Raw genomic sequence first — 134162 nt, 5'->3', positions numbered from 1 at the left:
TCCTGGAACCTGAGAAGTCCAAGATCAAGGTTCCATCATGGTGAGTCATCCCTTGGTAGAGGGCATCACATGGGGAGAGCAAGGGAACAAGCCAGCTCAAGTCTCTCTTCCTCCATTTACAAATCCATTCATCCCATCATGGGCCTCCATCTGCATGACTTCATCTAACCCTACCTCCACCCTAAAGCCCCTCCTCCAAATATTATCTACATGTGTATTAAAGGATTAAGTTTCCAATGTATAAATTTAGAGGGGTCATATTAAAACCACAGCACCATCTCTTAAATCCTCCAGCCAACTTCCACTTCCACTTCAACATTTAAGTTTAACACTTTTTTTTTTCTGTATGCTTTTCCCCAAATCACAGATAGATATGTTCCCTTTCAATAATCCCACGAATGCCAATAAGTACTTTTAACACTGTTTTGTTGTTGTTGTTGTTTGTTTGTTTCTTTTTGCACTAGGGATGGAATCCAGGGGTGTTCTACCACTGCACTACATCCTGAGATCTTTTTGTTTTGTTTTGTTTTGGGGAAAGGTCTCACTAAGTTGCCCAAACTGGCCTCAAACTCTTGATCCTCCTGCCTCAGCCTCTTGAGTTGCTGGGATTGCAGATCTGTGCCACTACACCTTGCATCACCCTTCATTTGGAAAAACACACTGCAGTAGAAGGTGTTTGCTTATTTGTGTTCTCCCCTACACTGAGTTCCTTGGCCTTATTATCTTCAGAATCTACCATAAGAATTGGCAGATAGCATAAGCCTAGAAAGAATTTGTTGAATAAGTGAATGAGGCTCTATCACCTCATGCTTTTAATAACATGTCTCAAAATATAGGAAAAAAATTGCAAATATTATTTTAAAAGTCAACAAATCCATCATCCTTGTGGGAGATTCTCATTTACCTCTTCCAGTATTTGTTAGATTAAATATCCAAAAGTCAGTGTGCATGTAAAGTGCTTCAATAACAAGTTTAACAAACTTAATTGACATATATGAAACAAAACAAAATAACTGTAGAACACTTATTCTTTTCATGTAGATTTGTGACATGTGCAAAAATGTACTATTTAGTTGGGTGAGGTAGTCTGTAATCCCAGCAGCTCAGAAGGCTGAGGCAGGAGGATTGTGAGTTCAAAGCCAGCCTTAGCAAAAGTGAGACACTAAGCAACTCAGTGAGACCTGTCTCTAAATAAAATGCAAAAAAGGGCTGGGGTTGTGGTTAAGTGGTTGAGTGCCCCTGAGGTCAATCCCCAGTACAAAAAAAAAAAAATACTATTTACCTGGTCATAAAGCACATTTAAACAAATTCAATGAATGAAGTAATACAAAGAATGTACTCTAGCAAAAATACTAGAAATTAATAAAATATTACTAGATAACCATTTATAGGCTTTATTTTACACGTAGAAATACATAGTTTTAATTTTTGTATGTGAGATATAAATCAAAGTTCTTTTTAAAACTACGGATATCCAATCGTCGTTTAACATAGTTTCTTTAAAAGATTATCCTTTCTTCACAGAAGATATAGTTTTGAACCCTGTGTACTTTGTCAAGAGTCAGTTGAAAATATGTATGGTCATATTTCTGGACCATAAATGTATGTATGGTCCTATTTTGTCTCTGATAGTCTTGTCTATTTTCATAGCAGCAGCACACTCTTGATAGTGTAGCTTTAACATGTCTTTAAATTAGATAGTAAGTCTTCTAACTTACTTCTTTTCCAAAGTTGTATTAATTAAATACATTGCATTTCTGTATAAATTTTAGAATCATTGTCATTTAATGCCCACCCCAGCCTCCCAAAAAAGGTCTTTTGTAATTTTTCTTGAGAATGCATTGAAATCCTTAGACGAGTTTGGAGACAACTGACATTTTAACAAAACTGAGTCTTCTGATCTATAAACATGCTATTTCCTTTTTTTTTTTTTTTTTTTTTTTGATATGGGGGATTGAACCCAAGGGTGCTTAATCACTGAGCCACATCCCCAGCCCTTTTTATATTTTATTTAGAGATAGGGTCTTACTGAGTTGCTTAGGGCCTCACTAACTTGCTGAGCCTGGCTTTGAGGATCCTCCTACCTCAGCCCCACAGCCACTCCTGCCACCTCACCCAGCTAAACATGCTATGTCACTTAGTTTATTTAGTTTGTTAACTTCTCACAGCTATGTTTTATAGTTTTAAGTTTTCAGGTCTTGAAACTCTTTGTTAGATTCAAACTTAATCTTTTAACATAACTGATGCTATATAAGTTATATTTAAAATTTTTAATTGTTCATTGCTAAAATATAGATATAAAATTGAATTTTAAATAATGATCTGAGGGGCTAGGAAATTTTAGATAATGATCTGAGGGTAGCTCAGTGGTAGAGCACTTGCCTCGCATGTGTGAGGCTCTGGGTTCGATCCTCAGCACCACATAAAAATAAATAAACAAAATAAAGTTATTGTGTCCATTTACAACTGAAAAAAAGTTTTGTTTTTGTTTTTAATAATGATCTGATATTCTACAACCTTGCTGAATTCCCTTAGTAGGTCTAGTACTTCTAAATAAATTCCATTTGATTTTTCACATGCACAATCCTATGCAAAAAAAAAAAAATATAATTTCTTCTTTTTCAATCATATAGCTTTTATGTCTTCTCCTTGACTATTGATTGCACTGACTAGAATCTCTAGTAAAATGTTGAGCAGAAGTGGTGGGGGTAGCCATTCTCACAATGTTCTGGTCTCACAATGAGCAAGCATTTGATCTTCCACTGCTAACTAAGTCTGTTGTTGGTTGTAGGGTTTTGAAGATGGCATATATGTTGTAATTAAGGAAGTTTCTTTCTATTCCTAGTTTGCTGAAAAGTGTTGTTTTTCTCTTCCCCCACCCCTCCTCTCCTTCTCCTCTTCCTCCTCCTTCTCCTTCTTCTTCTCCTTTCTCTTCCTCCTCCATAAGGTATGGAAGTTGGATTTTGTCAAATTATTTTCTGCATCTATTGAGATGAATATCTGTTATAATATTTCACTCTGTTAATGTGGTACATTACATTGATTGTTTTTCCAGTGTTAAGAAATGCTTTCATTTTGGGGGATAAATTCCATATGCCAATAATGTATTTTCCCTTTTAAATGCTATTGGATTTGCTATATTAGAATTTCATTTAGCATGCTTGCTTGTATGCTGGTGATTTATAATGGTCTATGGTTTTATTATCTTGTAATGCCTTTGTCTGGTTTTAGTAATAGGAATGCTGACACCACAATAAGATGAGATATATATCCCCCTTTTCATTTTTCTGTATTTTAAATTTTCTGATTCTCTGTAGGATTGATATTTCTTCTTTCTTCAAAAGAAGAAATTTTCATAGAATTTACCAGTGAAGCTAGCTGTGCTTGGAATTTATAACATAGGAATAGATAAAAGTTTGTTAGATTGAATAGCAAAAGGAATTTCAAAAAAAAGAAAGAAAGAAAAAGAAAAAGGAAAAACAAAAGCTATTAAATTGAACTTCTTCAAGTTAAGAGCATCTATTCTTTGACAGATACAAACCACTGATTTAAAGTATATGTTTACAAATGACATAGCTAATAAAAGACATAGAGAACTTTCAAAGTAATAAAAATAAAAATAAATAATTATGGGCACACAGCATGTTAACACAATGAAAAACAAAAACCATATATGGTCTTCTCAATAGATGCTAAAAAGGTGGTTGATAAAATTCAACATCTCTTCATGATAAAAACCTGAAACAAATTATAGATGGAAGATACTTCAACATAATAAAGGCTATATACTATAAGCCAATGGCTAACATTATGCTGAAAAGCTGAAACAAGACAAAGATGCCCACTTTCATTACTTTATTTAACATTGTATTGGAAGTCTTTGCTAGAACACTCAGACAAGAGAAAGAGATATTGGGCATCCATATTGGAAAGGAGGAAATCAGGCAAAATGGAGCCAGTTATTTTTCTACAGCTGTTATGTTTGGGTAGCAAAACCACCACCACAAAACCCAACAAGCAAACCTACAATTATAAAAGAGAACACGAGAATTGGGCAACTAATTAATTGACGGTATGTTTGTCTCTGGATGGAGAAAATAAATCTGGGGGAGCATAGTATACATCTGAAATATGATGATATTCTGTTTCTGATCTGAATGTGGGTACAAAAATTTTGATTTATTGTAATTATTTCTGAATTTGTATATTTACATTTATACAGTCATTGTTTGATATGCCTCACTTCACAGTTTAAGAACATGTAACAGAAAGAGTGGGAGAAAGGAGATAAGTGGTGGAGACAATAGTTACAAGATATAAATAATATAGTTACCTACACAAGAGAAATCTGAAGAAGACCTGAAGTTCTGTTTCATCTAGAAGGGGAGGGAAGCAGTTTGATAATAATTTGAAGATTAAATGAGTTAATGTAAGTGCCTTGCTTGGTACATGCCCAAAGTGAAATTCAGTAAGTGTCAATTTTCTTTCTTCAATCATTTTCTCACATATATATATAAGTAGATTGCAAAAATATATTAAATAAGTTTTCAGTGCCAAATCCAGAAGCCCAATACAACCTCAGTATGCTTAAGGGTTCTTGCACAATCCTGTGTTAGGACAGTTGATCTAGGGCAGTTAAGATTTTGGATATGATAGAATGTGGTAGTGCTTAAACTTAAATGTGTATAATGATCACTTTTAAACAAATAAAGAACAACATACATGCACACACACACTCACACACACACACACACACAGATCATATTTTGTTAAAAGGAAGCTTAATCTCACACAGAAGATTTGATAGGCTTGAACAGGGCTTAATTTTCAATTATAAGTTTAGACAAGGTCCAAGTGTCTGCATTTATAAAACAGTATCCAATCATATTAACAAATGATTTACACTAGATTTTTGGAAACTCTGGTTTTACTCATCACCATTGTGAAATGAGACAAATCTGAGTTCAAGTGAAGTGTTTTGTTCTTCCTTTTCTAAGTGCATAAAATCTTGGGCAAGCAATTTTTTTTTTATGTTTCATTTTCATCTTAAGAAATGGAAACACCATAGGCTAGGGTTGTGGCTCAGTGGTAGTGTGCTCACCCAACACAGGTGAGGCACTGGGTTCGATCCTCAGCACCACATTAAAATGAAATAAAGATAAACTAAAAAATAAATATTAAAAAAAAAGAAATGGAAGTCACCATAGTTACTTCTTCATAGAATTCTTCAATGAATTCTATAAAGTAATATATTTAAAAGGTTTTGGGGCAGAGGTTAGTAAAGAACTTCCTATAAATTTTAGTTATCATGATTAAAATTATTGGTCATAATGATTATAATTTTGTTCAACACTAGTGAGCTGGTATCAACCAGATATTTAACTTTCCACAAAAAAAAGTAATTCAAATCCTGATCATATGGATTTCAGGATCAAAATTTCCTCATAATTTTATATGCACCTTTGAGGGATTATATTTTTATATGCACCTTTGATGGGGTTATACGTTTAATATATTTTCTGATTTTCAGTTCCTTCCTCTCAGAAAAGTTTTGTTCTTTGTTCCATATTTCACGGCTATTCGTTTGTCATAATTTAAGTGAAAGGCAAAAATGACCCTTTATTTTTTTTCTCTTCAGAGTAACTACAATGACAAGACTGTTGCATGTAGCAGAACTTTAATTGAAGGTTGAGGGGCTATCTTAAGTGCTACATTATAAACAATTTGGAATCAATTACACGTTAGATCTGCTATCTGCATTGGCTGTACCACCACATACAATATGTCAGTGTCTTGACATCTTGATAATCTTTCTAGCCTTCTTCCTCACTTCCTTTCTGGAATTTTGAATTTTCTCTTAGAGGAATGCAGCTCTCTCTAGCCACCCCTTCACTTTAACAGTTATTCATTAAAAAACAAACAAAAAAAAATCTTTTATTTAGGATTCTAAGAAAGTAATTGTGGTTATAAGTAGCATATAAATAAAAACTAAAGTGTTTGGAAATAAATTTTGGAATGTAGTTGTCATATTTAAAGTAAAAGAAAGAAATGAAAATCACTTTAATTTTCTATAATAATTCTACCATATTCAATGGATTTAATTGAATTTAACCCCTTTGACTTCCAGGTCATAAGAACTAAGAAATTATGTTTAATCTCATTTTCTTTACTTGGACTTTGAAGAATTACTTATTTAACAAAATAAGATAGAAGAAAATTAAACATACTTTTCCTTATGTATTCTTTATCCTAAAAACTGTGAATATCTTGCCTTCTATCACAAGGGAATTAAGATTTCTTGTTAGCTTAGTTAAAACAAGAGATTATCCTGTGTTTCCAAATAATCATGAGTTTAAATGGTAAGATTTCTAACACAACTGTATAAAGGCCCATGACTTCTGGTTTAGAAACTTAATTTAGCAAATCACTTAACCTTCTATTTATTCTATTTTTATAATGGGATGAGATGGATTACTTTTAGGTTGCTGCCTTAGAAAATTAGCAAAAACTAAGTGGTTCAAAGCAATGTAAAATTTTCTTACATCGAGCTAGGCCAGTGACCTCCACCTCACTGGAAGAGAATATGGCTCCGTATGTCCTTCTGAATGCATGAGGGTAGAATCATTTTCCTCACCTTAACTTGCCTCTAGAGGTTACCCATATTATCTGACTTAGTTCCCTTCCTCGATCTTCAAAGTCAGCAATGACATGGAGTCCTTCTCCTATCACACCATTTTGACCTCCTTTTTGCTTCTTTTCCATTTTTTAAGACCATTGTGAATGCACTGAACCCACAGAGATAGTCCAGGATTATCTCCTGTTTTAACGTCAGCTAACCAGAAATGTTAATTCCCATTGTCATAGTTAGTAAGATACTCACAGGTTCTAGTAATTTGAACATGGACATTTTGGGGAAGGCATTATTCTTACTACCATATCAGTTTACAGAGTATCTTCAGCATCTTTAACAAACTAAGACTTTATGATAAAGCCCACCACATACCACATCTTTTGGAGGGGGGATGGAGCATTATAAGACAATTCCACTAAGAAATATTTGTCTTTACTCAGTTTGTTAAATAAACCATAGTAGATATCTGTAGTAAACATTTTTTCTTCTTCTAATATTTCAATTTCTATTCCATCTTCTTTAGATAATGGGAAATTTCTGATCCCTCATGAATGAGTCTCATGACACTGGTAATTACTTGCCTTGTTCGGAGTAAGAATCAGAAACTGTAGCCACCTCACACTAGGTATAACTCACATCACACATGTTGTTAATTTAAAAACGATTTATCATCTTCATTTCTAATCTCTGTTGCTCTGTCACCCAGGAAACAAAATATATGAATAATTTTCAATCTTTTATTACTATTGTATTATATTATATTTACACTATTGTACACATTTAATTTGTCTTATTTTACAAATTACTTGTAAGTCCTTCTTGTCTTACACAGAAACTTCTTGAGCATAGGGAACAGATTCTGTTTATCTTTGGATCTCCCATAGTACTTTGCATTTAGTAGGAACTCATTAAACTTACTGTAACCAAATTTATTGAGTGATTGTTGTTGAAATATAAATAAAAGAATATAATTAAGAGTAGGAGACAGAGCTACAGCCAAAAGAATTAAGTAACTTAAGTAGAGGTCACATATAGTAGCAAAAACAGAGCATAATCTCAGAGGGTTTTTGTCCCTAACACTCTCTTTTTACCTCACTACACATATTCTGGCTTATCACTATCAATAATATGAATATAAATTGAATTAATTTAGCCCAGATTCTGCCCTTTCACTTTGGTCATAGACAGGCTCCAAATATAAGGGTTGAAATTTCATGAAAGGTCTTGTGTCAAGTTTAGTGATTTCATAAAGGAGCAAAGGGTTGCAAATCCAGGTATTAGCACTGTTCTACTGATACTCATCAGAAGATGCACAGCTCAAAACTCAAATACCAGAGATCTCACTACAGTTTTGGAGCATATTATGCATTAAGAAAGGGAAAAGAGGCTATTGATTTTCCTTCCCCTCCATGTTTCCTTTTCTTTTTCTTGACATTTTCAGATTGTTTTCTAGTCCCTCTGCAAAGATAAACTGAACTTCCACTCTGACAGTCCCTCACTTTTGTTGTCTTTGAGCATGTTAACAGATCACAGTCAACTCTTTCAGTCTCCTTACCTGTGAAGAAATATGGGAAAAGATACATTCTAAGCCTTGGATAAAATATTAGTAATTGAGCAAAGAGATTAAAAATATGTTCACCAAGAAAAAATTTGTACTGAATTAGAATGATTTGAACAATTATCATATTTGTCATTTATTAGTTATGACATTTCCTCTTCATTTTGGAAACATTCTGTTCTTTGCCTGATATTTAATTTGGTATCATTTGATTTAGGATATACTATTCATTAATGAAATACTAGATTAGGTGTATTATTAATAAACAAATAAAATACTCATAATCTTTTAATGGTTAATAAATCCCACATTTGCACTTATTTGGTATAAAATACAATATAAAAGCAAAATTGCTTGATCATATTTTCTAAGAATTGCCAATTTCAGTGTATCTGCCCTAGTAAAGTAAAAACAAGTATTTCTCTCTATATATCGTATTTGAGGGTGTTTTATTTTTATTTTTCATTTATTTGTTTTTTTATTTCAGGGATTGAACTCAGGGGTACTTAACAACTGAGCCACATCCTCAGCCCTTTTTATTTGACAGAGGTCTCACCAAGTTGCTTAGGGCTTTACTAAGTTGTTGAGACTGGCTTTGAACTTGGGATCCTCCTGCCTCAGCCTCCTGAGCCTCTATCATTACAGGCATGTGCCACCATGCCCAGCAAAGGTGCTTTATTTTAAAGTACTATGAAATCAAGTAGGCAATATAAGAAGTTGGCAATGTAAGTTAAAACTAGAAAATAAGTATAAATAACAATTGATTCATTTTTTTCCCTCCTTTTCTCACTTCTAAGTGAAGATCTAACTCTAGGAAGAAGATGGCAAGGCTCTTAGTTCCTAAACCTTAGTTTTCTCATCTGTAAAATAGAGATAATATAATTTAATCTTAAAGAGGATTGAGAGTATCTTTGTCTTACCAAGTGATGGCATGTCACCTAATGCTCTGTCATTTACCATGTGAATTACCTTGGCCAAATTACTTAATTCCTTTGAACTTCTGTTTTATTCATTTGTACAACAGGACTAATCTATATAAGATGTTTTGCTTTTGAAGGTTTTGTTGTGGGGATCAAATATATTAATGACATGTGAAAATGTTTTTTATGAAGTATTAGAAAACAGATAATGAATTATAAAGAAGCTGCCACTGGTACAATTTTTTTTTCTATTCCATAGTGCTGCATGTTCTCAGATTAACAAAAATATTATATGGGGGTTGACTCAAAGTCTTTTCTCTGTACAACTCCCTTCTTACTGTGATACTGATACTTACAAGATATTATTCTCAATGTTTATCTATAGCAAAGACATCAGTGGCCATGGAGCAACTGTCCCATGCTAGCTCTAATCACTGAACAACTACTGGACAATTAATGAAATTTCTGCCCCTTGTAGAATTTAGAGGTGGAAAAGAAGAAACAAGTCTTTTAGATGCTATATAAGCAATCAATTCCACCAATGCTTTTCCCTCCCTCCCAACCTCCCTCCCACTTCCCTTTCTTCTCCCTCCCCCTCCCCCTCTTTCTTTCATTCCTAGGATTGAACTCAGGAGCACTTAACTACTGAGCCACATTCCCAGACCATTTTTTTGTATTTTATTTATAGACAAGGTCTTGTTGAGTTGCTTATGGCCTCGCTAAGTTGCTGAGGCTAGCTTTGAACTTGTGATTGTCCTGCCTCAACCTCCTCAGCCACTGGATTACAGGCATATACCTGGCAAGTAATTACAAGTTAGTGATTATAAGTTAGTAATTACAAGTTAGTGATTACTAATGTCAACTAGTCAAAAACTACTTACTAAACCATATTTTAAAAGTATAATCTCCTTTAATCAGAACAACAATGTAAACTAAGAAACAGAAATAATGGTATAAAGAAAATTTGCAAGCAATTTAAATTGCTGATCATTTTCTCTATTATTAACAAATAATTTACTTCCTTATCCAATTATGAAGTTAAATTGAAAAAGGAGATAATTTTACAAGGCTGATTTTTTGGCTTTATTTATGAATTTTCTAGGATATGGTTATGCTGTACCTAAGTTCTTAAGAGCTATCAAACATCTCCTTTGCAAATTAATGATTTACTAAACAGATGGCTGCTCTCTTATTAGAGACCTAGAGTTCAAAATAATGCTAAGGAAAGTGACAAATTAAGCATACAACACTCTTTTATTAGGCTTACATTTGAAACCCATCCCAGTGAGGATAGTATGAGTATTCTAAGTTCTAGAAAGATTCTTTCTAGGGCAGAATAAATAAAAATTTGGTATAGAGCTGGTTGTTGCTACTTATTAAACTTTTTACATATGTAGGGCAGAATATCACATATGCAAAGGTTAATATTATTAGAAAGACATGGCACTATTGCATGCTGAGACAAAAATGTGTTTAGAAAGAAATGACACTATTGCATGTTGAGACAAAAATCTCACATCATTTAGTTCAAATCATTGCTTTCCTATTATTGTTTTACTTTGTTTAGATTCAATGGATATAAATACATTAAATAATTCAGTAAACTGTGATACTAGATCAATATAGAATATCCTCAGGTAGTAAACTTGTTCATCTATCTTTTCAAGTCAATAGGATTTCAGATGGAGGGAATGTAATTTATCACTACATCTAAAGCTGTCTGATCAACCTTATGGCAAAAATCTGCCTAGATCCTATAGAGAAATCCTCTGTAATCTATTTAATTTCTTATGTGGATTTTTCGGCTGGATCTGGGAACTCAATTAATAAATGCAAGAGCTAATTAACATAAGAAAAGCATAAAAGTTGTATTCATTTTACATGCATATGGGATCTTCCCCAAACAACGAAGTCTGAAGAAATGACTAAATCATGATGTTTTTGGACTTTTTAGATAAACTACAACAACTTTGTGAAGGAAGGACAGAACAAAGGCAAAAAATTCTAGGGACTTTACTAAGAGATAGATGTAGGGAATGTAAAAGTGTTACATCCCAGAGAGGCTCAAATGTGAAACAATGTAATAATCTTTAAAGGCAAAATGATTGGATTATGAGAGCCTTAACCTACTCAGTGCACTAATCTGCTAATAGAGATTAACTGAGTGGTAACTGTAGGCAGGTGAGGTGTGGCTGGAGGTGGGTCATTGGGGCTGTGCCTTTGGGGTACATATTTTGTCCCTGGTGAGAGAAGTACTCTCTTTGTTTCCTGATTGTCATGTCCTGGGCTGCTTTCCTCTGTCACCCCATTCTGCCTTGATGTTCTGCTTCACCTCTGGCACAGAGCAATGGAATTGGCTGTCTATGGACTGAGACAGAATTGAGGCCTCTGAAACCATTAAGTCCCAAATAAACTTTCCTCCTGTATATTGTTCTGATCAGGTCTTTTGGTCACAGCAGCAAAACAGCAGACTAAAACAAGAAGCTAGTAGAAGATAAGGGTTAGGTCAAAGAGTTTGTTTATTCAGGTTCATTGCAGCTTCAATTATCAGTGTCTGGTACCCGAGGCTACTTTCCAGCCTTGGTATGTGAAGAACATACCTCCAAAAAGAATGTGACTTGCTGTATGTAGTAAAAGGCCAGGTGGCCCTTTCTAAATTTATAGTTGCTCAAACGATTTTAACTTAATATAATATACCAATCTGGCATATTTTGAGGTGGCATGTCTTTAATTGCTTCTGTTCAAATCCTGCCTCTCTTGAAAAATAGCTGCGCAACCTGTAGCAAGTTACTTTTCTGTGCCTCAATTTGCTCATAAGTTAAACAATGATAGTAATACTATAAATCTCATAGGGTTCTTAGCATCATAATACTTGGAATATTGTTTACATGATATAAATATTTATTAATTTAATGGAATTGACAAAAAGAGATAGCAGGAAGAAATTACTGAGAAAAGTTTCTACAGTTACCATTCTGTTTTATTAGTAATGATTTTTTTTTTTTTTTTAAATTCTGAAAAATTTCCTCCACTTACTTCAAGTCAATCTGTACCCAATAAATACCTACGGGGCTTGGTGTTCTGAAGACACAAAATAAACGTGTGTGACCTTGGATCCTCCAGAAGTTAATTTTTCTACTCTAAATTTGGAATACATGCTCACAGAGCAAAGTTTCAAGGGATATAGAAAAATTTACTATAAGGCTACATAAATGACCGAATAGAGCTTATAGCAAATTCAAGCGCTCTAAGATGTATATTAATAAAAACTCAAGTATGGTTGGGAATATATTTGTTTTGCAATCTACACCAAAGGTTGCTAAATCTGATGATGTACAGCAACAGAAATTATGCAAAAATAATAATGTTTTCCTTTGTCTCTCCTGGGAAATCTGACAAAATCTCTGAAAGCAATCAAGTAAGGCCATGGCCAGTGACCATCGCACTCAATGCATCTGAGAAATTGTGACTGAAGCCCAAGAACCAGAACAACAACGTGGTGGCTTTAGTGAGTACCTACTGGTGGAAGAGAAAGGGAAGCTCCATTCACAGCCATGATTAAAGACCAAGCATTTCCCAAAGACTGATGCTGACAGTAGGGTCAGAAGGATCCGAGGTTTCTGCCCTGCGTGTGTTCTCCTGCCCGATAGAGAGGTTCTTCTCTGGCCCAGGGCTGTGCGTGTGTCTTTGAGTGGGGAGCCTCCGAGACTCGGGGCACAACGTAAGCAAACTGCATCCCTGCACGATCACCCGCGGCTCCTCTAAACAAATGAGCAAATGAGCGCCAAGCTGAAGGGGGAATCTGCGTTTTCTAAGCTAACGGTTTCCAAGCCGCCTCCCTCCCCTCGGGGCACGGGCCCGAGAGCCAGCTACAGCAACCAAAGCCTAGAGACCTGCCCCACACCGCCTCCGCCCGGCACCGCTGGGGTCCACAGCCCGCCCCCGGGGTCCCGGGTTCGCGTCACTTCCGGCGCGCGCGCGCCCGCGGAGACCTACTGGGGCCAATGCTGAGCCCCGGGAGCGCGGCTGCTGGGGGCGCGCCGGGAGGGCGGGCCGGGAAAGGGGGAGTGTCTGCTCGCCGCTGCTGCCGCCGCCACCGCCACCGCCACCACCGCCGCCACTACTACGGCTGCCACCGCTGTTGCCTGGGAGTTCGCTGAAGCCCTTTCCTCAGATCCGGCCGTTTTCTGCCCGCCTGGACTCCGGGCCCCACCGACCGGCGCATTCATCGCTCTGACGGGTGCAGAAGCGGGAGTTGCCTCGGTCTGTGGAGCGGCGGGGCGGCCCCAGCCCCTCTTCCCCTCCCTGACCCCTTCTTGCCATCGCCCCAATCATGGGGAACGCGGCGACCGCCAAGAAAGGCAGCGAGGTGGAAAGCGGTGAGTCGATGGGTTTGGGTTCCCGCGGTGGGGGCCGTCGCCGGGCACCGAGCACCCCCGGGTCGTAGCCCCCAAGGCCGCGCGCACGGCCCGGGCCTAGCAGCGGCCGCTGGGAGCCCTCCCAGGGGGCCTCGGGGACTGGCCGCCTTCCTCCTCCGCCTCCTCCCCCAGCTCCGGGGAGCGGGCAGTGCGCCAAGGGCCGGATGGAGGGAGCCAGGGGCACCGTGGTCCCCGAGGTTCCCTTTCTCCCTGGAGCCAGGAGGACCGCACACAAACTCAGCACTTCCCCAAATATGGTCCGGGGAAAGAAGTCCCTTGTGTCTTCGCGCCCCTAGGTCCCCTACAACATCCCGACCCCGTCCTAGTGAGCCACAGGTAGTGCTGTGGGTAGAGTTGGCTCTTTTCCCTCCATCACTGGGTCCAGCCCCATCTTAAACAAGGTGAGGGCTGCGCGTGCGGCTCGGCAGGTAAGGATATCCTGAGTCCAGAGATATTTGTCTCTTCAAATTAGAAATGGAAAACATAAAACCAAAGAGCAACTTTATCCATTAGAGAAAAAAGCAAGGCAGGTTTGCCTTTTCTTTAGACGTCTGAGAATCTACTACGATGCCTGTAAAACTTAAAGGTCTTTTGGAGTTGAAGTGCTTCCAGAACACAGTTGATGTCTTCTGAGAGCTGAAAGCGCGGGCGTTCAACACTACACCAAATGGGGGGGAAGTCATGGATATGGAATTTCTGTATGGCTATCAGGATTATATATAAACACACATAGCAGAATGGTTGTGAAAGAAAAATGTAAGATTCATATTAGATGTTATAATTCAGAAGGACTAAATAATAGTTTTTTTTGCTGTTTGTTATATCACCAGGAGTTAATTGATATCTCAGCACTTAAAATGAACCTGGTAATTTATTCAATCAAGTTCATGTAAATATCTTTTAATGTTTCTATGTTTGTAAGAGAAGAATTGGACTAATTTTATAATTTGGCTTGAAGATAATAGCTTTTTTTCTGTACAAATAAAGTAGAAGGGTTTAGTCATTCATTTTGTTTAATATGATTAATGAGATGAGATTATAGGGTTTGTTTCAATAAGGTTTTGGTGGTAAATTTCGGGAGCTCGAGAAAAGTTTCAGAACTACCAAACTATTAGTGACCATTTTACTATGCAATATGTAAAGCTTACATAGTCAGTGTAGAACTCATTATTTTCTTGAATTACACAAATGTAGTAACCAACTATATAAAAGTGTAAAGAATTTGGAAAGTATGAAGAATTACTTGTACCTTACAAATTGTCATTTCTCTGTTAATTTTAAATTCCGTTAAAGATTTAACTGTCCTTATTTTGTGTCAAAAGTGTGCTTGGTAATTGAATCATATCACTGATTTTTATTAGCAAGAGTCAATACAGTGTTTATATTTTTAATAATGATAGTATACTCGTTTGTGTTTTATACATTTGTTGTTATATTACCAAACCAGTTTCCCCCCTGAGAGTGTTAATTTGAAACTTCTATCTGTGACATAATCTTGAACTATTTGTAGAAAACAGAATGGAAACTTTAAATATTTATTTAAACATATTTTAATTATTTCTATTAATAATTATTTCCAAAGTTTTAAGTGTTAGTGGCAGCCATTAGGTATGTTAGCTAGCTTTTCGTGTAAGTTTATTTATGGAAACTGAAGGTCATTATAATAATTTGAAAAAAAGTTGTGACAAAAGAGGTTAGTTGATGATGTCTCCAAGAAGAGTTATTTGAAATATCACATGTATTGATCAATGTTTGTAGTTTCATGTAGAGCGATGTTATCAGGTATGTGTTACTGTTCTACTTTAGTGAACAAAGAAATTGTATTATGTTTTAAAACTTAATGAAAGTTAACTCCTCATTACATACCTAATTGTTCTTTGTATTTTTAAAAAGAATTACTCTTGAAAATTTGTTTTCAAAAGCTGAATGTAGTTATTAAACTTCCTTTGATACATAGAATAAACTTTTAGAAATATAAGTGATCCTAGAGATCAGCCTGTGCAATCATTCATTTCAAAGCCAGAGAACCTGACTTTTGAACAACCTGGGGTTGAGATCATACTACTGATAATAACAGAGTAAGGAATAGATCTGATGCCTTGACTCTTTTCATTATTCAACAATCAATGAATACATGTACTTTGCAAATGTTTACCTTGTATTTTAGTTTTAATGGGGACCTTATAAATAAAGTTTAAACATTTTACTATCTCTTATGAGAGAAAAGATGTAAATGTAACAGTTAACTGAAAGTCAAAATGTAAATGCTAACATTATGAAGTGAAGTTAGAGCACTGAAAATTGCTGATAAGAGAGTATTTGATGTGAAGAACTGATTGAAAATTATCAAGTTGCTTAAAAGTTGAGGTTTGCTTAAGGCCAGGCCTCACACAGGCAGGTGATTCTAGAATTTGGTTCTAAAAATACTCCTGAAGAATGAAATTAGGCCTAAAGATATTTGAGAAGGGTTTTGGTTTATTGTACTTTATCAAAGCCCGTCCCTCTAACTCATAAAATAGATATTTTCTGGGGAAGATCTGTAAGCCAGGGAGATTTCATTCTCATGTCTAGTTTCTGAAATGGCATTAATTTGGGTACCTGTTGTTCTGCTGTGGTAAACTAGGAAATTGTATTGATGTGTCTCAAAATTTAATGAAAGAACTGTTCTTAATCATTGCTTACCTATTGTTCTATGTATTTTTAAAAAATACTCTTGAAAGTAAGTGTTTTTTAAATTGAACATAGTTATTTAAAGAGCAGCCAATATACAGAAGCGTAAACCTTTAGAAATATAATGTACAATTCTCTTAGATGTTTTAACTGTTATCATTTAAGATTATTTTATTCAATAAGTCTCCTACCTTTTACTCACCATAATCACCAACATAGAAAGCAAATGCCACTTTTTTTTTTTTTTTTAAACTCCGGACAGGTTTTTGTTTATTTTCTTTAAAAAAAAATATTACATTTACAGGCTACCTGTGGATCTTTGCATTACACACTCACAGTAAAGGCTTTGACACCAAAGGAAGAAAAGTGTTTGTTAAAGATTTGAATGTGGATTCTCCCATGATTGCCAAGTTATAAGGCCACCCTTTAGTCTAGTGATTATATATCTTGAATATTTTCCAGAGACTCTTTTGTTCTTAAGAACTTGAAGGTGAATGGAAATTAAAGTCATCAATAGATTAGGTTCAACAAAAATGCAAGTTTCTTAATAATTAATGTTTTTTGAGGACCCATATGTACCCGGTTTTCCAAGTGCTTTGTATGCATGATTCTACTTGATCTTTCCAACCTTGTGAAGTAGATAATTTCTTTCTCCTTTTACAGAAAGGAAATGGAGACTCAAAGAACTTAAGTGATTTATTTAAGATTTTACACCTAGTAAGTCAAGAAGCATGATTCAACTTAGGCACCTTAACTCCAGAACCTGAAATCCTAACTCCTTTGTTCAACAAGCAGTGTATCCAACGGAAAAGCAAATTCTAAGTCACTTTAGACTTTGTTCCAATTTATTATCAATTATAGCACATTTTGGTTTCTTTCAATAATGACTTTATTTGGATATATCAACTAAATGAAAAAGATTATTTTTTTCCTGTGCTATTTTCTGGATTGTTATCAGCTATAAAAACAAGGTTGATGGATTAAATTACCTTGAAAGTCTTTTAATTAAATATGGTACAATTTCAAATTAATTATGTAAATTATTTATATAATTAAAGACCTTATTCCCATTGATGTTTGTTTTTTTCTTATTTGAAAATGTATGCCTTCCCTTCCTGTTAAACAGCCAGCCCAAAAATTATTATTTGAATTTGTATTGCCCTTTTTTTTTTTTTTCCAGCACTGGGGATTGAACCCAAAGGTACTTTACTACTTAGCTATATCTCCTTTTTATTTTGAGACAAAGTCTCCCTTAATTGTGGAGGCTGGACTCAAACTTCCCATTTTCCTGCCTTAGCCTCCCAAGTTGCTGGGATTATAAGTGAGCACCACCCCATTTGGCTCTTTGTATCAACATTTAAAATATTTAAAAATATTGCATTTTACCATGGTTTAGAATAATGCTGTCCAGTTCAACTTTTTGTGATGATGGAATATTCCCCACCTTTGTAGTAACGTGTATTAATGGCTAACCACATGAGGCTATTGAGCACTTGCAACATGACTAGTGCCACTGAAGGAATGAATTTTAACTTAACATGATTTAGTGTTTGGTATGTTGGAAAACACAGATTTAGAACATAGTCTTTCTGTAATCTTGGTAATTTGGACCACACAAGTATGTGTAGAAAAAATTCTGGATTTTATTTTTCTTATAACTTATTTCCTCAGCATTTCTTCCAAATAAGTATTTATAGACTTAGTGAACAAATTATTATAGTTTAGTAATCTGTATATAAATAATTTATAAAATTAACTACAAAGTTAAATTCTTTGGGGGTGCTATGCTAGAATTACAATTTTGTACTTTTTAACAGTGGATCTCAGTGAACATACTTGTATTGAAAACTTTTTTGTAGAATTAAATGTTGGTTAGGAACAAATTTAGGGATCTCGTATGTCTTTGAACTTTCTATTTATCAAGCTTGCTTTTTTTCTTTCCTTTTTCTGATATTTTATTGTTTCAAGCTTGCTTTTTAAGTATAATCAGTAGCAGATATTGTTTTAATTCAGTATACTGGCAAAAAGTCTTCCTTGAGTTAAAAAAGCAAAAAGAGAAAGTTAAAAGTTATGCATCCGTGATGATAAAAACATATGATCTCATCTTCTTTTATTATTCTATAATTCTCTTTGTATAGATTTTTTTGCTATATAAAATTATCTTGTATTCAGGAACCATTTTTCCTATTCTTTACTCAGGGTCCTCTAGTTAGGATATAGACAGATAGTTGTTTTTTATTGTTGGTTGCAGGATAATGAAGAGACATGAAAGCCAGCTTAAAGAGTAAGCCATGGTTGAATGGCAGAAGTAGCACTTGAGAAAATCCTAGGTAAGCCAGGATAGTTATTAAGATCCTAACAACTAAGAATTAACCATAATTCATTTTGATATTCCATAAATGAATAAATAAGACAATTAATACAGTATTTGAAATTTTGTATGTAAATGTTAATAAATGGTAGTATACATATGTGATCAAATCTCAGATGATTAAATCTTAAAATTTTAATGAAAAATGATAAATGGGAAAATGTAGAATTTATGGGAGGTAAAAATACATAGGTAGTAATATTTTTAATATGTAATCTTTAAAAAATATTCCTTCTAGAGTATCTGATATAGTTCTTTGTTGCTTTATTCATTCATTAATTCAGCACACATAATTGAGCTAAAATGTGACAAACTATGCAGGACTGTAGGAAAAAGATTGACTAGGACACAATACCTGTTCCAGCATGTCTTTCCCTTCCAGAAAGGAGTGAAGGAAGGGAGAGACAACAGATGATTGCATACAAGTTCAGTGTGGGAACCAACAGAAAGAAGGCCCAATTCCACTGGGATAAAGAGGATGATCTTCAAAAAGGACTGCAAAGAAAAGATCCCAGAGTTGAGCTTGAACATGGAAAATGTTCACCAGCAGAATTATTGGAAGAAAGGTATAATGAGTACAGGGAGCACAGAGATTCAGAGGAGTGAAACAGCCTGTTTTCCCCCCAGTCTTCTCTACATTTCATCCTCATTTTATTCCTCTTTTCAGTGCTAGATGTTTGGCAACTAGAGAAGCAGTTAACATCTGGCATAACTTCCTTCATGGCATAATTTCACAAAGGACGTTTTCCAATGTGATTAAATTGCATAGTATGGGATTGATGGTAGAAAAAAGAGAGATTGTAAATTGAAAAATGATACTGAAGAAACAGAGAGGCACATAATGGAAAGTTTGAATTTTATCCTGTAGTTACCATAGAGCTATTACAGACTTTGAAGTCAGGGAGAGACATAATAAAACTTGGGTGTTTTTTTTTTTGTTGTTGTTGTTGTTGAGAGGGAGAGAGGGAGAGAGGGAGAGAGAGAGAGAGAGAGAGAGAGAGAGAGAGAGAGAGAGAGAGAAAATTTTAATATTTATTTATTTTTTAGTTTTCGGCGGACACAACATCTTTGTTTGTATGTGGTGCTGAGGATCGAACCCTGGGCCACAGGCATGCCAGGCGAGCATGCTACCGCTTGAGCCACATCCCCAGCCCCCAAACTAGGTTTTAAAAGAGATTTTTTTTTTGCTGGCAGTGTGAAGAAGAATCATGATGGAGTAAATGGAGTTGGGGTGTTATGATCTGGATGTGAGGTGTCCCCCAAAAGCTCACGTGTGAGACAATGTAAGAAGGTTCAGAGGAGAGATGATTGGGTTGTGAGAGTCTTAAACCCAATCACTGAATTAATCCCCTGATAGGGACTAACTAAGTGGTAAGTGAAGTGGTAGGGTGTGGCTGGAGGAGGTGGGAGTTGGGGGCATAGCTTTGGGGTATATTTTTAAATCTGGCAAGTGCTCTCTGCTTTCTGATCACATGTGAGCTGCTTTCCTCTGCCAGATTCTTCCGCCATGTTGTTCTGCCTCACCTGGTGTCCTGAGGAATAAAGCTGGCTGTTTATGGATTGAGCCCCTAAATAAACCTTTCCTCCTTTACAGTTGTTCTGGTTGGATCCTTTAGTTACAGTAGCAAAATAGCTGACTACAACAGGAGGCAAGAAGACTTCTCTAGTAATTTGGATGAGGGACTTTGAGAGCCCAAACTCAGATGGTAGTATCAGGAATCTCCTTTCAAGATCTGAATTGGGAGAAATTTGGAAAATAAAAATTAGCAGCTTATGTTTTACCCATATGAGGAATGAAGAAAAGGGAGAATGGAGCAGACTACAGTTTACCTGTATGAGGAGTTGAAGGAAAAAAAAAAAAGAATTTTCCTTAAGTTTTTAGCTTTCATATCTTGGTGGAATGGGTTGTGATTTCAGCAAGAGTGAGGAAATGAATTCAGGGCAGAATGGATTTTGCCAGGGGAAGGACAAACTGAGTTCAGGATGCCATGGCATCTCTGAGAAATAATGTCTTATTGATTGTTGTATATGTGAGCTCTCTTTTGTTCTCCCAGCCATGAGTGGAAAATGACCATGGATGGACAAGGGGCCTTCTCTCCATTTCATCCTTGTTTTAATCCTCTTTTCAATACCAGATGTTTAGAAACTAGAGAAATGGTTACAGCTGGCATAACCTCTATAAATGAAGAAGAATAAATGCTAAAAGTTTAGCCTTATTGTTTATATAAATATACAACCTGAGCTGTAATAATGGAAAGCACATGTAAAGTTGGTACTGACCTATATTATTTGCTAAGTAATTATTAGTTTTCCTTCCCAAGTTCTTTAAAATAGATGATAAAAAAATTCAGATGTAATTTAATCTTAAAAAATATGAGTCAAAAGTAAGAAAAACTTAAATTCTGTTTTCTAATACATTCTAGTACATCAGTTTGTTTACATGTTTTTTGTTTGTTTGATTTTATGGTGTAGGGGTGGAACCCAGGCCTTGTGCATGTGAGGCAAGTGCTCTACCACTGAACTGTATTTTCAACCCTTGGATGTTTTAATGTCTCTAAGCTGTTGTATAAATTTGAAAGGGTGGATTAGATGATGACATGTATCTCTTTCAGCTTCATAATCTAATAGTTCCCATTGATTTATTAGAAGAAAAAATATGTGCTTACAAGTAACAAGATCTAGAGCTGTACATGGTGGCACACACCTATAATCCCAGTAACTGGAGAGGCTAAAGCAGGAGCATCACAAATTCCAGGCCAGTCTCTGCAACTTAGTGAGACCCTAAGCAACGTAGTGAGACCATCTCAAGATTTAAAAATAAAAAGGGCTTGAGGGTGGGGAGCTCAATGGTAGTAGTATCTGTACTGCAAAGTAAAAGAAAGGCAGCAAGATTTGGAAATAAGTTATAGAATCTCTTAAAAATTGTGTGGGGGCTGGGATTGTGGCTCAGCAGTGGAGCACTCGCCTAGCACAGGCGGGACCCAGGTTCAATTCTCAGCACCACATAAAAAAATAAAAAGGCATTGTGTTGTGTCATCTACAAAAATAAAAAAAAAAGATTCTCTCTCTCTCTCTCTCTCTCTCTCTCTCTCTCTCTCTTTCTCTCTCTCCTTTAAATAATAATAAAAAAATAGTGTGGGCAGAGAAGTGATAAATGAACCTCAATATGAGCAAATAAAAATAAGGCAACATTTTGAGGGAAAATTCTTAATTCATACTTAAAGAATGATAGTATCTGAATTACGACCAAAGAAATTTATGAATTACTATACTGATCTCTGAGGATATTCTCATATTCTATTATAGGTTAAGGAACCATCTAAATGTTGGCCATCAAGGAAGAGTATTGGAAATAAAACATATAAGGGTCTACTCTTAAAACCCTTAGCATAGTATATATACTTGGTCGTATTTACATGTAGTAAAACCAGAGACAGTTTAGATCACAGGTGGCTCAAATAAGTCGGAAAATGGAAGTTCGGTAATATGATGTAGACTTTAAAAAATAGAACTCCTCTATCAGGAAAAATCAGGGCTGCACAATTGAAGTATATAAAATCAAGTAGAATAGGCAGAGAAAATCTAGGATCATCCACCTAAACTGAAACACTACAACCCATGAATTATTTTTTAAAACTTTTTTTAAGCAAAAAATGGAATTAATGGTAAAACCTTGATATAAACTGGGTTTAGAGATTAAATATTACTGATTAGTCATCACTTATGTCTAAAGGTGAAAACATCTGTGCTTATAAATTCAGGTAGTGTTTTTCTTTTTTCAGATAGTATTTTTGACCATTTGAAAATCTAGAAAAATTTAATGCTCTTTTGTTTTTATTCTTTTTATAAGTTTTATACCTAATCTGGACTCCCTACAATGCCAAAATAATCACCAATATTCCTAAAGTAGGTCTGGACTTTGTCCTCAAAAAATTAAAAAGACTGTGTCATTATATTTAATTAGTATCAGTAAGTACTTAGTTTTTTATACCGCATTTAAAAAAATTATTCTTTTTAGCTATATGACAGTAGAATGTATTTTGACATACATACACAGAGTACAACTTCTTGTTGTTCTGGTTATGCCCGATGTGGAATTACATTGGTTGTATATTTATATGTGAACACAAGAAGGTAATGTCTGATTCGTTCTACTATCTTTCTTATTCCCATTCCTGCTCCCTTCCCTTCATTCTCCTTTGTCTAATCCTAAGTATTTCTATTCTTCCCTACCTCCACTCCCCACCCACCCTTACTGTGAGTTAACACCCTTTGGTTTTGAGGGATTGGCTTATTTCACTTAGCATGATATTCTCCAGTTCCATCCATTTACTGGCAAATGCCATAATTTCATTTCTCTTTATGGCTGAGTAATATTTCATCATATGTGTGTGTATATATATCTTTATTCATTCATCTGTTGAAGGGCACCTAGACTGTTTCCATAGTTTAGCTATTGTGACTTGAGCTAAATAAACATTAATGGGCTGCATGACTGCAGTATGCTGATTTTAAGGCTTTTTGCTGTATACCTAGGAGTGGGATAACTGGGTCAAATGGTGGTTCCATTCCAGGTTTTCTGAGGAATCTCCATACTGCTTTCCAGAATGTTTGCACCAGTTTGCAGTACCACCAGCAATGTATTAGTGTACCTTTCCCCCACATTCTCACCAATATGTATTACTTGTATTCTTGATAATTGCAATTCTGACTGAAGTGATATGAAGTCTCATTGCAGTTTAAATTTGCATTTCTTTAAGTGCTAGAGATGTTGAACACTTTTTCATATATTTGCCTCTACATTGAAACCTACAGAACACAAAAGAAAGAAATTGAAAAAGACCTCAGAAGATGGAAAGATCTCCCATGTTCATGAATAGGCAGAATTAATATTGTTAAAATGGCCATCCTACCAAAAGCTCTATACAGATGTAATGCAATTCCTATTAAAATTCCAATGATGTTCTTCATAGAAATAGAAAAAGCAGTCATGAAATTAATCTGGAAAATGAGAGAATCAGAATAGCCAAAACAAACCTTACCAAGAAAAGTGAAGCAGGAGGCATCATAATACCAGACCTTAAATTATACTAAGAGCTATAGTAACAAAAATAGCATGGTATTGGCACCAAAATAGACATGTAGACCAATGGTACAGAATAGAAGACACAGAGATAAACCCACATAAATACAGGTATCTAGAACTAGACAAAGACACCAAAAACATAGATTGGAGAAAAGCTAGCGTCTTCAACAAATGGTGCTGGGAAAACTGGAAATCCATATGTAGCAAAATGAAGTTAAACTCCTACTCTCACCCTGCACAAAACTCAACTCAAAGTAGACCAAGGACCTAGGCATTAGACCAGAGACCCTGCACCTAACAGAAGAAAAAGTGGGCTTAACTCTACATCATGTTGGCTTAGGACTGACTTCTTTTAACAAGACCCCTTTAAGTGCAAGAAGTGAAATCAAGAATCAGCAAATGGAATCAAGCACAGGAAACAATTAAGAATGTGAAGATAGGGCCTACAGAATGAGAGAAAATCATTGCCACCTGCATCTCAGATAGAGGGTTAATTTCCAGGATATATAAAGAACTCAAAAAACTTATCAGCACTAACACAAACAACCCAGTCAATAACTGGTCAAAGGAACTGAATAGACACTTCAGAGGACAAGAAATACAATCAATCAACAAATATACTGAATTCTTTTTAAATAGGTCACCATATAACATTAGGAAGTTATTGCTGTATGTGACATAAACTTGGATAAGAACATGTTAGTACTGACATTTCTTTTCTTTTCTTTCTTTTTTTTTGCTCTGGGGATTGAACCCAGGACCTTGTGCATATGAGGCAAGTGCTCTACCAACTGAGCTATAACCTCAGCTGAATACTGATATTTTTCAGTTTCTTTCACAGGGTCCAACTATGTGATAATTTAGATCCTCCAATCATAGCTCAGCTTCCTGGTTAAGTAGAATCATGAAAGGTTAAAATGGGAGAGAATATGAAATCTACTTTAGACTGTAGTTTCAAAGTCATAAGAGCGCCATTACTTCAACTCAGAATGATAGAGAAAATATTCATTTATTTGTCAGTCATTCATTAATTCATCAGTCTTTCAGTCATTCTTTGTATTTATTAAGTGCTACTTTGTTGCAGGAACTGTGCTAGTCTATAGATACAGGTAAAAATAAGACTTGATTTCTTCCTTAAATGGGCAGATAGATATTTACAAATACTTATGATAAAGTATACAGTGATACATAGGTGCCTGAGACTGATAATAGAATGAAAATGCGACATTAGAGTTTATATAAAAATAAGTACAGAATTTCTGAAATAGGCTGAAACTGACTGAAATAGAAAGTTACTTTCTATTTATTTTAGGCATATATACATCTATAGTTGTAGCTTGTATACTACATTGCTTTTTTAGTTGTTTCTTCCGCAACACAGTATGATGTATGGGGTCAGAAAAAGTATTTTGTTTAGTGTTTTAATCCCTAGAATGTAGGACAGTTCTTGGCTCATGTCATGGGGGAAGCTAACATCATAGATAATTACATGGAAAAAAGTTCAACCTTATTTTAAAAATGTTCATTACCACCATCCCTCCCACCCCCAGTTGGAGGAACTTTCTCTGAAATGTGTTAAATCTTTGGGAATAATAACCAATTACTTGATAAGAGGATACCTCTTTCCCTCTCTTTAGCACATAATAGTGTATTTGATGTTTTTAAATCAAAATTATGCCACTTTTAATTGGGTAGAGATTCACTTCAGTTATATAGGAAGATATTGGATTAGGAGAAAATGATTGTGCTCCTGACCTCCCAAACCTCTCTCTATATTTTATTTCAGGTAACTAGTTGTATGAAGAACCTTGTCATATTCATTAATTGCCTAAGAATAAATATGTCGTTCTCTGGTCACAATGTCTTCTTTTTGTTTGCTTAAAAATATTTCCTTTATGATTATTCTTCATCAGAACTTCTTATTTATTCATCAACTATCTGACCTGTCACTTCTTCATTTATCTTTTTAAACAGTTTAGATTATATGATCCCCCAAACCCTCTGAATTTATGTTTTATCATATCTGTGTGATAAAAATTCGACTCTGATAAATGCAACTCTATCTGCACTCTTAGTGTTTTATTGAAAAACTAAGCACTGATGGGAAAGCCACAGTGATGGATACCATGGATTCACTGTCATCATTCTCAAATGGACTGTCAACATGACTTGACAATTCTACCACAATTCTCTGATCAACTGTGTCTCCTATTCATAAATCTCATTTTCATTCTTTTCTCTGACTTCTCTATTGTCTCTTGTTCTAATGATGATTTTGCCTCAGATGTCCAGTGGAAAATAAAAGCTATCAAATGGGAACACTTTCAGCTTCTTTATCTCATTCACACCTATTGTATTTTAACTTTATTTTTTATTTGGCTATATCAGAGGAATCATTAATTCCATTCCTACATTTAGTAGCTTAAAGCAATGACCACATTTATCTGTTTATGAAAGTGCTGTTTATGAAAGTGCAATTCGAACAGAGTTCATTAAAGACAGCTTGTTTCTATTCTATTTGACATCAGCTAGCTCAGCTCAAGGCTAGGGACTAGAGACACCTAAAGATTTGCTTATTTACATGTGTCCTTTTTTTTTTTGAAGGTGGGGATACTAGGGATTGAACTCAGGGGTACTCAACCACTGAGCTGTATCCCCAGCCCTTTTTTGTATTTTATTTAGAGACAGGGAGGGTCTAACTGAGTTGCTTAGCATCTTGCTGTTGCTGAGGCTGGCTTTGAACTCTAAATCCTCCTGCCTCAGTCTCTGAGCTGCTGGCATTACAGGTGCATACCACTGTGTTCAGCACATGTCTCCTTTTGATTCTAGCTTTAGATTGAATCTTAGCTGAGACTCTCTGCAGGATGACCTCTGACATGGCTTGGGTCTCCTAGTACAAGGTTGGTTAAGTTCATGGAAGAGTGAGCAAGCCAAGAGGAAGGCCTATCACTTATTATGACCAAGCCTCCAGGGTTAAGCAATGTCACTTCTGCTGTGTTCTATTCATCATAAGTGACTCACTTAGATGAGTCCATATTCAAAAGAAGGTAAAGTAGATTAAACCCATTGATGGAGGGAAATAGAGGACATTTTAGACTAGTTTGTTAAACTACCACTTTGTATATTTTTCTCTGGAAAGCTAAATTCCTCCATGGTTGCTTTGGAATTTTTTCTCTCCTGTTTCATAAGTTAATGGGTATTCTTCTCTTTAAATTCAATCTGACTTTTCATTCATTTTGAAAACATGCACCCATTTTTCCTTAGCTTTCAGTTCTTTTGTTTCACCCTATTTTCTCTTTCCATTTTTCATCTTTCATCTAGTGTGAACTGGCCTGTGCTGTGGTTCAATCAGTTGACTTTGGTGGCCACACAGGTGATTTTATTGTTTTAGGTAAAACATGAGACCAAGGGGAAAAGAGGGGAATGTTCTTTTTTCTTTTCTATTTATACTGTGTCTATTTATAATCAACATGCCCAGGATTTAACCTAAATTTAATACAGCTCACCTTTTAGAATGCTACTTGTTTGAAAATTGTGGTCTCCCTATTAATACGGAAGTATTGAACATGAAATTGTATTAAGCATGTAGCAACATAAAAAATGCCAAACTGTGTTATAAGCATAATCCAGTTTAAGAAATAGGGACTTACCTTAAAATACCTTTAGCTTTTCTTAACCTAACAGATTCTTGGTTTTATTTATGGTTGGGTTTAATATCTTCTATTACTCATACACTTTTAGCATGGGAAACAAACATTGAATGACTTTTTAATCTTCAGTCTTAACAGAACTCAAAGGCATCAGTGATCCAAAGATTCTCCAGACATTTTCCCCAATGATGTCTATGACAACAACCATGGGTCTGTGGACAAGAATGGGCACAAGGAAGCTTTAATGCTTTTTTGTGGGGATCTACTTTGTAATATTTTGTAAAGTAGAACTGTGAGACTATGTTAGTCATATTTTAAATAAAATATTTTTATAAATATAATACACATTGAAAAGTATTTAAAGATCCTAATTTATTAGATCAATGGATTTGATAAAGTGAACACCCATGTAAAATATATATAAGAAATGAAATATTACTGATACCCCAAAAGTTCTATCCCAATTATTATTAGATGAAAGAGATAGAATATCACATCATGTATTCCTTGTGTCTGCTTCTTTCACTCAACATATTTTTGACATTTATCTATGTATTTGTGTTAGCAGTAGTTCATTAATTTCCATTATATAAGGATAACAAAATGTTTTTTTTTTTTGTTGTTGTTGTTGTTATTCTTTTGTTGATGGAAATTATTTGGGTTGTTTCCAGGTTGAATGTCTTCTGAATAATTCTGTGACTACTCTTGTACATGATTTTTGGTGAATATATATGTGCTTTGATGAATATATATTTGAATATATGTTATATGTATATACACGCACATATACACACATAATACATATATATGTATAAGCATGTATGTGTGTATGTGTGTGGGTACACATAGAAAAATAGACATTGAAGTTGAAATTTAAGTGATGGCTGGATTTATGAGTTATACAGTATGTGACTGATAAATACGGCCTAATAAATTTTCAGAGTGGTTGAACCTATCTCCTACCAGCAGTGCCTCAGGGTTTTTGTTATCCCATATCTTTCCCAAACTTGGTGTTTTTCATATTTCTAATTGTTATATATTCTTGTGAATATGCTTATAATTTTAATTTGCATATCATTGATGATTAATAGTGTTGATTACTTTTCATATCTGCATTGGCCATTTTAAGAAAATGCTCTTTCAATTATCCTTCTCCCCTCTTTTTGGGTATTATTATCTTTAAAAACATTTTTTTAAAGTTCTTTATTATGGTTACCGGTTCTTTTCCTAGAAGTATGTTTTGCAAATATCTTCTCTTGTTTCATTGCTTGTCTTTTTCACTTTAACAGTTTTTTTCGTTGATACTGTTTAATAATTATTAGTTAGATTTCTGTTGCTGTGAAAAAATACCTGAATAAACCAACATTTAAGGTGGGAGGTTTATTTTGGTCCCCAGTTTCAGTCCATGGTTGACTAACTCTGTTGCTTTGAGCATGTAGTAAAGTGGAACATCACAGCAGGGAGCATGTGGTAGAGCAAAGCTGCTTACCTCATGACAGCTGTGAAGCAAAGAAGAAGAGAGGAAGGGGTCAAGGTCCTAATATCTCCTTCAAGATCATGTCCCCAATTACTTCTTTCCAGTAGAAAAGTTCTACCTACTTTCTTTCCTAATGGTTCTGCCACTTCCCAATAGTGCCATAGGCTGGCAACAAAGTCTTTAGCATTTGGGCCTTTGGGAACATTTAAGATCCAAACCATAATATACTGCCACTGGCCTCCAAAGGCCAGTGAGATAGAGATGACTCTATCTCAGTGTGACATGTATTTAGTCTTTCTCCAAGAGACCCTAGAGTCTTAACTGTTCTAGCATTGGTGAAAAGTTCAAGTCCAAAGTTGCCTCTGAGACTCAAGTCAAACTCATATTAGATATGAGCCCCTATAAAAATCAAAAAGAAAGTTACCTACTTCCAAGATCAATGACATAGGGTAAACATTCCCATTCCAAAGGTAAGGAATAGGGTCGTGGAAAGGAAGGATCTGACCAAAGTGAGATAAAAATCCTAGCCTGGAAAACACTAAATCCTGAAGTTCTTCATCCAGTATCTAGAGCACATGGTGGCATGATCTGAACTTCAAAGGGATTGGGTACCTCTGTCCCCATAGCTTTGCTGTCTATAGCTACATGGCCTCTCTCTTTCTTGCTACCTGTAGCTTTGCTTCATAGATTTTTCACATTCATGGCATCTCTAACTTCCTGAGGTCTCCAGTGTAGCTTCAACTTCAGTCTCACAACTTTACTATTCATCATCCTGTCAGGAGGTGCTTGCAGGGACTCTGACCCTACCACTGCCTGCCTTCCCAGGCCTTCTTTGAAATCTTGGTGGAAGCTTCCATGATGCCATATTTCTTGCATTCTGCATTTGGAGGAAATTAACATCACATGGACATGCCAAGGAATACTGTTGGCCTAAGGCTCACTTGAATCATGGTTATAGGGGCCTCTGAGTGCCTGGAAGGTTGAACACAGGGAAACAGTTCCCTATACAGCTTGGTGCAAGCACAGTGCCCTGAGACTCTTCTGAAAAAGTCTTTGAGCCTGTGATGGATGCTGATTCCTGAGATGCCCTGAAGGCATCTTTCCTATTGTCCTGTTGCACAGTACTCATCTTCTTTTGAATAGTGCTACTCTCTTTAGCAACCACACCCTCATTGCCTGCCACTTTAAACATAACTCCTTTTCTGGCCAAACTGTAAGGTTTTTCAAATCTTTCTGGTCTGGTTTTTGCTCCTGATTCTTACTGTAAATCTAGCTCAGGGTAGCTAGCAGTACCCATGCCACTGCCTGTGCTAAAACAATGTTGTGCTATGCTGCATTGAAATTTTCTCCATTCAGATTTATTTGTCCATCATCACACAGTATCAGGGCGTGGACAAAATATAGACAAGTTCTTTGCCAGAATGTAACACATGTAGCTTCTGATCTAATTCCCAGTAGAATCTTCATTGCCATCTGAAACTTTGTAAACCTGGCCTTTACTCTCCTCCTTACTATCACTATTTTGGTCTTTTGAGCCCTGACTAGAATTGCATATCAAGCTCTACTTACAGTAGTCTAGGCTTTCTCTGTCCTACTCCAAACTTTTCCAAATTCTTCCCACAAACCAATTTCAAAGGCTTTTGTACCACATTGTTAGGTAGATAGTTTCAGAAATTTCAGTCTATGGTTTTCTGACTCTGCTTTTGATCTGTGGTGAGACAGAATATCATAATGGGAGTACATGGTGGAGCAAAGCTGCTCACTTTTTGGTAGCTGGAAAGCAGAGAAAGGAGAGGAATGTCCTGTCGTCTCAATAGTAGTGGTACCTACAGGTACCACTCAGTCCATTCAAACTAGGATGGATAGACATTACAGCTCTGATAATCTAATCGCTTTACCTCCAAATATTTCTGCATTGACAGGAGCTTTTGGAGGACACCTCATAATCAAACCATAACACCTAGGATATTAATGCCTTTCCTCCTTTGCTAGGTCTGGATCTCAATTTTTGTTTTCCCAACACTGTGAGATTACTAGAAAAGCCTCTTGAAAAGCTGCTTCTCACTGCATGTTTTTTAGTTTCCTGTTCCAGGTATCTTAGACATCTATGAATGCTTCAAGAAGAAAAACTAATGTATAATACTGGATTTTCATTTCTGGGATCTTGGCCTCTAAAGCCCTGATTATCTTAAGAGATCTGGATTCCAATTTGTCTCTCAAGCCAAGTGTGATGGTAAATTTCTCAGCCTTCGCTTTTGCTTGGTCTTCCAATCAATTGAGAAAATACTTTGAGGGCAGTAAAGAATGTACATCCACTTTAATCATTCAGGATCTTGGCTTCTCAAGACCTACTGCCTTGTTTGCTTTAATACTTTCAAATAACTGTTGCCCTTTCCCCCAACTGTTATAAAAATACAGTTATTTTCAGCAAGAGATTTTTTTTTTCTAGTATAAGACACATTATTAAAGCAGAAGTCCCATTTTAGTGTTTTTTTTCCCTTTTGGTGAAACTAATGAATTATAACATAAATGTGAATTTTAAGCTTACATGCTGAAGACAGTTTACAAATGAATTTACCCACATAACCATAACTGGATTAGTATACAAGGTAATAGTATTCTAGAAATTCCTTATATCCTTCCAAAGTCAATAAACATCCTTTCCTCAAAGGTAACTACTATTCTGATTTTTGTCACTATAGATTAGTTTTGCCTGTTTTAAATCTTTTATATAAATTTTTTAGTTATAGTTGAACACAGTACCTTTATTTTATTTATTTATTTTTATGTGGTGCTGAGGATCGAACCCAAGGTCTTGCATGTGCGAAGCCAGCACTCTACCGCTGAGCCACAACCCCAGCCCTGTTTTTAATCTTTATGTCACTATAATCTCAGTTTTACTCTTTTGTGTCTGGAATTTTTATTTTAACATTAAGCATGTGAAATCTAACCATATTGTTGTGCATAGCAGCGCTTTATTTTTTGATGTTTAGTATTCCATTGTATAAATATACCAAAGTTTATTTTTCCATTCTACAGTTAATGGACACTTCAGTTTGGGACTATTATGAATAAAACTTCTATGGACTTGACTGAACATTTTTATGTCGGTTTTATACATCTTTACTCATTTCTGTTAGGTGTAAACCTATAAATGGAATTTCTCAGTCACAAAATATGTGTGCAGTTTTAGTAGGTACCTCAAACAGTCTTCCAAAGAGGTTGTTTACATTCATTGCAGCAGTATAGGAGAGTTCCTATTGCTCCACTACTTCATCATCCTTGGTATTGATAGTGGTGTTGTTTTGTTTTGTTTTAGCCAATTTGAGTTGTGTAATTGTCAGGATTCTCTAGTGAAACAGAACCAATAGGAGGTTCTGTGTATGTGTATAAAATGAGAATATATTATTCTCATAATAAAGCACGCACATGTGCACACACTTACACAATTACACGGGTATGGAAACTAAGAGCCCCATGATGTGCTATTTGCAAGGTGGGGAGCCAGGAAGAATTCAGGCTAGGTTAAAAGGTCTGAGCACTTGGATGGAAGCAGATGGAGAACTAGGGAAGGGGAAGGTATAAGTCCCTGTTTGAGTCTGAAGGACCTAGAACTAGTAGCACTGACACTGAAGGGAGGAGAAGATGGATATCCCAGCTTCAACAAAGAGCAAATTTGCCTTTCCTCCACTTTTTTTGTCCTGTTTGGGCCCTCAACAAATTGGATAATACCCTACATTGTTGAGGTTGGATCTTCTTTTACTCAGCCTGCTGATTCAAATATTAATCTCTTCCAGAGAAACCCTCACAGAAAAACCCAGGAATAATGTTTTTATCGGCTATCTGGGCATCCTTCAGTTGACACATAAAATTAACCACCATAGTAGGTGTACTCCAGTATCTAATTATGCTTTTAATTTTCATTTTCCTAATGACTAATATTGAGTACTTTATTTGCTTATTGGTTATCTGAGTATCCTTTTTAGTTGTGGTGTCTGAGCCTTTTGCCTATTTTTCTATTAAGAAAAGAAAATAGAAGGCCTTTCTGAAAGTATAACTGAAATTAAATATGAAAGATGTGAGATCTTCCCATATTATGTTAAAGTCTCCTATTGTATGTTTTCATAAAATCATGCAACATTTTCTACAGTCTTGTTCATCACACTGTAATGTCTGTTTTTGCTTATCACAGAAATCTAACTTATAGTACGGTGCTTGGCAAATAATAGGAACTCAGGAAATACTTGATGAATAAATGAATATAGTTTTTTGAAAGGCAAAATAGGATACATTTGAGATTTTTTTAGAGAGATGTTAGTTTTATATATGGTCATGGCAATTTAGATATATTTAAAAATGACTTTCGTAAAACCTCTATAGGCACTAAAGAAAAGTGTGCCAGCTAGTACTAACAATTTTTATTTTGTATTTATTTCTAATATAAGATTGGGAAGGTACTTCTATTTGGTGGTAGAGAAGACTCATTATGTTCCTGGAAAAAATGACACCCCTTTCCTTCAACTTTGGGCCAGAGTTTGCTTGTTATATTAAAAAGACTCTCTTGAGCTGGTGTGGTGGCCCATGCTTGTAATTCCATTGGCTCGGGATGCTGTGGCAAGAGGACGGAGCGTTCAAAGCTAGTGTCAGCAAAGGTGAGGCACTAAGAAACTCAGTGAGACCCTGTCTCTAAATAAAATACAAAATAGGCCTGGGGATGTGGCTTAGTGGTTGAGTGCCCCTGAATTCAACCCTGAGTTCAACCCTGAGTACTTCTCCAAAAATAAATAAATAAAAAGAATGTCTTGGTGAGAAACTAATATTGCAAATGAGTTTTGTGAGTGTGACTCAGAAACACAAGATTAAACAGTGATTATTTTTGCAAAATTGAGAATATAGTGATGTAGCAATTGATATTCATTGGTGATATTGGCATCAGCATTGGAGGCATGTTTTCATCTCACAATGCATGATGATGATCTAAGTGGATTGCTTCTCAACTGTGTCTTGCCTCCTTTGGTTCCTACCCTAATCTGGTTTTCCAGTCTTTGTACTCATTTTGTATATACTCATCTAATAAATTTGTTTTCTGCTTAAACTAACTAGTGTCAGTTTTTGTTTTACTGTTTTGCAACTAATAACTCTAACTGATATAGAGGTTAAAGAAGATCTTTATTCACATGTCCTCTCAGAAAAGGCATTAGGATTCTTATTTGTATGCATGTCTGGTAGTGTTCCCAGGAAACCAATGGAAAATACTCTTGGATGGATAAATTTTTAGGCAGAGGAATCAAGAAACCTATGACTTTGGTTGATAGTGCAGAGAAATGTTTTTGCATGGAAGAACTCTGAAAGATAGTGTTAATAATTCCTTAAGAAAGGATATTGGCAGGAAATGTTTTCATTGTATAAAATGAACAGAGGGTTAATAATCAGAAAAAAAGAATGTCTTATAAGTCAACAGAGACAAAGGAAAGAAAAAGAGTAAAAGATATAAATAGATAAATCACAAAATTTAGTTGATTAATTGATATATCTAAAGATAGTGTAATGAATTTGTAATCAGTGAAATGTGATTTAAAAAGAGGTGCCATTTTTATTCATCAGATGAAAAAAAATTACACAGAATCATGTATGACAAATATGTTAAGTGGAAATTGGGTTAGCCACTCTTGAGACAAAATGCTTAAATCAGTTAAAATTGAAAAGGGGTATAAAATGTGACCCAACATGCATTTTAGGCATCTTCTGAATATATACATGTACAAAAAGAAATATACATTAAAAGAAAAGGACAAGTGCTGGTGAGAATAATAAGAAATTGGAACCTTTGTACATTGCTGGTGGAAATATGAAATGGCACAGCTACTTTGGAAATAAAAGTTTCTCAAAATGTGAAGCATCAAATGATCATATCCAGCAATTTTACTTTTAGGAATATATTCAAGAAAATAAAGGCAATGTCCATACAAAGCTTATAAATTAATGTTTATAGAAGCATCATTCATAATAGTAATAAAATAGAAACAATTCAACTGGTAAATAGGAAACAACGTGTGATATACCCAACATAATAGAAGACTGTTCAACAATAAAAAGGAGCAAAGTGTTCAAACATACTACAACATGGATAAGCCTTAAAAACGTGCTACATAAAAGAATTTAAGGAATTTAGATACAAAAGACTGTGTGGCTTTACTTACTTGAAAAGGAAAGGCAAATTTGTGCAGACAGAAAGTGCACTAGTGGTTGCTGAAGGAGTTGTTAATGGGGGAGTGCTACAAATGGGCATGAGGTTTCTCTTTGGGGTGATGGGCAAAATGTTCTAATGTAATAGTAACGATTGCACAGTTTTACTATTTACTAAAAATCACTGAATTATGTACTTTAAACAGGTGCATTTTATGGTATATAAATTATAGCTTAATAAAACTCTTTGAAATGATAAATAGCTAGTCCACCATGCGGCCAGCACAATGGTTTCATTAATGAGGTTCTTGGCATAAAAGTTAGCTAGCAGAGATCGAAATAAACACACAGACTCAGTTACCTTTTTCTATGACCAGGTCCGAGAGGGCTCCCCTCCCTGGTTCCCACCTCTAACCGCCTGGCAGGGCAGCAAGGATTACTCAGGGCTAGCAGGAGAGAGAGAGAGAGAGAGCACGCCAGGGAGTAGCCTTTTATTGGGGAACAAGAAATTCAGGGGAGAATTCCATCCAATGAAGGTTGAAGGGGGGCCACACTCCAAGGTCAGGGTCAGTGATTGGGCCCTCTGGGTCAGTGGTCAGTCACACCCCCACACGGACGGGTTCTCTCAACAGGAGAGGGCCGGGAAAGCTCCGACACAGCCAGAGCACCTCAGACCCTAACTGGGAGTCACCCAGTCACGTGTGAGAATGGCTCCCGACAAGCTAGGGACTTTAAAAATATTTCTATAGCCTAGGATGATAGGACAACACTTGCATGAAAGACAGCTGGAAGAAATCATGGCTAGAGGTTTACCTTGAAATTAGGAGAAGTAATGAAAATGGAAACAGTGGGGGCGGGGAGGAGATACATTATCAAATTATATCAAATTATTTGTAATAATGGAAAATGGAAATAGTTAAAAATTCATCAATAGATAAACAGAATATGCTACCTTTGCAAAAAGTAATTTGAAAAATAGAGTATGATGCTATCCAGGTGTATATATTTATTTATTTTTAAAAAATATTTATTTTTTAGTTTTAGGTGGACACAATATCTTTATTTTATTTTTATGTGGTGTTGAGGATCGAACCCAGCGCCCCGCGCATGCCAAGCAAGTACGCTACCGCTTGAGCCACATCCCCAGCTTCCAGGTGTATATTTTTAAAGAAACAGTAATATATGTATATATTTTCTGTGTAAACATGTATGTACAAGTATTTTTAAAAATTGAAGGCTACAAACAAATTCATTTAGAATAGTGGTTGCTTTTTGGGAGCCAATAAGAACAATCAGGATGAGGATAAGGAGGGCCTTTGGTGTTATTTATAATATTCTAATTTCCAAATAGATAACTGTATTCAAAATTATATAATTCTTAAATGTATAAACAGATATGAACTGAAGCAAATATTCTAAAATTTTAATAATGGTATTTCTGGCTAGGGGGAAATAAGGAGTGAGCCAAAAAAACCCAAAAATGACATTGATAACTCTGTGTGCTCAAAGCAGAGCTTGGAAAACAGCAAGAATGGAGAACAGCTGCCATCATGGTCACTGCTTTTTGTCACTAGAGTAGGAAAACCTATGCTCTGCCTAGAGACAAAGCAGTCTTAGGAATCATTGTGTTTCATTTGCAAAGGCTATAATGTTATTAGAAAACCTTATAGAGTATAATAATTTTGAATATTTTATAGCCACATGTGCCATACTTGCCATTCTCTACTTATTTGACAACTTTAATCTGCTTATAAAATTTGACTGTTTTTCAAATCACCTATAATGCTATTCACTTTTTCAGTCAAGGAAAGTGGAAATAACTTTTTTCATTACTTAGCAGCTATTAAAAATAAGTTTATGTATAGAAAGTAGTTGATATATCTAAAAAAAGACTCTGAAAATTATTTTTGGTTTGGCATATGTGTTTATTGAGTTTCAGTTTCAATGGGCAGAAACCCAATCCAAACTGATCAAAATAGGAAGGTAAATAATTTTCTAAAGTAATTTGAAAATTCAAGTAGTGAAATGGACTTTAGGCATGGCAATATCAGGACCTTAAATCATGTCATTATTTATATCTCTTTCTTTATCTCTCTGCTTTTGTCATCTCAAATTTTCTGTCATATGGTAGTGATACAATTTGATTGTTGAGAAGATGGAGCTAGAAGGCGCTGGAATATCGCTTCTGGGAACTCTTATTTCCAGGACCATGTTTACCATAACAAATCTATATTTCAGATATCATAGGAGAACTTAATTTGCTTAATTTGCTTTTTAGCCTCTCCTACTATTGTAAAAAGAGAATGGGAGTAAGGGTTCTGAGTGAACCAATTTGTAGCATCCAGCATGGTTCACTCTTAAAGTCACTCCTCACCTGTTTATGCCTTTCTTCTGATGGTTCCAAGTGACAAGAATAGTCATAATATGCTATACCTAAGTTAGTGCTATGGTCTTTCATTTAATAAAAACATGTCAAACTTTTAAGCAAAAAGGGAGCCCCCAAATTTCATCAGTTCCTGTGTCAATCTCTGGAAGAGATTCACTCATAACAGTATCACCTTGAGTTTTTGTAGCCCTGGTGCTAAATAATGTCCACAGGCATATCATCATACCTTATATAAAAATATTGGGAGAAACAGAGCAGAAAATTGATGTATGTATGTATGTGTGTATAAATAACACATATATTGATGTGTTTATCTATATAGTATATATTGGGAGGCAGCCAGCGCCTCATCAAGGTAATTTTTCCTCTTCAGGAGGAGATAAGCCACCTGAGATAATCAGTCTGAAATAATTAGTAAAGAAATAAGACAAAATCAGAATTATAGTTTTAAGAAGCATGGAGCACCTTCTAGATTCTTCGAGTTCTGCTAGGAGCTAGAACAAAACAATAAGAAAATGGCTCTGGTGGTTTTATTTAAGGGGATACATCAAAGGCAGGGATAAGGTTTCAGGTATGGAGTCTTGCTTCATGATGTCTTACAGTCAACAGGTTGATTGGCATTTTGGTAAGCTACACCCATCTATGAGATTTTCCTATTCACTGGCTATGATGCTGGTTTGGTCCACACATATCCACAGATGGCTCTCCATAGATACACACGTAAGCACACATGTAGCGGAACAAGGTAATATTTATGGGTGGCTGATACAACCATTGTTCTGGAGTTGCTATTATATTTGTAACTTTTCATTATATTTGTAACTTTATTGCTCACTCCATGTTCCCACACCAGCATATAACCTGAAAGGGATGCTTTTTCCTGGTAGTAGTTCAGACCTTCATTCTTAAGTCTGTGAGACTTTGGTTAAATTTTCTATACAGATGTTGGTTGATTTATAATGGGGTTACATCCCAACAAAACCATTGTAAATTGAAAATGTTTTAAGTTCAAAATACACTTAACATACCTTATCTACAAAATGTTATAGCTTAGAAGCACAGTATACTGTATTGTTTTGTTTACTCTCATTATTATTATGTGACCAATTGGGAACTGAAGTTTACTGCCACTGCCCAGCATCTCCAAGAGAATGTACTACTGTGTATTGCTAGCCTGGGAATAGACAAAAATTCAAAATTTGAATTTCAGCTTCTGTTGAATGTGTATTGTTTTCACACCATTGTAAAGTTGAAAAAATCATTAAGTTGAACTATGGTAAGTCAAGGACCATCTGTATTGAATTGCTGAAGTCATATATTTGTTTTAACCACTCAATATGGAAATTACAAGAAGGTATCCACAAAGTCTCTTGGGTTCCAGACTCATTCCTCCCTGCCTCCGTTTTCTGACAGGAAGCTGTGTCTCACTAATACTTAGTATTAATCACACAAACAAAAGTAACTCCCATTTTTTTGGCCTGTTATTTCACTGAAATGAGGAAGACCGTTCCAGTTCAAGGGATTTATTGTTACGTTGCCTTGATAGAAGCATCCCTTCCATGGGTATTAAGATTTCTAAACCATTAGAGTCCAAAGCTCTGAAATTTTTTCATTGGGTAATTCAATATGATACTATATTTAATTAATTCTCACATACATATTTTCAACCTCTAGTGTCTGATATGAGGATACTTGCTAAATTTAGAGGTATTTTTAGTTATGGTAAATCAGCCATTCTTCATACATGCTGTCATTGTTGCATGCCCAAACATGGAAATGGATATCCATAGCTTGGAAGAAAATATAAAAGTATAGTAGAGCATTTCAAGGATACTTGGGTGTTGAATGTCATATTTCTGATATCATAAAAGATAATAATTAAATGAACACCAAATAATGACTTTAGTTAAAAAATAATTTGGAAGAATTAGACTCGGAATGAGAAAGAGTTATAAGAGTTTCTTAACCATTTATTTTTTCTTTTTTTCATTTTGTGTTTGTAAAAGGGTGACCAAAAAGTTATGTCTAAATCTAAAATGGTTGTCTTAAATTAAGAAAAATAAAAATTATAATCATGAAAGCATATAGTTTAATTTCTGGACATTCCTTATTCTTTCTTGGTGGTGATTAGCTAATGATAATTCTTACAATTGATATTGTTAGATTCAGTGAAATAGAGTAGTGAGATCTACCACTCATCATTCCACCCTCTGGTTCCCAGATATATTTTTGTATTTAAAGAAACAACATTATATACTGGTCCCTGGGAAGTTTCTTTCATATATGAAATATAACATTTCAGGGTCTTTCAAGTTTTCTGTGCAGTAGCTATTCTTAAATAATGTTTAAATTAACAATATTTATTAATCCTTTGTTTTTATTGTTCTCCTACTGGCCATTATGAGCTTTCTATATCTTTGTTGTTGTTTATATTATGTGTCAGTCAGCAAAAGGTTTAAAAATCTTCTTTTAGCGTGTTTATGTTGTCTTCATTAATTAGATTGTGAAACAAAGTGTCTATTATTTTTGAAATTTTTTGTTTTTATAATTTATTGCCTTTGGATGATGTATAAATGTTTTGTTATGATTCAGTTTTCTGTATAAGATTATTTTCATTGATTTTATGGCTCATCTTTATAATCTGTCTAAATTTTTATTTTGATTTCTTAATATGTAAATTGAGTGTTCCTAATACACATTGAAATGAGGAATCAATAATTTTATACTTTTTTATTGAAAAATTACAAAACTTTTCCCCAAAGACAGCCAAAATGGCCTAATCTCATCCCAATTTCTACTTAACAGAATCTCTAAAAATACCTGCAGCCACTCCATTAGCACCTGATAGAGTGGAAAGTCTTGAGTGTGGGAATTTGGGGTGAAGAGTGAGAACAGTCTTAACGAATGCAATTAAAATATTGTACATTTGCAAAATGACAAAGTCTTAGGTCCTTGTGAACACAATATTAGAATATCTTCCCGGAGTATTAGAAGATTGCATTGCCACTTGAGGGGTCCTGAAGCTTGTGTAGTTTTACAGTAACTCTTCTGTGAACCTCATATTCAGTTTCCTTTATGCGGGAACACCTTTCTTTTGGATGATCACACTAACTTTTCTACAGTTCTTGAGACACTGATGCATTTTCTCTGCTGTTGAAAGTGGAGCTTTCCTTGCCAATACAGCTCTTTTTGTTTTGCCACTGGGGTGGGGTGGGGAGGTAGCTTTATCCTCCATTTAGTACCTTGACGTTTGAGTCCCTCCAAACAGCCTCTGTCTCCTAGGAACTGGAGGGTAGGGTATGTGTGAAGTCTCTGAGCAGGTGGTTCCCTTGAAGCTCCACAAAGATTGTGAGAGGAGGATGAAGCATCCTCCTCACAACAGTTTCTCTCCAGGACTCTTCAACCTCTCCTTCTGATGTAAATTGACTAATGTTGGCAAATATAATATCCTGGTTTGTCTCTCTAGATGACTTAGTCCTTATTAGTCCCTATCTGAGGGCAGTTAAAACCTATTGTTTTGGGGCAGGGGTTGGGGATCAGCGGTAGAGCATGTGAGGTCTTGGGTTCACCATGTACAAATAAATAAAATAAAGGTATTGTGTTCACCTACAACAACATATGTGTGTGTGTGTGTGTGTGTGTATATATATTTTTTTTTTTTTTTAAAAAAACCTATTGTTTGTCACTTGAGGGAAAAATAAAGAGAACTATTTTTATTTTATTTTATTTTTTAATAGTTGTAGATGGACAGCATGCCTTATTTAATTTATTTTTTATGTGGTGATGAGGATCGAACCCAATGCCTTACACATGCTAAGCAAGTTCTCTGCCACTGGTCTTTAGCCCCAGCCCCAAAGAGAACTATTTTAATAAAGGTTACATTCTTAAGTATTTGCTTAATTGCTTTCAGTCTTCAGTTTTTTCCTTGAATCTTGTATTCATATAAGAGGATTATTTTAGGGCTTATGCATTTTAGGTCCCATAATAGGTATCAGGACTGCAGAAGTAAACAGATCCATTGTAAATGGATCAAATGAAATGTGAAGAACAATATAATGAATCTGTCAGAAGAAATGTAGCCAAATCCTCTTAAATAATGTAAAAGCAACTTTTAAAAATAGTTTTATAGGATTTTTTTTTTTTTTTTTTTTTTTTTGTGGTGCTAGGGATCCAACCTAGGGATCATGCCTTTTGCCTGAGAGGCAAGCACTCTACCAACTGAGCTATATCTCCAGCCCTGTTTTATGAAACCTTATTAAAAAATTTCACCTTGATGGTGGAATGAGATGGACATCATTACCCTAGGTACATGTATGGCTGTACATATGATGCAACACTATATAGTATACAACCAGATAAATGAAAAATTGTGCTGCAGTTGTGTACAATGAATCAAAATGCATTCTTCTATCATATATACCTAATTAAAATAAATAATAGAAAATTTACCTTGCTATTATAAGCAACTACTCTGGACCTTACCAAATTAAATACATTAAATTCAACATTTAATAAAATTAAATAAATTAAATGCAACATTTACTAGTTATTCTTCATTAAGTTGTTAGTGAAAATAAATGCAATGTAGGAATGATTTGGAGGCCTTTATTTTTTCATAAAATTTTGTGAATTGATTTATGAGAGAGGAGGATGGGGATTAGTCTTCAGATATGATGATCTGTGTGAGAATTTTATAGTTTGATTTGTATGCATGAAATAATGTTCTTGAGTATTTCCAGTATACCAAATTATTAGGATAAGCATCTAAAAATGTGTTTTATATACCCCAAACTAAGGTAAGAACAATAAAAGATTTTTCTGGATCTGTATGTGAAGCTTGAATGGCCCTATTCTGCCACCTTCTGGCTAAGCCCATATTTTATACTGCTGGGAAGCCAAGTGTCACCTACTTTTTCCTGCCATCTTTGGCACCAGATCATTTATTTAGGAGTCCTAGAGATTTCCAGTGGGATCAGTTTAATCGATATCATTAGTGGTATAATGTCATTTATTTCCCAGGTCTAAAATGTGTTTATTGGAAAGGATATCACAAGGTGATATGTGGGGCAGTTTCCCCTAGAGTATGTACTTATGACTACTCACTTTTGACTTTTTCACAACACTAAAGAGTTTTCAACTATTACTTGATATTAAAATTGTATCAAAGACGGCACAGTGGCTCATGCCTGTAATCCCAGCTACTCTGGAGGCTGAGACAGGAGGATCACAAGTTTGAGGCCAGCTTTAGGAACTTTTTTGCAAGGCTCTAAGCAATTTAGTGTGACCCTGTCTCAAAAAATACAATGGGCTGCAGATTTGCCTCAGTGGTAAAGTGACCCTGGGTTTAGTCTCCAGTACCAAAACAAACAAACAACAACAACAACTACAAAAAAAAAAAACTTAAAAAAAAAGGACAGCAACAACAACAAAAAACTGCATCAAGTTTGTAAGCTATTTATCACAATTGCAACAGGAAAATTATTTGGAGAATGATATAAAAATGAAAGTTACTGAAATCACTGTCAAATTCTTATGGAGAAACTGTAACAGGGGTCCAATTCATAGTTTGAACCCCCTAGCTGCTCTGTCACTGAGACTTTTTTAAAAACAGACAAGTTTTTTCTATTATCCAGCTCCCAGATTAGCTAGTGAATTAAGATAACCCCCCACCATTTGCAATGTAATCTTTGAATCACCTCTTTAAAAACCCTTTGTTCCCTCTGGTGGGAAGAATCATTGCCTCTGGGACAGAAGTTCCCTGTTCCTCCTTTGCTAGCATAGCAGTAAAATTTCTCTTTCCTTTTTCAAAACAGCATCCTTTTTGTTGGATCAACATGGGGCAAGGACCAAGCTTTCCCTAACAAAACTAATGCTAGGTATAGTAATCACTTACTGAATTCTAAAATAAAAGGATGACCCATATCAAGTTAAACAAAACCTTAGTACTTTATATTTTGTGATGCTTCAATTTATTTCCACATTTTTAAAGTATTTCCAAGTTATTTATAAAATGATTTTGGAAAAGGCTTACAACTTTCAAAATGTAATTTATTTTGAATAAGTTTAATTTACTTTATAAGGGAAGGTAGAGAGAAGGTATTAAAATAGAATACTTTGTGGAAATTTCAGTTTTGTGACTTTTTTTTTTTTTTTTTTGCACTAGGGAATGAACGCAGGGGTGCTTAACCACTGAGCCACAGCCTCTTATTAATACTTTATTTAGAAACAAGGTCTCACTGAGTTGCTTAGGGCCTTGCTAAATTGCTGAGGCTGGCCTTGAACTCTTGTTCCTGCTTCAGCCTCCTGAGCCACTAGGACTGTAGGCATGCACCCAGCTAGTTTTGTGACTTTTTGTAACATATTTAACCTTTGTGTCTCTAGAAAATGGAATAATGATTGTTAAATCACAATGACTACCGACTCCAATTTTAAATCAAATTAAAGCAAGCTTGTAATTCCAGCCGGGACTGTCTCTCCCGAAATCCTTGGGTTAGAGATCAGTACCCCAGCTCTCAAGGAGCTTAGTTTTATAGCACAAAAAGTTGCAAAAGGGAGGTGCCTTGAGAACTTACAGATAACAGGATTTTGACAAGCATAATACAAAGGCAAATAGTAGGTTAATGATCTAAATGGTTCAGCATTTCAAGTTAGGAAGTAAATTTAGATCCCAACACCAGAATTTATGATGTGCCACTAAGGTTTCAGAGAGGCTTGTTATCTATTCAGGTAAAGCCAGGCATCGGTGAGTTCAAGGCACGGGCAGGTATTCCAAGCAAGTTTAGAAATCACAGTAATTTATAGTAAAACAGAAATTAACTTTTCATGACTTTGTGACGAGATGGCTCCCAGTCTTAAGATGGAATTAGGCTGGGTTCATCAGATACCTAAGCTAAAGGTAGGTTGTTATGAGGAATAAATTTGTTAACTACTTTGTGTAAAACACATAGAATAAAGTCTGACAATAATAAGTTAGGATAATAAATTAGGATTATTATCATCCATATTACAACTTTGAGAATGTATTAAATAGTCTAATATATTTGTGCAAATAGATTACAGAATTTTTTACACCATGAATTTCATATATTATTATTGTTGTATATCTCAAACTAAACTGAAATAGGATATATTTTCTATAGTATAGAAATATATGTCAAATGCCAAGTCCTTTATTTCTGTCTGTGACTTTTAAAAAATTTTTATTGTTTGTAGTTGTAGATGGATAGCATGCCTTTATTTTATTTGTGGTGGTGAGGATCGAACCCAGTACCTCACATATGCTAGGCAAGTGCTCTGCCACTGAGCCACAGCCTGAGCACCTTGCCCCTGTCTGTGACTTAGTTTTGATTTGAGATTCCTAAAACTCATATAGAAGAGTTATGGTGTCTATGAAATTGATCAGTTCAAAAACTATTGAAGGCTTTGTGATTAGCATTGTATTCTAGGTCCCACAGTAGGCACAAGGAATGCAGAGATAAACAAATCCAATGTAATGAAATGAAATGTGAAGAACAATATAATTAATATTATTTATATTCCAGAGGTAGAAAATTATGTGAAAAGTTCACAGAAGAGTTAGAAGTTAAAACGTAATTATTGTGAAGTGTGGTCAGTACTAAAATGTGGTTCTGACTACTGATTTATCTATACTTTCTCACATTTAATATTAGTATTACTACATAGATTTTCATATCCAGAATACTTTCCACACATCACCTGAAGGATGAAGTTTTCAAGTTAAATTTAGGAGGGAAGACCAAATTTTTATCATGCTAATTAAGAGAAAATAAAATGTGTTTTTCTGGGTGGACATTTGTAATATTGCTATCTGAGCCTATATATCCCTATCTTCACTGTCCATATTCTATAAGGTCAGACTAGCTGCACAAGTAGTGAAATACCTGAAGTCTGAAACTTACTCTTATGCACACTGTTGAGTGCTCTCCTGTGAATTAAAGGAGTGGCTGTGTAGTGCCCTGCTTCATTTGTGTGTAGTGGGAATTGAAAGAAGTTTCATCTTTTTCACTTCTGTTTCAGGTGTTTAGAGAGCTCCTCCATGGTGATTTAAGTGGGCTGCCTGGTCATCATCTTGGCTATTATGTCAGTAGATTACTGGAAAAGTTATCATTAATAGGAAGGACTTTAAGTGTTAGAGGAAGATAGTCCCTGCATCAAATATGATTAGGTATTCCTTATTTCCACATTTAATGTACATAATACTCTGAAAATAGAGTCTTTCTTCCCTACCCCTCTCATTTTATTACATTTAAGTCTTGTATTTGTTTTCTGTTGTTGCCATAAAAATTACCATAAACTTAGTGGTTTAAAAAATAATAAACCTGAAGGGTAGAATTTCAGGCACATATCTGGAATTTATGGGAATTAATCTACTTCCAATCATATATTTTTGACTGAATCTAGTTCCTTTTAGTTATAAGACTGAGATGTCTGTTTCTTTGCTGGTTATCATATGGAGACTGCCTTTAGCTCCTTAGAGGTCTTTCATTGATGCTTGTTCATGGACCTGACTAGCTCAGAGCCACCAAGATGCTTTGAATTTTTCTCATGCTTGGAATCTGATGACTTCTTGCCACGTCTTCCTTCTGCTTCCTGCTGGAGAAAGTGTTCCACTTTAAAGAGTGATGTGATTAGGTTGGGTCCACCCTGAGTAATCCAGCAGAATCTGTTTTAAGGCCATTAATTAGTAACCTTAATTACATCTGCAAAAGCCATGAATTAAAGCATATTCACAGGTTCCAGGGAATACATAGAAATAATGGAAGAGGGCAGCCTTTGGCTTATCAGAAATGTGTTTAATTCCCAAGTATGGTTTTGAATCATAATGGGAGATTGTATGTGTGGTAGTTTGTACTTAAGCCCAGCGCAGAGATATACACCTATAATCCCAGTGACCCAGAAGGCTGAGGCAGGACAATAGCAAGTTTGAGGGCAGCTCAACAACTTTGCAAGATCTTCTCTCAAAAGAAGGAATAAGGAAGTCTGGGGATATTGGTCAGTGATAAAGAGCCCCTGGGTTCAATCCTCAGTATTCCCCTTCCTATCAAAAGAAGTATAGAGTTAGAGGGGACATGGCAGTTAGGTGATACTATTGCAAGTTATAAATGAATGAAATGGCACCTAGGTTGGTAAAAGTACTTGATTATTGTGCCAAAGGTTTAGATTTTGTAGACCATGAGAAATCATTTGAGTTTGTTTTGCTTTGGAATGACGTAAGACTTAGCAAGATTATAAACTTTATAAGATCTTTGAACTTTTGAGATTTATTACTATGTGTTATTTTAGGCATTATGGAGAGTCCACAGATAAGGTAATTGAAAAGACATCGGTTTTGCAATCATGAAACAGTCAATTCTATATTAATAATGGCATCTTCTTTGTTATTAGTAGTAATCATTTTATACAAAATTTATTAATAGTAATTATGTTATACAAAATATAGAAATCAATTTATACAAATATTAACTTTTTGTTACATAAAATTTTGTGACAAAAGGACCGTAACTTGACTGTGATTTATTTAAAGGATTATATGTTAATTTCACATGATCAAGATGGAGCATATTGAATGAAAGTCAAGCTACATCTTTTAAAATTTTTATTTCTTAATCTATTATTAAATTATTAAAAATCAGACATGATGGGATTGACTTCTAGATTCAATTAAAATGAAGGAAGTGCATATTACCCTATCTCTTCCATTGATTACACCTATAATCCTTAAACAGAATACTTAAAGTACTATAGAAAAACTTTAAAAAGTAAATAATAGGCGGATTGGGAAGTGAGATAAAAATTTTAAAAGAGATATTTATGGAAGTGAACTTCCTGGTTTAATAAAATTCCTCCCACATCTCCCAGTTTAGACTCAAGGCAATCTGAATCCTAAAACTGCGCAATGGATTCAGACAGCAAATTTTCCAGGAGAAACTGTCTCTTTTTGATGAGAGAATCTGGAAAAGAAAAGTAAAGGAAATTCCATTTGCTTAATTTTTTTCCTGATCCTTCCTCAAGGCGAGATATACTACTGTACTACACTCTTGAAATAGTGATGATAGCAGAGTAACTGCACAGGTGTCTAGATCTATGAGAGAGAATGGAGATGACACAGAAAGGAGTCAGTGAATAAGAATATAAGAAATTTTCTAATGTAAACAATGGAAAAACAATTGCTTCAAAAAAGGAAGTGTATTAAGAACCTGTGATTCAATATAGAAATGTCTAACAGGCCATTGGTCAAAATAGGAGAAGAAATAACATCATCATCTTAAAGACTCTAATAGCTGAAAATTTCCCAGGTTTGGCAAAACACATAAATTTTACAGATTTAAGAAGCTCAGTGAATGTAAAGACACATCATGTTCATATTTAAGAAAACCAAAGATAATTTATCACCAGTACTCTTGTTTTAAAAGAAATGCTAAATGAAGGAAGCTCTCAAGCAGAAAAGAAATGATACTAGAGAGAGATGTGGAATTTCATGAAGGAAAGAAGATCAACAGAAATGATAAGTATTTGGTTAAATATTACTGTTTTTCTTCTCTTTGGTTCATTTTGATAGGTTTACTAGTGGAAATAAAAATAACATTGTTTGCTGAGTTTCCAATTTTTTTGTGCAGTTCACAAATTTCTCTTGAGGTGGTACAGTTTTGAGTCTAAATAGATTATAAAAGCAAAGTATACATATTAAAATATCTAGAATAACATCCAAAAAGAACAAAAACCAAATCTCTAGAAAACCAAAAAAGAAAATCAACCATGCAATCTGCAGTATTCAAGTAATGTAAAAGAAGAGAGGAATTAAAAATAGAGGGAAGATACTCAGGATTCTGCATTGATATATAAAGATCTCACAAATTATCTTTTCTTATAAGAAGAAAAAGCTAAATGCACTGAGAATTAGTGATTTTTCTGTACTTATCAGAATTATAAGATTGTAGGGCCACTATCAACCTGAATTGTGGAGCTATAGGCAAATCTAAAGGACCACAGATGAGATCTGCTTACCTAGAAGCCACTAGAGCCATAAATGGTGGGGACATTTAAATGATAATTATGACAAATTGTTGGAGGCTAAGTGTGAACTAGCATGAGAGTATGAAACTGTTAGTGCAGAAGTGTTAGGGAGGCCCCTATAATTTGATGGGTTTTGACTCCAGTAATTCCCATCACACTTTAAGATGAAGATCCTGGAAAAGGTCCCCTTGTGGATTTTGGAGAAGGAGGGAGTATAATCGTTGAACCCCGACGCAAAGACCACTGGCTCCAATTTTAAATCAAATTAAGGCAAACTTGTATTTTTGTACGCCAAGAGAGCTGATCAGAGGCTGTTTCTCCCTAATGTGGCTAGAGACCAGCCCCCTAGCTTTCCAGGAACAAAGTTTTATAGCATAAAAAGTTGCAAAGGTGGTGTCTTGAGAACTTACAGCTAATAGGATTTTGATAAGCATAATACAAAGGCCGATAGTAGCTTAATAATCTGCATGGCATGATATTTCAAGGTAGGGAGTAAATTCAGATCCCACCATCAGAATTTATGAAGTGCCACTGAGGTTTCAGAGAAGATTGTTATCTGGTCAGGGGAAGCCAGGCATGGCTAAGTTCAAGGCACGGGCAGGAATTCCAAACAAGTTTAGAAATCGCAGTCATTTATAGTAAAACAGAAATTAACTTTTCATGACTTTGTGACAAGATAGCTCCCAATCTTAAGATGGAATTAGGCTGGGTTCATCAATAATAATAATGAAATATGCCCACAGCATTTTCTAGCAATAGTCTACTCTGTAGAGGGAAAGAATTTTACCACATTCATATCCCAATTTGGGGAGAACATTCTTCCCATTCCAGCTCTCTCTAGTCTTCCACAATTGAATGGAGGGAAATGATACATGACTAAAGAGATACCTGTAAATATCATGGCCCAGGAAAGGAGACAAAGTTAAAAATTAATAATGAATCTGAAAATTGTTATTTTTCATCTCCCATACCTTACCACCATACTAACAGGGGTAGAATATAATGATATTTTACAGTGGAAAGAGCTGCAAGCATGGACTCTTCTCTAAGAAGGAGTACTGAGGGAAGCCCAAAGTCAGTAGGGGAGACAAAAATCGAGGATATCAATAGCAAACATCAAATGCAGCTTACCTTTTGGCCAGTTTACTAAATCTATATTATAAATTCTCATTTTTTTCTGTTCTTATTACAGCATGGTGAATTTTCAACATAAAATTAGAAGGCATTCCCAAAGGAAAGAACAAATAATGTAAATAGAAAAAGCAAGCATCAAAATCATACTCAGATATTGCTGATATTGTAATCATATCATTACTAATCTATAATGATCATCATGATTAATATGTTAAGAACTCTAATAAAAGGGATACGATGCATGCAAGAAGTCACTAACATAAAAAAAGACACTTTAAGAAAGAGTAGATATGAAAAAAACTATAAGAGAAATGAAGTTTGCTTTTTATAGGGCCATCATTAGAATGGATATGGATGAGGGAAGAATCAATGAAGTTGAATGTAGGTCAGTAGAAACTTCAAAAACTGAAATGCATCAAGGAGAAACCAATGAACAATGAACAAAAAATAGAAAATCCATGAAGTGTGGGACAGTTTTTGTTGGTTTGTTTGTTTGTTTTGGGTGGTGCTGGGGATTGAACCCAGGGCCTTCTGCATGCTAGGCAAGCCCTCTATCAACTGAACTATATCCCCAGCCCCAGGACAGTTTTAAAAAGCATAAAATGAATAATTGGAATACCAAGAGGAGACAGATGAGAAAAGAATCAAGAGAAATGTTTGAAGGAATAAGTGCTGAGAATATAATGGAATTAATGACAGGCTTCAAAAGACATGTCTAGGAACTTCAGAAATCAGCAAGTAAAATGTGTACCAAATTAACAACTTTAAGCATATTCTTAAATAAGTGGGGGAGAAAAAATTCTCCCCTATAGAGAAACAGAATAAGAATTATAATACACTCTTTATTACTATGCAAACAAGAAGAGAGTGAAGTAAAATATTTAAGAAACTGAAATAAAAAAATTCCCATTTACCTAGAATTCTATATCCCTTAAAATTATCCTTCAGAAGTGAAGAAAAAATAGACTTTTTTCAGACAAACAAAAGCTAAGATTATTTATTGCCAGCAGATCTGTTCTGACAAATGTGATAAACAGTTTTTCAGAGAGAAGGAAAATGAAATAAGTTAAAAGAAACATTATCAGGAACCAAAAGATGGCAAAATATAATCTTTTATTTTTTGTTTTTCATTGATCTAAAATATAACTATTTAATGTATTAATACTAACTTTGTATTGACAGTGTAATAATGGCAGACATACAAATTAAATTAGTGACATGAATCTCATAAGGGATAGGAGAAATAATTTGGAAATAATGTGTTTAAAAGTTCATGCACTATAAGGAAGTAGTATAATGCTATTGGAAGGTGGAATTTTGCAATGTTTTACAGTAAAAAATTTTCTTAAGAGGTAGAATTGATGTTAATAGAGGAAACTAATCAGGATCATAAAATGTTCAGTCAAAATAAGAGGAGGTAGAAAAATAGGGGGAAAAGAGAAAAAAAATGTAGTAAGTAGAAATAGTTACAAACATAAAGTGTTCTCTGAAAGTTCATGTGTGAGACAATACAGGAATAATCAAAGGTGAAATGATTAAATCATGAGAGCCATAACCTCATCAGTAGTTTAATCCATTTGATGGATTATTAATTTGAATGGATTACTGGTTGGTAATCCAGCTTTGGGGGATTATATATCTTGTCCCTGGTATCTTGTGTTCTCTCTTTGCTTCCTGGCTACCAAGAGCTGGGCAGCTTTCCTCCACATGCCTTTTAACCACTATGATCTGTCTCACCTCATGCCCAGAACAGTGGAGTCGGCTGACCAAGGACTGAATCTCATACTGTGAGGCCCGAACAAAGTTTTCCTCCTCTAAGCTGTTTTTATCAGGTATTCTGGTCACAGCTACAAAAAGCTGATTAACACAGTGAATTTGAATCTATGTAAATAGTCACTTTTAAGAATGATGTAAACATGCCAATTAAAAGAGATTTTCAGAGTATATAAAAGCAAGACTCATGAAAAAAAAAAAAAAAAAACCAAAACTAATATCCAGCTATGTGTTGTCTATAAGAAGTCCACATTGAATATAAAGAATCAGATAGATAGAAAGAAAAAGGATGGAGAAAAATATACCATAATATCATTAACTAAAAGGAAACTGGAGTAGCTATATTAATTTCAGAAAGATCAGACCTCAGAACAATGAGGATTATCAGGGAATAAAAAGGGTTATTTTATATGTATTTGGTAGTCAATTTTCAAAAAGACCTAATAATCCTGCACACATACACTCAAAATACATGAAGCAAAAGCTCATAGAATTGAAAGGAGAAATATATAAATCCACTCTTATAGTTGCAAACTACAGCACTTTTCTTAATGATTGATTGATCAAGTATGTAGTTAACCTGAACAGTGCTATTAAGATCTAAATGACATTAGCATAATATTACATTAAACCCTAGCAAAATACAACATTTTCTTTAGCTTATATGGGTCATTCACCAGGTTAAACCATATTTTAGACTGTAAAGTACACTTTAACAAATTTTTAAAAAGAGAAGTCATGGAAAGTATATTCTCAGATCACAGTGGAATTAAACTAGAAATCAATGAAAAACAGCTGGATAATCCCTAAATATTTGGAAATTAATTAAAGAACTCATTTCTAAATAACACATGGGTCAAAAAAGAAGTCTTAAGAGGAATTTTAAAAGATCTTAAGTGATAATTAAAATACACTTTATCAAAATGTTTGGGATTTAGCAAAAGTACTACTATAGCTATAGAGGGAAATTGATAACCATAAATACATATACTAAAAAGGAAGAAAATCTAAAATGAATATATAAAGTTCCCTTAGAAAATTAGAGAAAGAAAAGCAATTGAAGCCCAGTACAAATAAGGAAGGAAAGAGGAAGGGGAAAAGAAAAGAAGGAAGGAAAGAAAAAATGATAAAAATTAGAGCAGAAATCGTAATATTGTGTGATTTCAGTTATATTATCTTCTGGAAAAGGCAAAACTCTGGCAATGGTTTAACAAACTGAAAAAAGATCAGTGAGTGCCAAGTACTAGGGAATCACAGGAGATTTATTAGAATGGTAACATTATGGTGCTGTAATTGTGGATACATAACTATGCATTTGTCTAAACCCATAATACTTACATCACAGAGAGTAGACCTAAATGTATGCAACATTTAAAATAATCTTTTCAAAGGTTGGTGAATCCTAATGGGACAAAATAATCTGTTTGTGACAAAATAATTTGTTATTAATATATGAAACAACCTCATTGAAGGGACTAGGGGGTAAAAGATACTGACCGAAGTAACCTGAAACAAGGGGCATCTGTAAGACTAGAAGCAAAATGAAAGTGTACATAGTATTATACTCTAGTTGATAAAGTTGTTTCTCTAATGGATGAAGTTGTTAACTTACCAGGTTAACAATTTTGAGATTGCTATCTGTTTGTATCAAAACTGAATATGTAAGTAAATGGATGATGGATTTTGGAACCCAGATTTTTTACTATTAGTGCAGGGATTTACAGATAAGAAAGGGGAAAAAGCTAGATGAAATCATGCAGTAATGAATTAGAGTTGAGGATATCAGGATGAACTCATGTTTAGCTTATAAGCAGAGTTACATATAGAAATACTTAGAAGAATCTACATGTTAGTACACACATATATGTCCTTGTTCTCTCACCTTCAGTGGCACCCTTCAGTAATAATGAACAAACCTTGTTCCCAGATCTTGATTTCTAATACCATTCTCCAATAAATGAGAAAAAAGTTCCTTGGAGAAACTGCTAATTCTAGGACTGGGAGAGGAAATATACAACATGAGCACGGGACATCTCGTAGTGCTAGAAAGTAAAGAACTGCTCAAACTCTCATGTATATATGTACAAACATACAACACACACAAAGATGGGGTATATCAAAGGGACGCAGGAAGCAACTGAAAGAGCTTCCAATGTCAAAGCTTGAATAAATAATATAGTATTGGATTTTAGCCCAAAGTATAAAATAAGTATTCACAAGTCCATACTGATACTGATATAGATAAATGATTGAATAAATAAACTGGGAAAGCAACACATTGCCCATGCAGAATTCTAGTCTGCCCACAGGAAGTGGATTATAACTCATTAAATGGGTGCTATGTATAGAGACTTCCTTCCAAAAATAGTATAGTATGCAAAGAGGGGAAAAGGGTGTCTATAGTGGAGACAGCTGACAAAAGCCACCTCCCACTGGCAATCAAAGTCACTATCCACAGTAAAATTTATGTTGATAGCATAAACCCTTGATATTAAGTGTCATTTTACCTCTGTGGTCTTTTTCTTAATAACCCATCACCCTAGGCTAAACATGAAAAAAGCACTCATATTCCAATTGAAGGACGTTCTACAACATAGCTGACCAATACTCCCTAAATTTTTCAAGATCATCAAAAACAAGGAAAGTCTGAAAAACTATCATAGCTGAAAAGCTGAAGAAAAGACATGAGTACTAAATGTAATGTGGTATCATGGATGGGATCCTGGAACAGAAAAAGGACACCAGATAAAAATCAGAAAATCTGAATAAGCTAATTATAGAATATCAATATAGATTCATGAATTCTAAAAAATCTACCATAAAAAGTAAAATATTAATAATTGTAGAAACTGGGTATGAGTTATATGGCAAATGTCTGTACTTAAAATCTTTGCAATTTTTCTATAAATATAAAATTTTATGGTTTATATTGATACATTGTAATTATACATAATAGTGAGATTCATTGTGATATTCATACATGCACAAAAGGTAATTTGATCAATCTCATTCCCGAGTAACTCCACTTTCCCTCCTTTCCTCCCTTTCCCTGATCTCTATCTTCTGCGTTACTGGTGTCCTTTCTATATTTTTTAAATAATTAGATGTAAAATAAAATGTTTATTTTAACAAAAGTTCTATTTAGATAGAAATGGTCTAGAAAATGCAAATTATGTGTATTGTCAAAAAGCATCAGTTGTGTGGGGATATGGGATATGGCAGGAGGGAGAAATTACAAAGAAGCATGAGAAAACTTATAGGGATAATGGATATGTTCATTATCTTAATTGTGTTTATGATCTCACAGTTGTATGAACTGTAATGTATTAACTTAAAATATGTACAGTTTATAGTATTTCAGTTATTATTCATTATTTTAAAAACTGGGGGGGTGCCGCAGTCTGGCTGGGCACAATTCAGGAGCCACTTGTCAAAAGAAACTAACTTTATTTTTAGAACCACGCAAGATAAACAAAACAGCTCCTCAGGAAAAAACCCTCAGAGCCCAACTGCCACCACCGGCTTCCCACAAGCCACACACCCCAACAACCTCTTCCTCCCACTATCCTCCTGCTCTTGAGGCCGATTGGCTGGGTCGCATGGGCGGAGCCAAAAAAGTCCCCCAATGAGCAGCTCCGTGGTCTGAAAGGACAGGGAAACAGCCCAATGAGCATCACCACAGAGGAGCCAATCAGCTAGATGTTGCTAGATGTTGCTGGGGCTGCTGTGAGCCAATCATCAGCTGGTAGTCTGAAAGGGCAGGGAAACAGCTCAATGAGCATCTCCACAGAGGAGCCAATCAGCTAGGTGTTGCTGGGGCCGCTGTGAGCCAATCATCAGCTGGCAGTCTGAAAGTTTGCTGGAGCCCCTTCGGCTGTGGCTCTCAACATCTCCCCCTCTCTGTTTAAACAAGAAGCATGTGGCTTAGGGACCGTGTCTGCCTTAGGTTGTCCAATAGTACATATGGTCCTTACCCGTTATTGGATGAGCTGACCTCAAGGCGTCAGCCTCCTGTCTTAGGTTGGTACCATAGTAATTGGATCTTACCCGTCATTGACTACCAGTCCAGTATACAGCCACACCTGTGTAGAGGTTTTCGTACCAGCGGGGGGGGTGAGGTTCTTTGCCTCACCTCTGTTGGCCCCCAAATTTTAGCTGAACGATCATGATAAACAGAAGGGAGGAAGATACACCAAGCCAGCTGACGGCTCCTTTTGGAAAAATTGTACCACCGATGACACCATCAGCATAAATACCCCAACACTACCAGAAGTTGCTGCACCAACAGATAGTTCACAATTCATACAAGTGAGTTCACAATGCATATAAGTGATACATAGTCCAGGCAAGTTCTGCAAGCAGTTCAGTGATGGCTATTGCAGAAGCTGTAGATTGGTTTTATCTTTGTCTTCATGCACTGGGATGAAGATAGGAATTCTGGCAATAATGGCTAAAGAAAAATTATATAACATTATATAACATTCCAGAAGGCACTAAAAGAAAACAATTTTCTTAACAATTTACATTGTCTTCCCTGAAGATAGGAATTCTGGCAATAATGGCTAAAGAAAAAATTATGTAACATTCCAGAAGGCACTAAAAGAAAACAATTTTCTTAACAATTTACATTATCTTTAAGAGAATTATTAAATATAATGAAAAGGAAAGGTGAAAGTAAACAAACAGATCTGTTAACCTCCTTTTTTGTTCACATTTTAAAACAATCTTCAACAGCTGTTTACCCAATTTAAATTAAACCATTTAAATCACGTGAATAAAAAAAAATTATTTGGATCCATTTTTTCATGAGCGCTCATCATATATGACATATGGACATACGTACATTCAAACACAAAACACAAGTGTGCACACATAATACATACGACACATAACATAATAGTAAAGGCCTTATAACTTTTTACAGGTGAAATCTCCATTGCAATGTTTAAAAACTCTATAGTCAAAAAATAGAACTGATCAGCAAAACATTAACCTAGGTCTGTATGAGCTCAAAAAAAAAAATATGGGAAAGGGCAATAATAAAATAGATATTGAAAAAAGCATTCTGGTTCTGTCGCAGATGTAAGAATAACCAAACTGGAGTTCTGGATATCACATCTTCTTTTTGGTCTGTAGAAATTGCTTTAGTTAATCTGTCTGGAATCCAAATCAGCTGCTGTTCTCCCTGTGGAAACACATAAACAGACCCCCGATTCCAGGCAATCACTGGGTCAGGACCTTAGTTAATCTCTCTGGAATCCAAATTGGCTGCTGTTCTCCCTGTGGAAACACACAAACAGACCCCCGACTCCAGACAATTACTGGGTCAGGACCTTTCCATTGTCCTGTTAGAATATCCTTCCAAAGTACCTTGGGCTTATATACATTTTTTGGACACATATGCCTTTCCGCAGCACTAAGCCCTGATGAATCCAAATTTAAAAAGTTTAGAGTAAAAAGGGTTATTTTAAGTTTATCTTTGGGGAATATATACTCCTTCCCAATTCCTTCTTTTTGCTTTAATAAGTACATTTTAATAGTTTGATGAGCTCTTTCAACTATGCCTTGTCCCTGTGGATTGTATGGGATTCCTGTTATATGAGTAATGCCAAATGATGAGCAAAATTGTTTAAAAGAGGTAGAAGTATAACCAGGGGCATTATCTGTTTTTAACTGTTTTGGAACGCCCACTGTGGCAAAATTTTGTAAGCAATGAGCTATAACATCTTTAGTTTTTTCTCTGGCATGAAGGGAGCCCATCAAAAATCCAGAAGAAGTATCAACTTAACATGCAAATATTTTAATTTTCCAAATTCTGGCAAGTGTGTGATGTCCATCTGCCAAATATGGTTAGGTATCAATCCTCTAGGATTAACTCCAAGATTAACTTGTGGTAAAAAGGTCACACAATTTTGACATTGTTTTATTATTTGTCTAGCTTGTTCCTTAGTTATTTTAAAACGCTTTTGTAAAGTATTAGCATTGACATGGAACTTTTTATGAAAATTTATAGCTTCTTCTAGTGTAGAGAAAATATGTATGTCATGTGTAGTTTTATCTGCTAAATCATTGCCCAAACTAAGGGCTCCAGGCAATCCTGTATGTGCCCTGATATGTCCTATAAAGAATGGATCTTTTCTGTCCCAGATTAGACTTCGTATAGTGGAAAACAAAGAGAAAATAGTAGAGGAAGGGGAAATCCTACCAGCATCTTCAAGGGATACTATAGCATTAACTATATACTGACTATCGGAAAATAAATTAAATACAGAATTTTTAAACATCACAAAAGCCTGTAATACTGCCTTAAGCTCTACCTTTTGAGCTGATTGTTTGGGTACTAAAAATGTAAAAGTTTGATCAGGTGTAACTATTGCTGCTGTACCATTATTTGATCCATCAGTGAATATATTTGGAGCATTCCCGATAGGTGTTTTTCTTGTCATTTCTGGAAAAATTACAGGATGCGATGACCAAAAAGACAATAAAGGATTAGATGGTAAGTGGTTATCAAATGAAACATTAGATTTGCACATGATTATTGCCCAAGTATTTAACTCATTAGCTAACTCATCAATTTGATTCATAGTATATGGAGTAATAATTTTATTGGGAGAAATTCCAAACACTCCCTTTGCTGCTTTTATTCCTTTGAGTATTAATTGTCCTACAGCCTCAGGATACCTAGTAAGAATAGTGTTAGGAGAATAAGATAAATGTATCCATAATAATGGGCCTTCTTGCCAAAATACTCCTGTAGGAATATTTTTTGTTGGTAGTACAATAAATAATAAAGGCAAACTTATATCAATTCTATCCAAATGCATATTTTCCATATATGTTTCAATGATTTTTAATGCCTTTCTTGCTTCAGGCGTTAACATTCAGGGTGAATTTGGATCTGATGGACCTTTTAGGATATCAAATAAAGATCCCAACTCTCCTGTTGGTATACCTAGATAAGGCCTTATCCAATTTATGTCTCCTAATAACTTTTGAAAGTCATTAAGTGATTTGAGTTGATCTACTCGTATTTGAATTTTTGGTGGACGGACCATGGTTGAGGATAATAGAACTCCTAAATAATTAATTGGAAAATTTAATTGTACTTTATCTATTGCTATCTCTAGATTATAATTTTTTAATAAGTTTGTAAGTGTGGCATAACAGTCTAGCAATGTGTTTTTAGCTTTGTGTGCTAATAATACATCATCCATATAGTGAAATATTTGTAGTTCAGGATTTTGATTTCTAAGTGGCTGGATTGCTTTGTTAACATAAATTTGACACATTGTTGGGCTGTTAGCCATCCCTTGAGGGAGTACTTTCCATTCATATCTCTGATCAGGACCTTCATGATTCAGTGCAGGGATAGTAAATGCAAAACGTGGACTATCCTCAGGATGAATTGGAATTGAAAAAAAAACAATCTTTAATATCTATAACTAAAACATACCAAGTTTTTGGCAAAGCAGACAATTGAGGAATCCCCGATTAAGCAGGTCCCATAATAACCATCTCATTATTAATGGCTCTTAAGTCTTGCAATAATCTCCATTTACCAGATTTCTTTTTGATGACAAAAATGGGAGTATTATGGGGAGATACAGAAGGTTGTATATGTCCTTCTGCTAATTGTTGTTTGACCAGATCATGGGCTGCTAGTATCTTTTCTTTAGTCAGGGGCCACTGAGGAACCCATACTGGTCTTTCTGATTTCCAAGTAATTTTTATTGTCTCAGTGGCCCTTTCTGAAAATCCAACCCATGTCTTGTCTGTTCCTTGATCTATTTGTATTGGTGCTGCTATACCTTGTTGTTTCCCTAATCTTTTTCCTTTCCTAAAACCTTGTCTAGTCATAATAGTGGGTGCATTTTGGTTGATGTTATTTGTTAATGTCAAACCTAATTGATCTAGGACATCTCGTCCCCATAAATTTATAGGAAGATGATCCAATACATATGGCTGTATAGTTCCTTCACATCCTTCAGGATCCTTCCAATCTAATACCATTGCACTTCTATGGGGATTAGTCGCCACTCCTAGGCCTCGAAGCGTTTGAGTGGCTTGTTGTAATGGCCAATGTTTTGGCCATTCTTGACGAGAGATGATGCTAAGGTCTGCACCTGTATCCAGTAGCCCATTAAATTCATGTCCTTGAATATTTAGTTTTAGCATGGGGCGAGAATCTAAATTTAAAGACAGCATAGCCCAATCTACACCTGTGGAGCCTAATCCCTTGGAACCTCTTTCTATAGCACGACTGGAAAATTTATCATGTAGGCTTGGTATTATTAGTAACTGTGCTATTCTATCTCCTGGTGAAATTACTGATATACCATTTGGAGAACTGGCTATAATTTTTATTTCACCTTCATAATCGGGATCAATTACCCCAGGACTTATCATAAGTCCTTTTAGAGTAGAAGAGCTGCGTCCCAATAATAAGCCTACTGTTCCTTTGGGAAGAGGTCCTTTCACCCCTGTGGGAATGATTTGAACTCCCATCTCTGGAGTTAGTACTGATCTGGCGGAGGTGCAGATGTCCAACCCTGCGCTCCCTCTGGTTTGTCTGATGAGGGATCTGATGGACAATGTGTCCTGGGCACTACCCTGATGGGGTTGCTGGGTTCCTCCAGTGCTCCGTATATTTGTGGTTTTGGGCCCCGGAGCATTGGGCCCCCCTGTCCATTTTTTGGCAATGGAGCCCAATGCCTTTCTCCACGATATCGTGGATAAACACTTGGTCCTTGTTCGTTTTTTGATAATGGAGTACCCTCTATGGTGGTTTGAGAATGGCATTCATTAGCCCAATGTCTCCCTCTACGGCATCGTGGGCAAATACCCGGTATTCTACTCCTTTGATACCTAGTTTTGTTAAACCCTCCTCCTATGGGGCAATTCCTTTTAAAATGTCCTGTTTGTTCACAATTGTAGCATGTTCTTGGCCTGGAATCTAAAGCCTGTTTTACTGCAGCTGCCACAATTTGCCCTTGTTCATTAATGTCTCTGGCATCTAAAGCCTGTTTTACTGAAGCTGCCACAATTTTCCCTTGTTCATTAATGTCTCTGGCATCTAAAGCCTGTTTTACTGCAGCTGCCATGACTTGCTCTTGTTCATTAATGTCTCTACATAATTTAATATATGTGTTTAAATCTTCATGTTTCCATGGTCTAATGATATCTCTGCACCAACGATTCGCTTGGTCATAAGCCAGTTGTTTTATTAATGGCATTGCTTGTTCTGTATTCCCAAAAACTCTGGTAGCTGTTTGAATAAGCCTATCTACAAATTCAGCATAAGATACATTAGTTCCTTGTATTATCTTAGATAATTGACCTTGTAAACCTCCATGTCCTTGTAAAGTCTTCCATGCCCTAACAGCATCTGCAGCAATTTGTGCGTATACGCCAGGATCATATGCAATTTGTTGGTGCTGACCCTCATAAGGTCCCTTTCCTAACAATATATCTAGATTTCTCTGAGGATAACCAGCTGCTGCATTTCGCCTAGCCGTCTCCTTGCAAAATTCCTCATTGGCAACCTTCCATAACAGGTATTGTCCTCCATTTAGCACAGCTTTACACATATTAGCCCAATCTGCTGGCGTCATGTTCAAGTTGGTAATGGATTCGACCAAGCTTACAGTGAAGGGTGCTTGAGGACCATAGGTTGTTACAGCCTCTTTTAGCTGCTTCACTGTTTTGAAATTTAAAGTATGGTAAATTCGCTGCCCTCCTACCTCAAATACAGGGCATGTTAATACTTGAGATCCTGTCTCAGGATCTGAACTATCCACTGCAGGGGTTGGGGGCCTCTCAGCATATGAAGGTGGCCTTGTCAATTGGACACTTACATCCTCTGGTGATAGAAAGGTGTTAGTAGCAGTTTCCTGTAGAGGTGGTGCTGTTGGTTGGACACTTAAGCCCTCTGGTGATAGAAAGGTTTTAGTAGCAGTCTCCTTTTGTAACTTTCCCCCTGATGGCTTTTTCTGCTCTAAACTTTCTTTCTCTGTCTGATTAGCTCGAAAGACCTTCTCTTTTACTTGAATCTTTTCCTCTTTCTGACTAACTTGAGAGACCTCCTCATTTACTTGAATCAATATATCTTCTCCTTCCTCTACCTTTGTCTGAATTGAAGGTTTTGGACTAAGAAAACCAGATACCAACGCCCACAATGCCAATGTGCTAGCTGGCAGAGTTCCTGGGCTGTTCTTTTCTATTCTTTTTAAATCTTCACCATGATGGTTCCATTGTGATATATTTAACAACTCCTCCTTAAAAAGCCATGGGCTACATTTTTGCATTGTGTCAACGTATGCCCTGACTGTTCTTGATTTTACTGAGATGCCTTCTTCCTCTAACAATATACTTAACACTCTTTCAGTTTGTTTTTTACTAGTTTCTGATCCCGTATTTCTACTATAATACAACCCAACAAGATGACGCCAAACAAAACCGAGACAGAATGAAATAAAAATGGAACAACAAAAATTCATTATAGCCTTTCTATCCTCCTTATATGTGCATCCGTCCTTTCTCCCTATCTGTTCCTCAGACGTAAATAGTTTTTCCTCAGAAGTGAGTGGTTTTTCTTCCGTCTCACTCATCTCCAGGGACAGGCAACTTAAAACAAAAATGAAGCAAAACAAAAGAGGAATCTTAAAATGGCTCCCCATCCTCTCACCCTGCCCTCAGGGGCGAGTGGTTTACTTACCCTCAGTCGCTCCCCGTGCGGGCCACCAAATGCCGCAGTCTGGCTGGGCACAATTCAGGAGCCACTTGTCAAAAGAAACTAACTTTATTTTTAGAACCACACAAGATAAACAAAACAGCTCCTCAGGAAAAAACCCTCAGAGCCCAACTGCCACCACCGGCTTCCCACAAGCCACACACCCCAACAACCTCTTCCTCCCACTATCCTCCTGCTCTTGAGGCCGATTGGCTGGGTCGCATGGGCGGAGCCAAAAAAGTCCCCCAATGAGCAGCTCCGTGGTCTGAAAGGGCAGGGAAACGGCCCAATGAGCATCACCGCAGAGGAGCCAATCAGCTAGATGTTGCTAGATGTTGCTGGGGCTGCTGTGAGCCAATCATCAGCTGGTAGTCTGAAAGGGCAGGGAAACAGCTCAATGAGCATCTCCACAGAGGAGCCAATCAGCTAGGTGTTGCTGGGGCTGCTGTGAGCCAATCATCAGCTGGCAGTCTGAAAGTTTGCTGGAGCCCCTTCGGCTGTGGCTCTCAACATCTAGTATTTCAGTTATTATTCATTATTTTAAAAACTGGGGGGGGGGGTGCAGACAGAAAAGAGATTGTAGACTTAAGTTGTAGACTTAAGTCCAGTTATACCAGTAGTTACATTAAACATAAGTGATCTGAACAAGACCCAGCTATGTGCTATGCTCTTATACTTTCAATATTTTGATGTAAATTGTTTAAAAACAAAAGAATGGGAGGGAAAGATACACAATACAACACTAACAAATAAAACCTATGTCATTGACTGATTAATATCATACAAAGTAGAACCTCAGAACAAGAAAACAACAATGATTAAGACAGAGATTTATAATGATAAAAGAAAGTGTCAAGGATTAAGAAGATATAGCAATTCTAAATGTGTATGCATGTAATAATTGAGTTTCAAAATACAAGGAGCTAAATTTGACATCTGAAGAGGAAGAAACAGAAAAATTTAATCTTCAAAATCGAAGACTTCTGGAATCATCTCTCAGTAATTTATTAAATAATTAAATAGAAAATGTGAAATACAGAAGACCTAAAAAACAACAATAACCAAATTAACCTAACATCTACAGTTATATTTATACTTAACAGCAGTGAAAAACACTTTTTATATTCACCATAAAAGATTTCTTAGAAAACTTGGAATGAAACCACCATTTGCCCCAAGCTATCCCACTCCTCTGTCTATATCCAAAGGACTTAAAATCAGCATGCTATAGTAACACAGCTACATCAATGTTTATAGCAGCTCAATTCACAGTAGGTAAATTGTAGAACCAACATAGATGTCCTCCAGTAGATGAATGGATAAAGAAATTGTGATATATATACACATGGAATATTACTCAGCATTAAGAGAGAATAAAATTATGGCATTTGCTGATGGAATTGGAGAATATGCTAAGTGAAGTAAGTCAGTCCCTAAAAACAAAGGCCAAATGTTCTCTGGGATAAGTGGATGTTGATCCATAATGGGGTGGAGGGGTATGTGAAAAATGGAGGGAACGTTGATTGCAAAAAGGGGCAGGTCGGGAGGGGAGCAGGCACGGGGGCAGGAAAGATAGTGGAATGAGATGGACATCATTACCCCAGGTACATGTATGACTGTAAATATGGTGTGATGTTACCTCATGTACAACCAGACAAATGAAAGTTGTGCTGCAATTGTGTACAATGAATCAAAATGCATTGTGCTGTCCTATATACCTAATTAAAATGAATAAATAAACTTAAAATAAAAGACCATATGCTGGGTCATTAAAAAAAACCTTAACAAACTTAAAAGAATTAAAAATCATACAAAATATTCCCTGACCATGATGGAATTAATTTAAATTTCAGTAACAGAAAGATATTGGGAAGGACTGGGGATATAGCTCAGTTGGTAAAGTACTTGCCTTGAACACACAAGGCCCTGGGTTCAATCCTCAGCACCACCACCAGAAAAAAAAAAAAAAGTGGGAAAATCCTCAAATACTTAGAAATCTAGCTGGGCAGGGTGGCATAAGCCTATAATCTGTGTGGCTGGGGAGGCTGAGGCAGGAGGATCTTCAATTCAAAGCCAGCTTCAGCAACAACAGCAAGTTGCTAAGCAACTCAGTGAGGCCCTGTCAAAATAGCACTGGGGATGTGGCTCAGTGGTTGATTGCCTCTGAGTTCAATCCCTGGTACCAAAAAAAAAAAAAAAAAAATTTAAATAACACACTTGTAAATAATCCATGGTCTTAAGGGAAATTCAAAAATATTTTGAACTAAATGAAAACAAAAAGATAATACATCAAAATTTGTCAGATGCACCCAAAGCATTTTTCAGAGGAATTGTATAGGATTAGAGTTTGTATATTAGAAAAAGAAGAAAAGTCTTAATATAGTTATCTAAGCTTCCTTGTTAGGAAACTGGAAGGGGGTGGGGATCAGGGAATAACACTGAAGAAAATAGAGGAAGAAAGAAAGTTAAGAACAATAAAATACTCAAAAAAGGAGAAAACTGATGGAGAAAAATCAATGAAAACAAAACATAGATCTTTGCAAATATCAACAAAATTGGAATCATCTAGCCAAACTGACCAAGAAAAAAAAAAAGATACGAATTACCAATATCAAGAATGAAAGAGGGTAATCACAACAGATGCCACATACATTAAAGTTGTGATAAAGGGATGTTAGATATGACTCTATTCCCATACATTTGACTACTTAATGGAAATAGAACATTTCTTGAAAGACACAAACATAATTACTCATTCAAGATTACAAATTCATCTCAATTATATTAAGAACTTTAAAAAATATTCGTAGTATTTTGAAAAAGAAAACTCTTGTCCCAAATAGTTTTTCTGGCAAATTATACCCAACATTTAAAGAAAAAATGATTACTATTCTCACAACCTTGTCTAGAAAATAGATGATGAAATAGTTCCCAACTTATTTTCTGATGTAAATCTTAACCTGCCACTAAAATGTTGCAATATATGAAATACAATATATGAAATAAAACTAAGAGACAATATATCTAGTAAACATAGACAAACAATCCTCAATAAAGTATTTACACTTTGAATCCCAAAATATATAAAAATAATAGTACATCAAGAGCAAGAGATGTTTCTTCTGGGAATTCAAGGCAAATTTAGGATTTGGAAATTAATCAATATAATCTATCATATTAGCAAACTGAAAAAGTAAAACCATGTGATCATATCAAAAGATGCTTAAAAAACATTAGATAAATTAAATATCCCTCCAATGTAAAACTCCCAGCTAACAAAGAATAGACATAAAATTCATTATCTTAATAAGGAAGACCTACCAAAAAATGCCTAGCACTAACATTATAGTTAATGAAAAAACAAAATAAACACAAAAAACAAGCAACTGAATGCTTTCTTCCTAAGACATGGAATATGCAGGGTTATTCACTCTTACCCTTTTATTCAGGTGTGTCTGAAAGTTTTATTTAATGTAATATGGCAACAAAAATAAATAAAGGCATAAAAATTAGTAAAATAACTAACAACAAAACAGTTTATTCAAAGATGGCATTATTCTCTATGTTAAAAATCCCAGGAAACCTACTAAAAGAAAAAAGATTCTGAAAACATAAGTGATTTTAGCAAGGTAACAATATACAATATCAATATATAAAACAAGTCATATGTCTATATACTAACAATGAACAACTGTAAAACATTATATAATTTATATATATGATATGTATATATATAAAATTTAGTTGTAGATGAACACAATACCTTTTATTTGTTGTTTTTTTTTTAAAGAGAGAGTGAGGAGAGAGAGAGAGAGAGAGAGAGAAAGAGAGAGAATTTTAATATTTTATTTCTTAGTTTTCGGCAGACACAACATCTTTGCTTGTATGTGGTGCTGAGGATCGAACCTGGGCCGTGCGCATGCCAGACTGGCGCGCTACCGCTTGAGCCACATCCCCAGCCCATTTTATTTGTTGTTGTTTTTTTTTTTAAAGAGAGAGAGAGAGAGATTTTAATATTTATTTTTTAGTTATTGGCGGACATAACATCTTTGTTTGTTTGTGGTGCTAAGGATTGAACCCAGTGCCTCACATGTGCTAATAAATAAGCAAGTGCTCTACCAGTGAGCCACAACTCCAGCCCAAAATATTTTTTTAAAGTACCATTTACAATCACTCAATTTAAAATTGGGGTACTATACAATATTTCAGTATGTTTATAAATATATGTCATTTTGTGCTTTTATGTGTCAGTTAAAAATAAATTTAAACTAAAAAAAAATAAAATAAACCTAAGATCTATGAGATCTGCATGGTGAAAATAAATGAAAGATACTGATGAAAGAGAAACACTGATGAAAGAAATCAAAGACCCAAGTAAATGAAGATAATATAATGGGATCATGGATTGGAAGACTTAGTACAGTAAAGATGGTACTTATCCCAATGAACAAAATCACTATAAAATCCCAACAAGATTATTTGTGTAAACAGGGCCAAGCTGACTTGGCCCTGGGTTCCATCCCCAGCACCCAAAATAAATAAATAAATAAAAGGAACTCTAGTAGCCAGAACAACTAGATAATGAAGGGGAAAATTTGGAAGATTTACACTTTCAAATATTAGACTTAAAAGGTTCAGTAACCAAGACAGTATGGTAATGGTGAAAGAATTGACACATAAGTTAGTGTAACAGAATAGAGTCCAGAAATAGACCCACACAAATATGGTCAATTGATTTTTTTTTTGTAAAATAATTTTTAGTTGTACATGGACACAATATCTTTATTTTGTCTATTCATTTTTATGTGGTCCTGAGGATTGAATCCAGTGCCTCACATGTACGAGGCAAGCACTCTGCCCCTGAGCCACAATCCCAGCCCGATTTTTGTCAGGCATAATATAAATTTATTTGTGTGGGCATGCATAATCCTGGTAAATCTGTACAGTGGAATACTTACTCAACTATAAAAATAAGAGAAATGTTAGACTAATGACATGGAGAAATCTTAATTGCTATACTATGCTAAATGAAAGGAACTTAAAAAGATTAACAGTCTTAAAAGATTATATACTGTATGAATTGATTTATATAACATTCTCAAAAAGATAAAGCTATTATTCTAAAACCTTTATTTGAATAGCAGGCTCAATGTCATGCCAATTGTCCTACACATAAAGGAAATACATTGTTTACATATTAAATATGCTTCCACTTTTTTTTTTCTTTAACCTTCAGACTCCTGGAGTACATGGTTCTACTTGGCCCCCAAATGATTGTAAACATAAATGTGGGCAATGAAACTGAAAGGCTATAAGGTGACCATCTAAATGAAAACATTTTCACAACAGATTCTCAGACCCTAGACAGTATGCCCAAGAACAGCCCCACTTGCACTCTGTTTTTACCCTCCACTTCTCCTGAATGTTTGAAAAATACTGCACTTGTAAAAAAGGTTTGCTTCTTCATGGGAAATCAGGGTCATGCAGTCCAAGGAGCCCTGATCTGGGAGTTAGAAGACATAGGTGACTTTGGGGAAAGTCACTTAATATTTGTTTGTTTTCTCATCTTAAAATAGAGATAGTAGTATCTGTGCTACCTACTTCATTGGTAAGGACTTCATGAACTTTACAATAATTTCACAATGATCTTACAATGCACATTATTTTGTATGTTGAAAATTGCTTGGCAAATTTTTAATTACTATTACTAAATAAAAGAAATGCACTAGTATTTTGTGGATTCTTATGACAGTTAAAGCAAGTTCTACTCTAAAAATTGCTCCTTATTCCTAAAAGTATTATAGAAAATGAGAAGAACTTTATAACCTGATATAATTGATTATTGAGTTTTAAAATTTTACATTATTTCATTACCAGTTATGCTGTTATGGCAAGTTTGGGGCATAAGGTTAGATGTTATAGTACAAATTAAAATTCTGAAAATAACATCAGGAAGAATGACAATATACTTATTAAGATTAGTTTGAATTACGAAGGAATTCATCATAGTTGTTAATACTGTAGTTGTTTCTTTCCAGCAGTAGATGCCAGTAGAGTTCTTATTTTTAAAATAAAAATAAAATTGCCCAAGCAGTTCCATAGCAACAGCTCCTTGGTCACATTACCATATATAGAAACTTTGCTCTTAGAAATAAACAGTCTATTTTCTATAAGTGCTGTGTGATAAATGGCAACAGTTTAATTGAATAAAGACAGATTTTTAACTGTAGTTCTTTGCAAGATACTTGGTGAAATTTACTTTTTCCTATGGTGATTTTGTTTTAAAGTTTATGCATTGTTTTAAATAAATTAATCTCAGTGTTGTAGTTGGGAATCTGGGATTTCCATATTTAAGCAATGTTGAATGCAGATAAATATGGCTATACATGTATTAAAAATAAATAGGGTCAGGATGAAATGTTGGGATTATTTTGTGTCTTTGGCAAAGGAATACCATGAGTGTAATATTTTGGGGAGGCTAATATTTCAGAGAGCTGAAAGGTTAGCAGTGGTGACTGGAACAGGGAAAATAAGAGGTTATTATAGAAATTAATATTTATTTGATGATTCTACTCAGACCTTTAAATTGGTAAAAGGAATAAATACTTCATTTGCCATATATTTACTGAATATGTAATAGCATACATTGCATTTCTGAATTCAAGTAACTCAGTTTATGTACACAAATTCATAAACAACCAATTTTTACATAAAATCATAAGTTCAGTGGAAATAGAAAAGAGCAGTTTATTTTCCTGTAGGAGACCAAATAGGTAACATTTGTAGTGAGCCTTGAAGATTAATAGAATTTCTGTTAGGAGAACAAGCCAAAAGAATTTTATACACTTTTTATCATACTGAGTCAGTCCATGCTTTGTGGATATTTATTAAACACTACAGAAACTTATTCTATTAAACATTACAGACAGTTATTTAGTGTCTGTATTTTGTAAGGCACTACCAAAGGGTAATACATTTTCTGTTATTACACACATAATATTAAAGATAAGCAATTTAAGAAGTTAGTCTTACAGATACTGTTGCCCATTTGTTTAGATTAATACTAATTTTATTACACAAAACAGACTACACAAATGAGCTGTTACATGGCAAAATTCACTAGTCAGTTTTTCCTTAGTGAACTTTTGTGTCTTTGTGTTCATCGCCACAATTTGATAAGATTATTGTTTCTGTTGATTGTATTTGTCAAATGGTTGGCAGGAAATCTGGACTAAAATATTTTTTTAGAAAGTTTTTAGGATCTTTTTCTTCTCCTTTTCTTCCTTTTTTTTCCTTCTCTCTTATTACTTAGAGTTTCCAAAGAGAAACACTGAAATTTTTCATCCTTTAATAAAAGGCAAAATTGGTGATAGAAAATTTTATTGGCATTTAATTGAAGGGGATACTAAATGAGATCACTAAAGCAGTGGGTCAAGTAAGCAGCAATTTTCTGTGTTAAGGTTTTGAAATTAACATGTCAAATTTTAGAGTGTTTTAAAATATAACTACCTGTAGGCAGACACATGTCAGTTGATAAGCTATGTTCTGTGGTTCCTGTATATATTAGACTTAAGTCAATGAGTTAGCAGCATTAAATTCTTTTTTTAAATTGCTGGCTCAGATTCTTTTCTCAGTTATAACTTGCATATTATTTTGTAAGAGTCTTGTAATATCCATTCCATATACTAATTTTTGATGAAAAATTAATTGCTTGTAAGGATTCATAAAATCTCTAATTGGCCTATTTCCTGAGAAAATACAATCTGTCTTTTTAACATGTTATATTTGGGGGGTGATTCGTCCCTCAGTTGTTTTTATAGAGTTGTAATACATGTTTAACTATCTTCCCTTTTTTTAAAAAAAAAATTTCAGCTTACTATGTATATTTACATAACTTTTATATAATGCCTTCATTAACCTGAACATTAATATCAAAACATACATAGACCCTTTTAGGCAGATATTGCAAGCTGTTAAAATCCCCTCTGTAGTTGAGATGAAAAGAGTTTTGCTAAGAAAAGCTCAGTAATGTGCTGTTTTATATTAACAGGAAACAGAAGAGCAGTAGTGGTTTGAATACCCTGCAAACAGGAAGTTTGACACATGCATAGCTCTTAGCTTCTGTGTAAGAAGTTGTTGAGCTCCTTCTGGAAATATTTTTAGTTATTTTAAGTAAAGTGTAAATGCACATGAATGGCAGCTTATAGAGATCTATCCTGTAACCAGTGTACAGGTACATCTACTGCTCTTCAGAAACTGGAAGGTTTTGCTAGCCGATTATTTCATAGACACTCCAAAGGTACTGCACATGATCAGAAAACAGCTCTGGAAAATGACAGCTTTCATTTCTCTGAACATACTGCCTTATGGGACAGATCAAGTAAGTTTTTTTTTAATTGATACATTACAACTAGTAGCTAAAGTACTAGAGTTTTAGAATCAAACATAAGCAACCATGTTTTGTCTTTTTATGATTTGTACAAGGACATTTTGCAAGACAAAGTTGAAAGAATTCCACAAAAACTTGATTATAAGTTGAATTGAATCATGTAGTTGTTTTGTTTTATATATAACTTCTTAAGTTAAATATCAATGAGAAAAATTTCTGCAATGTTCTTATATTATTCTATTATGTTACTCTGGTTTTTTTGTTGTTATTACATAAATATGAAAAACTTTAAAACAATGATCTGTTTTCTTTTTAAAATTTCTTGTATTTTTAAGCTTTAAAATTTGAAAGGCAAAAAGGCTTTTGGATTTATAATTAAATTTCTATTATGTTTGCCATCTTTTATTTTAAATGTATATGTAAAAATTATTTTAGTTTTTATAATCAAGACTTTCAAAAAGTAGAGTATAATTTTTTATATAAATTCTTAAACTTATAAAATTATGTATATCAAAAGCTTTCATAATTGTATTTTATATTATTTATAAATAGGGTTAAGGAGGGAAAGTTGTTTATGCTTGCAATACATTCTTTCCAGGCATGTTAAAATGTTTGGACTTACTAGTATACTAAACCATTTTTGGTAGCTTGCACTTTAAAGAGTAAGTTTAACATATCAACAATACCAGTGCTTTTATTCCATATCTCACCTTGGACTCTCCCCAAGGTAATTTTTCACTTTGATTAAAAGAACAGTAGAATTACCCTTGGCAATATTGCCCTTTTTGGTGTGTGTGTTTGATCATCAGATAGCACTAGGGTTTACTTCTTTAGATTATAGATTCTCAAGCAGTTAAGTAAGAAAACTAAGTTGAAAAAAAAAAAGTTTACAAAATTTACTATGTGGTTTATATTGCACCTGGATATTTCTGTAAAAGCTTATTTGATTTATTCTTTTACTACATCAGAATTTTTCTAACCCTTTTTGAGCTATTTTTTGAAAAAAGTAAGGAACAACATTATTTGTGCAAATTTTTTTGATTATAGTTGGTCTTTACTACATAGCAGATTGACAGGTGAGAAATCTCATGAACTGTGAAGTAGTAAAATAATAATACATTATTAAAATTTTCTGTGTAATAAAACTTTTAATTCATTCTACTTATCCTTTTCTGTTAAATTACATTATCAAAAGTCCTTTTCGAAATCATTTTTTATGCATTTAAATTTTTTTTTTAAATTAGATGAGGAACCAGGATAGAATTGAATAAATTTCTGTTTCACCAATACTGGTTCCACATGGTGGATGTTTAGTAAATGTATCTTTGATGAATTTCATGGGATTTTAATAATGTTTGAACTGTTTTTTAAAAATATATGGACCCTATATATTTCTGAAACACATTTTCAGTCTAGAAATGGAAATTAATACCATGAACCATGATTTCATTTAGAAAAACAGACTGATAAAATGTTGTTAACATGATTCTTTATTGTGAAGTCAAAAAATAAGACAAATAAAGTTGGGAACAAATCTTGTATCCCTGTAAGAATAATAGTCGTGACGTAAGAAATATTTAAATAGCAACTGAATGTTCATCAACTAACTATTCCTTCATTCTTTTCTCTTTTTCATATCCCAAAAATATAATGCACAAAATCATTTTATAAGTAAGGAAGAGTATGGTAAGAATGGAGGTCTAGTTTGTTCTTATGAAATGTATTGCTATGGAGGAGAAAACACTGATCAAACAGAAACAGAAATCCTGTCATTTCAAAATTCCAAATTTATTTTTTGTGGTGAAAACAAATTCCCTTGTTCTGTGAGTTAGGGAAGAAGTTTTGGGTATATGAAATTTTCATACAAATCACAATTGTTCAAGGCTACTTGAAGCAATTTACTTGTATGATTTGTTTGACAAGAAAAAACCATGTAATATCTCCTGATGATACTCTGGAAATACTTGTTTCAAAGTGCAATACAAGAAACGATTAAGTTTTTTAAAAAAGACAAAAAAGAAGTAACTAAGTGCAAAAACAGTTTGTAACTTTAAAAAGTCAGTTTCATGTACTGAGTAAAGCTCAATTACTAATTTAGTCATGTATGAAATGTAACTAACTTTAATCCAAGGTTCTTTTCCAGTAACATTTATGGGAAGAACAAAGGTCACATTGGTTTCTAGGTGTTTCACCTTTTATTATTAAATAACAGAAATTCATATTTAATAGCATAAATATGTAATGACTAATCTGATGCACATATAAGTGCATGAAGTTCAAAGGAAAAGCATAGAGAAATTCTGCTTTTCATTCTGACTGTAATGAAAGAATTGACATTCTAGAAAATTTGTTATGGTTAGCTTGTGAATCTTCCTTTGATTCTAAGTAGTCTGGTAAGTTATATGATGTTGAAATTAATAGAAGTTTTTTTGTGTTTTAAGTCTGATTTTATATACTTAATGAATGTCTAACTGCAACATTTTAAGAAGTAAATAGGTCAATACCACAAAGCACTTTATTTGTCCTTGTATGAGTTGACAGGCTATTTTTCTTATAGATACAAATCCGGATTAGTGACTCTTTGGTGTAAATACTATATTGAACAAATAAGCAATTTCAAATATGAATTTTCAGGTAGAATTAGATAGCTAAAGTGACTATGATAGACTGTCTTATCAATATGAACTTTCTGAAGTTTGTACATTCTTTTACACAATTTACTTTCTAATTGTTAGTCCAGTAAATCTGTATTACTGTAACTTCTAAATTAGAAGACTTTACATATTGTCTTTTTCATCTACTTTTTTCCATATGGAAGTTTATAAGCTTATCAATAGTAATTAATATCTATGCATTTGGTAAACCTTTTTTTGAGTATTTACTACTTCATAGTCTATGAACAAGGTTTGGAAGAAAATAAGATCCAGTTCTTACTCCCCAAAATAAAAGTAGGAAGAACAGACATAAACAACATAATATTCAAGGCATATTGATATTAATATTTCAGGCAACATTGTAATAGAAAAGAGCCAATGCAGTTTTTGAAAGTGGGAAATAATATAATGCAACTTTAATTTGAAAAGTCTGCAGAATAAAGGATAAGTTAGCTTGCCTAGTCTACTTTAGGGAAATGCACATAAGTATCATTTGTTTTCTTATTTATGCCAGGCCCTTATTTTTGACACTATAGTGAACATAGCAATGAATAGTCAGATAAGGAATTCCCTTTATAATAGTGCTTATGCAAGATACTTTTATCTGCAATTTCCTTTTCCTACTTCCACCAATAGTGAGATTTGCTCATAGTTAATGTTCCTCTCAAATATCACTAAGGAGTCCTACTCTTCTGTCCTTTATCCTTATTAGAACTCATGATCTCCTTCCTTCCTATGTTCTTATATCATCTTCAACTTACTTTTTTAAAAATATTTTTTTAGTTGTCAATGGACCTTTTTATTTATTTATATGTGGTGCTGAGAATTGAACTCAGTGCATCACACATGCTAGGCAAGTGCTCTACCACTTGAGCCACAACCTCAGCCCTTCTACTTACTTTTAATACGACTTATTTTATGGTGCTAAAATTATTTTTACTATTAGTCCTTATGTTATCTCTCTTCCCTCTGATTTTGAACTCCATGAAGGCCTAGAACTTGTCAGTTTATTTTGGTATTGCCAGCACAGTTCTCAATAAATGTTGAGTTGTTGGTTAGATTAGCATGTAATACACAACAGACTTGTGCAATTGCCTCTATTTTTTTCTATTATGATCTTTGCAATTTATTTATCTATGTATTTATTTATTTGGTGCCAGGAATTGAACCCAGGGACCCTTAACCACTGAGCCATATCCCTAACCCCTTTTTAAAAAAATTTGAGCAGGGTCAAAGTGCACAGAGCCTTGCTAAATTGTTAAGGCTTGGCATCCTCCTGTCTGCCTCCTGAGTCACTGGAGGATCCTGGCCTGCAATTTATTTTAAAGGCCTATAGACATTAACCAAAAATAGCAAAATGCTGACCTGATCCTGGTAAATACCACATTCAATATACAGAAACTTCTGTGTTACCTATGTACTTTTTACCATTTTTATAATTTATAACTGGAGCAATCAAAAGGCTTTATTGTAAAGGTGAATTGATTGGAATATTAAATGTTTTGAAATTTCCACAGAGTCTGAAGCAATACAAGTAACATGTCAAATAACTAACATAATGAGATCCTCTTACCTCATCGTACTTTGTAAAAACAGCCATAGGACAATGCTAGAAAAGGCAGATTATTATATATGTACTCTAGATAGTGCCTCAAAATATGGCCTTGACCTAGCATCATTAGTATCAGGGAAGAATTTGTTAAAATGCTTGTTTTTTGTGTATCTCTAATTATCCTGGACTACTGAGTCAGAATCTACATTTCAATAAGATTCCCCAGCTGATTCATATGTATATTAAAGTTTGAAAAGCACTTATTCCCTAATAACACTTAAATCTTATTTGTAAATATATCTGCAGAAGAAAATTAGGAAATAATATAGAAAAACAAAGACAACTAAAAAAATCATACACAATCCTGCCAAAAGATAACTACTGTTAGTATTTTTGTGTTTTTAACTTTTTGCTATTATATTAAAAATGTTGTGATAAACAGCCTTATAACTAAATCTTTATGTATATTCCAGATTATGTTTATATTTTATGGGACAAATTTAAAGAATCTATTAATCTGTCAATGGATACTTAGGTTGATTATATATATTGGCTATTATGAATAATGCTGCAGTCAATGTGGGAGTGTGGATATCTATTCAGCATCTGACTTCCTTTCCTTTGACTATATACCTTGAAGGGGGATTGTTGGATCATATGATAGTTCTATATTTAATTTTTTGAGGAGTCTCCATATCATTTTCCATAATGACTATATTAATTTACATTCTCACCAACAGCATACAAGAATTCCCCTTTTTCTACATCTTCTCTAATACTTGTAATCTTTTGTCTTTTTGATAGTAGCCATTTTAACAGGTGTGAAGTGACATCACCTTGGGGGTTTTAATTTGCATTTCCTTGATAATTAATGATATTGAAAGTCTTTTTTATATATTGGCATATCTTTTTTTGTGAAATCTCTCTTTAGGTCCTTTGCCCATTTTTTCATCAGATTACTTATTTTCTTGCTATTGAGTTGTTTGAATTCCTTAAATGTTTTGAATACTAATCTCTTATCAGATGGTGTAGTTTGCAAACATTTTCTCCCATACCATAGGTTGTTTCTTGACTGTATTGGTTGTTTCCTTTGTTGTATAGAAGCTTCTTACTTTGATGAAGTCCCATTTGTCTATTTTTATTTTCACTACTTGTACTTTTGGGGTCATATCTAAAATTTATTGCTCAAACCAATACCAAGAAATTTTTTTCTTATATTTTCTTCTAGTAGTTTCACAGTTTCTGGTTCGTATATAAGGCTTTAATCCATTTTGAGTTGATTTTTATAAATAATATGCAGTAAGGTTCTGACTTAATCTTTTGTGTGTGAATATCCAGTTTTCCTAACACTATATTGAAGAGATGGCACTTTTCCCATTGCAATTGTGTTTGGCACCTTTATCAAAGATAATTGACAGTAAATGTCTGAGTTTATTTCTGGACTCTCTGCTTTATGCCATTTGTCTACATACTTTTTTTAAAATGTAAGTACCACGCTGCTTTGATTACTCTAAGTTTGTAATATACTTTGAAATGTGGTAGTGTGATGGTTCTAGTTTTGTTCTTCTAGGATAATGTAGAAGAAATACAGAAATTCCTAGAAACATTTACCAATTTACCAAGACTGAATCATGCAGAAATAGAAAATCTGAACAGATCAATACAAGTAAGGAGATTGAATCAGTATTCAAAAAAATTCCTAATTAAAAAAAAAATCCCAGCACTTCCCGGTTTCATTGGTGAATTCCAAACATTAAATAAGAATTAATGCCAATTCTCAAACTCTCCCGAGAAAACTAAAGAGGATGGAATATTTCCAAACTAATTTTATAAGGCCAGCAGTACTCTGATATTAAAGCCAGACAAGGACACTATGAGAAAAGGAAATCACAAGATAGTATTTCTTTCTTTCTTTTTTTTTTTTTTAATATTTATTTTTTAGTTTTCGGCGGACACAACATCTTTGTTTGTATGTGGTGTTGAGGATCAAACCCGGGCTGCACGCATGCCAGGCGAGCGCGCTACCGCTTGAGCCACATCCCCAGCCCAACAGGATAGTATTTCTAATGATCATAGATCCAAAAATCTTTAATGAAACACTAGCAACTAAATTCAGCAGCATATTTACAGGATTATACATCACAATCAAGTGTGTTTTATCCTTGAAATGCAAGGTTGGTTCAACTTATGCAAATTAATAAATGTGATACAACACAAAATGAAGGATAAAAACTCTACAATCATTTCAGTAGATAGATAAAAAGCATTTGAAAAATTTCAACATCATTTCATTAGATATGTATGTCAAACTTTGAAAATGAGATATTCTCTAGAAGGAGATAATAAAATGAACCTGGAAGAACATATATTCTCTATAGTTTGAATATTACTTGCAAGTCCTAAAACATGTCTGCTTTTAGCTCTGGGGTCCAGGAATGCTACTTAAAAAGTATGGCCCACTTAGGGTTAGGGTTGTGGCTCAGTGGCAGAGCACTTGCCTGCACATCCTGAGGCAAAGGATTTGATCCTCAGTAACACATAAAAAAATGAATTAACAAAGTAAATACATTGTGTCCATGTATAACTAAAAATATTTTTTAAAAAAAGTATGGCCCACTTGGAATACAAATTAGGTGCCATCTTTTAAATATTCAAATTAATCACTGACAAACCCATTTACTCAAACTAGCAGGATTTTAAAGTAGTTCTTTCTTTGGGGCCTTCTTTGAGTTCACTTCAAGTAAACTTCTGGGAGTTTGCTCATTCTGAGGAGACTAAGCTTTCCAGCTGTTAGGTGAAGAAAGAGATGAATAATTGAATATCATTTGAGCTACTACTGATTTTGTCACTATTGCATGGTTTCATAGTTCAAAACTGGTCCCAACAAATTTGATGTATTCTTGCTCTTGTTGATGTGATGCCACTGACCTTAGTGAATCTGAATGAGAGGATGATGAGCTCTTTTTAGTATTGTGCTCATTCAAGGGCTGTATCACAGGGCTTTATTTCTTTAATTTATGTTCATATACCTAGTCATCCTGGCTTCCGTGCTAGGTTAGATGTGTGAGAAGGTCCTTTTAGCCCATTTCTACACTGTACCACAATCTATCCTCCTTTTTTTGATCTGGAATAGCAAACTAGTGGTCTGTGACCCAAATACAGCTAGCAGATATGTTTTGTTTAATGCTGTACATTATCACTAATTAGGCCATAATTAAGTTGTCCACTAAAGTGATTCTTCACACAGTAATGAAGATCAGCTTCAAGTAGGTTGTCTCTACCTAAGTAGAGAGACACTTTCTTTAAAAAATTGAGATATAATTTACATGTCATAAACACTCTCATTATAAGTGTAAAATTCGGTGTTGATTAGTAAATGTATAGGATTGTACAACCATTGCCACAATTGCTTTAGAAAATTTTCATCACTCCAAAATATTTCTTAGTACCCTGATGTAACCAATCCCCACCTCACCCAACCTCAGATAAACACTGGTCTACTTTTCTGCCTTTAAATTTCCTTTTCTAGACTTTTTATAAAATTGGAAACGTATACTCTGTAATCTATTGTTTCTGACTTCTTTAACTTCAAATACTTTTGTGGTTCATCTATGTTGTAGAATAAATAAACAATTAGTTCCTCGTTGAACTAGACCATGTTGTATGGCTATAGCACATTTTCTTTATCCTTTCTTCTTAAAAACAAGAGAATTGTTTTCCATTTTGTGCTATTGGGATGTTAATATATACATTTAAAAACAAGTCTCTGTGAACATGTGTTTTTATTTCTCTTGAGTAGTTATCTAGAAGGGAAACTATTGGTTCATATAAGTTTATATTTACATTCTCAAGAAACTGCTAAACTGCTTTCCAAAGTGACTTACCATCTTACATTCCTATGGTAATGTAAGAAGGTTCCAGTTTCTTCATGTATTCATCAGTATTTGGTATCATCAGTCTTTTTTATTACAGTCATTCTTCAGGTAGGAAATGGTTTTTCACAATTATAGTTTCAGTTTATATTTCCTTAACAGCTGATGACATTGAGGGTATTTCATGCTTTTAGAAGCCATTTGTATATAATTTTTGTTTGTTTGTTTTGTTTTTATGGTGCTGGGAATTGAACTCAGAGCCTTGTGCATGTGAGGCAAGCACTCTATCAGTTGAGCTATATCCCAGCCCTTGTGTATAAATTTTGGAGGAATGTATTTTCAAATATTTTGTCCACTTTCAAAAATTGAGTTGTTTGTCTTCTTTTTATCAAGTCTCAAAAATTTATTTAGACTGAATACAAGTTCAGAATATATAAATATGTGCATTCTGAAAGTATATATTTTCTCAATATATTGAGATATTCCTTTTCATTATTCCTTGTCTTGTTGTTTTATAAAACAATATTTTTGTAAAGTAAGTTAGTAATTTCAGTGAAGTTCAGTTTCTTTTTTCCCTTTGTGGATTGTTAAAGAACTTAAAAAATCTTTCTCTAACCCAAAGGAATGAATATTTTTAATCTGTGCTTTCTCCTATAGTCCATTTTTTTTGAGTTAAGTTTTGTACATGGTGTTAGATATGAATCAAAATTCTTTCATATTTATATATATATATATATATATATATATATATATATATATATATATATATATAAATTCATTTTCCAACAAATGAAGCAGTAAAAATTATATAATATTATTATTATATAATTATATATATAATTTTTACTGCTTCATTTGTTGGAAAGACTTTCTTTTCTCCATATCTTTGTCAAAAATCAATTTGCCATAAGTATATAGGTTCATTTCTGAATTCTCAATTATGTGCCAGCAAACTAAATCTATGTTTATGTTAATTCCACAGTGTCTTGATTACTCTATAAAATATGATTACTCTATAAAAACTTTTTATATTCTTTTTTCCTATTCTAAATCTTGTATTTCTAAATCAATTTTAGAATTAGCTCATTGGTTTCTATGACATACTTCATAGATAGTATGTCAAATCTACAAATTGGTTTGTATGTAGAGAATTGCCATCTTAACAATATTGAATCTTTCAATCCATGAATGTGAAATGTCTGTCCTTTTATGTTGATGCTATTAAGTTATTTTTTAAAAATTTTTTTCAGTTGTAGTTGGACACAATACCTTTATTTTATTTATTTTTATGTGGTGCTGAGGATTGAACCCAGTGCCTCACGCGCACTAGGTGAGTGCTCTACCGCTGAGCCATGACCCCAGCCCTTAAATTATTTTCTAAGCATTTTATTTCTGTTGATATTATTGTGAATGGAGTTGTGCCTTAATTTCATTTTTGGATTGTTTATTATTGCTAGATAATTTTTTAGTTCTAGTAGTTTCTTTGTAGATTCCTTAGATTTTGAAAAGATAAAATGACATTATCTTTACACAAAAAGTTTTATTTCTTATCAATCTGTATATCTTTAGTGCTTTTTTTTTTCCTTGCTATGTTGAACTAACTAAAACCTTCAGTGCAAAGTAGCATACAAATGGGAGTGTCTCATACTCAGTCTTAAGAGGAACATATTCCATATTTTACCATTAAATATGTGAGCTCCTGTAGTTTTTCACCCTCCTCATTTCTTTTATCTGTCTAAGGGAGTTCTTTCTAGTCTTAGTTTATCATGGCTTAATTTATGGAATGATGCTTCTGTATATAGTCTCATGAATTTTTTCAATTTCATTGACTCACAATTTTTTCTTTTTTGTTTTTTATTTGATTTGCTCTTCTGTGTTTTATTTTTTAAGGTGGCAACTTAAATTACTGACTTGAGATCTTCCTTCTTATCTAAATGTTTAAAGCTATGAATTTCCCTCCATTTTTTCTTTTATCTGTATCCCATAAATGTTGATACATTGTAGGGTTTTCCATTAAGTTCAAAATATTTTCTATTTTCCCTTGAGATATCTTTGTGATTTAATATCCATGTATTTGGGGATTTCCAAATTTTTCTGTTGCTGATTCTTATTTTAATTATGCTTGATCACAGAATATATTTTTGAAAGATTTAACAATCCTTTCAAATTAATTGCATCTTGTTATATTGTCAAGAATATAATTTTTGTGTGTACTTTAAAAGAATGTGCATTCTGTTAATGTCAGTCTGTATTTTATTATGTCAAAATTTTATGGTATTGTTCAAAATTTTATATATCTTGTTAATTTTCAGCCTGGTTTCACTATCAGTTATTGAGAAGGAAGTATAAAATCTCCAACTTTTGTCATGTTCTGCATCACAAAGTTCCAGTAAATGATGGACAGCATATATAATGGTGAACCCATAAGATTATAGTGGAGCTGAAAAATTCCTATCACCTATTGATATTGTAACCATCATATTTTCATTGTGCAATGCATTTTCACATCTTTGTGATAATGTTAGTGTAAATGAATCTGCTGCACTGCCAGTTATATAAAAATATAATAAACACAATTATGTACAGTACATTATACTTGATAATAATAATAAACTACTAGGTTACTGGCTTATATATTTCCTATATTATACTCTTTTTCATTAGTTTAGAATGTATTCCTTCTGCTTATATATTTAAAAAGTTTACTGTAAAACATGCCAGATTATACCAGCAGCAGTATCATACATATCATGTTTTGTGTTTACAGCATCTCTCTCTCTCTCTCTCTCTCTCTCTCTCTCTCTCTCTCTCTCTTTCTCTCTTTTTCCCCCTTAGTACTGCGGGTTGAAACTAGGGGTACTATACCACTAAGATACTTCCTCACTCACAACCCCCACAAACACTTTTTTTTTTTTTTGATCAGGGCCTTGTTAGTTTGCCCAGGCTGACCTTAGACTTGTGATCCTCCCACTTGAGCCTCCCAGTAGCTGGAATTACTCATGTACACCATGCACCCCCCTTACTGCATCCGTTGATTGCATAATTTTTTTTTGTGCTTGATTTAATTTCATGTTATTTTGTTCATCATGGCCCATAAGCATGAAATCCATTGCTAATTTTGCCACTAAGGGACCAAGCCCTGACCTGGAAATGTAAAATTATTAGGGATTATATGTAAGTTGAAAATCAGTGATGGTGATTGCTCACTAGTCCCATCCCACCATAGCTGTGAGCTTGAAGAGCAAGAACAAAGTGCAAAGTGTTAAAGGATCTGCTTCATTGAAGTAAATGAGACTAACAAAAATTTAACAAAAACCTGTATTTAATTATGGAGAAACTTCTAAAGCCCTCAATAGCACAGAAGGTATCCCTCTTAGCACCATAATGATCATGACCAAAGCAAAATGATTATATGCAATCTTGAAAGAAAAGACTGGACTTAACTATGATGTTGAATTTACTGCTAGCTTTGGGTAGTTTAAAGGATTCCTGAATCATTATTCATTACATGTGAAAATGAATGGTGAATCTAAGTGCTGATGTGATGGCAGCTGAAGAATTTTTAGAAACTCTATATAAGCTCATTGTAGAGGAAAATTACTTGCCAGAGCAAATCTGACAAGAGCAATCTGGCAGAGTAATGGGCTAGGCCATATAGCCTAAGTGTATAGTAGTCTACATTATCTAAGTTTGTGTAACTATTCTATGTTTGCGCAACAATGAAATTTCCTAATAATAGTAAGAGAAATATTATTAATGAATTATTTGTTTCTGCTTTCAACATTATCCTAGTTGTTATTTCTCTGTGAGTGTTCTATTCCCATTTTGTTTTAGAGGTTAGTTTTTCTGGCTAGAGAATTGCTAGTGGACACTTTTGTTTCTTTTTTCTTTTAGCACTTTGAGCATGTCATTTTGTTGCCTTCCCGTCTCTTTATTTCTAGCAAGAAGTCATCATTAATGATATTACTTTCCCCTATACATGATTTTGCTTTTGCTGCTTTTCAGACTTTTTCCTTGCCTGGATCTTTCAACAACTTGGATATGATGTGTCTAGATTTGTGTCTAGATATGGATCTCTTTGTATTTGTTGGCATTGGTTAAACAGCTTGATTCTGTAGGATATTGTTTTCTCTCAAATTGGGACATTTTTAATCATTATATTCTTCAAGTGGTTTTTTTCTTTACCCTTTGTCCTCTCCTCTCCTAATTCCTATTATATGTATGTTGATATCCTTGATATTCCACATCAGATTCTGTTCCTTTTTCTCCCTTTTTCTTTGTGTCCTTCATATTGGATTATTTCTGTTGATCTATCCTCAAATGCACTGCTTTGATCTTTTTGCTTTCTCAAATCTGCTACTGGGGGCTTATAATAACTTTTCAAGTCATGTTTTTTAATAGTTTCTCTTTATAGATTGTATAATTGCCATTGTATTTTCCTTTAATTCTTTAAACATAATATCCTTTTAATTATTTGGCCCTATTTATAATAGATATTTTGAAATCTTTGCTAAATTCTACATCTGAGTTCATCCAGGAGCATTTTCTCTTGACTGCTTTTTCTCCTCATTAGGGATCACATAGTTTGTGTTAAAAAAAAAAATGTGTTTGTACCATCTTTGAATTCTGATTATTTTTTTCTTCTCTGTGGGTTACTTTTATATATCTTTTATTTCATTTTAATAACATCTTGGTCTTAATCTATGGAATCTGTATGCCCCAGATGTGTGACTGCTGATTTCTCTGTTCCATTTTTAGTCTTTTTTCCTCCACCTTAGAGTTTTATTTTTTTTTTAACCTGGCTTCCTAAGGGTTTCTTGTGTCTCCAGAGTTTAGTTGTATAATGTTCAATCAGAGGTTGTGTTCAAACACTTTCAGCTAGTCTGTACTCATGGAACTGTGTATGGATTGGGAGCATATTTAATGTTCAGGCAATTTTTAGGTGTGTATCAGCTTTAGCTTTCCAATGGGCCCTCTTGGGTCTCCCCTGTTCATGTCACAGCTTCCTAATCAGCAAGTGACATGTGAATAGTTCCACCCTCTCTCATGTCCATTTTCCTTGTTAAATTGCTAGTCTACCAGTCTGCTGTTTACTTCTTGCAAGTCCATAACCTTAGAATAGTGAATCTGGGCATTTCTCCCATTAATTCTTTATAGTTTTTTTTTTTAATTGACAGTATTACTAATGTAGAGTTTGAGTCTTAAGTCCAAATCTCATAACTTCTCTGGTAGTGAAAATACTAGTTTTCATGACCAGCTTTACTCTGATAGAAGCATTGTACTGACTGAGCTGTGAAGAAATATGAGTAGCTATGAACAAGAACACCACAAACTCCCAGTATTCTCATGCAAAGTTCAGTATTATTTAATGAAATGCTTTCAGTTTGCTTGATTATCAAAACAATAAAACCATTGTTTTTGACAATTTTGTCTAGCTTGACAGTTCATTTCTAGGGGGAGATTTTCTAAAGTACTATCTCCAGAATTTCAGAAGTCTTGCTTTACCAGGCAGCATTTTTTTTAAATGAATACATTTGATCATACATAATAGTTTGGATTCATTGTTATATATTCCTATATGCACATAATTCCCATAATTGTATATATATATATTTACATATATATATATTTTTTTCTTCTCTCTAGCTTCCACATATGAGAGAAAACATCAGACCCTTGACTTTCTGAATTTGAATTATTTTGTTCCATCCATTTTCCTGCAAATGTCATGATTTTGTTCTTATTTATGGCTGAGTAAAACACTATTGTGCATATATACCATATTTTCTTTATCCATTCATCTGTTGACAGGCATCTAGGCTGTTCCTTAACTGGCTATTGTAAATTCACTGCTATAAACTCGCTATAGTGTACTGACTTTAATTCTTTTGAAAAATGCCATGGAGTAGGATAGCCGGATTATATGGTGGCTCCATTCTTAGTCTTTTGAGGAACCTTCATACCCGTTCCAAAGTGGTTGGACTAATTTACAGTCCTAACAACAGCCAATAAGCACAATCATTCCTTTTTCCCTACATCCTTATGAGATTTTATTATTACTGTATTCTTGTATGGATGCCATTGTAACTGGAGTGAGATGAAATCAGTGTAGTATTGATTTGCTTGTCTCTGATTATTAAAAATGTTGAACATTTTTTCATATATTTATTGGCCAAACAAAGTTTTTCTTTTGAGAAATGTCTATCTGGTTCATTTGACCTGGCAACTTTTAAAGTTGATAAATTTGGTTTCTCAAGTTCTACCTAACAAGACACCATTCTCTAGGTCTTTGTACCATTTTTGTAAAAACTTGGGGTATCTGGGATTAGAACAACCTTTCACGATGCCATCCAGTCTGCCCATCTTGCTGTACAACCTGTCATCTTATTCTTGTTTGATGTGAGGTATTTTATACTTAAACAATAACTGCCAGTAACTTTTTTCTATATTGTCTTTTTTTGAGTAGCATATGGATGGCATCTGATTCTGTTTGCAATGCTGAATTTAATGGAAGTTTATAAGTAAATTATTCCTCCTTCATAAATGCATATATATGTGTAAATATATGTATATATTGCATTATATTTTGTCTCTGCCATAATACAGAATGTTTAAATGGTTAACATTTGTGCTGCAGTATAGCTTTCTGGCTCATGAAAAATGAAAGCTATCAGCGATCTGGGCAATAAGATTCATCGCCAATAGTCACTAGCAACAGCACACAGCATTTTAATATCAGTGAGGTCCACAGCTAGCAGTAAGAGCTGGTGTAATTGAAAGACGTTTAGGTGCAATCATTCTGCTGTTTGTTCCTTGCCAGATTCAACATGGGATTGTGTGAGTATTTGAAGAAAACAGCGATTTTTCTATATCTTTGGAAGATGTAAAAAGGGTAGATCAGTGCTTAAATGTAAAGAATATGGTAATTTTAAAATCATGTAGCTCTAAAAGAAAAAGGTATTTTATTTGTTGTGGTTGATTAAAGCTTTAGAAATGCTACTCCTTGGTTACAAGTGAACCGATAATTCTGGTCTAATGTTGCCGTGGTAACAACTCATGCTGATATAATTGAGAACATCTTATACATCCTGGCTCGAACATTTTCTCCCTGCCATTTTGAGTTGTTCTGGAGGTATATGAAGGAGGCTAGGATAACTAGCTTGAAAGAAATTAAATCTAGTTATACACACCGTTGGCATTAATCTGACGTTTACTGGTGTTATCTCATGCTGGGCAGTTATGCTTTGCTTCTAGGGGTTTTTCTTTTTAAAACAAAGGAAAGCTCTTCTCATTTTCTGTGTGCTGCATGTTCCAGTGTATGTGTTTACACCATCGGTTCTTCTACCTCTAGAGATTAGCATAACTCCCTTTGCTGTTGGATTGTTGTTTTGAGCAATATGTTTTGGAAGGGTTGATTTTCATCATGAGTGGTAAGTATGCTCTCTGAGACTCTTCAGTTATATATGTATGTGTATATATATATTTTAAAATTAACTCTAAGAAGAAAAATATTTTTTAAAGAGACAGTTATAAAGTCAGGACTGCAATGAATTATTACATTTTGTGTTGATGCTTTTGCAATTAGGCATTATAGTATACTGCTTTTAAAAGCCACTGAGAACTGTGAAAAATTAATATCACTATTAGTAGTCTATTAATAATCAGTTTCAGTTTTCTTTATGGTTTGCTTTACTGTATTCATTAGGCATATTATTAATTGTTATACATTGAATAATAGAAGATTACCCATAATGAGAATTTGTTTTTAGTATCTGATCCTCAAGATAGTTTAACTTTCCTTTGATTAGCTTTGTCATCCTAATACTCATTTTTGTTAGCTTATTTTTTGACTATATTTTTTTAAAAAATACTCATCTTGAAAATAAAGTGCTGCCAAAATTTTGTTGATTTTTCTTTTTTCTTGAATTGCTTTTAACTACAATTCATGGAGAAATTGGGATTTAATAATGAAATAGATGCATTTTGGTTTTGGAGGCTTTGTTACAATTTTTAAGAAATACTTCATTTGGGAAATAATTTATTGAAATAAGTACATTTGTGATGATTAGTCTTCTTTTGTTATCATAATATGATTTAGTTTTTAAAATGTGTCCAAAAGTCTTTTCTTTTTTCTTTTGGAGAAAATATACTACAGTATATACTGCAGCTTATCTTAGGGCAAAAGCTGTTCCTTTCAAGCCAAACCTGCTGCTAAAAATAGATATCCTGTTGTTAGAGTGAGAAATGTTTGCTCAGAGCATAATTCATTAGCATCTTTTCACTTAACTAAAAATGAAGCTATTTAGAAGTTAACCTCTGATTCATATATCATTTTTAGAAGTAATATATGATTTCTCTGATAACATAATGGTTCTAAAATTTGTATTGAAAAGATTTGGAATTGGAATTTTGACCTAGGAGATTTGGGTTTTTGTTGTAAAATGATAAAATTCAAAGTCAAGGAACCTTTTCTTGGAGATCACCTCATTATCACCAATGCATTCTTTATCCTGCTGCAGTACAACATAAACCACTTCACTGCTATTATATATTTGTTTACAGAGTGATATCATATGCTAAAAGAACATCTTTTTTACATGTACAATATTAAGAATTGCCCAGGTTATTATTTTTCAGTTTTCGATACAGACCTTCTAATCTAGTGTTTTAAGTCTGGAGTAATATTATAAAATCAACATGTGAGCATAATTTTTATAATATGAAAACGAGGATACCTGGTCATGCTACACTGTCTTTGAATCAATACAATGTGTGTTTTTTCTTTGAAAGTTGGACATATAACCCTAGAATCTTTAGGTAACCACTATGAGTTATGGAGGTTTTATAATATGATGTGTTGTTTTTGGCTGACGCAAATTGTTGCTGCTTCTCTATTGCTTCATTTTAAAGCTATGGATTAGAGACAGTATTTTCTATCATGGCCTTTCCTTATAGTCTTTTTCTACCACAATAATGGTGATGATAAGAAATCGACATTCAATTTTTTCAAGATTATTCAATTTCAACTAATTTTACTTCTGTTGCAAGTGGTTAAATGCCCTAGCCACTTCAAAATATGGAAAATTACAAGTGAGGTGTGGTTTTATTTGTAGAAATAAGCAAATACTAGACCTTTTTTTCTAAGTCTACAACTATGCCTCTGGTGTTTATGTGTATGTGGTATTTTTTTCTAGTTATAAAGCTATTCTCTTTTTTTTTTCCTGATAATTAAAGGTTAGTTTTCTCTGGGAATCTAGCTTTGGCTTCCTTATAATGCTACGTTCTCTCTGAATGATCTCATCCATGGCTACATCTTCAATCATTACCTGAACATTCAGTTCAAAAGTGAATTTTGTCTCCCATCCCAAAATTTGTTGCTTTATCATTGATTTTAATTTCTGTTAATGATCTCATTGTCCATGAAAGAAGTAAAAACAGAAACCTTGTTTCTTACTCCCAGACACGCACTTAGTTATTAGTTCTATTGATTGTATATCAGAAATGTCTCAGAAATCATTCCATTTTTCTCCAGTCTACCTGACAATGAAAATGTTTCTAGATCAGACATTCTGTATCTCTTCTCAACCCTATTACAATAACTGTCTCACTCTTCTTCCAGCTTCCAGTTTATATCCCTCCAGATAATTTTTCACACTACAAATTTTAAATTGCTGATGTGCCATTTCTTAACCCAAATTGAAAATTTTCCAGTTACTTTATTTGCATCTGTTTCATAAATTTTAACCTAGCCATACATTACTATATGTAAATCCTTGCTACATTTACATGTTTATATTATATTCTTAATCATAAAAATTCTGAGAATCACTATGCTTTGCAGTGCCTCCATTATTGATCATGTAGAATTAGGAGATTTCCCTATACTCTCAAAGTAGCTTTAAACTATAAAAATTATTATATCATATTGAATTATAAATTTACAATTTGGTGTCTGATCTCGAAATTTTGAACTCCTTAAGTCAAGGTTAGTGCCTTGTTTATGTGTGTTTTCAGTGGCAACCCTGGTATTTCCTACATAATAATGATCCCATAAATACTGTAGAATAAATGAATGACTAAATAGTAGTCATTTTTTATAAATAAGAATACTTCTCATGTACAGTAATCATAATGTTTACTTATCATTCCGGCATCATCGTTGTAGCATGAAGTCAGATAAAATGATTAATAAAATAAATAGTACCAATCAGAACTTTTATCTTTCTAGTATTTAAAATATGAGTTGTAAGTCTAAAAAGACCTAAAAATTAAATTTTTTTCCTCACTAATACTCCTTTTTTGTGAATCTTTTGTTCCTACTAAGGAAACAAGTGTTGTCAAGAAATTTACAAAACCCTCTAAAAATCAGTTTAATTGTCTTAAGGCCATTTTGACTAGAAGAATTTATCAGTTACTCGACTAGACTAAAACAGACAAAAATGCAGATGTTATGAGACTGCAGAGTTATCTCATGCAGCTCAAAGGCATAAAGTAGAGTTGAGCTTTACCAGTTGGGATTTGGAAAACTGCCTGGAATCACAGCAGCACCTTTCTCGGTTTTTCTCTCAGAGATCACATGACTTCTTTATTTTCTCCTTGTATCTGCTTTATTATCTTCACAGTGTAGAACAGGTTTCTCTGCTGCTTGTACAAGATTGAGCTTAGTCATCTGACAGATTTGGCGTCCATGTGTGTCCCTGGCTTATCAACATAACTAGCATCACTATATCAAAACCTTAGGTGAGGAATAGCAGGGAGGAAGAGGTAGAGAAAGGGTGGTCAATGAGTACTAAATTCCAGTTAGGAAAAATAAGTACTGTGTTCTGTTGCACAATAGGGTGTCTATAGAAAATGATAATGTATTAAATACTTTTTTAAAAAAGCAGGAGGAAGGAATTTTGAAAGTTCTCACTGCAAAAAAAAAAAAATAGTAAAAGTTTGAGGAGATATATTTGCTTAGCCTGATTTGAACATTCTACAATGTATCCATGTATCAAAACATCACATGGTATCCTATAAAAATATCCTAGATGAGAACTCTGGCCCAGCTATAATTGAGGCAAATCTCTGAAAAAGGCATTAATCTGCTATGAATCCCAGGAATGTTCCAGACTTGAGCACAAGCAGTTAATTCTAGTGTATAGATATTGACTGAAAATATAAAATCACAAAACTGGGAAAACCACATCCTGGAATTAAAGTTTGTGGGGCAGGGAGCAGGCGGTGGATTTGCCCAGAAATGTAAGGATCACATGGATGATCAACTACTAAAGTCTAACTAACAGTTTTACTTTGAATAGTTTGCCCTCGTGGAAAAGAAAGAAATAATTGTTTTACTCTCACTAATTCAGAGAGATGAAGCTTTAAAAAAAAAAAAAAAAAAAAAAAGACTGTGGGAAAGTGAGTAAAAGACCCAACACTGCTAATTGCTTTCACTCTTAAACAGTTATATTGGGACAATCAAGAATTTATTAGGTTATTTCAAGTTGAAAACATGATCTCACTTTTTCCAGCTATGACAGGGCTCCACCCTGATATGATGTGTATCACCACCAGCAAAGAAACCCTATAGTTCTGCTACCTTCACAGTGCTGAAGTTCACTGGATTATTCAGCTGATAATGTAAATATGTATAAACTGAAAGATTGGATGGATTGATTCTAAAAGTACCTAAATAGGAAGTGAAAGCATCCAAAGAAAAATAGGTACTTTATTTGGTTGAAGATTTTTTTATAGTACTGGGGATAGAATCCTAGGCCTCATGCATGCTAAGTAAGCACTCTACACTGAGCTACATCCCCAGCCCTCAACTACCTTATTTGGGAACATTTATAAAGGTTTTCAAAACTACTCAAGATTTGCAAAACTTATCACTCTTCATGAAAGAAAAAATGAGAAAAGCAACTATATGGAGCCTAAAAAAGAATTGTAGCCCATTAAAGGATAAAAATCACAGCCTACAAAAGGAAGGGAATAAACTTACTGTTTTAAAAATGTTTGTATGGAAGGGTCTAAACATACAAAATTACAGAGAGCATCTGGATATCAAGCAAACATGGAATCTGTAAATTAATACATGATAGAAAGGATAAAACAAGACCAGGATGAGAAGAGCTGAGAATCAGGCAGGAATGGAAAAGAAGCATAATAATGTGAAAGGCTTACTGTGGTGCCAGTAAACCTGCCATAAATGGGATATAAGTCTGCAGTAAAGACAATAAAGAGCACAATAGTCACTGTAGGAAAGTAAATTAATTATGTAAAGAACTATCCTGATCAGCATTCCAGAATATAGGGGAAATTGACAAAATAAAAATTGTGAGTTGAAAAGTATATTAGATAAACATAGGACATTCTACGAAATGAATAACATTCTCATAAAACAGATGTGAATTATTCTGTTATTCTCAGAATATAAAAAACACAGAAATAAAAAACATGACTTTAGCCAGGTGTGGTGGCACATTGTAATACCAGTGACTTGGAAGGCTAAAGGCAGGAGGATCACAAGTTCAGAGCCAACCTCAGCAACTTAGGCCCTAAGCAACCCAGTGAGATCGTGTCTCTAAATAAAATATTTTAGAAAGGGGTGGGGATATGCCTCAGTGGTTGAGAACTCTGATTTCAATCCCAAGTACCAAAAAAGCAACAACAACAACAACAACAAAAAAGGACTTTACCTGGAAGCTCAGGAAACTGAGGCAGGGTGATCACACAGTTAGTTGAAGCCAGCCTCAGCAATTCAGTGAGACCCTGCCTCAAAACATTAAAAAAAAAAAAAAAATGCTGGGGATGTAGCTCAGTGGTAAAGCATCCCTGGATTCAATTCCTAGTACCAAAACAACATAATGACTTCAGAAAACTTTTTGTGTGTGTGTGCTGAGAATGAATCCACGGCCTTGAACTTATCTATACACCCAAAGCAGGAAAACTTCCTAAAAGAGAAAAAAACTGAAGCTGTAGATTAAAAACACTCATTGTGTTTCAATAAAATTACCAAAGACCCCAGCACTTAAGCATATCCTGGAGAAATTTTTGGTTTTCAAGAATATTAAATGAATTCCACAAACATGTAGTTCTTTGCATCTTACAGCTTAACACGAAACTTGTCCTATAAAGAAAAAAAATACAAGATTGGAGACAAGATCTTTCTAGGGAAAAAAAAATTAATGAAATGCAACAGCACCTCAACATGCTGAATAAGCTATAACAAGCATCTCTTTAAATGAATTCCTGAATTTAAAGAAGTCCCAGTGCAAAAACGGAAGTGGTAAATGAAAACCCACAGCTATAAGAGGAGCATACTTTGCCGTCAGATTTTCATCCCTTGTTGACCAAAGGACTTTCATTTTAAATGATCTCACAAAGATAAAAGACAAGTTCTTTGGATGATGCAATTTGGGATTTCTTTGACTGCTTTATAAAGCCAATGTCCTGCAAGGATCATAACCTCAGTGAAATCACATATTAGAAAATACAACCTCTGCAAACACAGGGCAAAAGGGAAGCCTGTATTTCTTAGCTTGGGTTCCTGGAGGCAGGAGAGTAATGTGTACATGTAGATGTGGAATGTCTCTCCTGAGTATTCATAATCATCTGCTTCCCCTCAAGTGGGTTTCAGGTTTTAATCTGTATTAATAGTGTGGTCAAGAAAGCACCAATAAAAATATATCATCAAAACAGTTCTAGGTTAGTAATATATACAGAAGCTAGTACAAAATCCTGTACTGGAATAAATCCTCAGTCAAGCCCTTCAGGTTTTTCCACAGATAAAGCTCCACTGAACTTTAAGTTCACAGTCCAGAAATAAAACAGACACACATATACATTGACTACGTAGGATATTCATACACAGTATTAGACTCGTAGAAGAATGTAAGATAGTAGAATTGTCACAGGTGGACAGACTACCATTTAAAATTAATGACATAAAAAGAAAAAATGTTGTATACATCTGTAATAAAGCCTCAAAATATATAAAATAAAACAGACCCGCTTAAAAGGAGAAATTACAAAATATAAGATTTATAGATATATAGATGTATATAGAAAGAATTTTTACCCAAGCAATTGGAGAGTATTTACAAAGTTGATTATATAACCAAATATTCAACAAAATTGCAAAGAATTGAATACAGGTCACAGTCTCTGACCACAAGGCAATTAACTGCACTCAATAATCAAAGACTAATTAAACTAATAAACGTACAACTGCATATGTGAAGACTTAAAAATTCAAATAATTTGAGTCAAGTGTTAACTCAATAGACATTTAAATCCAAAACTATGGAGTATAGAGATGAATTTTTAACTGTATAACTTCGTAAAAGAGAGACATTCATGATGTAAGAATTCAGGTAAAAAAGTTAGGAAAAGCACAGGATGGTTAATCAAAGGAAGAAAAACTGATAAAAAGACCTGATAAAAGACTGAGCAAAGATCAGTGGAATAGAAAACAAAGGTACATAAGAGCCAAAGGTTAATTCATGGAAAGTGCTTTTAAAAGAACTGATTAGAACCATGCCTGTTTAAAAAATTGAGTCAGTTAAAGTTTTATTTAAAACATAACAAAATTAGGATCAGACAGTGCTATAGTAAAGTCCTAAGAAATAATAAGGGAACAAAAAATTCAGTATTTTGCATTCTTCCAGAGAATTGAAAAAGAGGTATTCTCTAATTCATTTATTGAGTCTGGTAAAGTATTACAAGCACAGTACAGGTAAAGCAACTTAGTTTAAAAAATTTTCTCTGAACTGAGAAATAGGAAAAAGAGGCCTACTGTCATTGTTTCTACATCATTTAACTGTTAGTCAGATCCTGCACAGTAAGACAAGAAAAAGATGGAGAGAACAGAATTGTCATTATCATAGATACTGTGTGATTGTCTACACAGAAAACTCAGGAGAAACTTCCAGTGTGATTTTAGCACTGATAAGAGTCTTGACAAGACTGCCAGGTAAAAGATCAGTGTGTAAACACATTTGTGTTCTCTAGTCAGCAACAAACAGAAAAGGTAATTAAAAAAAAAAAAAGAAAGAAAGAAATTTCCCTTTTACGATAGCAATCAAAACCCTAAAGAACCTAGGAATAAATTAATAAAAAAGTAACAAGTCCTTTACAGAAAAAATTATATATTTTTTCCTGAGATATTTATTTAGTGTTACAAGATTTGTCATCATACCCATTAGATTAGCAAATATTGAAAAGTCTGACATTAACATGTTTTGTTGAGGATATGAAACCTTAAAGATGTAGGAATTAATAAATTAACCTAACAATTTATTGAGTCATTTGTTACTACGTTGATAATGTGCATTCCCTATCCTCTAGAGATACAATCCTACTTCTACACTGTTGGGCAACAAAAAAGAATATTTGAATTCAGAACTGTCTGGAAAATCTTCAGCATATAATTGTGGTAGATATATTTCCATGAGAAAAATTTCAGTAAACAAGGAATTAAACTGCATTTCAAAAATTGCCTGGGTCATTAGTTTTACGGCTAAGTATAAGCTTTCATGACAAAATCCTACAGGAAGTTCCTTATATATCTTATATGGCCTAAATGGATGCATCCCCAGGAAGAGATCAGGTTGGGAGAGAAAGCACATACACTGCAGATTTAGTGTATTCATCTGTTATTATAAATGTTAACCAAATAAGTTAATATAGTTTTCTAGGATTTATTTATAATCAGATATATTTAATGTGTATTTAAACATATGTCTCATAAAGGTTTTATTTTTTTCCGTATAAAAACTATAAACAAAGGGCTTCCATGGCTTAGGCTTAGTGAGTCAGTCGGTTATATTGTTCACTTGTAACCAAGGCTTGATAAAGAATCAACTAATAGGAAAGCAAAAGAGTGAAATAGACAGTAGCATAGGAAATATAATTTTTATTTCTTACTAAATTTCCAAATACTCAACTTTTATTTTTTACTAAATTTCCAAATGCTTTATTTTAATCTTTATAGAAAGACTGATATCTTAGAAATCAAAAGTAGGCATGGTGCTATCCAATATACTGCACAAATATAATTACAGCATTAAAATTGCTTTTATAGCCACTATGGTTTTTAAGATTTAGTGAATTTGCTTTGAATGAACATGGTTGAATATGGTGAAACAAACAAAGCACCCCTCAGCAAAGTGAATACAATTATTCTTCAGATTTAATGGACAAGAATGTTATAATTTGTTAACAAGTTTCCAGAGTAGTGTTTTTGTTGGTTAATATACATCTCTCCAAAGAATTTCTTGTAATCCTTATATAAAACATTTTTGATATCTGTGCTCAAGTATTTTTATATTTTATTTCTTTGTGTAATATACCAGCAAACATATGGATGGGTAATGTATTGTGAATATGTTATTTTATATGTTATTTATTTAATCTTAAATTTATTTATATTCTTTTTGATCAAGCACGCAAATCATCAGATGCATCTGGTAGGAAACCACTTTTTTACAGAATAATCCTATTACTTTGATTTGTTAAGTTGCATTTTTATGAAGTACTTTGTGGCAATCAGAATATTTTATATTTAGTTTTTTTATGAGTTCTGTTTGTCAAATGATTTATAGTACACTGTGTACATGTGGAGAGGAGACAGTATTCTCAGAAATATACCAAGTAGAGAACTCTAAAGAGTTTAATATTTGAAGGATGGGTGGCAGAAGACACAGTAATATATTCTATTAGATTACACTTTCCAGAGGGTTTGGAAGAGATTGTCCTCTTCTGTTATTTGTTAATAGAATTTGGTATTTTCATAGGTAACTTACTTGAGTTTCCATCCTGTTTTTGCTTTCTGGCATACACTAAATAACTCTTAAATAGAATAGTGCTTTTAATAAGATGAAGCAGGGAGATGATGATTTAATTGCAAAGAGAATAGGGGACACATGTATTACAATCTGTTTAGTAATAAATTTTTAAACACTTACTATAAAAAAGATACCGGTAAAAATACACAGTAATAGTTTATAGTACTTGCTGTTTTCCTAATAGGAAGTTTTAGAGGAATGGTCCTTTCCCTTACTCCCTGCATTAGCAATGAAAGTTTAAAATATTTAGACCCTAGGCTGGTGTAGCTCAGTGGAAGAGGGCTTTCAAGTGTGAGGCCCTGGGTTCAATGCCCAGCACTACAAAAATAAAATATTTAGGCAGAGCTGTTCCTCCATCATTCCTACGTTACTCCATCTGGCTCCTCTTTCCCTTAGCAAGTGTTCATACCTTCTATATCCCAGAAGAAATGAGTCTAGTAACTGTGAACAAACAGGTTACTCCCCTTCCTTCCCACACACTGAAAACCATCACCATGACAAACAAGTATGTCCATGATTGGGCACCTGCTGGCACTTCACCTCCCACTGCTGTTGTGCACTCATAACCTATGCCCCATCTGTCACAAGTCAGTTGCCATTTCCCAGTTAAGCCATGCTCTCCTCCATGTGTTTTACACAGATCACCTCATCTAGAATGTCTTCTTTTGTAACTTTATCTGCCAGAGGGACCCTTTATTTTTCAAGTTTGCATGTGAATGTTATGTACTCTGTTATGCTTATGTTACTATGGAAGAATATCTTCTTGCAAACAGTCTTGTAATTGCCTTCCATTTTAGTACTTGCCACATTGTTTTATAATGTCTCCCCACTTTAGTTTCTCATCTCCTTAATGGCAGTTATATTTATTCTTTGGAGTATTCAGAGTCTCCATCAGTATCAGACAGTACTAACAGATGCTCAATAAACCAGCACAAAACATGTGGAATACCTTGAAAGATGTGTCTTTCAAAAGGGTATAACAAATTTCTTTCCTGTAGTAGAGTTTGACTGAATAACAGAAGTCCAGAGATGGTTTTACAATAGTTACAGGATATGTATTTTAATATTTGCTTCTTCATATTGTTAGCTCTATTGCAATGAGGAGTTAAATTTATTTTTAAGGAAAATTGGTATGATATTGACTCTGATGCAAAACAATAGTTGTTAGTTTTATTTATCATTTAATTTTTAAATGTCCTACTTGAAAACATGCGATTAACTGAGTTTCTACCTTAACATTTTATTTATGCAAATATTATTTTGGGAAAATGTGTATCACTGACTTAATGCTAATATGTCATTTTTATGAGTGTAATTTAATCATTGTTTAATTTATTTTCTGGACACAGCTTCCTCATCTTCAGAAATATCTGGTAGGCAACTACTTTTTAATAAAACAAATGTTACCTTTAAAACTTTTAATTTGGTTGTTTGCAAGTTTTTATTCTCTTAGTATTTTTATTTAGCATATTGTTAATAAGATACTTTGGTTGGTGAAGGAAATGCTTTGTTTAATGTTGGATTTTATATATTTATACAGATATTGTAGTTTTTTTATGTGATGATGTTTTATAGATGATAAGTACAGTACCATGAAGCAGAGGAAGTTGTACCAAGTAGCAGAAGATAGATTATTACACACCACTTACCTAGTGAGATTATCCAAACTAATGAATATTTAAAAAAAAAAAAGTCCATATACTATTATAAATTTTGAGTGAAATAGCTGACATTTTATTTGGGGTTTGCTTTAAGAAGTTTTTATTATATTTTTTTTCTATTTTCAGTTTGTTTCCTTTCTATTTTTCTGACATACATTGAATAAAAGTTGAATAGTGTTGTGCTTTTACTATAAAAAGGCCATAAAGAGGGAAGTAAAATTTATCACATTACTAAGAGACCAGAGCCTTCAACATCTAGAGTAGTTGTCATCTGCATAGTAATACACTTATAAATTCTTTATACATAAAAGATAACCTCTTTTAGGAGTTAAATAACGGCACACTATAACTCACTACATATTCTTGTTTTGATAAGAAGTTATCTAGCCTATTTCACACAGTATTGCAAAATGCTAATAAATTTGCTGAGTGTTATTAAACATTCATTGTAGAATTATCTGAATAAAAGATAAAGTTGTACCACACTTGAATTTTTAGTCAGTTTTCTTAATGTTTAAAATGAACTTTGTAAGCCAGGCTCAATGACAACTATAATCCCAAGGCCTCAGGAGCCTGAGGCAGGAGGATTTCAAATTCAGTCAATTTACAATCTCAGCAACTTAGTGAGACCCTATCTCAAAATAGAAATAAAAAGGACTGGGGATGAAGCTTAGTTGTAAAGCACCCCTGGGTCCAATCCCCAGTTAAAAAATAAAATAAAATGAATTTTGTAATCTGATTTTTAACTATGACCTGTGTGTAAACATACAAAAATATTGCGAAAAGCAAGGAGAGGTAAGAATTAAGTTTTGGATTTTGGACTTGTGGAAATGCATATAAATAGTTGTTTCTTCTTCCTTCACCTCATGAATATGGGTGAATATTCTTACAAGCACAGGAACATTCACCTGGGTGAACATACAGGTTCCTTTGGCAAGCTTATCACTTTCAGAATGCAATGATGCAAACTGAAGAGACAATTAATTTATTTGGAAAACAGTTATAATTGTAAATGCAAAATAATGAGTTGAGTTAATTTTTGGTGTGTCCTTACTTTTGTAATACCTAGTTTGCCCCATTATTAACCAATACAGAATAAAATATGTTTTCAGAAAAATCTTTGAGGTACTTTTTCCTAAGGAGAAGTATTAATTACTGTAAGATGCTTTTGTTGGTAGGTACCCATGAACACATAAATATTAGAGCCAATATTCTATCTATGTCTCCAAAAACTGTGGCTGTTTCAGGCTATCACAGTGGTTTAAGTGATTAACTATAGATAAGGCTTATATATTAGAACATAAGCAAACTAAAAAATTGAGAACCTCAAAACATATGCTTTTAAAGGAACTCTGGATTAATTGTGATATAGTACAGTGTTTGAGTCTGGCTGTCGCTCCCACCTCTTGTTTTATTAACTGATAACATCTTGTATCCTTGGATTGAAATTTTAAAAATAACCAAAGAAAAGCATTTAGAAATTAAATCCACCAATGTCTAAAAATAATAAAATTTACAGTAAATCATGTGGTTCTTGATGTGCTTTTGTTGTAGGATTATTCATAATTCAGGGTATTGTGAAAAATATTACTTTTTACATTTGTTTTCTTCTATTTATTAGGTGTATGTTTTTATCAATTTATTTTTACAAAGAGTTGATTATATTTATCTTTGCTTCTAAATAGAGTATATATATTAGAGATTTCATATTTGTATATATATTTATAAGACAAAAACATTTCTCAGGAACAGTTTTTTAATGGAATATTTAATGACATAATTAATGGCCATCCTTACTCTAAAAAAGGAATTGCCTTATATGTTGAATAAATTCACAAAATTTAATATCTTTGATTAATACACATTTTAAGTAATTTTCTACATGAAACCTTTATGAGATCTGTTGTTTTCTTTCTATAGTGCTACTTGACAGTAAAAGTCAGAATATTGATGAGTACCAACAGTATTCCAAAGAATCTCCCAAATATCATCTTAGTAAATAAAATTAAGAAACCCCAGAAATTTTTCTTATAGCTCGTCCCCAGACTTGGAAAGGAAAATTTTGTTTTTTCCTACTTACTATCTTTGGTAAAGACTGCCATTTCTTTCTTTGATCAGTTATTTTTTTCTTAACTCTTAAATCCACTTTGCATAAAATGACAGGAGGAGCTGAAATAGGATGTTAGACATTTTTCTTTGATTCTCTTCCTTGTCTTCAAATTCTCATGCAGGCATTTGGAGAATTTATATTTCAACTTGTTGTGCAAGTTCTATATATAAAACTAAAAATATTTTTCAAAAGAAATTTGAGGTATATTTTTTGAGGTTCACAAGTTGTGATTTCTTAAAAGACCATTACATTTTGTAATTAATTATGTTTTGATTTATTTTATAGCTGCCATTTCCAAATCAAGGTCATGTGCAGATATGTCTGTTTCAGGCAAAAAAAAAAAAAAAAAAAAAAAAAAAAAAAAAAAAAAAAAACCTCACAAAAACCAAACATACAAACAACCATAAACCCAACTTACTTATAAAACCACTCTTCTTCAGTTGTAAATAGTACATTAGCTTTTAGAAGTAAGATAACTTGAATCACCCTTTATGTAAGAATTTTCCACCCTGGGAGGAATTAGATCATATTTGGTTAATTATATGCAACTATTTGATTCATTATTTTGGTTCATGAGATTTTTTATACAATGAAAAGATTCTAATTTTAAAAATTAATTTTCTTAAAATAGTTTTGAAAATATTTTATATCAATGCTAGTTTATAGAAAGTAGTAAAATAATGTCTTCAGAAATGTATACCCTAGTGTTACTTAAAAACTAATGTCTGCTTCTGATGCCTGTCAACATCATTTAAATTGCAAAACATTTTAGAATGCCAACAGCTTTTTTGGTTAGTTAGTGATACAGTAAGATCTTTTCCAAAGATATTACATTGAGGATAAAGAAGGCAATAATAATGTGCATCTCAGAATGGCTCAATTTAAAACAGTTTCATAATTAGGGATCTTAAAGAATTTGTGAGTCTTCACTTCCTCTTTTAATTCTGTCTTTACCATCATGATCATCAATCAGTATTTCTGAAATAAATGCCAACGTGCCGATCCAATTTTACTTTGTCTTCAACTTTTTACTATTTCAACACTACTTAAATCCTGTTTTATCATTTTCTTCTTTATAGATTGAGATAGAGAAATATGGGAAAATTTCTGAACAACAAATTAAAATAATTATTTCTTGTGTAATCAGGTTTTATTCTCATTCCTAACTACAAGAACATGAACACATCTTGACGATGACATTTTATCTATGGGAAGACAGATAAGCAGGGAATACTTTTAAATGATTGGTCATTTAATTAACAAATTTAAACTTTAAACCACAGCTCTATAAAATATGTGGTTATTATTGATCAATATATAAGCATCTGGTTTTGAATTGCTTTAGTGCAAGTTTTAAAGTAGGCATTCAAATATTCAGAATGAGATTTTAAAGTGGTTTAGATTTTTTTGTTTATGTTTTGTTTTCAAGCCACTGTGGATATCCTTTACATGTTGTTAGTCTCTGGTTTCTCCTTTTCTCTCCTTAGTAGTGAGAATGCAAATCTAATAACACAATTTCTCATAACCTGAAAACAGTCCTTTTTTCAAAACCAATTATCCTTATTACTCTACAGATCAAAAGATTGATGTTCTTCAGATATTTTCAGTTCATGTGTCTTAAGTCTCTATTACTATCACTGCTGGCATATTTATTTAAGCCACTATTTTTCCCTAATTGATCTCTAATTTTTACATTACTTTCAGACATGTTTTTAGAAGCATTATTGTTGTTATTAGATTTAAAATTATCAAAGCAATCTCCATATAGAAAAATATTGGAGATTCTTAGAAATCTGAGAAAGTGTTTGCTTCTTGTTTAGAGACACTAACTACTTCTCTAGTGTACCACAGTGGTGAATGCACATTTTCTGCTTTTTAAAGGAAGAATATTTATATGTAATTTAAATATATATAATATAAATATTCTTATGTAATGTAAATATTCCTACAAGACAAAAATCTTTTTTTTTTTCATATATGTTTTCAGTGAAGGAATTTCTAGCCAAAGCCAAAGAAGACTTTCTGAAAAAATGGGAGAATCCACCCCCGGTAAGAAATATTTAAATTTTTCTACAATTAAAATTTCTGTGTTAAGTAAAATCATGATTCTTGCCTAAGTAATTACCACTCCAGATATTTTAAGTTTCAAGTGGTATTAGTAAGCATAAATTTAAAATAGTAATTATACCACAATGTTATGTTTTAATTAATTAATTAATAATTTTATATACATCTAAATTGAAGAAGGAACTAATTTCTCATATAATACTCAAAATAGGTTTTGACACTAGCAGGTTTTGGTGTTTTCTAATCTCATATTAATGTTGAATGATGTCCTTGTTAGCATACACCAAAGGTGGACTTTGTGATTATAAAATGGTAAACACTATATAACATGAAACATGAAGGGAGGTAAGGAAGATGGCATATATTTCATCATATAAAGAAAAGCTATGACTAATGTAAACAGATGTTCTGTTGTGTATTAATGGACTTTGTTTCCATTATTTAGTTGGGATTATATTAAACATTTCAGTCCATTTTATCAGTAAAATAAAAAATTAACTATTAACCCATGAAATTAATTCAGTTGAAATTTTAAGGACTATTTTCTGCATTGATAAAGAATCTCATTAAGTATGAAATTAAAATGATAAAAAAGCAAATTTCTTAAGTAAAACATGGTTGATTTCCTTCTCTGTAATAATTCAACATGATGTTGCTTAACAAGCTGAGTTTTATTTGTAATAAATTCAACAACACTGAACTCTAGTTGCTATCCAGATTCATCACATATACAAGAATCATGTTGCACCATATTTTTCTCAAGCTAAAAGCTCTACAGACTAAGCCTTGGAAATATTTTCCATGATTTTCATGGATATCTTTGTGATTAAAATTATTAAACAGTTGGGTCTGCAATTACTACTTGTTGCTATTTAGCACATAATTTGTTCCTAGTAATTTTCATTTTGTTGTGGCAGCAACAAATTCAATAGATTGATGCCTCTAATTCTTTGCTTCTGTGCTGTAGTCAAAGCCAAACAAAGATGTTTGCTTGTAACAAAACATCTATTCAAGGAGAAAAAGAGTCTGATTATTGTTCTGAGACTCTAGCTTTTGGTTCTTTGTGGAATGAGGAACTCTTCTTTCCTTATTGTTACTGTTTTAGGTAATACTGGGTTATTATAACATCAGAGAGAGAGGGAGAGAGAGCGCCTAGTGGCTTTTTCTCATGCTGTTCTTTAGCTCTGTAAGCTTGAATAAAGATCCAAATGAAGTTTGATAGTGCTTCTTCATAGGTAAATCTAATGAAAAGACTGATCCCTCAGCTTATCCATTTTATTACAATATTTACTAGTGCACTAAGATTATATGGCTTACATGACTCCTCTTTGGTATACTTCTGATCAGTTTGTAATTATTAAAATACAGAGATGATTTATTAGAAATCTAGTACTAGAAATTATATTAGAAAATGACCATTACTGATTCAGCTGCTCTATGTTGCAATATAATTCTCTCCTCTGTTATTGGATCCTTTCTTATTCAATAGAGAAAGTAGGACCAATAACTTGAAACCTGAATAGTATTTTTGTATTTTTTCTGCTTGAATAGTTGTAGCCCATATTATCATTCTGGTTATGTACTACAGTGATTGTAATTATCACAGTTGTTTGAAAATTTTAAGTTTTAAATTTGTTTTATTTTTCATGCATTTGTAGAATAATGCTGGACTCGAGGATTTTGAAAGGAAAAAAACCCTTGGAACAGGTTCATTTGGAAGAGTCATGCTGGTGAAACATAAAGCCACTGAACAGTATTATGCCATGAAGATCTTAGATAAGCAGAAGGTTAGTGCTTCTTATTATTTACCTACAGGTTAACCTTCAGTTTTATTAGCATTAGCATTAATATTAGTTGACATCTTAAGATAATTTTATTGTTTCATTCAATTTTTATTCTTAAATTGTGACTATATGATTCAGTTAAAAATTTTAGCATATGAGGATACATTATTATTTAAGTAGTTATACATAATACATATATGTTTAACAATAAAATATATAATGTCAACATGTAAAGAACAGAATTTCTACTAGATATTGGCTTATGGAAAAATACAGGAAACAATTACCTAATCCTTAAATTGGCATAACAGAAATTTAGAAATTTAGTTTTTTGATATTTTAATTTATGGTAGAAGCTCTCTTATTTAACATGATTGTATTTGATAAATTTTAAATGTCAGTCATAGCAGTCAAATTTTAAGATCTACTTACTATAAAAAACAATTTTTAATTATTTATCACCATTTGGTGTAGCTAACGAATGAAGATATCTGAAGTATTTATGCTTTAAATATTAAGTTTCCATTTTCCTAATAATCAACAGTTAAGGGAAGGAAAAAGAATAATACTAAATTGTGATATATCACCTTAGAGTTATATTTCCAAGAATGACTTTTTGGCTTATTGGTATATTGGAAGCAAAGGGAAGAATCAGTAATAGACTAGAAATTCACAGCAGCTCAACTGATGCTATCAAATAGATATGTAATGTGAGCCATGCATATCTTGTAAAATTTTCCAATAACCACATTTAAAAAGTTGAAATTAATTTTAATAATACATTTTATTTAATAGCTCAATGACTTCTAACATAAGAGGTAACGACTGAAGTCGCTCTAAAATTTATATATATCCATATACACATTTAATTGTACATATTTGTTTACTGCCTTCATTTACATATCTTTTCTAACCATGCTTCTTGAAAAAAATAGTTTAATCACTCTATCCACTAACTCACTTCTTATTAGTCTTCAGTGTACACACAACAGCTTACTTGCCTCCTCATTCACATCCTGCATCTTGCTACTCTACTAAAATAGCCCTGCCAAGTGTCACCAATCCAGTGACTGAGTCAAGTCCAGTGGACTTTTTGCTCATCTTATTTGACATTTTTAGAACATGTGACTGTGCTGAACACTCCCTTGAAACTCTCTTGTTCTGACTTCTAGAATGTCACGCTCTCCTGATCATGCCTTCACCTCTCTGGGTTCTTCCTTTTTTGTCACTTTTCCTGTTCCTGTTTTTTGTTTGTTTCTTTTCCTCTATCTGAGCTAGGTGCAATGGCTCACGCCTGAAATCCCAGTGACTCAGGAGGCTGTGACAGGAATATCACAAGTTCAAGACCAGCATAAGCAACTTAATGAGAACCCTGTATCAAAATGAAAAGGGTGGGGTGTAGGTCCCTGGTAAAGTACCACTGGTTTCAATCCAAAAAAAAAAAAAAAAATCATTTTTCTCTCTGTTCTTTTCTTTAAAGGTTGCTAATAAATCCCTAAATTCTGGACTATTCCCCTTGCCTTCTGCTTATTTTATACTCTTTCCCTATCTATTCTCCAACAGGCTCAACTCTTATGTTCTCTGATCTTGCTTAGTACAGTCTGAGCCTGGATCTCCCAGAGATATTTTAGCTCCTGCCCTCCTTTTCTAGATGAGGTTATTGGGTCTCAAAGAGGGTGAGTGACTTGTAAACTTTTGTTGGTAGCACAACAAGAAGATGCTTTAGATTTATCTTTCTTTATTAAATACATCAGCAAAATGCTATTATCTGGGTTGCCTCTTGTATATTATTATAATTCTTAAGGAATTTATAAAATGTGCTTTACTAACAAAATATTAAGAGGATAACAAACTATATCATCTATGCTTTTAAGTATTTAGAGAAGACATTTTTAATTCCTCCTTTTGCTAAGGCAGCAACTTATTGAATAAATTACTGAGCCAGTTACCTTATGGATAAATTATGGCCAACAAGTATTTCCTAGAAGAATAATTGCTATTTTATATCATTTCTATTATTTCAATGTTCTAAGTCCAGGATTAATTAGGACAAAAGCCTTTATATTCTGAAATTTGTCCAGTTTATTTAATTTACTAAAGCTCAGTGTTAAAATGACACTCCATGATTAACCCCTTCTTTTGTAAATGAAATCACACAAATCTTCCAATTAAACCAGTCTGGCTTCTCTATCTTAGAGTATATGGGAGTGAACGGAAAAAATTAAAAAATCAGGCAGGAATTAAGGAAATCTCATTTCTTCACTCCATGCTATGTGTCAAGCATTGCTAAACACTTTTTGAATGTATTGTATCAATGAAGACACATAGCTTTGTGTGGCATTAATCTCCCTTTTATGCCAATAACCTAGCTACTTAACTAAATAATCTTTTCAAACAGGTAGTAAATTGAAGCAAGAATCTGTTCTACATTTTTCTGATTTCTATACCTTTTTTTTCTTGTTACTTTTTCCTTTAAAATGTATTTGTTATCTCTGAGATCCTTTTTACCAATACCTAGTCTGATCCCTAATTAACTTCAACTGGTATTTTACAATAATATCATAATTTCCACAACCCCAGTCTTTTCACCTTTAATTCATCTTCCTCACTGTCAACAAAGTTTTCTTAAACCATATCATATCATTTCCCTCATCCATCAAAAAGTTTCATGATGTTCATTAAAAGAAGTCCAAACTCAGGCTACCTAGCAAGGGCCTACTTTCAAACCCTTAGTAGTCTCTTGTTCTATTCTCTACTCGAACTCTATGCTCTACTTCCCTGACTTGAAACTTGACCTTGTAATGCTGTTCTGGGTGGGGCAGGGGATGATAGCCTATCTTCCTTATTAATAATTCCTCAAGCACTTGGCTTAAAAAATCAACTGGTGACAATCATTTTTTAAAATTTATGTTAAATATATAAACTAACAGAAATATTAAGAAGCAAACATAAACTTTATATTAATTTTGAACATAAAACTACATCTCCAAGGATACTTGTTAATTTTCCTTTGCCATTTAAGAACATTTTGCTATGAAATTTTGAGAAGCACTGTCCTAAGCTATAGCCAAATGCAACTACCATTCAAGACTTACTGTTGTATGTTTTCCCCCTCAGGTATTGGTTCTGGATACTAACCCTGACTGAACTTTCTTCTGTCTTGCCCTTATCTTTATTATCCATCCATCTTAAAAGACTCAGCTCAACCCCTGCCTTTTAAAATAGATTATAATAAGAAGTGACACGTATTGAGCTTTTACTGTGTGCCAGGTACTATATTAATAACTTGAGATGCATTATGCCACATAGCCACTCTTAAAGTAGGTCTTATTATAGCATTTAATAGGTGAAGAATCTGGGACTCAGAAAGATTATGTACTTGGCCTTAAATAAATGTTTTCTCTTTTGACAACTTATTATAACTCTAATTTGGCAATTATTCATATATTGCTATTAACATATTCATACATCCTAGTTTCAAGTGAGTTTTATGCAGTAAGAATGCGATTTCTCCTGCCCCTATCTCTGTAACATCCATTATGCTTTATATGTAGTAGATACATACATTTAAAAGTAAAATAAATTAATTATAAATGGTGAATTTTTAACTAGTTAATTTTCAAACTAGCTAAACATATATACTTTGGCAGTTTATATGCCTGGAATTCATTTGTAATTTAGTTGTATTATGTCCCACATATACATAGTTGGCTTAGGGCTCTAATACAGAAAGCCTCTTTTGTACTTTTCATTATTTATTTCACAAGCCCACACATTGTTCATGGCCTAATTTAAAACCTGCTATATCATAAAAACAAAAGTAAACACAAAGCAACAGTCATTCTTCAGCTGGTGTTATATAATTTATTGTGATATTTATGGACTAATTGGTTCTATAACTTGTTAAAATGTAGACAGTAGAGACCCAACCACTTCATGTCACAGATTTTAAAAACTGAGGTTTCAAGACTTAAAATAACATCTCCAATTTATAAAGTGGACTGAATAAAAGGCCTAGGTTAGAACACAGATCTTCTGGCAACTATTCTTTGCTCAGTATTGTTTGTGTACTCCTAATTTTACATAGTATACCAATAACCAGCTGATATCTTTAAGTACCTTTATTATTCATGTTCAATTGGGTGATTTCTATGACTATCCCCATATTAATATAAGCCTCTAGCAAGAAAGAATGCCACTTTCTAATGATATACACAAATATAAGACACTTATTTATGCTTTCCTAAGGTCACCTTTTCCTAAATTCCAAGTAGAATAGAACACAGTCTTCTTGGAGTCAGGATAAATTGCTTTCCCTTTCTATTGAGTAGAAAGGTTGATTAATCCTAAGTGACCTCTTTTTCATGAAGACATAGTATTTTCTTGCTAATATTTTTTGTGTCCTCTTCTGTAACTGTGTAAATTGAATTTTTAGAATTTGTATCTGTATTTATTCAGGTATTAATGAACAGATTATTTTTACCTAATATTTTAAAATGTTTCCTTAGTCCTTAATTTTCTTACTGATCTTCTGAAATATTTAAAATCAATATCTACTTACTGAAGTGATATGGTGATTTAACTGTAAGTCATTTGGAACCAAGACTTTTTCCAAATTAATTTTTAGTATTTTTTTAATGGGTCTGTTCCTTATTCCCACTTAGTCCTTACTTTTTAACTTCATAGTTTACTTTTTTTTTTTTTGGTACCAGGGATTGAACTCGGGCACTTGCCCACTGAGCCACATTCCAAGCCTTATTTGGTATTTTATTTAGAGACAGGGTCTCACTGAATTGCTTAAGCGTCTTACTTTTGCTGAGGCTGGCTTTGAAATTGTGATACTTCTGCCTCAGTCTCCCAAGGCACTGGGATTACGAGGGTGCGCCACCATGCCCAGTCCATAGTCTACCTTCTTAAGACCAAGGTTGAAGTCCTCTATTAGGTTCTTTTCATTTGAATCTCATGAGCCCAGTTTGTAATTATTATTGCTTCTTATTAAAGTCCAGCAATTTTGCTTATTCAAGTTTTTTATTATATGGAAAACACCTTTTTTTCTTTTAAAATGATAGTATCTTTTAAATTATGTTTAAGTATACTAAAGTATATTTATTTCTCAATTGCAGGTTGTTAAACTGAAGCAAATAGAGCATACTTTGAATGAGAAAAGAATATTACAGGCAGTGAATTTTCCTTTTCTTGTTCGACTGGAGTATTCTTTCAAGGTAAATTTTAATAACATCTAAATAAGATATTTTCAACCTCATGTATTTTTAAAAATGTAAAGCTATGATAGAATTCTAAACCAGATGATACAACTAGAGAACATGAGTAAACAAAGGAAATATTTTTAGATTTTGTGTAATACAATCCTATTGTGCTTATAAACTTCAGTAATGAAAAAGTTTTAGCTCTCCCAGGGCAACTTTTCAAAGTGACATATATAATTTTTCATTGGAAGGTATTGCAAAATTTAAAATTTTAGTGATCTAGAAACAGTATGCCTCCTGCAAATGAATCCACTTCTCTTAAACACCTTAGACCATCATCTCACCATTATTTCTTACTTAGTAATTTGTATTCTACTCTTTTCACTTGCATAAACCAACACAGTTTTCCTTCCCTGTTCAAGTGTCTGATAAAGTACAAAGGGTTTATTCTTTAAATTGGCAGTTTTCCAGCTCTTTGGAATGATACTTGGCGTTTCTCTACTCTATTGAATCTATTAAACATTGTAACTTTTTTACCCCTTTGTTCTTTAAATCAAACGAAAACCTATGTATTCAAGATATTAAAATCATTAATCTCTCAGACATAATATATAAATATTATTCACTTTTTAAAATTGTTTTTTAACTTTGTTATTCCTTTGCCTATGCTGTAGCATTATTATTATTGCCTCCGTGTTAAATGTTGTCTGCAAGAACAGGAAGAGCAAAAAGTTCCAGACTAATTTGTGGCAAGAATGCCAGGAGGAAAAAGAGAAAAACAAGATGAGTGCCCCGGTATAGGAAAGATACAGGAGTTCCCATTTATTCTCGTTTTTCTCAGTTTTATTAACCTGTCAGATGGATTTTGATTTTCTTTTTCTAATTGAAAATGATATAATCTTAAAATACTTTTACCTAGATTTTCCATTTTAATTTATTTCTTTTTATTTGTTGATAGGATAATTCTAATTTATACATGGTTATGGAATATGTCCCTGGGGGTGAAATGTTTTCACATCTAAGAAGAATTGGAAGGTTCAGGTAACTAATGCCTTTTCCTTCCTTGCATCTGTATTATGCTTGTGTTTATTTTAAATCAGATTCTTAAGTTAATACCAATGTCAAGAATTTATTTAATTTAATTAAACAATGGTTTAGCTATATGAAGCATTAGGTGAAAACTCTAACAAGAAACATACCAAACATGATTTTTAAAATTTAAATAAAAGCAATATGAAACCAATTTAATATTCTGTTGGTAGGTATTGTGAGATTATTTGAAGAGTTTCCAGAAAATACAAGTTAAATTTTAAAATACCAATATTTATTGAACAAATATTTGAGATTATGTAATGACATAGTACATAACATATTGTAATAATAATTAATATTTAATGATGATCATATTTGAAACAGGTTTGCATAAGGATGTTGATGAGAAAAGACTAAAGAAATGATAATAGTGATATCATGTTAAGATTATAAAAGTGCTGTTCACAAATTTAATTCTTAAAGTTTTTGCTATGTTGAATTTTTGAAATATATACATAGTTTAAGAGAAATTTATAGTTTCTTATGAGGTTATTACTAATATGATCTCAGTTGTGAAAATTGGTTTTAGATACTGATAGTTTTATCCGTGTATAATAGCTCATAAGCTACTGGTGATAATTAGCAATCTAAAATAAAATGAGGCTAAAACTGAGAGCAGGTCCAGCTTCTCTCAGGATATAAGAATTAAGTTAAACATCAGTATAAGCTCAAACAGGGCTTGATGATGGTAATTTGATTCATAAAGAGATAATGATAGACTTGGACTATCATGAGATGATATCAGATAATAGGCAAGCATTAGTTATTTGCATTAACTGGGGACTAAGTCATATTTTTATTTATTGACCAGTAATATGTAAGTCACATAATGTGTCAGGGACTTTCACTTCCTTTTCACGTCCCTACCAACCTCTTGTCCAAGCAGGCTTAGAATTGTCACGTTGCCCTATAATTATTCAATGTTTTCACTGAAGTTTCACACCTAAATCTGTTTTCTGAAAGTTTTCTGCCCATTTTCTATAACTGCTCATTTCTTTGCTCTGTAACTCCTCACACTCAGCTTTTAATATTTGACTTGGTACTACAAGGAAAGCAAGTTGACTGAAATAATTCACTCAGAGATACTATCTTTTCTGAGCTTTCACACGTAAGACACATACACTTTAATTCTTATTCTCACCTTAGGAACTTTGAGGCAACAAGAGTTTGAGATATAGTTTAGCGTGTCTTTGATCAGAAGCAGTGAAGTCAACTGATTCTCTACTTAAACAGAGGATGTCAAGACTTAAAAGCTGCCACAGCTTTAAACCTTCCTGATATCTTCCTGCAATTCCTTAAATATTTAGTAGAAATACCCAATAACAAATGGCATTTAGAATTTTTTTGCTATCACTTTTGAACAATTCAGTTGTTGTCTGTATTCCTTTAGGCAAGCATTAGTGTGTAGCGATAAATAATTATTTGAAATATAGTGTATATTTACAGATACACAGAAAAAATATAAGGGAGACCTCTCAGGTCACATGTTTCCAAGTTTAAAGATACTTGTTGCAATAACTGGGAATGAGTCCTCCAATTTCTTATGATTTTCCCTTCATCCTTTATTATCTGACATAGGATATAGATTGTTACAATGTTGGGATAGGGCTGAAACTGAAAGAGTATTATGAAATGTTATCCCAAAAGTGTTTTTCTTTTCATATTCATTCATTTAACAAAGATTTAAGATTTAACAAAGATATAAATCAGGCTGAATTGGGAATTTCAGTAACAAGCATTTCTGATGCTACCAATTCAAATTCTTGCCATCCATCTTTTGGGAAATCCTACTAATAGTTTAAACTGTTTATTAAAGATATATAAAAAAGAAAGTCATTGGAATGACTTTGGAATTTATCAGGTAATTTGATTCATAAATGAACATACTAGAAAATTAATTATAAATTTAATTTAGAAAATTGGTACATCCTTTTGTAATAATACTCATGTGGCATGAAAAATATACTGATTTGTTAAAATTACATGACATATAGATGTAATCTATGCATATAAGAACTGTGCATGTTTACACAAACATACAGATTATATATGTCAGTGTATCCTACACATCCATAGTAAAAAATTAATTTGCTAAGATTGCATATTTTGTTGGATAGGATAGGATTGATACGATTATGATTGTTTATTCTTTGACTATATTTTGTGATTTCTGTAATGAGGATATCTTATTTTTGTAATAGAAACTACTACAAAATGGCTAAAATGGCATTAATCTTCACATTAATGAAGTTAAAGAGCTTGTATACAATGAAATTCTTTAAGCACTTGAAATTTGTGAAAAAAGTAGATAGAACCTAATTAATTGGAGATAGTCCAATTAGCACATTAACTTTTCAATCATTCTCAAGTTCAGACATAATTATAAAGACATTATTGTCTTTATAAAATGGGAAATAATAATTCAAAACAATATAATTGTTTTAAGGTTATGCTTTTCTTCAACATAAATAAGATGATGAGTGTACCTTACATAACAGGTGCATAGAGAAAAACATGTTCCCTAAATGTATCAAAACATTATTTGAAGACAAATTGGAAATTTACTAAATATTTGAAAACACAAAATTCTTTATATACATTTAATAAAAGAAAAAAATGCATCTATCTCCTCAAATACCTCCATTCTGTGTTATAGTAATTTTTATGTATAATCTATTAATTCATGATTGTTATCCATTTTACAGAAAATCAATGTTTTGGGTTTTTTTGCAGTGAGCCCCATGCGAGGTTCTATGCAGCTCAGATAGTGCTAACATTTGAGTACCTCCATTCATTAGACCTCATCTACAGAGATCTAAAACCTGAAAATCTCTTAATTGACCATCAAGGTTATATCCAGGTATGACTTGAACATATCTTATATAACATATTTGAGAAAATACTAAGTAAGAAATCTATGTCAACTATCAATGTTGGACTTTTTCTTTTTTGAGATAGAGACAATCACTGTTTCCTGATAGCTCAAATTGAGTTTTTAGTTCTGCTGTTATTACAGAGAAGCAAGAAATCACATCAAGGATGGAACTGTTCTAATCTCCTATAACAATTGTGAACTGAATATAGACTCCTGCATAAGCAAATGATAATAGCTAACTTTGTGAGTACTTATTAGTGCCAGGCATATTCCAAGTGTTTTACATGTACAGGATGGAGTATCCCTAATATGAAACTTTTTGAGTATCAATGTAAAACCACAAGTAGAAAATAGCACATGTAATTTCGTATGAAGGATACAGGCAAATTATAGATACACTAGAAATATTATATAGTTAGCTTTAGGTTATGACAATAAGGTGAGTATGAAACATAAATGATTTTCATATTAGACTTGGAACACATCATCAATATCTCACTTGTATATATAGATATTTCAAAATTTAGAAACATCCAAAATCTGAAACACTTTAGGTCCCAAGCATTTTGGATAAGGGATACTTCACTTGTGTTATTTCTTTTAATCCCGACAACTCCATGAAGTGTAAATACGATTCTTATGCTCATTTTAAGTTAACATACGTAAGAGATAGCAAGATGACAGAGCCACTAAATAGTAGAGTCAAAATTTGTACGCAGGTAGTCTGATCTTGGAGTCTATGCTTTTTTATCATTACAGCAGCCCCAATTACCAAAACTGAACTGGTGACAATGTTTCGTTTCCATTTCTTCTATTAACAGAGTGATACATCCCTTTCTACAAATTTGTCTGTACATTCTCCCAAAATGATTTCATACTTTGATGATGTAATTAATGACTGAGGACACATTGACTATAAGGAATACTTACAGCATTGTTCCATTTTTTAAAAATTATTTTTACCTTTTATTTACTTATTTATATTCCTTGAGTCTAGAATCTTATGATAACAACTACAAAGCATTTATTGTTGTTTTTCATCTGTTTCTTTGTTTTGAGAGGGAGAAGGGGTTTCCAATTTGAGTTGTTTTAATAACCTTTATTCACTAAATAATCACTTCAGGAATTAGTCTCAGTTATATTGACCTAATTCCACGATTTTCATTTTAATCCTGCACTTCTACCCCGACCAACACACACTGATACTAAGGCTTGAACCCAGAGGGTTTCTACTCTATTGCTGAGCTATATCCCCAGCCCTTTTTTATTTTATTTAAGACAGTATCTCCCTAAGTTTCTTTTTTTTTATTGGTTGTTCAAAACATTACAAAGCTCATGACATATCATCTTTCATACGTTTGATTCAAGTGGGTTATGAACTCCCATTTTTACCCCAAATACAAATTGCAGAATCACATCGGTTACACATTCACATTTTTACATAATGCCATATTAGTGACTATTGTATTCTGCTGCCTTTCCTATCCCCTACTATCCCCCCTCCCCTCCCCTCCCATCTCCCTAAGTTTCTGAGGCTGGTCTTGAACTCATGATTCTCCTTCCTCCTGAGTCACTGATATTACAGGTGTGCGCTGCCACATCTTACCCTGAATTTTTAACTTTCAATTTGGGTACCATAAATAACATTTATCATGAAGTGATAAATTTTAACAAGCATTTTTTTTTTCTGTTATAGGTCACAGACTTTGGGTTTGCCAAAAGAGTTAAAGGCAGAACTTGGACATTATGTGGTACTCCAGAGTATTTGGCTCCAGAAATAATCCTCAGCAAGGTATATTTATAATGTCAGTTTGTAAGAAGTAGCAACATGAGGCATGCATCACTGTGGCTTTTTGTGTAAACAATTATGGGTCTAATTTTACATTTTTTATTTGACCTAAGTTATGAATTTAAATCTATTTGTGCATGATTACTCAGGAATAACTATTTAGAGTTAGCATTAATCCCCTAAATTATATCAATTTTGACTATGGATATTAGAGAAATAGAGTGGAAAAAAAATCTAACCTCTAGCTCCATATTTGAAGCCAAATACAGTCTTTTCATAATTATTCCCAGTAACAGGAGAACCGGTAAGCCTTGCCAAGAGGCAAATCTAGTGGTGAAATAAACAGTTATCAATTCTTCCTTTGATTCAAATTTATCAATTTAATGAAAGGAATGTGTGAAAATTATTTTTAATTTTAGCTTAGTAATGATATTACAGCAATCGAATAGTTTGTCTATTGAAAGCAGTCCTACTTTTCAAACAGTGAAATGTGGGAGGAGAAACTACAACCATATTTAAAAGAAAACTTTTCTTTTCCTCACTGTTCCTTGATGGAGAAAGCTAGAAGAGAGAAATTAACAAAAACTGACCATAAATAGGAGCAAGGAAAGCGAAAGAAACCAGACATGGGCCTTATTGTGTTACAAACTGACTAACTGAAATTTGGTTAACCTATGGAATGTTAAAGTAAAAATTTTCTTATAGCTTTTCTTCTATTATCTTTCATAATTTAAATCACATATAACTTTTTAGTCTTTTATAATCTAAATATCATGCTATTAACACATTTCTTCTTTATAAAATGCACTCAGCAAATAATGTAACCACAAAATAAGCACCAAAACTGTACAAGTGTGTATATGTTATAAAAGTAATAGACGCTTATTGCAAAAAACTTGGAAAATGCAGAAAAATATAAAGAAACAATCCTAAAACCTACAATCCCACCATCCAGAGGCAGCCTTTTGACATTTTTTTTTTTTTAATGCATGATATCCTAGTTGAGATCATAGTGAATGTATAGTTTTGTGGCTAGCTTTTTTCACTTGCATGTTAACAAGCATGCAAACCTCATTCTTTTTTTTTTTTTTTTTTGTCTTTGTGGTGTTAATACTTGTATGCAAATATACCATAAAGTATTTAGCCATTCTTCTATTGAATATTTAGAATTTTTTTCAATTGTTGTTTTCAGAAGTTTTTGTTGTTGTTCATTTGGGTTTTTTTGTTGTTGTTGTTGTTTGTTTTTTGCTATTATATACAATTGTGATAAACATCTTTGTGCATAAAGCTTTTTCTGTATTTCACATTATTTCCTTAGGATAGATTCCCAGAAGTGGAATTACTGGGTCAAAGGGTATGAACATTTTTAAGGCTCTTGATACATATTATCAAATTGCTTTCCAAAAGGTTGTACCAGTTTATACTCCTACCAGTAGTCTTTTGAGAGTACCTATTCTACCACACCCTTTCCAACACTGGTATTCTCATTTTTTTTAATTTACTAATTTAATAGGCAATAACTAATGTGTCATTGTTTTAATTCTCATGTCTTTGATTGTCAGATTTCTTTCAAATGCTTAATAACCATTTGGTATTTCTTTGGGTGTGTGTATAAATTATTAGTTCGTGTCCTTTGCCTATTATCTATTGCAATTTAGTGAGTTTCTTATTGATTTATTTTAATTCTCTATGTGGAGGCTGTTCTTGTACATGGCCTATTTACTTGTAAACAGAAAAAAATGAAAGCATATAAATCAGAGAGTTGAGCAACGGTGATGCCCATTTCCATCAGCAAAATTAAGTGCTGTTCCCATTATGTCACTCCTTCCTTTTAAAAAACACGTAGAATCAGGAAAAAGAAAAAAAAAAACCCGCTATATTATGACACCATATTTTAGCTAATAATTTGAAAACTAAATTATTTATAAAGCTAATATTTTGATAAAGGGTGGAGTGTGGCGAGGAATGATAGCAATTAAAGGGTATATTAAAAGGCAGAATAAAAAGTCTGAGAAGAACTCAGCTTATTTCTGTCCATGATCAAGTGGTGGTGGTTTTTTATTCCCATACTATTGTGCCAACTGACACAGATCAAAGTTTATTCAAAAACTTTGATGTAAAAAGAACCTTGATGTAAACATGTTAGTATAAACATGTTATTGATATTTGTTTTCTTATAAATACTTATAGATCTTAATTTTAGTAAGCTTAATATAAAAAAGCCAAACCTAAATAAACAAATATTTGAATTGTATATTTGGTTTCTAAAGCACTTTTATTCAAATTATTCCCTTTATTTTGATATATTACTCACAAAACCAGCTGGGCTTGGTGGCATATGCCTGTAATCCCAGTGCCTCAGGTGCTAGGGTTCGGGGGGGATGGAGTCTGAGGCAGGAGAATCATGAGTTCAAAGCCAACTTCAGCAGCTTACCAAGGCCCTAAAGAATTCAGTGAGACCCTGTCTCTAAATAAAATACAAAAAGGGGCTGGGGATGTGGCTCAGTGGTTAAGTGCCCATGGGTGGAATCCCTAGTACCAAACAACAAAAAAACAACCCTCATGAACTAGTTTAACTAGTTTTCTTCTCTTCATACCTTTTAGAGATGAAAAGCAAAACAATAGACAATTACAAAAGTAAAATATACTTAAATATTAGTATTAATTGAATTTCACATTAAACTTTTAGCATTCATGAGATACTGTGAAATGGATATGATTATCCATAGAATATTAACCCTCCTAACTCCAAGAATGTGTTATACTTTTCAATCAACTTCACTATTTACCACTTTAGTACGCCTATTTTGTTTCAGAAGTTTGGAACTGTCTAGGTCAAAACCCAATGCATACAATTGTGAACCTAGAATTGGCTTTGGAGGTAATTTGGTCTGACTCCCTTTCTACTATTGAGCAACTAAATTATCCCAGTGAAACAGGGGACATTTCATTGTCAATAATATTCTTAATGATTCTAGGAAGATGATTTAATAATCCTTCCTAAATCTTATTCCAATATCTGGAAATTCTCCCCTTTGTTTAACTTAAATTTGACTTGATACATTTTGTTCTTTTTAAAAATTCTATCCAGAATAGCTGTTTAGCAACTGCTTACAAAATGTTTCATAGCTTCCAGGTCATTTTGAATTTACCTGTGATTTCATTTTCCTCTGAGCAAATTAAGTGATCATTGACATTGGTGTTGGTTTACCTCAGGGATACAATAAGGCAGTGGATTGGTGGGCATTGGGAGTGCTAATCTATGAAATGGCTGCTGGCTACCCACCATTCTTCGCAGATCAACCAATTCAGATTTATGAAAAGATTGTTTCTGGGAAAGTAAGTAAAACATTTTGTTATTTTTATTCATTATTTCTAAATATGAATTTTAAGGTTTAAAAATAGAACCATATTATGTTTTCAGCCTAAATTGGGATGTATTTTACTACATTTTATGTTATGTCAGTATTTATAAATATGGGAACTACTGAAGAACTTATACCCTAACTGTGTATAGAACTTATACGCTAACTTATACCCTAACTGTGCAAACAGAAAAATGCCTCTTACAGATGAATAAACTGAGTTAGGTATTGAAAGATTTACAATGATAAAGGCAATACAGCAAGACAAAATGGAGAAATTACATTAAATAATTATCACTGCTGTTCTTGTCACATTTGTAGATTTCTAAGCTTCAGATCTCTTTGTATATAATTGTTTTTCTCTTGTAGGATATAAGTCATAATAAAAGAAATTTTGATATTAACAAAATAAAAATGCTGAGAAAAAGTAACAGGGAAGTTAGTGATTTATTTATTTAAGAATTTGAGCAGTAAATTTTTAAATTTAAGGGAGAATAAGGGCCAAGGTCATATGAGAGAACTAAAATATATTAAAATACAAATGAGAGAAAAGAATTTTATTAATACAAAGTCTAAGAATATAAAAAATATACTAATATTTTCAAATTATTGAATCTTAATCATTTAATTGAATCCTTACTATATTTATTTTTTTTTTACTTGACTTAATAAAGATATAAGATTCTTTGAAAAGGATGCTATTATAACTAAAATGACATTTACTTAGAAAAATTGCTTTCATTAAAATAAGTGTATTTTTATAAATGTGAAATGGCCTCAGTTTGACAACTGTTCTACTTTGAGGTATAAGTTTTTTAGCTATTTATGAAAAGGTTTTTATTTCATATCAAACTTTAATATTTTGTATCCAATCTTCTGCATATGTTCTAAATTAATAATAGTTAAAGCAGGTGCCATGGCAACTTGTGAGGCGGAGGCAGAAGGATTGGAAATTTGAAGCCAGCCTCAGCAACTTAGCCAAACCCTATCTCAAAATAAATTACAAAGGGCTGGAATTGTAGTTCAGGGCTAGAGTACTCCTGAGTTCAATCCCCAGGACCACAAAAAAAGAAAAAATAAAATTAAAACTAATTAAATAAATAAATTATAACAGTTTAAGTTCTAGTCTTTTAGAAGACTAACAGTATAAAAATTTACCATATCATGATACGAATATTTTCCCTTTATTTATTTAGAAATATGACAGGGTGTTTGGTGTACTTTTATTTTTAACTAAAGGTTCCAGATTATCTCCCTATATTGTGTATGTTTGATTCTATCCTTTGCTCCCTTTATTCATGGAGGTAGAATAGTGCCATTAAGTGATCTCTGGTATCTGTATTATGTGAAACACAGATCATATTCACCTTTTCCCAGTAAAACTGTTCTAATACCCAAACTACACTGTACCCACCTTGCAAAGCTATTGTTACCTCTCCAGATAGTAACTAAAAGCCAAATTGGAAACTAGTTTTTAAATTTTTTAATGTTCAAATCATTAAAAAATCCAATTTTCATCTCATATTTGTGGAGTCTCTATTTGCATTTACATTTTTAATGGTTTTAATGATGTGCAGTATCATGTAAGAGTATTTTTTATTCAGAACTGCTTTTTCTGATTTTAAAAGAATATTATTTAGTGCAACATATTATTGATTATATTTTCCACTCTGAAACCATGCTAAAAAAATTATAAGTATACATGACTTATCAAAGGTAAAATAAAATGATTAATTGAATCGATAAAACACTTATATTTGAATGTTAGATTATTAAGTTCTTTCTCTGTTACAATATTTTAACTCAAGCTGGTATTTTTAAATGCACAGAAAGATGATCAATCAGCTTGTTAGGTTCTCTCCTACACATATTTTGTGTTTAAAAAAACAGAGGAGGTGGTATTTAAATGTCAAATTAGTCATGCAATATTAAGGTTCAGGTTTAGAAATGCATAGTTAACAGAAAAGATTTATAATTCTTTTCTCACTATGCCTTGTCCTAGAGATATATGCTGAGTTTCTGTATAATCTTTAAATTTCATGCCTCAGTGCCATCCACCCTATGACAAGAATCAGTTGTGGTTTCCACAACAACTCTATCTGGCTGCATTACCCATGGAAATACAAAAGTTAATAACTTGTTCAAAAATGATACTTGCAAATAAAGTAATCAAGTGACAGCTGTTATGGAAACCATAATTTAGAATCTGTGACCTATACAATTAAAAAAATTTCTTAGCTTCATTATATATAATGTAAATATTAATATAAATATTGTTCCTTGTAATGAGCACCATGAATGCACAAGGAGATACTATACACAGTATAAACATTAATATATACTGAATGATCAAGAGTTGGTTTAGTTTAATATATACTAAAAGGTAATTGTTCAGTAGCCATATGGTGATTTTCCTCTGTGTCAGAGTTTCCAAAGTCCAGGTTTAGTGATTAACTGGGAGGATTCACAGAACTCAGCCTATGTTGGTAGTCACAGTTAAGACTTATTACAGTGGTAGGATACAAAGCAAAATCAGCAAAGCGTTTTAAAGATAGTCCAGACAAAGTCCAGAGAAAGTAGTCACAAGCTTTCAAAAGTCCTCCCCAGGTGAGCCACAAGAGATGCACGTGACTCTTCTAGCAACAAATTGTGAAACACATGAAATGTTAGGTACCAGCAAAGCTCATGAGACTCAAGTGTCATGTTTTTTTGGAGAGCTGGTCTTATATGCATTCTCTACCTAACATACACCAAACTTTCAGAATCCCAGAATGAAAATAGATGTTTAGCATAGACCATATTCTTTATACAAATAGACTAGATACAGTGAGCTACTCTTGTCATTAAAAGATATTTTCATCCAGTCTAAGGAACGAGTGCCATTCAAGTTCCCAAATACCTGCCAACTGTCAAACTTGCAAGCAGTCCTCTCTAAGGATGGCAAATCAGTTCTCTACATTAACTTGTCTGTGCATGTTCTATTTTCTAAATAGCATACACATGCACATATACAACTACACTTTTTCTAAGATGCCATCATTAATACTTTTTTGGGAAATTTAGATGCCATTTTCTGTTTGGCTATGGCTATAGTTAGAGACATAAAAGTACTCAGAAGTCATCTTCATAAAATGCAAAAGCAGTTCTAATATTTGCATAAAGGACTATTTTTTTTTTAACAATTTGCTGTGGTCATTTAAAATTCTCCTTAATACTTTGAGACAGCCCTTTATTCTGGTAGTCCAAGGGGCAAATGATTGCAACACTGACTCACTGGGAGTGAGGATCAGGTGGGTAGTAGCTTTCTGCAGCCATCTAGATTTGTTATATCTTCTGCTATTCATGTGTAGGTAAGGGAACAAATTAGAGAGCATACAGGCACAGTACCAATATTATAAATATTTTCAGTGTCTTGGCATGTTTTATTTATAGAATTCTGGCTGATTAAAGTTGCTGTGGGTTCTATTAGGCAGTGTGATGCTTAGCAACATGTCTATAGAAAGCCTTCTATGGAGCTGTTCTGTCTTTAGAAAAATTGACTGATATATATGATCATTTTTGTTAAATAAATCCTTTACGGGGATTGCTGATGGTTTAGAACTTACTGTACCTAGTTTAGGGAAGTAATTTCTTAAAATTTTTTCCAACATGCTTGTGAACAGAAGCTAATAGGTTATTGGTCATTGCTTGTTAGCCATGTGCAAATCCTTTTGAGGCATTTAAGCCAATTTTATCCCAATGCATTAAAGATAACATTACTAAACAATCCTTTCCCCTGCCAATAATTGCAGAATGTCAGGAAGATCTTTCCCTTCTATCAGCCAAAGAACTTTATAATTTATGTAATTAAACATAGACAAATTTGATTTGATTTGATTCTAAAGAAAAAAAAGTCAGTAAAACCAGTTAGTGAATTTAAGTCATGAATACCATAACAATATGAACTGATTTGTTTTTTGGAAGTAACTTCCTCTTATATTTGTAGAAAATAATAGTCATTCTTAACACTGAAGTGTACATGACTCTATAATTGGTGCTGAAAGCAGAACAAATATTGAATTTGCTCAATTCAGAATGAGCTTCATAGTTTAACATATTGTGTAATGTAATTTGATAAAGTAGTTTAAGATATCAGCTATGTTCACAGTCTTATAAAACAAGGTTATAGTCATCCATTTTCTCCTTACTCTGTCAAATTTAAGACTTTAAGAAAAGGTGGAAGTGTTCATTCAATAAATAAACGGGTGGAAGATGAGCCAGAAAGATGAGAGAAACTTCCTACATATTCCAGATAATTTTCCTAACAAAACCGTCCTTGTGTAACCTGGAAACATAAACATCGATTATAGACTTGTTGTTTCCATGTTCAAAAATTCAACTTCAGACCATTAAAACAGTTCTAATAGGAAGGTTGAAAACTTAAAAAAAAAATGTATTGAATTACTGCCTATAAGATATTAGTGATTATAATGCAAGATAGTTTCATAATTTCTTTTTATGCCAACCAAATGAAAATATAATCTCATCATTTTATAGATGAGGAAATTGAAACTCAAAAGGTTAAAGGGTTTGTCCCACATGAATGTAACTAGAGTTCAGATTGGCACCCAGAAATTCTTTCTAATAAAGAAATAGCTTGGCTGCATGGAGTGGTGCACACCTGTAATTCCAGCTGCTAGAGACCTGAGGCAGGAGAATCGCCCAGGAGTCTGAGGCTAGCCTGGGCAACGTAGCAAGACCTGTCTCCTAGGACTGGGGGAGGGAATCTAAAAAAGAAACAGCTTGGTAGAATTTTTTTGGTGGTGAAGATAATTAAATTTATTTTTTGAAATGTTCCCAAGTAAAGCTGATATCAGCCATCACAAGCCACCACCATTCCCCATTTGAGAATCCTTGTTCTGAAGATGAAGCAAACACATACACATACACACACACACACACACACACACACACATACACACACACACACACACACACTTTTCAGACCATGATTTTATCTGCATTACAAAATAAAGAAGAACTTAATAAAGATACTTTTATTCTTAATGCATTGCATTGCACATGACCTGAATTTAGAACATAATTTATGGATAGTACATTACTGTCTACAATTCTGAACATCATGAAGGGGCTAACTGGCACATTATGATTGAATAATTCATGTAAATTCTATTCTAAGCAAAGACAGATCTACTTCAAATATGTTTTATTTCTTTGGAATTGCAATAAAGTTTAGATATACCACAAGAAAAGACTAAGCTAATATAACCACTGGAAAAATATCATGTTATTTTTACAGTAAATAGTGTGCCTTTTACTATTGCTTATTCTCTACTTATTACTCCAACTAGGATAAATGAGGAGAAATGCAGAAAAATATATTAAGATGAAAAATTCAGTATTTTAGAAGGTTTCTGATAGTGACTATTTTCAGGTTTTTGAATCATGGAAGCAATACAGAATAACTAGAAGTCTATACTCTGGAGTCATAGTACCTGTTTGGAATTACAGCTCTACCACTTATTAGCTCTATAATCCTGGGCAAATTACTTAATCATTGTAGTTCTCAGTAGCTTCACTCACTCTATAATGTAGGCACAATAATCACACCTCAGCCCCAGAAATCTTCATTTTTTACCATGTTTGTCTCCAAGTTTATTCCATTCACTTTAAAAAAATTTTTTTAGTTGTAGATGGACAATGTACCTTTATTTTATTTATTTATTTTTATGTGGTGCTGAGGATAGAACCCAGTGCCTCACACGTGCTAAGTAAGCACTCTACCACTGAGCCACAACCCCAGCTCTTCCATTCACTTTTGTACTGCAGCATAATAGCAGAACTATGCCTAAAAATCAACTTCTAATAAATGAAAAATAGTTTTCTGCGTTGTGAAAGGCAGTGTAGGTTTATTTACTTATTCTAATTTGTTATATATGACAGCAGAATGTGTTTTGATTCATAGCACACAAATGGAGCACATTTTTTTATTTCTCTGGTTGTGCACATAGACTTACTTTTTGATAGATCTTTGAAAATGTACATACTAATTTTTTTCCATATGTAGCTTGTTCTGTTTATATTGTACATCTCTGAGACAGAGGTTTGTAATGTGAAATACAAGAGGATCTCTTGAAGATGGGTGAGGTTTCTGATATTATTGGAAAAGTTTGTTTGTATGCACATTTAGTTTCTGGAGACTGGTCTACACTCAGCCCATAACTAAAATAAGACCAGAAGAGAACAGTGTTTTAGTTTATTAACCTAAATCATTCTTCAAGACTACTACATGGACTGTAGTGTGTAGTTAAAAGGTCTTTGAAGATCATCGCTAAATTTTTTTGTATATCTGTCACCTTAACAAAAAATTTATGAAATCAAAACATGAATATTGGAATGTGTGTTTTCCCACATACTTTGTGCAGGTTCGATTCCCATCCCACTTCAGTTCTGATCTCAAGGACCTTCTAAGGAACCTGCTCCAGGTGGATCTGACAAAGCGATTTGGAAATTTAAAAAATGGTGTGAGTGATATAAAAACTCACAAGTGGTTTGCCACAACAGATTGGATTGCTATTTACCAGAGGAAGGTAAGATTCTACTTTCTTTTTAATATAATAAATTGAGAAATTTCAGAAAAGATTTTGCTATGATGAATTACCTTTATCTCCCCCTTTCCTTCTTAAGTGCCAAGTTAAAAATAATTTCATGAATAGTATTTTCATCCTGCTGAATTTTTTCATCGTATTTTTCATAAAACCAAAATTTGTTATGTTTTAGAGATTTGCCATCTTCTATAATATTGTGCAGCCACATGAATGGATTTCCTTAGGGGAAAATATTTAATGCTCTAATTAAATATTAAAAGCACAGTTTTTCTTATTCATGAATTTTTGAAAAGATTATAAAATCAGAGGAACAAAAGAATTTAAATGCAACAAATAGAAAATACACAAAGCAAAAACAGCATTAGGGCAACAAAGCCTCTATATCTCAGGAGAGAGGGCCCAAAACCATCTAGTTCATGAAACATAGCTGTTAATATCATTATCTCCAATAGGTGTGTTATGTAGTCAAGAATAAACTCTATAGTGATTAAAAACATTTTTGATCTCAAAAAAAAAAAACCATTTCATATTTTCATAGTTTTAAGCAACTCTCTGTAACTTCTCATTTTAGTCTTTGAAATAATCATGTGAAACAGGCAGTGGTATTTTCCCATTTTACTGGTAAGGAAATCAGCTCAGATAGGTTAACTTAAACATAATCTTACAGCTGCTAAATAATGCCTGTATTTGATTCCAAGTTCTTTAGATTCCCAATTCCAGTATCACATTACCCCTTTTTAAAGTCCTTTTAACATGAATTAAGGTGAAGCTCCAAAGCACTGAACAATTAATTGTTTTATAAGATCTTCATAGATATTTCATATCTTCATGAACTTTTATGTAACTTTTATGCTTTGAGAGGGGAGGCAAACTGTCTCAAAAGGCAGCAAAGAGGGGCTGGGACTGTAGCTCAGTGGTAGAGCGCTTGCCTAGCAAGTGTGAGGCACTGGGTTCAATCCTTAGCACCACATAAAAATAAATAAAGTCAAGTCATCATGTCCATATACAACTAAAAATTTTTTTAAAAAAAGAAAGGCAGCAAAGAAAGAACTTGAATTCTGGGGTTAGATAGATATCTAAATACCAAATCAACCACCCATTTTAATGATCTTGAATGAATTATAAAGCATTAGTTTTATCATTCTTAAAATTTTGGATTAAGATAGAGAATACAGAATAAGAAGTTATACTCCGTTTATGTCTGATGTATCAAAATTCATTCTACTATCATGTATAACTAATTAGAAAAAAGTTTAAAAAAAATTTTAAAGTCAGAGACTACAAAGGGAAGAGTTGCATAGAAGGAAAGATGAGATACATTAGTCCAGGCTCCATGTTTGTTTCATATATTTACAATCAGGAAATTTATTAAGTAAATGAATTTTAAATCATCGAAACCCCACCATCCAGATAGGACCTCTTAACATTTTTCATATGTTTTTCACATTTTTTTCCCTATTTTCCATCACTGTAGTCCATTCCATGACTTCAGTGACCACCTAAGATCTACTTCCTCCCTGAGCTGTCCTTCCAACCCTGAACTTTCCCCTATACTCCAGTCCTTTATATCAAAATTGCTACTTACTACACAGTTCCATTCAGGATTATACAATCATTCTTAAATAGTCTGCTCCACTCTTAGTGTGTTATTTAACCTGTATGTTTTCCTAGTGCTTTTTGAAATCTAACTTTTTATTATTGTATAATAATTATCCAAACTGTCCCCTCAGTATTCTAGTTCTTTTTGTCGATTCTTGTATTCTACACCATTTTATGTAACTTTAATAATGTGCTTTAATATTAAAAGATCTAGTTTTTCTATTCCTCTTCCAAATTTCCCATTCTCTTAATGTATTAGTAAATATTTGTAAATATAAAGAAATATAATATTATATTTCCTAGAAAATCATACTTACCTCATATATTTCCCTTTCTTTTTTTTTAAGTTAGATTTGCCAGTTAATTGTCTGTTTTGTTGGTCTTTGTAAAGATTTATGTTTTATTTAGGGATTTCAATTAGTGTTAAAGTTGCATATTAATAAGAAAAAACCTTAACCTTGAGAATTTACCATAATAAACATACTCTACTTCTGCAGTTACTGTTATTTTTCTGATATTCTCCTCCCTCAAACAGTTCATATTTATTTATGTCTTAATATTATTCCCAAAATTTATATTTTTGTTGGTATTGTGAAAGTTTGCTTTCCCATTATAGTAGCATATGAGGGAAGCATATGGTTTCTGTTTATATACTATCATTAATCACCTTACTAAATCTGTTATTGATTCACATAGGCTTTTCCATAATTCCTTTGAATTTTTGTTAATATTCATGGAGGAGCAGGGGTATCATTTTGCCTTTTCTTTTTCAATATTTATATCTCTTATTTCCATTTTGTTTTATTATATATGCTAAAATATCTAGAACAATATGTTAAAACAATAGACTATTGTGCTTTCTTGTGTTATTCCTACTTTGAATGGAAATTCCTTTCATCTTTTACTAACAAATCTGAAACCAACTATTTTGCTAAGACTGATATCCTATATCAGATTAAGGAAATAACCTTTATTCTTCAAATATTTTCTTTGATATATTAGTGTGATGAATTATCATTGCTCTACCTTCACATCCTTGAACACCACTTAATCATGGGGTATTTTTATTATTTTAATATTCATCTGAAAACAGTTTATAAAACTTTTGATTTAGGATTTTTATTTCCATAATCATAGGTTTTATTGATCTGTATTTTTTGCTTTTTTGAAGTTGAGATTAGGCAGGAGTCATAAAATGAGTTTGGTTATTTTCCATGTTTTTTAATTCAGACAATTCAGGAACACAGAATTATCTTATTCCTTATAAATTTTAACAAAAATATCCTGAGTCTTCTTACATAAGATTTAGAAATTTATATTTTCCTCTAAAACAACTACATTCATTTACACTTATTACTGTTTGTTATCTTTATTATTAAACTTATTGTTAATTAATGCTATATTTAGGTATATTTTTAGATGTTTGTGGTTTATCAATTTTATTAGTATTTTGAAGATTTATGATGTATTTTAATCATTTTTGTGTTTATATTAAGTAAAAATGCTATTATTCAGAAACATTTACAAATCTATCCATATTGTGTATTTAATTTTTGATGATTTTATATACGTATATAATTTTTCTTATATATATATATATATATATATATATATCAGAAATCTAATTCTTGATATATATATATATATATATATATATATATATATATGATGAAATTTTTTGATACATATATCTGAAAGAAAAACAGAAGTGGCTTAGACAACTCAAATTGTATATTCATTCTTTAGAGATGGTTGGTTGCCCACAGGTTTGATTCTAATTGCTGTCTGACTAAAAATGAGGCAACTGTCTGCTTAGCTCATTCTTCTCTAGTGTATGACAGCAGTTCCAAAGCAAGGCATGCAAGACAACTATGTGGCAAGTGAAGAGATAATATTAGGATTTCCATTCCAACTTATTTTTACCTCATTCTTTTAAAATGTCTGTGTGTATATCTTATATTAGTATAGTCATGCATGTAAATGTGAATTGCAATATTATTTTTCAGCTCTTAAAATCTTTTCCTCACGCATATTCAATACCCTATGTAATCTTCATAAAATATCATATCTAAAACTGGGTCAAAGAAGAAAAATGTATAAAAATTTGACAATTCTATAATTCTAAAAATGCTGTATTTCTTTCCAACTTCCCTGAAAGTTTTGATGGCTAGATATTTTACACAAAATTAATTTGGGAACTAAAAAGGAAAGGAGATTAAAAGTAGGTCCAAGATTTATTTATTAACCTCAGGAGAAAGGAGTTTTTAAAATAGAGGAAAGAAAAAATAAAGATTTTGGAACTAAGAAACTGATTTAAAAAAAAAAAAAAAAAGTAGAGTTCTGTAATCTTAATCTTAGGAGCCAGCATTTGGATGCCAGCAGTTAATTATCCTAGAAATTTTGTAAGTATTCTGTTGACCTGCACTATTCCTTGGGTGAAAATGTTGAGATTATTGGCTCACCTACTATTTGTTTTTTCCTCTAATGGTATTTTATTTGAGGGACTTAAGGATGCCAGCATGTAGTAATACTGGGAATTTATTTTCCTTAGTGTTTGAAAATTCTCAGGAATTTGTTTTTCCATGTTCGTTCGTTCTCTCTCTCTCTCTCTCTCTCTCTCTCTCTCTCTCTCTCTCTCTCTTTCTATTTCTCATTTATAGGTTGAAGCTCCATTCATACCAAAGTTTAGAGGCTCTGGAGATACCAGCAACTTTGACGACTATGAAGAAGAAGATATCCGTGTCTCTATAACAGAAAAATGTGCAAAGGAATTTAGTGAATTTTAGAGAGGAACAAGAAACAACCAGAGCTTACACTCAATCTTTGCGCTCTGTTGAGATAGAAGGTGGAGCTGAGACCGTCCTTGTTGAAGCAGTTATCTATTCCTTCATTCCAGCGACTGAGTGAGGTCTTTATTGCCATCACCCCTGTGTGCTCTCTGCATCCACCTCTGTAATAAGGCACCGCTAAGCAAGCATTGTCTGTGCCATGACACAGTAGAGACCACTTCCCTACTTTTTGGGTTGTCTTTCTCCCCCTCCTACATCCATTTCTTTCTTTTCCTTAGTTTTTCTGTAAACAGTGCTCCATTTTATTTTGGTGGTATCTTAGATGGGCAGTGTTATGGTCATGTGATATTTGGAAGAAAGGATAAGTGTTGCTTTTAGTGGATTTTGCCAATATTTTATTGGTCAGTGGCTTCAAGACAAACTTTTTAATAATTATTTTTATTTTTAGTAACTTAGACTCAGTTTTGCCAAAACTCCTAACTTTTTTGAGGATTGAATGCCTTATCACCAAAGGAAATTACACAAATTGAGACAAAAATTTCTTGGAATTCATTATTCTGGCAATGAATTTAGAATAGCTTGACATAGCAATTTAGATTCCTGGATTCCTATAGAACTTCCTATAACCTGAGATTCTTTTTCCCTTCATTTTCTCTCCTTAAGAAATTAAATGACAGTCTGTATAGCATGACAGATGTGTCTCATTCCGCAAGAAAAAAATAAAAGAGATGGATCATGGCCCAGACTTTCTTACTTGGTACCAACATTTCTGTAGGTATTAGAGAAGAGTTCTAAGGTTTCTAAACCTTAACTTTCCCATAAGGGTTAAAGCCAGTATTTTAACAGAATGTGATTAATACAGGTGGCAAATTTAAATTTTCAGTCTTCACTATAAACCTTTTAAAGGAAAAGAAGCAAACTAAAAAAGTATTGGTTTGGATGAATACTTTGCTAAGTCAAACAAATGGCTTACTTCTTGAAAACAATATATATTCCTATTTAAGTGAGGTTTTTTTTCTTTGTTTTGCTTTATATTAAGAACAAAAGAAATTGTTATCTGCTTATTGTTATGGTGTACTGTATTTTTAAGCCTAAGGTAGGGGCACTGTTGCAACTTCTGCTTTCATCCCATGCCTCAGCAATGAGGAAAGGGGACAAAATTCATGAAATTGCCACATTTGTATTTTAATTTTGGGGTGTGATATTTTTAGATGTTGTAATTTCTAACCTTTTCTCTTGGTAAAGAGATTATATGATCATGCAGATACAATTTAAGTATTTGAGTTTAGTTATTTTTTATACTTTTTTGCCAACTGACTTAATGTTGCTGTCATATGGAAATTTCAAGCACTTTTGCACATTTAGTTCAGTGTTTGTTGAGAATCCATGGCTTAACTCAATTTTTTTTTTTTTTTACTATATTTCTTCTTTCCTTTTAATTTTCCCTATCTGGTTTTTATCTCTGTGTCTCAGTGACCTATCTTAAAACAACACACCAAAATAGCTTAAACTGTGTTCATTTTTTTAATGATCAATTTATGTGCATAAAGATGAACTGTTTATAGTGCAACTGATCTTCTTGTATATTACTGTTCTATTTGCTTCCTTATTGGTGCAAGAAGGTCACTGACACCACATCTCATCTATACTGCCCCTTATAAAACCTTTGAAGACAGTGAATAATACTGTCTGAAATGTTCTGTCCACCAATCTGTATGTCCTTTCAGTGTCAAGTGTTTCTGCATGGTAATGTCACATAAGGCTGATGCTGATTTCAGTTGGTTCACCTATATTTAAATGTGCAAGTAAAATTTGAAACACTTTGCCATAGCAAGTTTTATGTAACAAAGATATATCATCATGTTAATAGATTTAAAACATCATTTGTATAAAATATTTTAATTAATTTTTTTTGTATTTCATTTAGAACCAAGAACATGCTGATCATTGCATTCTATATATATATGCTACAAATTCTATGGTAGCTTTGTTGTATATTATTGTAAAATTATTTCAATAAATCATGGGGATGATGCTTTGATTATTACAATTTAGTTTTCAGTAATCGAAAAATTTCTATAAATTCAAAAAATATTTTTTTCTATAAAATTACTAGTGTCCAACTATAGAATCTACCCAAGTAGATGACCCCTAGGTGTACATTGGTTTCTGAGGGCTATTCTGCCATTCCATTTTACTATTTGAAAAATATGAGCAAACTGTCAAATGTCATGGGAGTCTATTTCTGACCAATCAAGTACACTAAATTAAAATATTTTTAAAGTATATGAAGTTCTCAGTTTCAGCCACAGTATAGCCAAGAACAAGATTTAAAAACTTGAATTTTAAAAAGTGGCAAAAAATAGTAATAATCTCAAATTACATTATGTGAAACAGTTATGCCCAGTAAATAATTGAGATAGCATTGTATGGGAAGGAGTCCTATACTGAAGGTCAAGACATCTGAGTTTAAGGCCAGAAAACTATCAGAATGACCCTGGCTACCATTCTCCTACCTATAGAATAGAAGGATTAGATTAGGCACTTTCTGAGGTCCCTTCTAACTTTCCTGTGTTATGACAAGATTTTCCCTCTTCTCTTCTCTTCTCTTCTCTTCTCTTCTCTTCTCTTCTCTTCTCTTCTCTCTCCTCTCTCTTTCTCTTGTTTTCTGATATTTTGAAGGGATATCATGCTTTCAAATAAGTCTCAGTCATGTGATGTACTTTTGGGCATCTTTCTTATCTCTGACAGTGTTCTTAAAATTATTTGAATATCATGAGAACCTTGTGATGTCCTGATTCCTTACTCATTCACTGATGCTAAATACACAGTTGCTATCAAACTGTCAACCTACCAAAAAAAAAAAAAATACTGTGGCTTTTGGGTATCGCTGTCTTGTTCTTGGTATGTTATTGTACTGACTGCCCACTGGCCTGGAAATATTCATTTTAGGCCTGGAAAAAAAATCATTTTTCTTTCCCACTAATTGTTTTTTCTGCTTGTGTAAGAATCAAATGAAATAATGTGTGTGAAAGCACCTTGTAAACTGTAAGCTATCAATGTAAAATGTAAAAGTGTATTGTTACTTCATTAATTACTTCTTTGTTTAGAATGGAATTTCCTGTCACTACCATAGCTAGGAAATGCTGAAAACAACCGTGTTTTTTAATTAATCAATAACTGCAAAATTAAAGTATCTTCAAAGGATAAAACTGTTGAGTCTTGTATTCTATTTGATACCCTTATCTTCTGATTTATGTTCTGCTGCTATTACAAATGCCCCCAAATTCCTATATCATCTCATATTGGGATTGATACTTTGTAGTGAGACCAGAGCACTAGGAGGAGGAATATCCACCAATCTATTCAAACTTGATATTTGCTAGAAATTGCTAGACTCTGGGCTGGGTGGTGGCTCACTGGCAGAGAGCTTACCTAGCATGTGGGAGACGCTGGGTATGATCCTCAGCAGCACATAAAAATAAATAAAATAATGGTATTGTGTCCAATCACAAAAAAAAGAAATAAAGAAAGAAAAGAAAAAAGAACTTGCTAGACTCATTCCACAGTTTCTAAAAAGTGTTTCTATTTTTTCTTCCTTTTCTCATGTTGGTCCAAATTACTCCTAACACAATGTTGGAAATGTTCATATTTCTATGATTGATACTGCACAACACTGCATGAGCCCTCATCCTCCTATTTAAACAATGAACCATAAATGCATACTTTTTTTTTAGGAGTGTAGGAGTTTCACAGTACCTCCTCCCAGTTTACTCAGGTTTATTAGTATGCATTTCTCCAGTTGTTCTTTATTGCAAGAAATAATTATTATTAGATAATTATTTTAATGGTTTATCATTTGTTGGATTATTATTGTGAACATTTATAGACACTGACATTTTGTAACATGGTACTTACTATTTTTATACTATTATCAGGGCTTAATATAAATTCCAGTTTTCTCATTTCCTTATAAAACTAATTATAAAAATCTAAGGATGTCTTTACTCCAGAACTATCATCCTTTGAAATCCATTTAGTTTTATCTTTATGCACAAATATTGGATGTGAAGTTAATTATTTTTGTGTTAGTTTTTCTGACAAATTTTTTTATGTTTATTCAATAGCCTTTGAGCCCACTATTAGGGACTGAAATGTAACATTTGTAGTGAACGAAATTCAAATGTTGCAATGTGGTCACAAATGCACCTGCCATCTTGTTCCTATTCTGTCCTAGAATACAAGCAGAAAACAATATATATTAGCTACTGAGATACTGAGAGTAGGAGAAAGCTTGGGTAACTCAAACTGCTACTAACTCCTGGACAGACTAACCATTGTCACCAAGTTGTCCCCTCGAAGTAGTGCTAATGCAACATAAAACTGAACACAAAGTTCATTGAGTTTGGACTCTCTATCTTCTGTTAATGGTGATACTAACAATGAAATAACCAAAGAGAAGTGGGAATAGGAAAAAAGGTCAACAAGGAAACCCTAGTTAGATCACCATCTCCTGATTTTTTGGTGGTTAGTAATGTTCACAGTAAATGATCACCTTTTCTATTGCTGCTCTAACAAATCTCCACAAACTAAATGGCTTAAACCAAAAAATTTATTATCACAACTCTGGGGTCTATAATAAGTCTCACTGGATTAAGATCTCAAGGGCTGCATTCCCTTCTGGAGGCTCAGAGCAGAATCTGGCTCCTTGCTTTTCCCAGCTTTCAGGGTCACCAACTTCAAAGCCAGTAATGTTGGGCCAGGTCCTCATGCTACGTCAATCTTAGCTTCTCTTCTGCTTCTCTGTCTCACTTAAAGACCCTTGTGATTACCTTAGGCACACCTAGATAATCCAGGCAAATGTCCCTATTTTAAAATCTGCTGATGAGCAATTTTAATTCTATCTGCTACTTGAATTCTCCTTTCCAATATATCCTAACATATCCATAGGTTCTAGATTAGGACATGTACATCTTAGGAGAAGGAAGGAGGCATTATTTTACTACCACACTTAATATTATTTTAGGTAGAAAATGCAATTATTTGAAAGATGGAAATAGAGACAGTCTTTCACAATTTAAAGAAAAAAAAAAGGCTTAAATTGAGATTTTCCTGAAGTGTAATGCTTAGCATACTGTGAATATTCAAGTATATTTTATAGAACTTAATGAGTAACAATGTCAGTTCCTAGTGCCATGAAAATGTTCGACATCACTATTCATCAGTGCAGGAAATGTTTCCAGGTGGCATTGGACTGACCCATTTCTCCCTACCCCTTCCCTTTTCCTGCATACAGCTCTCAGAATAAATACAGAATAACCTGAGAATGCAAAAATCTTGATTTAAGTTTGAACCATATGAAATAGCCCAGACCTTATTCCTGTTCCTTCTAGGAAATGTAACATCTCAAGTTAAGGAGGTACTGCTGGGACATCCCAGGCCTTGGTCCTCCCAGCAGTGGAAGCAGGATGTCCTTCAGAGCCTTGGCAGTGAGTCATGTTGCCCCTGAGGTATATAACCCAGGGTGCGATACTTTTCAGGGTCTCTCAGCTACAGCACAAGTGTGGTATGCTCAGTGGAGACTTCACCTGTCCTAAGCAACTTTCTCTAGCCATGGGGGACTGGCTTACAATGGATCCAAGACTTCCATTGGCTGCCTATTTGTAGATAATCAACCTGCTTCATGTAACTGGCACATATGAGCGTGTTCAGTCTCACTGTTTTCAGGCAACTGGTAAAACTGTAGCCTAAGATGCAGTGGGCAGTGTTTAGATGCCTGATCCTGCCGACTGGCATAGTAATGCTGTTTGCTATCCTCAGTGCAGCAGGAATCCTCTCTTGGGATTGGTAATTAGCAAACCTTTTCTACAGTCACTAAAATGCAAATTCAAACC

General features: G+C 33.4%; 1 protein-coding gene across 2 annotated transcripts; it reads left to right on the top strand.

The window, feature by feature from the left end:
- The first annotated feature begins 13210 nt into the window (after positions 1 to 13210).
- Prkacb (protein kinase cAMP-activated catalytic subunit beta) lies at positions 13211 to 131466 on the top strand. 2 transcript variants are annotated; one of them, XM_076863647.1, is made up of 10 exons: positions 13211 to 13488; positions 101081 to 101142; positions 102819 to 102947; positions 108068 to 108166; positions 109110 to 109192; positions 111977 to 112103; positions 113815 to 113910; positions 117124 to 117246; positions 123698 to 123862; positions 128140 to 131466. In XM_076863647.1, the coding sequence occupies exons 1-10, from the start codon at positions 13443 to 13445 to the stop codon at positions 128263 to 128265; spliced, it is 1056 nt and encodes a 351-aa protein (XP_076719762.1). In that variant the 5' UTR covers positions 13211 to 13442; the 3' UTR covers positions 128266 to 131466. The 2 variants fall into 2 exon arrangements, with proteins under 2 accessions (XP_076719762.1, XP_076719761.1); XM_076863646.1 differs by lacking the exon at positions 13211 to 13488 and adding an exon at positions 70220 to 70406.
- Positions 131467 to 134162: the final 2696 nt, after the last annotated feature.

The sequence above is a fragment of the Callospermophilus lateralis genome, chromosome 7 (assembly GCF_048772815.1).
Source record: "Callospermophilus lateralis isolate mCalLat2 chromosome 7, mCalLat2.hap1, whole genome shotgun sequence".
Classification (NCBI taxonomy): Eukaryota; Metazoa; Chordata; class Mammalia; order Rodentia; family Sciuridae; genus Callospermophilus; species Callospermophilus lateralis.
This window is presented reverse-complemented; position numbering and strand designations above follow the sequence as displayed.

What these genes read in the sequence shown, in the direction of transcription:
- Prkacb (XM_076863646.1), top strand. Translation starts at nt 70,220, where the DNA reads ATGGCAGCTTATAGAGATCTATCCTGTAACCAGTGTACAGGTACATCT. An exon ending in AGATCTTAGATAAGCAGAAG is followed by an intron (nt 102,948 to 108,067) that starts GTTAGTGCTTCT and finishes TCTCAATTGCAG; the next exon opens with GTTGTTAAACTGAAGCAAAT. An exon ending in GACTGGAGTATTCTTTCAAG is followed by an intron (nt 108,167 to 109,109) that starts GTAAATTTTAAT and finishes ATTTGTTGATAG; the next exon opens with GATAATTCTAATTTATACAT.